Source organism: Abramis brama (assembly GCF_963993115.1).
Source record: "Abramis brama genome assembly, chromosome: 8".
NCBI classification, from domain to species: domain Eukaryota; kingdom Metazoa; phylum Chordata; class Actinopteri; order Cypriniformes; family Leuciscidae; genus Abramis; species Abramis brama.
In genome coordinates, this window is record NC_139970.1 from 34,321,095 (window position 1) to 34,465,273 (window position 144,179).

At 37.9% G+C, this 144,179-nt stretch overlaps 4 protein-coding genes and 1 long non-coding RNA gene across 12 annotated transcripts in view; 3 read left to right on the forward strand and 2 right to left on the reverse strand.

Annotated features, from left to right (window-relative positions):
- The first annotated feature begins 18,916 nt into the window (after positions 1 to 18,916).
- On the forward strand, positions 18,917 to 29,835 carry slc15a2 (solute carrier family 15 member 2). Its single transcript, XM_084122497.1, has 23 exons — positions 18,917 to 19,224; positions 19,775 to 19,815; positions 20,058 to 20,145; positions 20,226 to 20,367; positions 20,608 to 20,700; positions 20,834 to 20,933; positions 21,236 to 21,326; positions 21,456 to 21,533; positions 21,971 to 22,053; positions 22,160 to 22,243; positions 22,352 to 22,441; positions 22,763 to 22,807; positions 23,341 to 23,376; positions 23,946 to 24,034; positions 24,288 to 24,369; positions 24,467 to 24,592; positions 26,259 to 26,429; positions 26,521 to 26,567; positions 26,748 to 26,855; positions 26,962 to 27,058; positions 27,770 to 27,913; positions 27,986 to 28,090; positions 28,170 to 29,835. Exons 1-23 carry the CDS (start codon positions 19,209 to 19,211, stop codon positions 28,374 to 28,376), a joined length of 2,163 nt encoding a protein of 720 aa, XP_083978623.1. The 5' UTR covers positions 18,917 to 19,208; the 3' UTR covers positions 28,377 to 29,835.
- Positions 29,836 to 29,837: 2 nt separating this feature from the next.
- Positions 29,838 to 40,271, reverse strand: hspbap1 (hspb associated protein 1). Of its 3 annotated transcripts, none has more exons than XM_084122498.1 (8): positions 40,204 to 40,271; positions 39,693 to 39,874; positions 38,177 to 38,361; positions 37,067 to 37,203; positions 34,450 to 34,621; positions 31,912 to 31,995; positions 30,770 to 30,880; positions 29,838 to 30,359 (listed from the first exon to the last, which is right to left on the reverse strand). In XM_084122498.1, the coding sequence occupies exons 1-8, from the start codon at positions 40,266 to 40,268 to the stop codon at positions 29,880 to 29,882; spliced, it is 1,416 nt and encodes a 471-aa protein (XP_083978624.1). In that variant the 5' UTR covers positions 40,269 to 40,271; the 3' UTR covers positions 29,838 to 29,879. The 3 variants fall into 3 exon arrangements, with proteins under 3 accessions (XP_083978624.1, XP_083978626.1, XP_083978625.1); XM_084122500.1 differs by having other exon boundaries at positions 40,215 to 40,267; XM_084122499.1 differs by having other exon boundaries at positions 40,138 to 40,253.
- Positions 40,272 to 40,374: 103 nt separating this feature from the next.
- slc49a4 (solute carrier family 49 member 4) lies at positions 40,375 to 90,721 on the forward strand. Its single transcript, XM_084121412.1, has 9 exons — positions 40,375 to 40,832; positions 44,416 to 44,509; positions 51,802 to 52,076; positions 53,444 to 53,573; positions 58,026 to 58,134; positions 67,412 to 67,479; positions 70,862 to 70,989; positions 74,610 to 74,792; positions 88,941 to 90,721. Exons 1-9 carry the CDS (start codon positions 40,535 to 40,537, stop codon positions 89,054 to 89,056), a joined length of 1,401 nt encoding a protein of 466 aa, XP_083977538.1. The 5' UTR covers positions 40,375 to 40,534; the 3' UTR covers positions 89,057 to 90,721.
- An 11,803-nt stretch (positions 90,722 to 102,524) lies between these two features.
- sema5ba (sema domain, seven thrombospondin repeats (type 1 and type 1-like), transmembrane domain (TM) and short cytoplasmic domain, (semaphorin) 5Ba) overlaps positions 102,525 to 144,179 on the reverse strand; it is a 147,002-nt gene continuing 105,347 nt past the window's right edge. For 4 of the 6 annotated variants that reach the window (XM_084123154.1, XM_084123152.1, XM_084123153.1 and 1 more), the window contains 12 exons: positions 143,954 to 144,161; positions 125,324 to 125,441; positions 124,883 to 125,064; positions 124,473 to 124,616; positions 123,873 to 124,020; positions 122,603 to 122,828; positions 121,180 to 121,392; positions 118,937 to 119,107; positions 116,250 to 116,384; positions 114,391 to 114,435; positions 113,363 to 113,568; positions 102,525 to 105,343 (listed from right to left, as the gene is read on the reverse strand). In XM_084123154.1, coding sequence (XP_083979280.1) covers positions 105,176 to 105,343; positions 113,363 to 113,568; positions 114,391 to 114,435; positions 116,250 to 116,384; positions 118,937 to 119,107; positions 121,180 to 121,392; positions 122,603 to 122,828; positions 123,873 to 124,020; positions 124,473 to 124,616; positions 124,883 to 125,064; positions 125,324 to 125,441; positions 143,954 to 144,161 — 1,964 coding nt within the window. In that variant the 3' untranslated portion in view covers positions 102,525 to 105,175. Of the gene's footprint in view, positions 105,344 to 111,180; positions 111,272 to 113,362; positions 113,569 to 114,390; positions 114,436 to 116,249; positions 116,385 to 118,936; positions 119,108 to 121,179; positions 121,393 to 122,602; positions 122,829 to 123,872; positions 124,021 to 124,472; positions 124,617 to 124,882; positions 125,065 to 125,323; positions 125,442 to 143,953; positions 144,162 to 144,179 lie in introns of all 6 variants that reach the window. The other 2 variants (XR_014607568.1, XM_084123155.1) reach the window with 2 other exon arrangements.
- LOC311088822 lies at positions 140,299 to 141,742 on the forward strand. Its single transcript, XR_014607569.1, has 4 exons — positions 140,299 to 140,350; positions 140,810 to 140,897; positions 141,373 to 141,417; positions 141,606 to 141,742. It is a non-coding gene; the product is annotated as an uncharacterized lncRNA (long non-coding RNA).

Genomic DNA, 144,179 nt, shown 5'->3' on the forward strand with positions numbered 1-144,179 from the left:
CTTATATAACTAGCTCGTTAGCGAATCAAAAAATATATATTTTAAATTTACCAATATCAATATGCTAGCTTGATAGTGAGTACTAAAATACATCTTATTTGTTTATATTCATAAGCAATTAGCGTTAGATTTTTTTATTACATGTGATTCTGACATGATGTCACTACATGCACTGTGCTCCTTCCTCTCTGCTTGTCTCAGGTAAATAATGCGTCTTCAGCTCAGCGGTTGGAGTCGCGCGTTCATGTGTTTTGGGGGCGTGGCTTTGGAAGGAGCCCAGAAGGGAGGGGGTGGAGTGAATGGAAATAATGAACTGTCTTTAAAACAGTCCTGAGAGGTCTACAGACACTCGATTTTTATACTTTCTTTTTCAGAGTACTTACATTTTAAATATGTATTGATATGTACATAAAGTTTAAACAAATTTGAAAAAGAAGTTTTTTAGACCATTCCTACCTACCCTGCCTTTAAGGACTGCTTTTGAAATCACTATAAATTACTATGCAATTGTATCGCTCACGAGAGCTCTTCATTTATCTAATTCCTCAATAGAATAGTAAAAATATTCAGCGTCATCGCTCCTAATATCGTCTCTATTTTTAACTTTTGATTCTATTTTTTCAGTTCTAAAATTGATCTTTGGTTCTATTCTGTTGTAGCCTAATAGGCCTATTTATATGAAAAATATGCCTATTAGGCTTAGGGTTTTATATTTAACCCACTTACATTTTAAAATACGGCAATTGCTGCTGTTTTGCACAATGTCCCTTTGCGCCACCTGGCGGTCATTTCGGGAACGACTTTGAAATGCGGCTGGTTTATTTAAAAATAATCACCGTATAATCACGCGAAATCACGGAAATCACGCTGGCGCGGCGGTAATAGGCATTCTGGTTGTCCACCATCTGTACAACAGTTTTTATAGAATCAAGAAAACAAATAAGACTAACATGTCACCTTCAATATGATTGGTTCAATTGGTTCAAAAGCCCCAACCTTTTCCCTCTGTCACTGGCATAAGCAAACTCTGATTAATTATCACAAGGTTTTTGCGAACTAATCATGTCTGTTCAGTTCCCCTTTCTGTATTTATACACATACAGTCAGTCACAAGTTTTTCCCCAAAGAGTTTGGACACATTAAAAGCATATGAATGTTATTCCTGCAAGAAAAACAAATGTTAGTTGATTAATTAAAGTTGATTAATTAAAATTCATTCACAGCATACTGACTGAACATTGTATATTCACATTTAATCAGTAAAAAATACAATTACAATACTCGCAGTAAATTAAATTAATTGATTAAAAATTTATTTAGAAATCGGTTATTTAAAAGTGAAATTGACCAGATCATTACAATTGATCAGAACAATTAAAAGCACACTGTAATGAACAACAACAGACATGTTTCTCATCTACTTTAACTTATCTTTCACCCTTTGTTATAGTTGTGTGTGTGAGTAACCCGCCCAATCTGGCAACCCCGAAAGGCAGATCAATTTGTTGATAAAAGTTGCTAAATGACGTTGTGACGTCATTGCGCTATGACGTCATTACGTAATCGCAACGCAACATTACACCATTATGTCATACGTATATTATTTGAAATGCTAATTTAGATTTGTTTGTAAAAAAAAAAAAAAAAAAAAATATATATATATATATATATATATATATATATATATATATATATTTATATATATATATATATATATATATATATGTATACATACATATTTGTAAAAGTAATACAAACACTTTTTCATGATCAGATTTTTTCATTTTTAAATACAACATTGATATTGTACAGTTAAACACTTTACAATTACATTTAATGTAGGCTATTTTCTTATCAACCAGTGAAACATGAAATGTGTTTTTGCCAAAAATGTGAAATGCGTGCTACTGCTGCTGCTGCCGCCTGCAGCCTCTGTGCCTGGCTATATAGACCTGTAGCCCCGCCCCTGCGCTCGTTGTCTTTTGTTTTCCGGTTTTCACAGCGATTTCCACATTTACACAGTGATCTTAAGGAATTATGAATGAACCGCTCTGTCTATTTAGCTAGCTTGTACGTGTGTTGTTTGGATTAGAATCACTTTCCAAAAGTTGCTAAAAGTTGCCAAATAAATAAAAAAAATTGTTAAATTTGTTGCTAGGTGCTTTTTGAATAAAAAGTTGCTAGGGTAGTCTGAAAAGTTGCTAAATCTAGCAACAAAATTGCTAAGTTGGCAACACTGTCTGTGTGAGTGCAAGCTGTTGAAGCTCCGCTCCCTGTGCTGGGAGCAGCAGCTCATTTGCATTTAAAGGGACAGACACAAAACGGTGCGTTTTTGCTCACCCTCAAAAATTGACAATATTAACATGCTATATAAAAATATCGGTGGGGTATTTTGAGCTAAAACTTCACATACACACTCTGGGGACATCAAAGACTTATTTTACATCTTGTGAAAAGGGCATTATACCACCCCTTTAAATGTTCATTTGTAGCAGAGATGTGTATGTTGCTTGTGTAAAAAAAAAGAAAAGATTAATCTAACTTAATTATTTTAATTATTGAATCACGGCCAGGAGATCTTCCCGAGCAGTTCTCAGGGAATCTCTCCCAAGAAACATGGCCGGAGGATCTCAGACAAATTCCATTGAGAATCCCACCGAAAAATACATATACAGATGGTGGACAACCAGAATGAGACTTTTACCGCCGCCATTCCCTCGGCAGCAAAATTGGGATGTGTATTTGCTGCCTTTTACCGCTGAGTGGCGCTGTAATCACAGACTTTGAAAAGTGTCAGTTTATTCTCTTTATGATGTAATCTGCCGCAGCAGTAATCTGAGCTGAGGTCACAGATAAATTCAAGATAAATATTGTGGTTAAACGAATTCAAATTCATTAAATTTAAACAAAGTAGACACACGTTAACATTGTGTGCCCAGTTTTTCTATAATTTAGAAAGGCTATGTCAATAGGTTACTTGTCATTTACTTCTATTTTAATGTGTTTGTAGATTTATTAACTGAAACATATCAGTGAAATAAATTAAAATAATTTACCGTAAAATTAAAACATTTTCAGGACTTGCAGTTACTAACCGATGTTAGTCGGTTTAAGCATTCTTTGTTATATTCAGAATTAAATAGGCTTACATGTTGTTATGATTATCAATTGAATTCTTTAATAAATAATCAACCACAATGCCTATTACTGCCGCAGCAAAAATAAACCAGTCGAATTTCAAAGTCGTTCGCGAAATGACTAGGCTATACCGGGTGGCGCAAGTGACAGGGCAAAACAGCAGCAACTGCGCCATTTTAAAAGGTAAGTTTCCTATCTGTTTATTAAAAAAAAAAAAAAAAAAAAAAAAAACTTTTTTCATTATTTGAACAAAAATGAGACTGATTGAATATGTAAAAATATAAACAAACAAAGCAGAGAATAAAACAAACTTTTAGGGAAAAAATATAGGCCTATGCTACAACATAATTGGTTAACATTAACGAAAGCAAAATATGTAAAAATACATTTCAAACAAAATAAAACAAAACAAATTCGTGGCCGAGTGGTAGGCTATAACTTACGTTTCAATAATTCAGATGACATGGGTTCAAATCCCGAACAAACATGGGCTACTTTTTTTATTATTAATGCAGAGAGATTTGATAGTTCTAAAATATTGCTACACCATATTGTTTTTTTCTCCTATAGCCTATATGAAATATTTTATATTTATAAAATAAAATTACCATTCATTTCCATTTTACATTAGGGACAATTTTTATCCAACAGAATGGCTGACTTAACATCTGCATAATAATAATAATAATAATAATAATAATAATAATAATAATAAATAAAAATAATAATTATAATAATAATAATAAATAAACAGCACAAGGTCTTGTAAAAACAAATTTTTTTTATTTTTTCGACACATAATTTCGAGACAGTAAATTGCCAATGTTAAAAAAATAAACAAATAAAAAAGAGTATAACAAACTTTTAAAACAGAGAAAATAGTAGACCTAGGCTATTCAGACGATAGCGCTGTGGTCAATGCATTAACAATAGCCTTTCGGAGCTTCAAACGATCTGAGATCGAATCTCAGTGTAGCCGACCGACAGTGTTTATGTTTTTCCGTTCTTGATGCTTAAATATGCATCTGTTTATTAAAGTCAATCATCTTGTTTAACTATCAATTGTACATTACAACATAAATTTGCTGCATTCCAGTTGAGCCGCTGCAAAGGCGACACATCTGATGAAGGAAGACTGTCAACCGATTGCACCAGAAAATGAAGATGATGAAGCTCGTCTTTAATCTGCTAAAAAAAAAATTTTTTGTGTGTGTGAATCATTCACGAGATTGAGATGAATGACAGTAATACCCGGCCATAGCAACGGAAGACATTTTTCAAAACAGATCGAACAAATCAGAAAAATACTTTCAATACAGTATTGCTTTCAATTAAAAAATAAACAATGAAAATGTAAAAGAAAAAGAAAATGAATTAAGTTTGAAAACCCATCGCACATTTCAAGGTATGAATAAAGTGTCGGGACAGTTTATTTATTTAAACAGGGTTGCATCGATAGAGTTTATTCCCTTTGTGATGCAAAATAAGAAACACAGAATCTTATTCTTGCAACATTTTAAATTTCTATTGTCAAAGAAATTGCAGCTAAATTAAAAAATTAAAACGGTACAAAACGAAAAAAGTTCAAAGCAACATAAATTAAGAACAGGCGTTTTTCTTTGCCTCTCTCGCGCTGGATATTTTTTTTAGTAAGTTTGGTCTCCCTCACTGCGCGCGGCGGGTCTTTCTCGAAATTAAGCATTTCAGCGTAAAAAAACACAATACAGCTGATAATACTGTATATGTCGCTGTGTGTCATCCACACAAATCACGAAAGAAAAAACTGTAACAAATAGCTTTTGTTCCTTCAAAGATACAGCATGCCTTGCTGAATTCACCTTACAATAAAACGAGGTGGGTCGCGAATTAAAGAGCTCTGTATCTGCTAAATTGAAATTGTGTGTGGAAAACCTTTAAATACAATCAATAAAACTACAATATATAATTTAATAAGATATAGAGCCTCCTGTACATAGGCTATGGACTTTTGGAGATTTTGAGATTAATCCTTAAAAGAATTTTGCCTTTGCCTGCTCATCAGGCTGGCTCCGACACTCTCCATATGAAAGACGGAACATTAACACCTCTGTCCTGCACCCCCACGATAAAGCAACTATTGCCTTCTCCAAACCCCCCCACAGGCTAGCTGAGTTTGCAAAACAAAACAAAGAGTTTGCCACTCGTCGTGGTGTGCCAAAACACTTAATTATAAACTTCAATATTTCATTCAAAACAATCTCAAAACGCTTTGTGACATTTTGAAAAGCCGTGGATGCATTACAGCCACTGGAACCATACTGGTTCTGATTTTATTGTTTGTCGTTTAAACGTCATATATATATATATATATATATATATATATATATATATATATATTATTATTATTATTATTTTTTTTTTTAACAGAACTGCTTTTGAAATTACGATTGGAATTATTATAGGCTACAGCAGTAAAGTCATTGTATAATATTTGTTCCTTAGTGTAAAATGGAAATGCATGGTGATTTTATTTTGTAAATAGGCTATAAGCAAAAAACTATGTTTAAAGCAGTAGCCTAGCCTATATACATTAAGGGCATTGAAACCAGGATCTTAACTAAAACGCGTTCCGCGTAATCTCTCAAAAATTATGCCACACTACTCCATGTATTTCTTTTTTTTAAGGACTGCTTTTGAAATCACTATAAATTACTATGCAATTGTATCGCTCACGAGAGCTCTTCATTTATCTAATTCCTCAATAGAATAGTAAAAATATTCAGCGTCATCGCTCCTAATATCGTCTCTATTTTTAACTTTTGATTCTATTTTTTCAGTTCTAAAATTGATCTTTGGTTCTATTCTGTTGTAGCCTAATAGGCCTATTTATATGAAAAATATGCCTATTAGGCTTAGGGTTTTATATTTAACCCACTTACATTTTAAAATACGGCAATTGCTGCTGTTTTGCACAATGTCCCTTTGCGCCACCTGGCGGTCATTTCGGGAACGACTTTGAAATGCGGCTGGTTTATTTAAAAATAATCACCGTATAATCACGCGAAATCACGGAAATCACGCTGGCGCGGCGGTAATAGGCATTCTGGTTGTCCACCATCTGTACAACAGTTTTTATAGAATCAAGAAAACAAATAAGACTAACATGTCACCTTCAATATGATTGGTTCAATTGGTTCAAAAGCCCCAACCTTTTCCCTCTGTCACTGGCATAAGCAAACTCTGATTAATTATCACAAGGTTTTTGCGAACTAATCATGTCTGTTCAGTTCCCCTTTCTGTATTTATACACATACAGTCAGTCACAAGTTTTTCCCCAAAGAGTTTGGACACATTAAAAGCATATGAATGTTATTCCTGCAAGAAAAACAAATGTTAGTTGATTAATTAAAGTTGATTAATTAAAATTCATTCACAGCATACTGACTGAACATTGTATATTCACATTTAATCAGTAAAAAATACAATTACAATACTCGCAGTAAATTAAATTAATTGATTAAAAATTTATTTAGAAATCGGTTATTTAAAAGTGAAATTGACCAGATCATTACAATTGATCAGAACAATTAAAAGCACACTGTAATGAACAACAACAGACATGTTTCTCATCTACTTTAACTTATCTTTCACCCTTTGTTATAGTTGTGTGTGTGAGTAACCCGCCCAATCTGGCAACCCCGAAAGGCAGATCAATTTGTTGATAAAAGTTGCTAAATGACGTTGTGACGTCATTGCGCTATGACGTCATTACGTAATCGCAACGCAACATTACACCATTATGTCATACGTATATTATTTGAAATGCTAATTTAGATTTGTTTGTAAAAAAAAAAAAAAAAAAAAAAAATATATATATATATATATATATATATATATATATATATATATTTATATATATATATATATATATATATATATGTATACATACATATTTGTAAAAGTAATACAAACACTTTTTCATGATCAGATTTTTTCATTTTTAAATACAACATTGATATTGTACAGTTAAACACTTTACAATTACATTTAATGTAGGCTATTTTCTTATCAACCAGTGAAACATGAAATGTGTTTTTGCCAAAAATGTGAAATGCGTGCTACTGCTGCTGCTGCCGCCTGCAGCCTCTGTGCCTGGCTATATAGACCTGTAGCCCCGCCCCTGCGCTCGTTGTCTTTTGTTTTCCGGTTTTCACAGCGATTTCCACATTTACACAGTGATCTTAAGGAATTATGAATGAACCGCTCTGTCTATTTAGCTAGCTTGTACGTGTGTTGTTTGGATTAGAATCACTTTCCAAAAGTTGCTAAAAGTTGCCAAATAAATAAAAAAAATTGTTAAATTTGTTGCTAGGTGCTTTTTGAATAAAAAGTTGCTAGGGTAGTCTGAAAAGTTGCTAAATCTAGCAACAAAATTGCTAAGTTGGCAACACTGTCTGTGTGAGTGCAAGCTGTTGAAGCTCCGCTCCCTGTGCTGGGAGCAGCAGCTCATTTGCATTTAAAGGGACAGACACAAAACGGTGCGTTTTTGCTCACCCTCAAAAATTGACAATATTAACATGCTATATAAAAATATCGGTGGGGTATTTTGAGCTAAAACTTCACATACACACTCTGGGGACATCAAAGACTTATTTTACATCTTGTGAAAAGGGCATTATACCACCCCTTTAAATGTTCATTTGTAGCAGAGATGTGTATGTTGCTTGTGTAAAAAAAAAGAAAAGATTAATCTAACTTAATTATTTTAATTATTGAATCACGGCCAGGAGATCTTCCCGAGCAGTTCTCAGGGAATCTCTCCCAAGAAACATGGCCGGAGGATCTCAGACAAATTCCATTGAGAATCCCACCGAAAAATACATATACAGATGGTGGACAACCAGAATGAGACTTTTACCGCCGCCATTCCCTCGGCAGCAAAATTGGGATGTGTATTTGCTGCCTTTTACCGCTGAGTGGCGCTGTAATCACAGACTTTGAAAAGTGTCAGTTTATTCTCTTTATGATGTAATCTGCCGCAGCAGTAATCTGAGCTGAGGTCACAGATAAATTCAAGATAAATATTGTGGTTAAACGAATTCAAATTCATTAAATTTAAACAAAGTAGACACACGTTAACATTGTGTGCCCAGTTTTTCTATAATTTAGAAAGGCTATGTCAATAGGTTACTTGTCATTTACTTCTATTTTAATGTGTTTGTAGATTTATTAACTGAAACATATCAGTGAAATAAATTAAAATAATTTACCGTAAAATTAAAACATTTTCAGGACTTGCAGTTACTAACCGATGTTAGTCGGTTTAAGCATTCTTTGTTATATTCAGAATTAAATAGGCTTACATGTTGTTATGATTATCAATTGAATTCTTTAATAAATAATCAACCACAATGCCTATTACTGCCGCAGCAAAAATAAACCAGTCGAATTTCAAAGTCGTTCGCGAAATGACTAGGCTATACCGGGTGGCGCAAGTGACAGGGCAAAACAGCAGCAACTGCGCCATTTTAAAAGGTAAGTTTCCTATCTGTTTATTAAAAAAAAAAAAAAAAAAAAAAAAAACTTTTTTCATTATTTGAACAAAAATGAGACTGATTGAATATGTAAAAATATAAACAAACAAAGCAGAGAATAAAACAAACTTTTAGGGAAAAAATATAGGCCTATGCTACAACATAATTGGTTAACATTAACGAAAGCAAAATATGTAAAAATACATTTCAAACAAAATAAAACAAAACAAATTCGTGGCCGAGTGGTAGGCTATAACTTACGTTTCAATAATTCAGATGACATGGGTTCAAATCCCGAACAAACATGGGCTACTTTTTTTATTATTAATGCAGAGAGATTTGATAGTTCTAAAATATTGCTACACCATATTGTTTTTTTCTCCTATAGCCTATATGAAATATTTTATATTTATAAAATAAAATTACCATTCATTTCCATTTTACATTAGGGACAATTTTTATCCAACAGAATGGCTGACTTAACATCTGCATAATAATAATAATAATAATAATAATAATAATAAATAAAAATAATAATTATAATAATAATAATAAATAAACAGCACAAGGTCTTGTAAAAACAATTTTTTTTTATTTTTTCGACACATAATTTCGAGACAGTAAATTGCCAATGTTAAAAAAATAAACAAATAAAAAAGAGTATAACAAACTTTTAAAACAGAGAAAATAGTAGACCTAGGCTATTCAGACGATAGCGCTGTGGTCAATGCATTAACAATAGCCTTTCGGAGCTTCAAACGATCTGAGATCGAATCTCAGTGTAGCCGACCGACAGTGTTTATGTTTTTCCGTTCTTGATGCTTAAATATGCATCTGTTTATTAAAGTCAATCATCTTGTTTAATTATCAATTGTACATTACAACATAAATTTGCTGCATTCCAGTTGAGCCGCTGCAAAGGCGACACATCTGATGAAGGAAGACTGTCAACCGATTGCACCAGAAAATGAAGATGATGAAGCTCGTCTTTAATCTGCTAAAAAAAAAATTTTTTGTGTGTGTGAATCATTCACGAGATTGAGATGAATGACAGTAATACCCGGCCATAGCAACGGAAGACATTTTTCAAAACAGATCGAACAAATCAGAAAAATACTTTCAATACAGTATTGCTTTCAATTAAAAAATAAACAATGAAAATGTAAAAGAAAAAGAAAATGAATTAAGTTTGAAAACCCATCGCACATTTCAAGGTATGAATAAAGTGTCGGGACAGTTTATTTATTTAAACAGGGTTGCATCGATAGAGTTTATTCCCTTTGTGATGCAAAATAAGAAACACAGAATCTTATTCTTGCAACATTTTAAATTTCTATTGTCAAAGAAATTGCAGCTAAATTAAAAAATTAAAACGGTACAAAACGAAAAAAGTTCAAAGCAACATAAATTAAGAACAGGCGTTTTTCTTTGCCTCTCTCGCGCTGGATATTTTTTTAGTAAGTTTGGTCTCCCTCACTGCGCGCGGCGGGTCTTTCTCGAAATTAAGCATTTCAGCGTAAAAAAACACAATACAGCTGATAATACTGTATATGTCGCTGTGTGTCATCCACACAAATCACGAAAGAAAAAACTGTAACAAATAGCTTTTGTTCCTTCAAAGATACAGCATGCCTTGCTGAATTCACCTTACAATAAAACGAGGTGGGTCGCGAATTAAAGAGCTCTGTATCTGCTAAATTGAAATTGTGTGTGGAAAACCTTTAAATACAATCAATAAAACTACAATATATAATTTAATAAGATATAGAGCCTCCTGTACATAGGCTATGGACTTTTGGAGATTTTGAGATTAATCCTTAAAAGAATTTTGCCTTTGCCTGCTCATCAGGCTGGCTCCGACACTCTCCATATGAAAGACGGAACATTAACACCTCTGTCCTGCACCCCCACGATAAAGCAACTATTGCCTTCTCCAAACCCCCCCACAGGCTAGCTGAGTTTGCAAAACAAAACAAAGAGTTTGCCACTCGTCGTGGTGTGCCAAAACACTTAATTATAAACTTCAATATTTCATTCAAAACAATCTCAAAACGCTTTGTGACATTTTGAAAAGCCGTGGATGCATTACAGCCACTGGAACCATGAACGCAACAGAATACTGGTTCTGATTTTATTGTTTGTCGTTTAAACGTCATATATATATATATATATATATATATATATATATATATATATATATATATATATATATATTTTTTTTTTTTTTTTTTTTTTTTACAGAACTGCTTTTGAAATTACGATTGGAATTATTATAGGCTACAGCAGTAAAGTCATTGTATAATATTTGTTCCTTAGTGTAAAATGGAAATGCATGGTGATTTTATTTTGTAAATAGGCTATAAGCAAAAAACTATGTTTAAAGCAGTAGCCTAGCCTATATACATTAAGGGCATTGAAACCAGGATCTTAACTAAAACGCGTTCCGCGTAATCTCTCAAAAATTATGCCACACTACTCCATGTATTTCTTTTTTTTAAGGACTGCTTTTGAAATCACTATAAATTACTATGCAATTGTATCGCTCACGAGAGCTCTTCATTTATCTAATTCCTCAATAGAATAGTAAAAATATTCAGCGTCATCGCTCCTAATATCGTCTCTATTTTTAACTTTTGATTCTATTTTTTCAGTTCTAAAATTGATCTTTGGTTCTATTCTGTTGTAGCCTAATAGGCCTATTTATATGAAAAATATGCCTATTAGGCTTAGGGTTTTATATTTAACCCACTTACATTTTAAAATACGGCAATTGCTGCTGTTTTGCACAATGTCCCTTTGCGCCACCTGGCGGTCATTTCGGGAACGACTTTGAAATGCGGCTGGTTTATTTAAAAATAATCACCGTATAATCACGCGAAATCACGGAAATCACGCTGGCGCGGCGGTAATAGGCATTCTGGTTGTCCACCATCTGTACAACAGTTTTTATAGAATCAAGAAAACAAATAAGACTAACATGTCACCTTCAATATGATTGGTTCAATTGGTTCAAAAGCCCCAACCTTTTCCCTCTGTCACTGGCATAAGCAAACTCTGATTAATTATCACAAGGTTTTTGCGAACTAATCATGTCTGTTCAGTTCCCCTTTCTGTATTTATACACATACAGTCAGTCACAAGTTTTTCCCCAAAGAGTTTGGACACATTAAAAGCATATGAATGTTATTCCTGCAAGAAAAACAAATGTTAGTTGATTAATTAAAGTTGATTAATTAAAATTCATTCACAGCATACTGACTGAACATTGTATATTCACATTTAATCAGTAAAAAATACAATTACAATACTCGCAGTAAATTAAATTAATTGATTAAAAATTTATTTAGAAATCGGTTATTTAAAAGTGAAATTGACCAGATCATTACAATTGATCAGAACAATTAAAAGCACACTGTAATGAACAACAACAGACATGTTTGTCATCTACTTTAACTTATCTTTCACCCTTTGTTATAGTTGTGTGTGTGAGTAACCCGCCCAATCTGGCAACCCCGAAAGGCAGATCAATTTGTTGATAAAAGTTGCTAAATGACGTTGTGACGTCATTGCGCTATGACGTCATTACGTAATCGCAACGCAACATTACACCATTATGTCATACGTATATTATTTGAAATGCTAATTTAGATTTGTTTGTAAAAAAAAAAAAAAAAAAAAAAAAAAATATATATATATATATATATATACATATATATATATATATATATATATATATATATATATATATATATATATATGTATACATACATATTTGTAAAAGTAATACAAACATTTTTTCATGATCAGATTTTTTCATTTTTAAATACAACATTGATATTGTACAGTTAAACACTTTACAATTACATTTAATGTAGGCTATTTTCTTATCAACCAGTGAAACATGAAATGTGTTTTTGCCAAAAATGTGAAATGCGTGCTACTGCTGCTGCTGCCGCCTGCAGCCTCTGTGCCTGGCTATATAGACCTGTAGCCCCGCCCCTGCGCTCGTTGTCTTTTGTTTTCCCGTTTTCACAGCGATTTCCACATTTACACAGTGATCTTAAGGAATTATGAATGAACCGCTCTGTCTATTTAGCTAGCTTGTACGTGTGTTGTTTGGATTAGAATCACTTTCCAAAAGTTGCTAAAAGTTGCCAAATAAATAAAAAAAATTGTTAAATTTGTTGCTAGGTGCTTTTTGAATAAAAAGTTGCTAGGGTAGTCTGAAAAGTTGCTAAATCTAGCAACAAAATTGCTAAGTTGGCAACACTGTCTGTGTGAGTGCAAGCTGTTGAAGCTCCGCTCCCTGTGCTGGGAGCAGCAGCTCATTTGCATTTAAAGGGACAGACACAAAACGGTGCGTTTTTGCTCACCCTCAAAAATTGACAATATTAACATGCTATATAAAAATATCGGTGGGGTATTTTGAGCTAAAACTTCACATACACACTCTGGGGACATCAAAGACTTATTTTACATCTTGTGAAAAGGGCATTATACCACCCCTTTAAATGTTCATTTGTAGCAGAGATGTGTATGTTGCTTGTGTAAAAAAAAAAAGAAAAGATTAATCTAACTTAATTATTTTAATTATTGAATTATTATTGCCTGTAACAGCTGGGTTCACTAGCCCTAAAATGTTTAATGTTGCATACTTGCAGCAGGTTATCTATAACATTTGGGTTCACAAGTTATCATTTATAGAGTACATTGCAAAAAGGGGTAACCTGATTTAGTAAGAATTATTTCTACTTGAGCTAACATTGATGTAACCTTCTGTTGTCTTGTCAGATAATTTTATTAATATGAATTACTTTTGAGTATAGTAAAATAATAATAACTGAATGTAAATTTTCACATGAAACACATTTTATTTATTTATTCTCAGCGGTTATTGGGGGGAGGGCCACTCTAGGTGTCAGTGCCGAAAGTTGGGATAGTTGTCGGATAGACATTGGATTTTGGTTGGAAAATAAAGTTGGGTTGACGTCAGAACATATATCAGAGTTGTGAGTAGGCTGTGCTCTCTATATCATTGCTTCTCAGTCACTGTTTTCTATTTATAACATCTTATGTCCATGTTAATCTGGGAAAGCACGTCCATCTAACCATCATATATTCTTTATGTTAGCCTGGCCATCCCAAACGCCTCCCCATGGAGATCGGCCTGACATTCATGGCCAATAAGGGCCCCAGCGTTCCGCAGATAATTATACTGCAGGACTGGCAGAACGACCGGACCACTACACCATGGTCTTGGACCTCCCTTTGCCTTGCCTGAACATGTTTCGGTTCATGAAGCTCCAAGGAGGAAGTCTTGATGAGGGGACAGCACGACAGGTTATGCAGCAGGTCGTTCACGCTGCTAACATTTGCTGTGAGCGTGGCGTCTTCCATCAAAACATAAAACTGGAGAACCTGCTGATAAATCAAAACACTTTGGAAGTCAAATTGATTGACTTCATGTGCGGTGCTCTTCCCACTCATAACGGCACACGCTCAGTGCAGCCTGACAAACACACGCAGATACAAGCATAAAAACTACATGAAGGACACGTACAAACGTCCACCATTTTATTTCTGTCTTCAGTCAGCTTTGCGTCTGGTGGATTGACACGAGTGGCCTTTCCATCACAAGGAATTTTTTTATTACATCTGCCTGATACAGGACACAGTCAGTCAGGATGGGCACCTGCCGCTCCTCCACTCTGTCACTCAGCATAGGAGCTCCATAAGGGCTGTGTGTTGTGGCCTTTGATCTACTCTCTATACACATATGATGGCTTACCAGCCCACAACACCAATGCCATTATCAGATTATTAGTGTCAGCGTGGGTTTCCTCCGGGTACTCCGGTTTCATGCAGACACGCAGGCTAGTCAACTACTATGTACTAACATTTAAATTAATCATTAGATACAATGCACTTATTGTGTAAATACGTGTTTTTACATAGTACTTATATTTTAAAAATACCTTTATAAGAAAATGTATAATTTATTTGTAAGAATATTTGAAACAAATTTTATAAGAAAATAATCATTTATATAAGAAAATGAAGATAAATTTAGTGAGAATTCATATTTTATAAGAAAAATGTATAATAAAATAAACACTTTTATTACATTCATATTGCATATTGTTTCCTTGTAGTACACGTCATCTTCTTCGTCTTCCATTTGTTTAGGTGTATTTTTCAAAATGTCCACTACCAAACGTTTCAGGAAGTGTGTGTATCTGTGTAAGAGGTATCTGACCTGAGGATTCACATGACTTCTGCATTATGTGCTTGGGCGAGGAGCATTCCAATGAAGAAGCCCATTTCACTTTGTCACATTTTTCTCAAGGGAAATGAGACAAGCGTCTGCACTTGGCTCAGGACCTGTGAATGCAGAGGTGAAGTGGAGAATGTTATCGTGGGGATCGCAGGTCGAGCTGGCTGAAAAGTTTGAGAAAGGTATGGATCTTTCTCACTCTTCAGCCGCAGACTCGAGCGAATTGCTGGATCAGAACGTGCTATCACTTGCATTATCCGATCCAGCAGATAGCGCTCTGCTGCTTCCAGCCAGGCAGAACAGGATGTAGCTGAAGGCGAAGAAGCTGGCAGCCTGCCTGCCCTTCATATGAGGAGCTTTTGGCATGTTCCACAGAGAGACCAGATCTTCCTTGTGGCAGGTTGGACGAGTGTTTTCTTTCCAGACATAACAGTCCAGCTCCTGTGAGCCTTCCGTTTCTCCTGGATCTCCATGCTGAGGTTGTGAGATCATGGAAGAAACCATATTCGGCCCGCTTTCATCATTCTAATTACACGAATGTGAAAGGAATACGCGAGCATGTATATGTGATGATGCCTTCCGTTGAAGAGACACTAGCCAGCTAACTCTCAGTGGGGGAGGCATCATATTGAAGTCTCCGACCCTGTCATCCAAGTCTGCGTGCCACATTTCGTTTGAATGGCAGGGCATATGCGGCAGTGGGTCAGGCCGGGGGTGCCCTGTACACAATGGCTGTGCTGCAGGCATACCATGGCTGATCTGCTGAAGAACCTGGACCAGGGCCAGCGTCTTTCCCCTGAACCGGTGGCAGAGCTGAGCTGGACCACAGATCTGGCTCTCCAGGCTACCAAGCAAACTGCTGCCACAATCGGTCCATCGATGGTGGAAATGGTGGCCACGGAGAGAACCTATAGGTGAACTTATGTGGCTGACATTGGGGAGAAAGAGAAAAAGTTTGTCCTAGCTTCCAAGCTTTCCAACACATCTGTTGAGTCCAGATCCGCTCCTAAACCCTCTGATGGGCCTGGCCCGCCCCGGTCCGAGGACTGGAGCCAGAGCGTCACCACACGTGATCCGCCTTCTCATCTGAGTAGGTTGCAGAGAAATGCAACTCAAGGAGGGTCAAACAAGATCTAAGGGGAGGTGATTCAGAGAAAGTGGTCTAAACGATCTCAAATCATTTAGGAGAAATAACATCTCTCCTCCTTCTCTTGCCCCTCCCTGAACAGGGGCTGGGGTTGGGTAATAGAGTGTTAACAAATGTTTGTATCAGGCCCTGGAGCTGGACACATGATGCTAATAGCAAAAAATTATTAAAGGAATAGTTCACAAAAAATCATTTTGATTTCAATCATCATTTACTCACCCTTATGTTGTTCCAAATCTGTGTGAGTTTCTTTCATCTGTTGAACACAAAAGAATATATTTTAAGGAATGCTGTCGTAGGCCAGTATGAGCTGTGCGTGTAAACCTCACTCCCCTGATCTCAAGAGGCGCTCTAGCAATTAATGTTAGAAGCTGATGTTAGCCTCCTTGTTAGAGCGCCTGCCTCCCATGCTGGAGACCACAGTTCAAATCCCACTCGGTAACCAGACAGTTGACGGTAGCAATTTACTTCCATTGTATTTTTTCCTACAAAAAAAAAAGTCAATGGCTATCGTTCGTCAACTGTTTGAACATTTTCCACTTCTCTAGTGAGAAATTACTATTGAAGTAATTAAACATCCGCTTAGTTACCACAAACATTCTCTCTATTTTGTTGTAGATCATTAATCAATCGTAGAAACGCCCAACCACCCATGTTCTAAGGACAATTTTAAACATTTGTTTTGGAGGGAAGTACAGTGTGTTTCCTACAGAGTGCACACACATATTTGAAGTTGGTCACTGTAGTTGTGCTGAGGTATATTTTTAACCTTAGGAAGGTCTCCTTAGCTCAAAAGACATTTATTGAAAGTCAATAGTGTATTGCTTCTCTCCCCTCTTTCTCTCTATCTCTCTTAGACAGATCTCAAAAGAAAATAACCAGAGGACCTTTAAACTTTACAACCTTATTCAGAACAACCTGCTTCTCAAATATCTTGACAGTTATCTTTATGTGGCTTTAATCAGATCTTCCCAAAATCCTCACTGAATGCTTTTATGATACAATTGTAAAAAAGTTTATACATATTTTGCAAAAAGTTGTTTGCATTTGAAATATGTAGCATTTCTTTTTTTTATTGCTCAATGACATACATGACACTTTTTTTTTGTAATTTTGATATTTTTGTGATGCCAGTCAGATTTATTTGATCAAAAATGCAGTAAAAACAGTAATATTGTGAAATATATATATTACATATATTAACTGTTTTCTTTTTAAATATATTTTAAAAAGTCTTTAAAATCATAGAATCGTAGTCTTTAGTGGCACACGATTCTTCAGAAAAAAAGGATTTGGTGCTTAAAAAAGATTTCTTATTAATAATGTTGGAAACAGTTGTGCTGCATATATCTGTGGAAAAAGAGATAGGTCTACATTTTTTCAGGATTCTTTGATGAATTGAAAGTTCAAAAGAACAGCATTTAGCCTATTTGAAACATATTTTTTGTAACAATGTAAATTCTTTACTGTCACTTTTGATAAGCTGAATGCTTTCTTAAAAAACAAACTTACTGACCTCAGACTTTTAAAAAAAAGATTGATAATTTTTTTTACCTTTATAATCTGAATATGATTCTCTTTAATATAATTATCTTCCTACTGACTCTTATTTGTTTGGATAACATTTTTAACTGAAGAACCATTCAAAACTAAAGTTGTTGTTCAGTCCCTTAACTTCCGCCTGCCCTCCGCCTGTTACAGAGGGAAGTGAGAGCTGCACTGAAGGGAGCACAAGTTTACTAATTGAGGCACATTTACCACAACCCAACCATCACAAAAGTCGGAAAAAGAAGAAAATACACTGGATTTTAATTATACCGAAGTAAAATATTTTCCTTAACTGCCTTAAAGCGTTCGTTTATATATTAACAGTTTAGGAGTGGGAAGTAGTGATGGGCATTCCGGCTCTTTTCCGTGAGCCGGCTCGTTTGACTCGGCTCACTGAAAAGAGCCGGCTCTTTTTGACTCACAAACGGCTCTTTAAAAAATATGTTTTAACTCGCTGAAAGTCCACCACACAACTGTGCAACGTGACTATTCACATATTTAATTGTCCATAACAACCCAAAAACTAGCCTGCTTGCCTTGCACATCTAATTAATGGGCAAAGTTATGACTGACTATTTTTCTTACCTTCTTTTTTTAACTTTTTAATGTGGATATTATTGAGCTTGTAGAAGTTTAGCTCTTGCGTTCTTCTGAACATCTTGCGCTGCAATTGCCCGATGTCATTTCTGAGTCATATCAGACCATTATCTGTCTCTCTTTTAAATGCATATTCCACAGTGGTAGTAGGCTACGATTGGCTGTTTTAAAATATAATTAATATCGAAACAAAATAACCCAGGCGGTCTCATCTAAGAGACGTTTAGGCCTCCTCCAATAGTACTGACAGCTGGGCATAGCTTGCAGGTTTGCTTAGTAGCAAACTTTTTTCATTTGTTTGGTTCAACCGCCACCCGCCCGAATTTAATTAAAATATTATTTTTCGTCACGTCATCCGCCTGATCCGCGGTTTATCCGCATCTCTAGTGTGTGTGTGAGTTTGCTCGGCACTCCCTCATGCAGTTTAATTGGTTGACATCGCGTGTATGATTGACAGGAACAGAATGTGAGGCTGATCAGACAGTCGAAACAAATGTGTGTGCGCCTTTAGGCCTATATAATTATGTTTTTGTTGGTTTTTGAATTAGTCAATTATTTTAAATGCAATTAAAATCATTCATTATTTCATTATTAGCCTACATAATGATTTAATTTCTATAGGCTATATTTTTAAAAATAGAGTCGGCTCTTCAGATATGCGAGCCGGCTCCCGTCGTTCACCTACAAGAGCCGGCTCTTAGATCCGGCTCATTCGCGAACGACCCATCACTAGTGGGAAGCTCCCGCATAAACCACATAATCTGATGCGTGTTGTTGGGTCTCATGCAAATCGACCCGCCCGGTTGGGAGTTACCGATTCTCTGTCATGAAGTAGAAGTTAGAACATTAACCCAAGAGGGTTAAACCGCTTTAACAACACCGTGAGGCGGATGAGTTTTTACTCTCTGTGGAGGGACGGACTTGGACGCGTGCTCAGGAATCCACTAGATGTTGTTGCGTGTCTAAATACACACTTGGATTCATTGAAGACATGGGGAAAATAAAGGGTAACGAGGGCTTTTTTAAGCTTAAACTGTTTGCAAATTCTTTTAATAGATGTCTTTGATGTGGTAGTTCTCTGTACGTCAAATTTTCGAGTCGTCTCTGCGAGACTTGCCTGTGTTTTTGGAAATTGGCGTGGACTGATTAATTTATGCATCTTTAAAACAGTTGTAAGGGTTATTTTTTTGAGTTTAAACAAACTTTGCGTCATGCAAATATTAAGTATTTGATAATGTCAATACTAAAATATGATACACTGCAAGTCAAGATAATCGATTACTTAGGAATTTTGAATTCAACCGTTGCGCCTGAGGGAGGATGACCAATGTTGTGTTACGTGCATGCAATGACTTGTGTGGCTTTCTCAACTAATACCTAAACAAATATAAGTTACACTGCATGATCTTGCATTTCTGTTTCTGTTGGCTTGGGTAAAACCTGTACGCATAGTTTCTAATTGTTTTTGATCAACATTATTGAGTTGATATTAGACTTGTCCAAATTCCACACTTTTATCACCTAATTCTCTTTTTATCTTATTTTTTTCTGCTCTAGAAAAAGATGCAGAGAACGATGGAAAAGGACAGCGCTCACCGGTGAGAGTTATTTCACTTTTTACAGCAACTTTGTTTTTTTTGCTTTACGCTTGAAAAATATATGTAAAATATTAACCATTAGCTAAAGACTCATAGCTAAAAAAAAAAGCTATTAGCTAAATTCTCAATAAAACTTACTTCAGACAACAACAGGTATCTAATGATTGCAAGGCATGCTACTAAATATAACAACAGAGGTCAGTGGCCTGTTTGTAATCAAATGCTACTTTGCTTATGCACAGAAATTATGTGGGACTAACTACCCTATTAGCATTGGCTTCATTGTGGTCAACGAGTTCTGTGAAAGATTCTCTTACTATGGAATGAAAGGTAATTAAATTGAAAAAAATCTTGCATTTTGTATTAATGTATTTTCTAATTTTGTATTAATTACTGTGCATCTTATGCAGCGGTGCTCACGCTTTATTTCATGCGTTACCTGGGCTGGGACAAGGATCTGTCTACAGCTGTGTACCATGCTTTCTCTGGCCTGTGCTACTTTACTCCACTTCTGGGTGCTTTGATAGCTGACTCATGGTTGGGGAAGTTCAAGTAAGTCTTGTTCTTAAAGTGGAACTATGCAGTTTATTTTTTTTAGCTTTCCACCCTTGCAACTTTGGGCCGGCGGTGTTGTTAAATATCTATTCCGAAGCTGTAGGGGGAGCTCTATAGAGAAACCCACGAGAAAACAGTGAAGAAATTGCCAAAACTGCATAGCGCCGCTTTAATACTCAATTGATGAATAATGGGGAAAGTTGATGTTGAAAATGCCATTTTTTATTCTATTCACAGAACCATCATCTATCTGTCTATAGTCTATGTGATTGGTCATGTGGTCAAGTCTGTGGGTGCCATTCCTGATGTAGGGGACAGCACTATTCATATGTAAGCTTTTTTTTATGCCAGTCAAGGTGTACCATTCTACTGTGAGACCATACAGTAAATATGTTTCAAGTGAAATAAGTATTTCCCTTTTAGAGGTGAAGTGAAAAAAAAAATAAAAAAATTTTCCTTATAGAGTTTTGTCAGTGCTTGGTCTGGTCCTTATAGCTTTTGGGACAGGAGGGATCAAACCATGTGTCGCAGCTTTTGGTGGTGACCAGTTTGATGAGGAGAATGTAAGTCACAACACAAAATGATATCAGCTAATGGCCGTTTACACCTGTCAAATTCTGTTTATTTGAATGCTTCTTTAATATCTCAAAAAGTAATATTATTTATAAAGCACTGTAAAATCAGAGAATGAGCCAACGTGCTGTACAGCAGAAATAAATAAAATAAAGTGTTTTGGTAGTACACTCATGTGATTTTAAATCTAACTGACATGGGCTAAAAGACACTCAACTTTGTTTGAGTAAACTATTGACTCAACTATTGGGTCTTTACAATATCTAACTTCTTTTAACCCTTTTTTATTTAGACAGACGAGAGGCGAAAGTTCTTCTCCATCTTTTACATGTCAATCAATGCTGGAAGTGTCTTGTCCACCATTGTCACACCAATACTAAGAGGTCAGAATCAAGATAAGCTTCTGGCTACAATTCATCTTTTAAAGCAATAAAAATGTATTGCAGTCATAAAGTGCCATTATCATGTCAATTAGAGAAACCTTAGATCATCATTATACTCTATCTCCATAGGTGATGTGCAGTGCTTTGGAGGAGACTGCTACGCCCTTGCCTTTGGAGTTCCCGCGATTTTAATGGTCATAGCCTTAGGTGAGGGTCCTCAGTTTTCTGGGAATTTTAGGTGTAATAATGGAAGGAATTTGGGAATAATTGGTAATCCTAAACTGATTGTATTTGTGAAACCAACTGTCCTCAGTAGGCATGTATATTTAACAAACTCCTGGTCATTTATTTGAAAATCCCAGTATGTTATGATAGCACGTTAGTGAATCCCATTCAGTGTAGCATGAATCCCATATGGAAAGAGGAGGGATTCAGCCTTTGTCTGGAAATATAGTGGCTCAAAAAAGTATTTGGAGACACTTTAAAATGATTTATGTCTTTGCATATAGATAGATAGTGCTTGTACAGTATGAACCAATACTTGATTATTAATGCACTATGGAGAAGAGCATGCTACTTCTACACCACTCCTATGGCCATTTCACTTATTAGGCATCTAATTAATTCTGCACCTGTTCATGTAGTGGTGTTTATTTCTGGAAGTGGACTATATAAGAAAAGTCCTCCGGAGGGAAATATCTTGGTGCGTGTCTGCAAATGTATTGGGGTAAGTTAATCTTATCAACAGCTCAACAGCTTTCTTTAATGCGTTTCTGAAGTTTCTGGAGCATGAAAAGAAGGTTAACAGCCATCTTTTACTTTGTTTTTGCCAGTTTGCTATACGAAATCGATGGAGGAATTCCAAGAACAGCCCAAAAAAGAGTCACTGGCTGGATTGGGCAGAGCAGAAGTACCCAGTATGTTTTAATTGCTATACAAGCCAAATCTAGCAAGTTGAAATCCTTGTGTTGCTCTATCTACCAATGAAATACATTTGTTAAATCATGATTTTGATGTTTTTACAGAAGCGGCTCATTCAGGAAATTAAAATGGTGTTCAGGGTGCTGGTACTCTACATTCCATTACCCATGTTCTGGGCTCTCTTTGACCAGCAGGTAAAAGCTTTTATTCAGTCTATATCCTTTACATTCTTTAACACTCAACTCAGCACAGTATTTCACTTAAAGGGACAGTTCACCCAAAATGAAAATTCTGTCATAAGGAACAAGGAAAATCAATTGATTCCTCATCAGATTCATCATGAATTCTTTGTATACCAGAAAATGTCTGCTGGACATAATGATCTCATGAACCAGTGGAAAAGGCACTCTTGATCACAGCACTGTACAACCTCTGAAGATACTTTAGTATAGAATTAATAAATAACAATGTTGTGAATAAGTTAGTTAAGAATAGCTCTCTTTGTTCTATGCTAGGGTTCACGCTGGACTCTCCAAGCCACTCGAATGAACATGGATTTTGTAAGTCTTTTCTTTTGTGACCTCCAATATTAAGGAGTTAATACTTATTTGAATCAGATTATTCTTGGGTAGTTATACATTTGGGAATGCAAGATTGTTAGGACAGTGAAAACAATTGTCACATATCATTTCATAATATTATTCTGTGATTCTAAGCAGTTAAGCAATATAGCAAGTAAAATAAGATAACATGATGTCCTTGATCAGATTTTTCTTTTGATAACAATATACAGGCTTTGCCATCATCACTATAGAATCCAAAGGTTATAAATATCTAAGACTTTATAACAGTTCTTGTCGTAGAAATTCAAATGCTGCAGAGTTGAAGTGCATACTTTTTTCTATGTTAATTATAATTTTTTTACTGTATCCAAGCTTAAAAACCTTCAGTATGAAATGATCAATATAATTATTTTTGCTTTTAGTCCATATATAACAGTTTTGAAGATGTCTGTATGCTAATGTGCTCCTGAAAGATGACAAAATGATCACTTTTCTTCTTTTAGCTAAAGTTTCTAATTGATGTTTTACAGGGTGGAGGCTTCATACTAAAGCCTGATCAAATGCAGGTGAGACAAACAGGCAGAAAGGTCATCAGATAGAGACACACACACAAAAGCTAATGCTTCAATATTGGATTTTTAATATAATAGTTTTTGTTTAAAAACTGACTTGTACAATGTGAATTTTCTATTTTAACTTTATCTTGTTTAACATTTTTCATAATTTTGAAACTTTGTTTGTTTACAGATTAAAATCCACAAGAAAACCCAGATTTTAGGTCTAGACTTTTGGACCCTATAAAGCTTTGTTTTTTTTATATACAAAATAAATTACATTTATTATGGATTATATTTATTGAAATGTTAGAACATCAATTTAAATCTTAGATAATACTTTATATAAATATATGGTCAAAGGTTATAAGGGTTTATTTGACAAAAAGTCAGATAAACCTCGACCTCTAAAGCCTCACACAAACATTTACTTCTTCCTGTTCTTTTGTGCTGTCATACCAAATTGACCAGTCAGTTTATGACAGGTTGTAAAAACTAAGTAACTGAATTTTATTGTTATCACCTTCATAATCAATGTCTTATGGTGTCATTCAGTGGGTGTGTGTTTCTGTGTTGTTAAGATGCTGAATGCTTTGCTGATTCTGGTGTTTATTCCAATCTTTGACATGGGCATATACCCGCTGGTAGGGCTGTGTCGGATCAAACTCACGTGAGTGCTGTGTAAATGCAAATGTCAGTAAAAAAATATATACATATAAAAGAACATGAAAAAAAAAAAAAAACAGCAATAAAAAGATTTTACAGTAATGCATTGACAATGGAAGCCCATAGGGCAAAACATTGGACCAGGGTAAAACGATATAGTATAACCTTAAGATATAAACATTAGATGTTAACATGACACACATTTTATCACTTACTCTTCCTGTCTGAGTAAAATATTTTTTCTTGTCCATTTTCAGTCCACTAAGGAAGATGGCAACAGGCATGATCCTTGCGGCACTTGCCTTCTGTGCTGCAACTGTCGTAGAAATTTACGTCATTGTATGTACATTTCCAAAAAAGCACCATATTGCAGATCTTCCACTAAAAACATTTAGAGCTTGAAAGTTAAATAAAAGTGACATTTCTCTGTGGCCAGAAAACTGTTGTGGAGCCCCCTCCTGCCAAAGAAAGCCTTATTCAGGTTTTCAATCTTATGGATTCAGATGTCAGAGTGCAATTTCCAGGACACACTGTCTTCTCAGAGCCACTAAAACCATATGAGGTAATATCACTGCAGACAAACATGAGTGCATTTTATTGGTTCCGTTATCAACACTTTTCTGTATTCATTACTAATATACACTAGTGTTCAAATGTTTGGTTAATACTTTTCTATTAAAAAATAAATGCTGTTCTTTTAAACTTTCTATTAATCAAAAAATAGAATCTTAAAACATTTACCATGGTTACCACAAAAACTACAATAATCAGATGTTTCTTGAGCACCAAATCAGCATATTAGAATGATTTCTGAAAGATCATGTGACACTGAAGACTGGAGTAATGATGCTGAAAATTCAGCTTTGCATCACAGGAATACATTTTAAATATATTCAAATAGAAAACTTATTTTAAATAGTAATAATATTTAACAATATTACTGTTTTACTGTATTTTTGATCAAATAAATGAAGCCTTGGTGTGCGTAAGAGACTTTTTTCAAAAACATTTAAAATAAAAATTGTATATTATACATCAATATTATTTTATATTTCCAACAGCTTAAATGAGTGAATGTCATGTCACATAGTTCCAACTCTGAATTCTGATTTGATAAGCCATGATTGAAGATGTTTTTAAATCAAGTTGCTACATTATTTGCCAACTGTTAAGGTATTTGCTGTCTGTCTTATATCATATTGCTATTACCACCATTTTTTTTTTATCATTAAAAAATGAATGATTCATAACTTCAATAATTTCAATCAATAGCAGAAATAATACTTTAAAAAGCGAAAAGAAGCAGGTTTTTGGACAAGAGACGTCGTTATGTTTCCACTCCTCTGTTTTCGATCAGATAATTTTAAACTGTAAACTGGAAAGTTTTCAGTCCAAGGATCCAGTAAGCGAATGTATTTAAACAGTCACTCTCTCCTATTCTGTGATTGTTTTGGAACATCCCAAGCCTTTTCTCCTTGTGCTGTGAAATACTGACTGAACGGCGACTCAAAACACCAAACTGCTGCATAAGCATAGGATACGCAGACTTCATCTCTCAGTTGAATAAAGCAAACCAGTATTGCGCTAGTAAAGTTTTGATGGATGACGATTGTAATCAAGGTAAATAAGATTACAGTTACATACAGGAGTCATAAATTAGGCACACGAAACGAGAGTCCGTTGCTGTGGAAACGAACCGTGTGTGTGTGTGCACTGATCGTGATTGAAAATTAGTAAAAATTCGGGGCTGGGGAGGCGCCATTGTGTATGTTGTGTTAAAAGAGAGGACCACTGTCTTAAAAATGAAAATTCTGTCATAATTTACTCCCCCTCAAGTTGTTTTAAACCTGTATGAATTTCTTTCTTCTGCTGAAAGGAAAGAAGATATTTTGAAGAATGTCGGTAACCAGACAGTTGATGAACCCCATTGACTTCCATAGTAGGAAAAACATACTATGGAAGTCAGTGGGGTACATCAACTGTTTGGTTACTGACATTCTTCAAAATATCTTAATTTATTGCATATTCTCTTAATGCAATAAGCCATCTGAGGCCATGCATGTGATTTTACCAGTTTAAGGAGCTTTAGGCTCTCAGCTTCACAACATGTCTATGACCCATTCTAAAAGTGCTGTAACTCACTGCAACTTGTGCTATAACTCCTGTTATTGCTTTATTTGATTAGGTTTAGTCAGTAAACAACATTTTTTTTTTTTTTTATTACACAGGATCCTTCGGGATACACAAGTCTTCCACTTACTGGCGAATCCCAGCTCCAGACAGTGGTTGTCAGTCACGATGGGGCAGAATACCAGTGTGGACTCACGTTCACAGAACGGGCCGCCTACAGTCTCTTCCTGCACAGTCCTGTACAGACTGGTGGCTCTGTATGCAAACTGGTGAGTCACTAGTGAATGACCAGCAAATATTCTACCAGCATATACATTACTATACATAATTTGACATTTATCATTATTAAAACAAATACAGGTGGAAGATCACATCACCAAACCTGAAACCGGGGCTGCGTATCTAAGGTAAATTAATACTTGCAGAACATTGTTTTATATTGTTTCAAGTTACTATTTAACAGCTTTGTTAAAGTTTAGTGCTTTGCTGCAATTAACTATACTTCAAGCTAACCTTTGACAAAGCAACTGGGATTGCCTGAAATTGTTTTCAGTACTCTTTTGTCATAGAATATTTGTCTATTGCAGGTTCATCAATACCCACACTGAGAATATCAACATAACTGTTGGAGAGGAGGAATTTTATGCAACCGCTAATTATGGGATTTCTCACCATATAAGTGTACCAAGGGGAGAGTGAGTATTTTAATCCTACAGTACATCTGTTTCATTACCCATATATAGTTTCAAGCAACCCCTCCAACTGATCAGTTTTTCACATCTGCATTTACTCTTCTTTCAGATACAATAGAGTTGTTTGTTTAGCAGGCTCCAGTAAATATGAAATCGATCTGGGACTTCTTGATTTTGGTGCCTTCTACACTGTCATACTCACACAGGTGGGTGGGTGATAGAGTTCAGTTTCTAGTTAATGTTTTTCTGCTACTTATACTTAACTGCAAATTTTAAGATGTTGTTTACTCAACTCATTGAGAACTTGGCTGAAGATTTACTAGCTATTTTTTTGCTGGTAAATAAGATAACGTAACATACAGTTCTGCAAGCTAATTTATTTATTTTTTTACATTTCTGTGCCACTTGCGTCACCAAATAGACAATGAGGCTACGTCCGAAATCACATATTCAAAATAAGAACCTACTCAAGAGATGAAGTAATTACTTGACGGCTGCTAAAAAAGCACGTTCTATATAGTATGAGTGTGGGTAGTATGAATGTATTCTGGACGTACTACATTCGCCATGTTGTCATTATCATGTGACCTACCAGCGTCAGTTACTTCACTTCATTGCCATTCACAAATCCTCTCCCGTGGCCTCATGGGAAAGTAAAGTGTCCGTCATAGCTTTGTCATTACACAATACTTAAAAAAATACATTAAAACAGTTTTTTAAAATTATATAATAATATTTCACAATATCACTGTTTTATAACAACTTTCTCCAATATTTAAAATTTAAATGGACTACAGTACCCATTTCAACCACTAGCTGTCAATATTACATACTGGACCTTTACAATATTTCAAACAAGAAGCAAAAAATGCTTTTATGGATCAATATCTTGACACAGATATGGTTCATTTCTACAGAAAAGCAATGATCTAACACTCACAAAGATGGAGGATATCCAAGCCAACAACATTCACATCGCCTGGCAGATTCCACAATATGTCTTCCTCACCGCTGGAGAAGTTATGTTCTCTATCACTGGTTTGGAGTTCTCTTACTCACAGGTGAGTCTATCAAATGCCTTGCACTTTTAGCTTGAGTGCATAAATTTCTCATTCTTATGCTTTTGTGTGTAGGCACCGGCAAACATGAAGTCTGTTCTCCAGGCTGGATGGCTTATGACTGTGGCATTTGGAAATGTCATAGTACTGATTGTGGCAGAGGGGGCCGGGATGGAACAGGTAAGCACTGAGCTGAATTATAAATGCCTGTATGGTTTTGTTGCATATATTCTGCACTGAACTGCACTTTCTTATACAGTGGGTGGAGTTCCTCCTTTTTGCTGGCCTTTTGGTGGCTGTCAGCATCATCTTTTCCATCATGGCCTATTTCTACACCTATGTGGATCCAGATCAGCTGGACAAGCTTTTCAGAGAGGATACAGACGATGAGAAAGTGAAAAGTTTAAATGGTATGAAAAACGAGGCCGTTTCCATGGCTGACATGCCAAAGCAAACCAAGATGTAGCAAGATGACTGTTTTATTATGAACTATTCAAATCCATTAATTGTGATTAATCTAAATTCTGTTGTTATTTTGGCCTTTGTGTCATTATGCTGACTTCTACTGATCAGGGATTATATTCCATCTGATTTAAGAGAAATTTACTGTGCTGAATGAATTATGCTTTTTACATTATATGGTACCTTACAAAAAGTAATCTGTTGCTAAGAATGTGATGGACTTTACATATACAACCATTCAAAGATTTGGGGTCGGTAAGATATTTAATGTTTTGAGAAGTCTTGCGCTCACAAAGGCTGCATTTGTTTGATTAAAAAAACTGAAATTGGGAAATATTATTACAATTAAAAATAACTATTTTCTTTTTAAAATGTAATTTATTTCTGTGATTGCAAAGCTAAAGTTTTAGCAGCCATTACTCCAGTCTTCAGTCACATGATCCTTCAGAAATCATTCTAATATGATGATTGGGTGCTCAAGAAACATTTCTAATTATCAATGTATACATTTAATGTATTTTAACACATACATGTCAGTCACTTTTTTTTGTTCCAATAATGTAAAAGCCTGTACAGTCACTTTTTGATGAATTTAAAGAGACTGTGCTGAATAAAAGTATTCATTTCTTTAAAAAAATTAAATCTTACTGACCCCAAACAGTAGTGTATAAACTTCAGTAATTTCAATGCCTAAAATTATTAGTCCAACAATGCTGTTTGCACATTTTAAAGCTCACATTTTTTTACATAATTTTTGTCAGTCTTGCAGTATTAAGATGGGATTAGTTTTCTAATCTAAACGACAGTTTAACATAGTATGCCTGTGATTTCATGTACTAATTTGGAAGGGATTGGAAAGGATGAACAAGACATATATGTGAAATAATTATGCATATAATTACAACAGAACAGATTTTAGCATTTGATCCACCAACTGTTATTTTACCCTGAAAATTGGTAGTAATTAGTAGTAGTAAATTGGAAATAATTATGTAGGAAACACAAGAAGAAATTTGGCTATTAACTATTTGATGCAGGTCAAATTAAAACAAACGATGTGTTATGAAAAATTATGTACCGCAGTTACATACATTCTTATCTGACAGGATTAGTTTTCTAACCCCAAGTTGGCTGGAAAACTGTAATTTGCCTTGTACTTTTTACAATGGTTGTGTGCGAAAAATATACATTTGATTTTGCCCTATCCAAATAGGCCCTCTGTTGTCATGTCCATTCGGGTACATAATGTTTTTTGATTAACTCTAGTACAACATTACTGTCACGTCAGTTACATATACTTAAATATGTGTAACACATGCAAAATGTGAACATATAATCCCACTTTATATTTTACATAATTCATTATTTTGGGTCTGGAAAACATTTTGAGTATTAAACATTGTTGACAATTGATGTGATTGTTTGTACAGAAAGACTCATGTAATAAAAATAAAACAAATCAGCATGGGATCTTTTATTTATAAAAGTACTGTTCATCCGGTATAAATTAAGACCGAAGTTCTCTTTGTCGGCACATGATTAGCCTTGTAACTTGAGCGATGACATCAGGGTGTACCAGGAACTCTAGCATGTCATTGGTGGATAGGTGCATACCAGCAGCTCCTTGTGAGGATCCTGGGCTTTCTACTTCCTGATGCCCATGCTGACCAGATCTCTGACAAAATTCACTGTCACTTCTCTGTTCTGGCTGTGAGGGGTCATTGTACTTGAAAGATGATGTGTCCTTTGGGCAGTTGCATTTAGGTTTCTGAGCCAAAGTAACAGGAATGAGATGAGGTCCGAAGGGAAGAACAAAAGTGGATGCTGGAGTCTTTAACTGTCCACTGGAATCACGTTTTCCCGCCTCTGCTCTAGGTTGGTCTGCAAGCAAGGACCAGCCTTCAGTGTCGTCTGTCCTCTTGTCCATACAGGCCTTTACTGCTAGGTTCAAATACTGCATGTTTTCATCATGAGAAGAAACTCTGTCCTAAGACACACAAAAAGATAACATACGGTGCAGTTAAGCAATATCATAAAAAAAAAATTCATTCTTTCACCTTTGTACTTCCAAACCCATAATCAACCTGTTTTTCACACAAAGCTATCATATGGCTTCAGAAGACTTAGAGTTCACAAATCATATCACTGTCATTCTGCCCTGCAGAGATGCTCAAAATGTCTCCTTTTAAAAAATAACACCACATGGGTTTGAAATTGCATATGTAAATATGACCTCATTATTCATGACATAAATATTCCCATAAGCGTCACTTTTAATGCATCCCTGCAGAATAAAAAAAAAAAAGATTTGCTGAACTTTCACTGCTTTATTGAGATTTCAGGCCAGTTCTTCAATAAATCTCTTCTCTTAAGCACTGTTCCATATGTTCTGAATACCTCAGTGGGATTGAGCCAGTGGTCGTCGTTGTCTAAGCTGGGGGCGCTTTTCAGGGCACACACAATGGCCTTAGTGAGAGCTTCTCCTACTCTGGCCTCATCGTCCATGTCCTACGGCAGAAAAAAAGAAAAGAAACCACCGCTTACATAAGCAACTTTTTCCTAAGAACCTGATTGAAGCACACATGAAAAAGAGTCAACTTGAGTAGTAAAATTTTTATACAATTGTAATCATCTAGATAGTTTGAGCAGTAGGGTTTGCTATGCATTATGGGAGCATTTACAGTAAATGGCAAAGTGGATAGCTAGCTCTCATCCTCTACAATTTAAGACCTTGGTGTTATTTTAGACAGCAGCCTGTCTTTTGAAAATCATATTTCCCGTGTTACAAAAACAGTGATCTTCCACCTTAGAAACATTGTCAAATTTATGGAAAATATTACCTACTGTTTTCATTATAGTAATGCACTAATAGGTGCTTGGTTTTCCTACATCCTCAAAAAATAAGCTTCAGTTAGTCCAACATTCAGCTGCTAAGAGTTCTAACCATGTCAAGGAAATATGATCATATTTACTTCCATATCGATTATAAAATATGCTTACCTATAAAGCCCTAAACAGTCTTCTATCACACTCTTTAAGGTCACAAAGCTCTATACTTTTGATAGTAGCAATAATATCAAAGTCTGCTAAAGGAGGTAGAGCTTTTACACATTTGACTCCTAAACTCTGGAATAGATTTAAAGTACAAGCATAAACTTGTACTTCAATTATATCTGATGAAATCGTACCAAATACGCAATCATATTTTGTATCCATAGTTTGGATCCAGCTTTGCAATGATTTCAGGCGATGACAACTCTGGATCAACATACAATATCCTTGTATTGTAATATTATCCTGATATTGTAATATTCACCTTATATTGTAGATTTAATTGCAGTCTAACATGTTCGTTGTGTCTTAACTGAATACATGAAGTAAACTAATGTACTAGCTAAGTATATTACTGCCATATGGACATTACTTTGATACACTCATGATAACAGAATGTTATTTCTAAATTTTAACACTGAAACTATAAAGCTTACAGAAAACAACAGAAATAAATCAGCAGAGTCATAAAGGCAAAAGTGGCTTACTATCTCAATCCAGGAGTTCACACTGACAGTCAATGGATCCACAGACTCCACATAGTGCCACCAGTGTCTGGGGACAAACAGAACCTGATGAAAGACAACAGCAGTCAGTCATTACTCTGATAGAAGATATTCATAACATGTCAAACAATGCCCTGAATTCAATGAACAAACAATAGGGTGCAAAAATCTGAGACCACTAATTAAAATGATTGTATTTTGTATTTTTAATAATATAATTATTATATTATATTAATAGTATATTAACATATTATAAAAAATCTGAAAAATCATGAATTATGAAAAATAAAAATTTGAGTGAAAGGTTGAATTATTAAGATGAATTTCAGATGATCTTAGTATTTTGTTTGTTCCTCTTTTGCTTTAATGACAGCAGCACTCAAGCGGCATTAACTCCAAAAATGTGTGTAAAATCTGATGATCATGTTCTTCAGCATGAAGAAGCCACATGCTCAGTGTCACAAATTTGACCTAGAAATAGAGCATGGTTATGGTTATCCTTGTAATTAATTACGCTGTTGCTGGGCCAAGATTATAGAACAAGAACAGCCAGCTTTGTGGTTAGGTCTTTGCCAACTTTAAATATCTTTAAGTACCGTCTAAAGTCACAACTGTTCTCTCTTGCATTTTAATACATTATATTAAAGGCTGTTTTATTGGTTTTTGTTCTGTTGTCTTTTTTTATTGTATTTATTCTTTTTTGATTATATTATGTGCAACTTACAGCACTTTAGAGTTTGGACAAAGTTTGGACTGTGTAGCCTGAAAGGTGCTTTAAACCATATATATATGTGCTCTATACATACATACATATATTATTATTATTTTTTATTTTTTTCATCTCAGAGTTTTGGACCAAACTGTACAGATGTAAAGTGCATATTGAAATACTATTTACCACAAGGTGGCAGCTGTGCTCTATATAACATCACATCATTTGGGTCATAAAAAAATCCATATCCAAGCAATATTTATAGCAATATTTTCACATACAGTGCTTTTTAATCTAAGCAAACTCTCTATCATAACAACAAAGGAATAAACAAACATTCAGCTAAAAACAGATCCATGAAAAAGAAAACAAACACTGAGTTAGTGTTCATGAAACAGACTGACATAAAAACATAATTTAAAGTGGCCACACAGTTAATGTGGTACTTTGTTCAAAAGAGAAAATTATATGGATAAAAATGTGTTTCCAACAGTGTTTCTTTAGTATTATTTACAGACTATCATAGTAAAGTTTTAGTAATTTTATGTGCTTTTGTCTAAAAAAAAATAATTAGAAAAAATATATTTTTTATTTCAGTTTTAGTTTTAATAATAGTAGAACTTCAACTCATTTTAGTTTTAGATCAGTTAATTTAAAATGTTTTTTACCTCTAACATTCCAGAACTCGAGGTACATTGTAAGTACCTTCTGTGATTTTTTCCCATGTGTTTGCAGTGAGAGGTAGTGGAGCAGCGTTAGCTGTCTCACAGAATGGAAGTTTGTGTCTCCCGTCTTCATTAGTATGCTGTGAAAAGTGTGAGTGCTCCCGGAGAGTACACTCGCAGTGTTGGACCGCCGCTAATTGCCTTGCCACCGTCTCGCCTCTCAAAGAGCTTGATCAGAGAGGTTTCACAATCCCTGCTGGAATCTGAAGGAGGGGGATGTGCTACAAAACATGCACACAGCTTTATTCTGCTGCTGTCTGATTCATCTACGCGTCGCTAAAATGCACACATAGGAGACCAACTGTTGTAATACAGGATCCAAAAAGACACTCAAGGAATGTTATGTCGAATGTTTTGGTATAGTGCCATCCATGACATCACTTGATGGTAATTTATGGACAAATCTCGACTTAATTGCACAACTGTACACTAGATTTCCTATGTGATATCTGGGATTCAAACAAGCCCTCTTTCGCTTGCAAACAACTTATGACAACGCATTTGAAATTAGCTTTGTAGGCAATATAATTTGTGATACATTCAAACAATTAAATCATTTTAATTTAATAATTAGCCAACAAATGTCCAGAACGTCTTTAATAGTGTTATAGTCCGCATATTTTTCACATTTGTGTTTTTTTTACACTTTTCTAAAATGTGGCAAAATTAGTGGTCTTAAAACATATTGTGTGGACACAGTGAATGTAGTACTAATCACCAAGGATAAAAATACTGTACTGTGACTGTACAATAATATAATTGTGTCTCTTATGACTATACAAGCTGTATACACAAGAGTTGTAAGATAAAGATAAATATTGTGCACCTTTTACGTCGCCATGTTGGATTTATGTTGCCATAAAATTATGAGTTAATTAATGAGTAAAAGGTAATCCCAGTGTAATTTTAATATAATTTATATAACATTAAAATGTTTATTAATATTTTTAATTAGCTTTTAATTTTCATTTCACTTCACTTTCACTTGTACTATTCAAAAATGTGGCTAGTAAAAATAAAGAATTAGTAGCTGTGACAAAATTTTTGACGGGAAGAAAAAGAAAAAAAATCATACAGGCCTACCTGACCAGGCTCCAGAGTAACAGTATGGACTCGAGCTCTTTTGAATGCTGGGAACTTTTTCAGGTCTGGATGGACCACGCTGACCTGGCTGAACACACTGGACTCCTCATATGGGATACGTGTTGGGTAGAGGCAGGGTGTGTCATCGGGAGGGAAGAGATGCCATCGTTTCCTGGTGAAAGAATGATTTTATTGTGATACCACTGAGATTTGCCTAAGGTCAAAGGTCAAATTCTCACCATTAACTAGATGCTTATTAGCATGCATATTACTAGGATATTGGCTGATTATTAGTACTTATAAAGCACATATTAATGCCTTATTCTGCATGACCATATTCTACATCCCTTAATCCTACCCGATACCTAAACTTAACAAATACCTTACTATTAATAAGCACTAATAGCAAAAGTCATAGTTAATAGTTAGTTAATAGTGAGAATTGGATCCTAATTAAAAGTGACCATATTTCATTGTATTATAGAAAGTTTCACAACAGGCACATTTTTTTTTTCCATAGATTATATTTTCCCTGTATGCTGCCTTTCATGTCACGGCAGCGCTAATCAAACAACTGCGATTGAGATGAATGGGAATTTTAATGGTTAGCTTTCAGCTGTGTCAGGACGTCAGTTTCTAGAGGAAATATTTTCAGCATGCAGGTTGCATACTGAAGGCGCCAGCCGAGCAACTACCATTGAGATGAATGGGAATGCTTACGGATTAGCTAGTTTTCTCAAAGTGATATGGGTCTACTTGCAAGAGGTATTATACAATACTGTGATTTCTGTGGCAGGCCATCTTGACACGAGGAGTCTCAATAAGCAATTACAGAGACAAGACAAGCTTCACAAAGAGATAAGATGGAGGAAGAGGTTCTTTGTTGTCAGGTTAGCTTCTCTCGATGGAGCAAATAACATATCTCAATAGCTGTTCACATCACTACACTTTCCGTTTATGACTCGCTCTTTCGAATGCAGAAGAAAAATGGCTTTCTTTCAACAGCTCAGGATTGGATCAGGAACCCTAACATAAGATGAGATACAGCTCTTGTCAATATTTGTAGAAATCACATGGTGTTCCTTTAAACCATGTTCATAGAATAAGCCAAATTGACAGTTTTGCTTGAGGCTTACAGCATCTTGCTCAGGGGTCTATCGACAGCTGGTCATCAAAAACTAGTTTCATCTCACATCAAACCATAAAATCAGAAGGGGTTATACAAGAGCAGAAAAATACAATATCAACATAGTAGTGTTATGGGTTCTTTTTTATTAAATGGTGACATTCACGACCTATAATTGATTTTCAGGTGCATTTAAGAGGGCATATTGTTTCTAACATATGTCAAATACTTAAATTGAATCTACTACCTACTACATGACAGATATTGCTAAAATAGGCGTCATGAGAAACTACACCTGTCTCTGTGGCAGTAAATAGCAAAAAAGGTTTAAATCTAACATTCTCTGACTGGCTTTTAAACAACATGGACTGGATGTCTTTGCTATTAAAAATTATATTTGTTAATTGAAGTAACACCGAAATAAAATAAAATATTAATTTTAAAATCAATTTATTGAACATACATTTTGAAATGCTGCCTTATCAATTAACTGAAATAAAATAAGTTTAAGATGAAGTACTAAAATTACTAAAACTGAAATACAAAAATAAAGCTAAATTGAAATATAAAAAATAAAAATGACAAAAGCACATAAGTGAACATGAAAACTGACAATATAGAAAAAAAAGCAAATTCAAAATATTCATTAATACTAAAATAACACTGACTGAAATGTAATAATCTTAGTAAACTGAATAGTTGCTAATATCTCGGGCTCGTTTGTCACTTTTGTAGACATTTTTGCCACAAAACCTGGTAATGTCAGTGATGTTGTGAGTCAATCTTTGAAATCAACACCCTTGGCTGGTTTTATGAAATCTAGTGTCAAAAATTTGGGTTTTGTATTAGAAAGTAACTTAAAAATGGATAGGCAAATAAACTAGTTGTAAGAACCAGTTTTTTTATTTATTTATGGCTTTTAGCTAAGTCTAAACCTTTTTAAACCTTTTATCAGGTGCTGAGAAAGCAATTACAGCTTTGGTCTTCACACGAATGGACTATTGTAACTCTCTTTTTTATGGCATTGATGCTAGATCACTAGCCCGCTTACAGAAAGTCCAAAATGCAGCGGCTATGATTAACAAGTCTGCCAAAAAATATCACTCTGTTACGCCGCTTTTAATCTCATTGAAATGGCTGCCTGTACGGTATAGAATTATGAATAAGATTCTCCTACTTGTTTTTAAGGCTCTTCACAATCAGGCAACTTTGTACATGTCCAACATGTTGTCAACATATACTCCCCCCAGATCCTTGAGATCAGAGAATCAGCATCTTCTATGTGTCACTATGTGTAGTACAAAAATATAAATTTCGAGTACGCCTGTGTCTGCTTTATGTGGTTCTATGTATTTTTTATCTCTATGTATTGATTGTTGTTCTTTATTGTAAAGCACTTTGGGCAACCCGTGTTGCATTAAACTGTGCTATATAAGAATGAATAAATGAAATGAAAAATGAAAAACAAAATTGTCTGACCCTGGTTCTTACCTGCCTTGGATCTGGAACACAAGATTGCAACCATATGAGTCAAGGTGACATGGAGTGTTAGCACCCTGTGTGCCAATCCAAAGCGTGCTGTCTCGTCCATCTCGGCCAGCAAAGCCAAAGTCAGACCACATCACATCCTGCAGTTATAATGTTTGTGTTTACAAAGAGCAAAAAACAACTTGATGTCAATTATTTCAATATAACAAACAAGAAACACTCAGAGATGCTGCCCTTGAAGGGAGATAATGGAACCATTACCATGTCCAGACGACTGTAAATGAGATGGTATGTAATCAAGCCCTCAGCAATGTTTAAATTACCCTATTCATCATTTAAGAAAGGCCCATGTCTGCTCCCGGTGCCCTAGCTGGCAGGGAGAATATTGGCACCTCATAAGCATTTATTATGATTTACAAAAACTGAAAGCTAGAAACAAACATTAGGTTATTGTTCCCTTGGCTGGGGAAAACAAAACAAAATAAATTGGCACAAAATATCATAAAATGTCTCCAGAATGACAATGATGTGCCATAGGATATGTTTTACTGAAATGATAAAACAGCTTGATTAATTGCTCTTCATATCTGTTATTACAAGTGTTGTGATAAATTTTCATGAGATGTTGTAATAACTCTAGGCTAATAAAGAGTTTCAGAGAGCTCATAAAATAAAGGTAAGCATCCTCGGGAGACAAGGCAATAGATACAAATGAATATTCGACTATGTTTATTGATCAAAGCTGATGTCATTGACGTGCCCTGTGTGCTGTAGAGCGCCACTTCATGACGCTCTCAAGCATAACTGGCATGCGGAAAAAAGGCAAATGGGTTAAAATGGTGCTTGATGAGGTCTGAGAGCATGATTGATGGTGAGAGGAAATTAGAAGAGTAGTGTTTTATTCAAATGGAGCTCACTTTAGCAACACTAGATTTTTTTAACTAGAATTTGTGATGGCAAAATGTATAGTTTAATCAATTATAAGAATACATAATACAATATATTGCATAATAATAATAATTGTAATAATGTAGTATTAGCAGTATTAAATGTTTGAAAAATATGAATACAATCTGATTGTAAAGCAATGGAAAGTGAATTCACAAGGTTTACCTGAAAGACGGCAGGTTTGTCCTGAAAAAGCTGGGTAATGTACTTGTAATCAGCATAAGCCCAGAATTCCTTGCAGTGATAGTCAGAAAATGGCCCAACAAGTGATTCACCCTCATTGGTAGTCCAGGACAGAAACTCTTTAACAGTTGCTTCAATGAAGGAGCACTCCGTTTCAAAAAGAGGAGCTGGTGCAAACAAAGTGAAACAAAGTAATTAAAGAGAAAGAGAGTCTCTCCACAGAAATTTTCTAAGCGGGTTTATTCAAAATGCATGAACTGGAAAAGCCTTTGATAATGTAAAATTATATTAGGCAAATGAACTGTATTTTGTAAGAGGCAACATATACTGAAATGGTTTACTTTTCATATAATAGCATGATATCAGTTTGTTTGATTTGAAGTCATAAAAACTGCAAGTAAATCTATCACTGAAAATTGTTGCTTAAAATAGTTGGTAACTCTTTACAATAAGGTTAATTAGTTAACATTAGTTAATGTATTAGCTAACATGAACTAACAATGAGCAATACATTTGTTACTGTATTAATTAATAAAAGTATAGCTATTCATTGTTTATTCATGTTAGTTCACAGTGCATTAACTAATGTTTACAAAAACAACCGTTGATTTTAATAATGTATTAGTAAATGTTAAAATTAACATTAACTAAGATCAATAAACGCTGTAGAAGTATTGTTCATTCTTAGTTCATGTTAACTAAGGTAGTTAACTAATGTTAACTAATGAACCTTACTGTAAAGTGTAACCAAATAGTTTTAGAGCTATAGTGTTGTCACAATCCTGTCTCTGCTCTTCACCTGCATTTCCCTTCAGTAAAAGCTAAAACAGCCTTCATGGATTGTCCATGGATTGTTGCCATTGGTTTGCCAGAAGTGCCAAAGGCATTTACACATGTAATGGCAAGGTTCCCATTGTTACCAAAAGTTTCTGCAGGCACACTATTATCATTTTTCAAATCCACCAATTAACCTCGAAATAAACTTTTCTTCAAATAAAGTCTGTCAAACTGCACCTTAGGATAGAAGGCATCTTCTTACAGAAACAATGTGTTTTATGTTGACAACATTGTATTGAACAAGACTGTCTATGTTACTCATAAAGTATTCTAAAAAAAAATAAATAATAATTATGCCATTTACACCACCTTCAGAAAGTATTCACATTGCGAACATATATAGTGTGATTTCTCAAGACAGTTGTCTACCTCACCAAAGGTTGTAAAAACAAAGGGGAGGAATACTCTTGAGAAATTGTAGGACACTACATGGGTGTTGTCTCTTAGCAAGTAACTAAACAACATTATGTGTTGCTTGGGATACCTATTCCTATTCCTGGAAATCTACCTTCATGGATTTAAGTCCAACCCTCTTCTAAAATACCTACCCGTCAATTAAATTTAGAAAAATTAATGTCCTGATTATGTTTAAAAAAATATGTTTTGGACAAATGCAGTTATTTTACTCTAATGAGCTTGCTGTTTAATGTTTGTGGCTTACCCATATCCTCATTCCTTTTTCCAATACGGAATCGTACCCTCTCTGTAAGGAAAGTTGACAGGTGCTCCACAGTCCAGTGTAATGCTGGCCAGTCTTTGGTCATGTTCAGGAACACAGCTGGTTTCTGTAGAAACTGGACAATCCTCCTCGCCTCTTCTGGGGTGAAAGGTTTCGAAGCCATTCTACAGAAAAGCATATAAGATGAGAATGATTAAGATAAGTAGATTCTGTCTTATACAACACATATTCAGTAATCTTTCAGATAAATGTAGGGGTTTAACTTTAAACCACTCAGATCATGAACATATATCACAGTGATTGATTGTGATAAAGAGAATCACAAAGTCAAATCCATAATCAAAGTCAAATCAATAGAACTGACATGTTCATATTAAAATGTAAAAACACATAGTCACTGCGTGTGCAGCATCTGTTTAAAACCTACATTTTTGCATCTACACACATGTAAACTCAACTAAAATCCATTTTCCAGCTAGTAAACAAAACTCACGTGAGACGTACCACTGTTTTTTCACACAACACATGGACACGAAACAACGGCCATGTTGGCTCCATAGAAGAGCTGAGGTCCCTTTAAGTTGATGAAATATATGATCCAACATGGAGAACAAAGACGTTCAGTTTCACACTTACGTCAATTCCGCCTCGACACAGCGCATGCGCATTAAAGTTTGGAGCGCTGCTGAGAGTGTCATCGGTTGTTTTTGTTTCGATGGGCAGCTGACAATTGAGCGACTGCCCTAGTTTTTTTTAACGTGTTATGTTATAGACGTTGGTGGATAGCATAAAGACATTTTAAAACGTGATACCACGTCTGTTCAATGGGTGCCGTGGAAAGCACCGAGGGGGAAAGGGAACCTTTGCTGGTTCCAGCCCAGCCGGCGACAAACACCACACAGCCTGTGTTCAGCAGGGTGTATGGGAGAAGATGGTTTGTTCTCACCATGTTTTCATTGTTGGCTTTCATGCAAGGACTGGTGTGGAACACCTGGGGCCCGATCCAGATCTCAGCCAAACATGTGTTCGAGTTCTCATCGACAGATATCGCGGTGCTGGTGATGTGGGGTCCAGTGGGCTTCATGCCTTGGCTGCTGTTTATTTGGTTGATGGATAAGAAAGGTGAGTTGTTTTGCTTTTTGTCTAGTGCCATGGCAACAATATCTGTAAATACAAACAAATGATGACAGATAAATTTGGCATTATTTAGATGGATGTATGTATTGTCTTGGATCATTCCACATAACTGAAGGCGTTTTAGTAAATAAGCAGAGCCTATATCATAATTTAAATGTCTAATGTACACATTTATGTTTTAACAAATTTGAGATGTCTGTGCAATTGTTTATATCTCTTTTATGCATGTTGTTCACTACAGAGAGGTCTTTCAGACCATTTTATGGGTGACGTATCCAAACTATAATTTGTAATTACCTTAAACCCTTAATCATAATTTTATACAACTGTCCTCTTTATATGTCATTGTGTTCTTTATAACAACATACATTTCTGACAAATGTGTTAAAGCCAAGTACCTTTTGAATATTTTATACTGACTTTTATTGGTGTGGCCTGGCCTGGCCAGATGTGTAACTTAAAGTACACCATTTTGGAAAAATAAAAAATGTTGCGAATTATTATGTTTTAGGCTATACAATGCTTTATGTGGGTTAGCTGAACAGGATGCCACACATAAGGACTCATTACCTCATTTGAAATAAAGTAATAGTCATTAAAAGGTAATTCATCACGTGTTAGGCCACAAAACCAGTTCCCTAACATCATATGACACAAGTCATTATGTAAGCCTGGTGTCATTAGATGCATTTTTTGTATTCATGCTTGCCATGCCAATTTAATGAAGTTGAGGAAAATACAGACTTAGAAGCCTTGAATGAAATGTGAAACAAACATTAAGAATATATAACAGTAAAATGGAGGTTAATTATGTCCTATCATGTTCTTCATATTGTTTGTTAATTTTTAGGAAACCTTCACATTATAGAATCTCAATTCCTTTTTCTGATATTTCATAAACTTCAAATTAGATATTTTGAGGGGAGCCCCTGTTTGCCAAGATATAGGCAAATATTGAACCTAAATTTGTTTCTGTTATTCATACAAATTTAAATTATGGATTCTACACCAAAAATCAAGTTGGTCAGGAGCCATCTGAAGGAACACGTATAATAAACACTGAGCTCACCCAAAAATGAAAATTATAGTGATGCACCACAAGAAATTTTTCCCGAAACCAGTTTTAATTGAACCAAAAACTGAAACCGCTGAATAAATTTGGTCATTGGGTATTTCAAATCAGTATGCTGTTCAGTGCGTTGTTCATTGGTGATAAACCAGTCGTAGTAAAGTAAAGCCATTTTCGATATTTCAAATGAACAAATTTTAGCCTACACATTGCTGCTACTCTAAGCTAGCATCATTGTTGGTCACAGTGAAGTGCGTCTACACTGCTAACACGTGTACCTTTTGTAACTTTTTCATGTTGTGTGCACAAAATAGACGCTGACACAGTCAAAATTCATTGAAGAAGAGCAAATCGTTTCGGTCAATGAGCCCTCCAAAGATATTGTTGACAAAAAGGACAGAAAACCTCTAAGAACAAGAACTTACACCATGTGTTCTGAATAAGAACACAAATGGTTTTAGAACTTCTGCAGAGAAGAAGACAACAGCTTTGATTTCAATCTTTTCCTCACACAAAGTTATCATATGACTTCAAATGTTATAAAAGGTGCATTCACACCATGTCGTAATTACCGCAATTACGTGATTTTAACTTGTAAAAAGCGATCATGTCCTTGTAGACCTCATAAGCTCGTAAGATTGGAATTGTCTGAGACCTGTGACTGCTGTACCAGATTCATTTAGGCGTTGATAGTGGTGCCATAGAAACATAATTTTGAGTACGTAAACAGTTCTGAATATAATGTCACGTTGTCATTTTGAGACGTGAATGCAGCAATAGACATCATTTATGGTGTTTATTGCATGGACATATCCTTATATGGTAATCGTTGCATAAAGATTATGTTTCACATAAAAAATAACAGTATTCTGGTTTCAAAGGACATGAAGGGGAGTAAATAATGTTGAGTGAACTGTCCCTTTAACATAAGAATCATTGTGTGAGGAATCTGTTTTTGAGCCTTGTAAATTAAATTTTCAAGCCTTCCTCAAAAACCACTCACGTGGTTTGCATTTGGAAAAAGTGCGTTTGGTCAAACAGGACAGAAAGCTTGTGTTTTTAAAACTTCCCCACTGCCTTTCACTTTATCTTACCTGGAAATAAGGTGCATTTTCAGATATCTCAAAGACTTGATAATGTCAAACAAATGTTTTCAGCCCTCAGTTTCCCCGTGTTTACACCTCATTCATTAGCTTATACACCTAGTCTCCGGCTGGATGACTCCGACTTCCAACCAGATGGAACTGGATAAATATTCTGAATGTTCTGATCCAATCTGACTTCTGACCTTAGTGACCAATAATGCTGCCTGAATCATAATCATACACTGTTCGCTCGTTGGCCAGTTCTCCTGGACCAGACTGGCCCAGACTGAGCCTGGTTTCTCCCAAGGTTTTTTTAGTTCCTTGCCACTGTTGCCTTAGCTTTTGGCTTGCTTAGTTGGGGACATTTAATATTCAACAATATTATTGATCTGCTTTACTTAAGGTGGATGATGACGCAATTTTCTTCTAGAAACAAACTTTGTTGTATTATTTTCATGTTATCACTGTGAAGCTGCACAATGGTTACAATCTGTATTGTAAAAAGCGTTATATAAATAAAGGTGACTTGACCTGACTTGACTAGTCAAGGTTTCAGTTCTGTTTATTAATACATTAACACACTTTATTTGGTATCTTTGAAAAGAAAGTGCATGTTCTTTTGTAAATATATGATGGAAAATGCTTCCAACCACATTTTCACTCTTTATCCTAAATGGGAGCATTTCACCTTCCCTTTTGTACTCAACACGAAAGCAATTGCCACAGGCTGTGAAAACCATGTCTGCCAAAAACCACAGTTCGCAGTTTCTATATTAAACTCAAAAACAGTTGTAAAGATCATGTTTCATGAGTCCAGGAAAATGCTTTTCATTATGCATCCTGGACAAACAAACATTTGTTTTGTCACCAATAAATCATATTTAATTATTTTTGATGGTTAAAAAAAAAAAAAACATCAAAAATGATCATCTTCTCTGATTTCCTAATCCTAATATCTTCAAGATAAGCCTGCATAATTTGCCAGGATCTCGGAGATGGATCTACATTAACGACTAATCTCATCAGTTAGGCTAATTAAAGGTCCCATATTGTCAGAACTGAAATTTCCTGGCTTTTTTTTCATGATAACAGAGGTCTAGGGGCTATGAAACTACCATATAAGTTTCAAAACAGTCAATCCACAGACAAATGCACACAGCCAGCATAAAGTAGCTGTACCTTTTCACGAGCTGTTGTGACTTCCGTATAAATGTGATGTCAGAACTACTCAGTCACCACCCTGAGCGCTGCCCACCATGGTTTTTGGTACTTATACCACAAATATATATTCTTAAGGACATCAAAACCTAAAATAAAACTTCAGAAAGGTATACAATATGGGACCTTTAAAGCTTACAAGATATTATATCTGTCTGATGTGTCTTCTTTCCTTCTTCTCTGTCTTGTGCCAAAGGTTTGCGAGCATCTCTGCTGCTGTCAGGGTTCTTCATGGTGCTGGGCGCAGCGCTTCGAAGTGTGCCCCTCAAAGACCTGCACTACAGACGCTTGTAAGACTCACACAGTATTACACAATAAGTTACACTATATGAAGCATCTTTTATTCAACAAAAAAACTCTGCTTAGCCAAACCTGCTTTCACTATATGTTGGTTCCTCATCGTCACTTGCATAATTATGCAATTCCTCATTTCCCAATGAGATCATTCATGAGAAGATCAGAGATTACTTTCCAAACATCTTGAATTGCCCAACATTGTAAGTGCTTTTATTACAATAAAATTGTTGTGCACATTGTTGTGGCAGCATGGTGTATTTAAAGTCAGCTACTTTCTAAATAGATAATCATCTTAATGATCTTATTGTGATCAATTCATATGTTCAATTTACTTGACCTCATAAGTTTTAATCAGAATCTCATAACCTGATCTTCTGGTGAAATGAGACACTTCTCTCTGGTACATATGACAGACTTGGATGGATGGAAGCAATTCCCGCCCTATATTTCACTTGGATGTGTATCACAATATGGAAGAAGAGATCTGTCGCAGTTTTCGTTACGTCGCACCTTTAAAGGGATAGTTCACCCAAAAATTAAAATTCTGTCATCATTTTCTCACCTTCAAGTTGTTCCAAACCGGTATGATTTCTTTTCTTCTGCTGAACACAAAAGAAGATATTTTAAAGAAGGTTGGTAATTAAACAGTTGCTGGTCCCCATTGACTTCCATAGTATTTTTGTTTTCCTACTATGGAAGTCAATGGGGTCCATCAGTCGTTTGGTTACCGACTTTCTTCAAAATATCTTCTTTTGTGTTCAGCAGAAGAAAGAAAGTCATACAGGTTTGGAACAACTTGAGGAAGAGTAAATGATGACAGCATTTTCATTTTTGGGTGAACTATCCCTTTAAAGGTCCTTTAGAAAATGTTGATGCTGTAGTATTTTTTTTATGCTGTAGCGGACAATGTTGTCCTGTCTTTCTAAACTTTTCTTTAGGTTGGTGGCACATTTTAATGGTCATTTGTACTTGTGTATTTGACTGTTTGAGGTCTAAATGAGCACATCTAAAGAAATAGTGTTGACAGCCTGTGTTTTATGCCTTGAATACCCATATTTTTTTGTATAATTATGGCTTTTGTGATCTAGCTGTATTTGTGTGGTTAGATGTAGTTGTCAACCGATTGTTCATTTCATCAGTTCAATACTGCTATCTAGAGAGCAGGGTGGCCAATATATAAATACAATTTAACAATAATAAATGTATTTTTCACAATATGCCGACTTGAAATGCGCCGCCACACATAAGTGAAATTGTGTTATTCATTGGCAAAAGTGCAGGTTACTGCTGCATGGTTGTACCACTGTAAAGATGTGACCTTTTCATTTGTTTAAATACATAGTGGTGGCAGACTCTAACAGGACGACTGTGCTCTGTTTGCTTTAGATTAGGATTCTTTTACCTGTAAAATTGAATGTTCCTGTCCTCTACTGTGCTTTGTGTCCTCTTTCCATTTTCTCTCGCTCCTTATCTCTTTAAGCTTTTTCATTCACACTTGGCTAACATCAGCACATAAAGAAATAACTATAGCAAACTTCTCGTTGCACTTGCGAGAAAAGGAAACAAACCTTTTTATTATTATTAGTTTTGACAAAGAGCTAACTACACTCCAATGGACATTTAAGCAAGGTTATTTAAATCACGTTGGGTGCATGTAACTTTGTTAGAATGGCTATTTTAATTTAAAAAAAAACGGACAATACAAAACTACATTATAAGACATCAAGGATTATAAATCATATTTTTTATTGAGGAATATTATTCATTCATTGAATTTAGAGAAGTTGGGTCTGGTTGTGGTCTGCTGAAAATGCACTATAATGCAGATTGACACTCTCTTATCTGTATCTGATTTATGTTATTTCCCATTTTTATTAAAGCATCGGATAAACGTGTGTAGTTAGAAGGGCCAATTTCCATACAAGTACATTCTTTTTCAACTTAACATTATGATAATTCTTATTTTTTGTTTGCTGATTAGTTACTTGGATGAAATAAGGCTATGTAGCTTAGTTTCACAGCTCCTACAAAACTGGAACAGACAGTGACACATTGACCTTCTCGGTTATATAATCTGAAATTGTGTATTTGCTTGATATAACAGGAAAAGCTTTTTAGGATGGTTACATGAGAGAGAGAAAGCAGAGGTTATGTTGATTGTTTTATATATTTATATATTGTATCACAAGCACATTTAAACACAAAGATACATTGCAAGCAGCTATTGCCTGCAGTGACTGTTAATGTAATGGCTGATTTCAGCACGGGGGCACTTAATGTGTTGAGTCTATTGATTCATACAAAGTGAATTGACTCTGTCGTGTGTTATATATTTTAGATGGCCAGTACAGCTAATGATGTATTGTTTAAATACATTTACAGTTTACACCATCAGCAAACATTAAGTAGACTGTCTTCTCTCTGTGTAATAATAATGATTAAATCTCACATGTAGGCTTTATTAAAATTAGCAGTTGGTAGAACTGTAAAAGTACTTTTTATTTGTATTTATTTTGTCCAGCCTTTTTACATTCACTTCAGACACAACTGATATCTGTGTACATTAATCCCTGCCCTAAATACATTTTTGTTTTTTTTAATAAATTTTTTATTTATAAAATTCATGGGACAGAGGTTAAAAACCAGTTTCTATGCTCCCATTTCTGTGTTCGAAATTCTGTTTCCACTGTGAGTTTTAGTGCGAGCTCATGTAGGCATGTCTGCCCCAAAATACAACATTAAAAAGCTATCTTTGTGGGCAAACGTGTTGCCCTGGCCTTGTGGTGGCTTGGAATTCCAAGGGAAATCGGATATATGTGTTTAGAAGTAGGTCAGATGTCCTGATGTCGGATATGTATCTGATTTAAAACAACATTTGAAAGTGGCTCAGAAAGGATGCTATTTTTTTTTTTTACATGTGCAACAAATTCCGATCCATGTGTAAACAGCCTAGACCCCATAACTTGCACACTGCTTCCTTTGAGAGTTAAACACTGCCTGAGTCATTAGATACGTTTGTTGCAACTATAAAAGCTGGGAATATGGAGTGCTACTGAAAGCCTCTGGTTAAGCTCAGATCACGGACACTTAAAAGGTGTTAGGTAGAAGGAGGCCATACAACTGCATCATGGCGTGGTGACTTTTGCTGTGAATTGAGCTACCACTAGGTGTCAGCACTCGCATTAATAAACTGTAAAAAGGTCCTCACTAAAATGTAACCATCTTGCATATCAAGTGATCTAGCATGTGACTGATGGTAATCATTGATATGCCACACTAGAAAGAGGCGTTCTGATCTGAATGTGCTGTTTTGTTTTAGAGTTCATGGTTTAAGGGTAAATTGGACAATATCAGATATCAGTTATATTAGCTCAGTTTGACGGCTTATATTGGAAGCATGTTTTTTTTTTTTTTTTTTTTTATCAAATAGAATACGTTTTTGTTTAAATAAACCAAAATCCAACCAACAATTAAAATAATGTCATTGTTTATTATTATTATTATTAATATATTTATATATATTTTTCTTTAACACAAAGCTCTTTTGAATACAGTAGTTCATAATGAGTACTAATGTCAATCAGTTTGTTCCTCCAACAAAGTTATCTTATGGCTTCAGAAGCCATGTGTCACATGGACCAGTTTTATGCTGCTTTTATGTTTTTGTTTTTTGTCCTTGAGACTTTGCTTGACTAATGTGATAACAATATGAACAGTGGTTGTATGCCAAAGACCAGTGTACAAATTCTTCTAAGTATATCTTTGTGTGTTCTATGGAGCAGCATGTGTTTGGAACGACAAGAAGAATAGTAAACAATGACATAATTTAAACTTCTGGGTGAACTGTTTCTTTAATCAGGCCCATTCATGGATATCTCAGATTTTTCAGTTACTTTTATTAACATAAATCTTTATTTAGAAGCTTTGGTTTGGTCTCGGAATGACTCTGTGCTGAGAATCAATCATGATAGAATTTTTTTTATTTTTTTACAATGGCGTTTGATTACAAATGTCAATTGTTGTTCTCAAATCAACAGTGATTGTGGTCGCAGCAGATGTTTTCCAATAGGAGACACACACAAATTAAAGGCTGTTTTTGGCAGTGAGGAAGAGTGACTTGGTTTGAGCCACAGTGTTCCTTGCAAGGCAAACTGAACTGACGTTTCAGGCAGTCTTTTTATTGAATACTATTTCTCTTTCCCTCTGTAGATTAAATGAAGGACATGATTATATCATGTCTTTATTGGCTGTGATTTTAAGGCTGACAGTATGGTTTAAATTCTCCCTAGTCCGTCTTTTATTTTGGACTTTTAGTTTAGTTTAGTATGACTTGAAATTTTGGCCATACCATTATTGGTTTTGTCAGTGTAAAGCACCCCATTTATAAAACATGTTACTCAGTCACTTTCATGGAGGTTATAAAATTTGCATTCGAATCCTGTTAGCCCAGCAGTTTTGAAAGAAAGCAGAGAATCCTCCCTTATATTGTTTGTGTCAGATCAGAATCATCTAAGGCTAAATTACCACTCCTCTGCTGCCCTTACATTTCTCTGTGCGTGAGACTCATTTCACCCTTTTTATCTCTTTAATTCTAAATCAAGGTTTAGCGGATTGTCGCCTGAAGAAATATAGCATAGGACACTGATTCTCAGCAAGTTTTGCTTCAAGACATCATGCTGCGACCCAACATGATATTAAAATTGTTAATCATACAAATGTCAACACAACTGGCCTTAAATCAAACATTAAAATATATTAATATTACCATGAACTCCTAAGAACAATATGTAAAATTGATGTGGCATGACATTTGATGTTGAAATTTTGATTCCTAGTAATTTAGTCACCTAGTATCTTTGTATTTTTTTATTGCACTCATTGATGTGGTCGGTTCAAGACAAATACTACTTTTTGCAGTAACTAGTAGTGTAACTAATTACTAATAAGATTTCAGTTATAATATTACAGTTACCATCCATAAAATAGCTTGTTACAACATTATTTTAGTTGCCTCAACCGATACTGATTTGAAATCCAACAATCCAATAATTCCTAGATTCATATACTTTCACGAATCATGACTCGTGCGCGTGACGTCACCATTGCACCAAGCTAGCTTGTAATATGGAAAAGCTTACATTCAGCGGCTGAAATATTGACATTACTTAGTTTGGATGACAAGAACAACATTGTCAAATGCAAGTTGTGGCATACTTTACTCTGGCATTTCATGGCTTGCCCATCCACATCCCTTTGATCCTGATATACATTCCCACCTATTATCAAAAAGCTTTCTCGAAAACAAAACAAGTTTCTTACGACCTTACGTGAATAATTTTGACAACATAGGCTACATCATGAGATATAATCATATATGAGTAACAGGTGAATTATAGATACAATTAGCATCAAACTACACATGACAATTGATGAGATAAATACTACGCTACTCAACTCACTGTAAACCACCATTGATTGCTTGTAATAATCTTCTTCTGAGTCATAACAGCGATCAGGGAACTGAGAATACAGGGCGACAGCACTGAAAGCGAATATTCTCACCAGATTGCATAATTCAGTGGAAAATTAATAGAAATGATGATTTGCTCTAAAGCAATATGAGCTAAATTATTAAAATATACCCTGCTAACATTCACAAAGAGGCTCACATCTGAAATCAGAATTTTGAGGGAAACTTTTGAGGAGAAGTTTCACTTGAATTGAGGTGACCTTGAATTGTCGCTACCAAGTTACCGTTCTGTTTGCACCAAAATCCTGTAGAACTTGATTAGAGCCTTAACACATCAATAATGTTTTTTTCCTCTCCTCTACAGGCTGATGAGCTTCAGATTGGAATTCGGTGGCCTTGATGTAGTAGACAATATCTGTAGTCATTCTTTGTACCAGAATTCTCATTGTTTCCAACCGTAATTGACAATCGTAATGTCATAATAATGATCGGCTCAAGGTGTAGGATTTAGAATAATCTACGATCCAATTATGAGCTACGTGAGAGGTCTCACAATGATTGCAATCAATGCAAATGTAGACCACTTCTTCTTATTCAGGAAAAAAATCCCACAGTGCACTCTGCTCCATTTCATTACAGGGAAGAGCACAAGCTTTAGCATGAATATAGTGTCACAGGAGCTAATGTCAGTCAAGAAACATGCTATAGGAATGCATAAACACCTTTCTGCAGAATCAGATGTCAACATACTTGAACAAAAGAGGGAAAAATAGTCGAGGGAGCTTTCACACAATATTTGATTGGGGATTGAGGAGAGCATTGCATGATCAGTGACTTAAACCAAAATCCTTTGCGGACTGTAAGGTTCAAGAGCCTATAAAGGGCTGTTTAAATGTTGTGTATGATGTGTACTGGCCAAACCAAATGCTGTTGTGAGCTGGTTTTAAAGTATACTATCAATTCTCCACTTAGTACATCTTCAGAGGTTTTTTACAGTCCCTCAGACACTCTTTCACAAGCCGCAGCGAAGAACTTCACTTCTTCATGAACACAAGAATAGACCTTTAAATATTTTGTTCAGTTTGACAATTTCTAGGAAGAAACTAGAAAAAAGCTTGACACAAGAAACCTCTTGATCTTTATGACAGTGATTATCATGAAGGTAAAAGAACATTTCGGTCTCGTTTTGTGTGCGTCTGGGCTGTAGAAAATGGAAAAGTATTTTAGTCACTCCATCTTCGTCAATGCTGAAGATCTATTCTGGAGACAAGCACTGCAGTGTTTACTCAGGCAGTTAGGCTATCACAAGTCACCCCACTGGGACTCAGTCATTCTGTCTCACAGATAAAGCTCTTTTGTTTCCCCTGCTATCAAACCTCAACTCTGATAGACATGGAGGAGTGCAGCAATTTGTGTTTAGAAACCAACTAAGCTCAGGTGATTGCATTTGTAACCGTTTTTTTATGTAAATGGTTAATAGTTACATGTTTTCTCAGACATTTGTCTGACTTGCATTGATTTGAGCAGGGAAACTAGCTATATAGAAATAAAAATATCATAGATGCTTGATGGGCCTTTTTTGACTTGGGCCAGTAAACAACCGCCCAAAACCCTAGCTACTGCATAGAAACATCCTAAAAACTCTCAGATCACTTAATCAACACACAGCAATGCCCTGGAAATCCAGCATTGTGCAATATAGCATTGTGACTTTGACTTTTACAGGAAAAAACACACCCATATTTTCTTTATTTGTTTTAAAATGTAAAAAATATATTGTACTCATAGTGTCTATTTTCTTCTTCAAATCTACAGGTTGATTCATGGTGGTCAACTTTTAAATGGTTTAGCTGGTCCTACCATTATGAGTGCCGGCCCTCTACTGTCTACTACTTGGTTTGCTCCTGATCAGAGGGCTACAGCCACCGCTATTGCATCACTTATTGGCTACCTGGGGTCAGCCTGCTCCTTTCTGATTGGTCCATTAGCTGTTCCTGCACCCAATGACACTGAGAAATTGGGAAGCACAAGTACCATCTACTGGACCCAAAACCACATAGGAGACAGGATACAGTTTGTTCTTTATGCAGGTACAGTGTATTCAGCAGTTTGTTCTTTACGCAGGTACGGTGTTGTCAGCTGACAATCCAGCAACAGCATTCATTCTGAATCAATATTAAATTATTTTAAGCATTTGCCATACAGAAAAGCAATCACAAGAAAGCCATCCATTGGCTCTCCAAATACCACAATCAAGCGTCTTAATGTTTGCGTTCACCTCGCCATAAAGATTGCCTAGCATTGTTCTGCTTAACTGATTCAGAAAATTAAAACATTTAGAGAGAGAGAGAGAGAGAGAGAGAGATACATTTTACCAATAATAGATTGTGATACTTTGTGTCTGTTTAAGTTGAAAGATGTTGCCTTCGTACACAAAAAAGACATGATTTGATGGTAGTTTAGAGGTCATTGTGACACTTACTGCACCACTCTGTGGTGCTTGGCCCCCAAATTGCTGCTTGCAACTATATTTTCTTATTATTAATCACAGTTAAAAATACTAATATTAATGTCTTTGTGGAAACTATGAAGCATTTATTTTATTTTTTTAAATTCTTTGATGAATAGAAAAGCATTTATTTGAAATAGAAATCTTTTGCAACATTGTAAATGTTTTTTCTGTCACTCTTGATCAATTTAATGTGTCTTTGCTGAATAAAAGTATTAATTTATTTCATAAAATCTTACTTCCCCCAAACTTTTGAATAGTAGTGTATATCTTAATATTACTGTGATGTTACATTTGCTTGATAAATCTGTACTTTATGACAGAAAGGACAGATTTATAGAAACGACAAACGATACTGTAGAAATTAACTAGCTGAATAAAAGTGGGATCTGTCCAAGGAAACTGCACCTATTTTATCATGTCGAAAGCGCCCAGGAGGACACAAAATTTAGGAACTCAACCTGAATCCTATGCTGGCAGAGACAGTGCATCTGGTTTTGCGATAGGCTACTGTGTGCCAACAGGTTTTTTCTTGGCTACAGCAGTGCCAATACTGAACTTGGTCACACCGTCACAAATTCCAGCCCTGGATAAGCTCGTTGGAAAGCAGGAGCTTTTCGTGGACCAGGGTTAATGAGCTGATCAGTTGTTTCATTGTGCATTTCCTCCCTCTACAGAATTGTAATAAATCTGCTAGACTCATGGTTAGCTCTAGATTAATGTGAGCCATCTAATGACCGTTAATGATGTTGGTTTGGATGCTACTCTCTCTCTCTCTCTCATTAATTTGAATTTAGTATCTGAAAATTGCACTGAAATGCCAGACGCGTTAAGCTCTTGTTCTAATTACCAGAGATAGATTAAGTCTGAATCCGTAAAATCTTTGTGAGATTTGATGTTGACACTGTGGCCGCATGGTAAATGTTGTGTGTTTTTGTGAACTTGCAGAGTTTGGGATGATTGCAGCACTTTTCGTGGCTGTGCTGTTCTACTTCCCCTCCAGGCCGCCCATCCCTCCTAGCGTGGCAGCGGCTAGCCAACGTCTCAGCTACAGGAGCAGCATCTGCAGGCTGCTGAGGTATAATGCTGATCCTTCTTTACTAGACTGATTCAACTGTTTTGAAAAGAGAATTGTTAAAGAATGGAGGTCTTCTACACTTACTCAGAGAAGTAACCCTGCACAAACTTAATTGGTTCTTGTGTCTGTCACATCACCTTAGGTTAAAATGCAGATGCACTGAAAACAGTATATTGGTAAATTTTTTGAATAATAACTTTGATCTATTTCACACAGAGCAGGTTTAGAAAGGTTTGAATACACTAATGTTTAAACGTTTGGGTTTGGTAAGATATTTAATGTATTTAAAAAGAAGTCTCTTATGCTCACCAAGGCTGCATTTATAATATTTTTAGCATTTTTTTTTTACAAAATAAATGTAATTGTATTCCTATCAATGAAAAAAGCAGCAATTTTCAACAGCCATTACTTCACTCTTTAGTGTCACATGTTTCATCAGAAATCATTCTAATATGCTGATTTGGTGCTCAAGAAACATTTCTTAACACATTTACACGATGCTGCTTAAAATTGTTGTGGAAACTTTGATAAATAGGAAGTTCAAAAGAACAGCAAATAACAATTTTTATAACTATGTAAGTCTTTACTGTCACTTGTGATCAATTTACTGTATCCTTGCTAAATAAAAGTATGAATATCTTTCAGGAAAAAAAAACTTCCTGATCCCAAACTTTTGAATGGTACTATATATTTCATAAATCAGCAGCTTGAATCACTAAATGTACTATGGAAAACAGCAACTGGGCAATATTCTGCTAAAAATCTGCTTTTGTGTTCTTCTGAGGACGAACCATCAGTCTGATCAATCCAGCTGATCCACAATGGCATAATTAAGAATTAATTGATGATAATAATAATAATAATAATAATAATAATACACTTTATTTATAATGCGCTTTTCTAAAACCCAAAGCGCTACAGACAGTAAAAGCAAATAAAATACATGATATGATAAAAAAATAAAATAATAATGATAATAATTTAGGGTGAACTGGCCCTTTAAAAATCCAAGTGCAAAAATTCCAAAATATGAAAAGACCTAATACAATATTTACTGTATTTGAAAATGGATTCAGAGCATGAATATCAGTGTTTCTCATTGCCATTGAAAAGAGATTTTGCACTGGGTATATCTGCACATGGACATAAAAATGGACATCTGTTATTTTATGCCTTTTGTAAATTCCACATACTGTCTCCCTGATCTCAGCAAGGTCTTTGAAATGTTACTATTGCTTTTACAAAAGAGAATCTTAATGAACAGGGTCTTGTCACTCACCATATGCTGCAGTTGTCATTTAATACACATCAAAGACAAGATCCTCTCCCTGCAGATTAATTACCAAGCCTTATGATGTCACATTCTGACCATCCTTAATTAATAGAACATCTTAATCTGTACATTTAGAAACCCAGTGAAGCCCATCAAGGCCAGTGTGACCACAGTGGCATTTTTACAGCTAGTCAGAACCCTCTTGATGTAGTCTCACCCGCAATGCCTGGGGAGGTTGATATTCACAGATCAGAGGAAGCCATCCCTGCTTTGAATGTGATCTCACACCAACACTGGAGAAATTGGCTGAAATGTGTGGACTGGAAAGAACTGTTGAACTTCCACTTTTGCAGTGAGTCTGCAGTTCGACCCCCTCCGAGGAACGCCAGAACTTTCCCACTCACAAAGAGAAGAACAAACATGAATGGACGGAGACTGTAATGCTGTCTGGAGTCCCTCCGATAGGCAGAGTTCCAGTAGCCGTTTCACATTTGTATCTGAATGAAGCAGCAGATTGGTAGAGCTTTGTAGAACAGCTAGTCTATAGGGACAGTTCAGTGGATACAGACCATGATTGTATTTCACCCTCGTTTCTGAACTCCTAAGTCCCTGGCTCACCTGACTTGGTAAAGCTTCAACGTTTTTAAGCCTGATTTGTTTGTTGCGGAGAGCGTCATTATTTCATTGTTCTTTCACGAGAACCATTATCCAGCATTTGATTACTGCACTAACTGTGATGATAGAATTGTATTAGTATTTATGAAATGTGTGTTAAAAATGACCATGTCTTGCAAAATCCTCATCTTGGGGTATTAAATCCCAACAGGGCCTGCCAAGGACAAATAGCACTTAGCTGATGATCCTTCTGGCTTGATGGCTCCCCCAAATCTGTCAAAGAATGGAAAGAAAGGCTTTCTCATCATATCCCATAAGCTAAATAAGCTCTTGGTGGGGGAAAAAACTGCATAGATATCGATCTCTCCCAGCTGTGAGGTTAATGAAGGGGGTACTGTTGGGAGAAAGGGTTCTCCATCAACACCTTTTTTTGCCATTGCCTTCTTCAAGGCTACCGTAAGACACTGAAAACATTCTTTGATTTCTCCTCACACTTTCCTGTTAATGTTAATGGACGTTGATGGTAGAACTTTCTTCACATCCAACAATTCATACCTGGAGGTAATTATGAGTAGCATGACATGAAAATCGAATTTTCTACAAGTAACTACGTGTGCATTAATTTGATAGGCAATTCATTTTTTTACTTATAATTTAATCTGCATCCTCCTGGTCACTTTTATATAATAATTTTTTTTAGCTGATTTTTTCTTTAAAAAGCCTTTATAAAGAATCTCACATACTTAAAATCTCAATAGATCCGCAGCTGACAAGTGCTAGAAACTTTTTTTAGGTGAAGTTTCTAAATCCAAAGTGTCATAAAACATTGAAGCAATTCCTGAATTTGGGGTGCAGTCAATTCAATTAAAATTCATAAACGTAAAAAATATTACACAAGCCTGGAGAAGTCTAATCTGTTTGTGCTTTTGCAGAGAGCATCATGATCGCACCTTTATAGGAACCATTATCCAGCGTTTGATTACTGCGGTACAATTGCTGATAGAATAGTATTAGTGTTGATGTGTTGGTGTTAAAAATAGCTGTGTCTTGCAAAATCATTTTGCGGTATTAGATCCCAACAGAGCTGGCAAAGGACAAATGACACTTAGCTAATGATCCTTCTGGCTTGATGGCTTCCCAAATCTAGGCCAGGAGGAGGATGGTGCAATCAGACTTTTTTTTTCAATCAAACTAACTGTGAAAACAGCCTTAGAGACTCAAATACCAAGAACCAAACTGCAACAAGTAAATTCCATAATGCAAACCGCTTCAAAAGATAAACAAAGCATCTTTGGAGAGCCCTCATGATTGGTTCCAGATGCTTTGTTGTTTTATGGGGGGAACATTTCCTCTCGGGTAAGTCGGGGAGACACTGTTTGAAACACTTGAGGGAAAATAGGTAGAGAAGCAAGTAAGAAGGACCGGTGATTGTAATTGGGTTGGGAGTGATTGGAGACCTGCCAGAAGGAACACATAAAGGCAGATTCCACAAAGGGATTCTCGACCTGTTTCAGTCTTGACTACAGCAATCCTGTGACTGGATAGATGCTCATAAAAATGCTAATACATGAAGAAAAAGCATCCCTCATAGCAAGGGATTTTTGTATCAGGGCAGGATTACCACAAAATTGACAGTACACTAAACCATGCACTGTGCTTGTATTAATGCTTAGAGCAACTTTGTTGTTGCTTAGCTTCAAGAAGGATTTGTTGGCATGTAATACTTGTTAGCGAGTCTTATAGATACTGCTATGAAAGAGTAAAGTATTTCAGCTGGGCCCTACAGATATATGATTTATTAAAAACATGCAGATACTGATTTTATGCATAGCTTTGCCCAGTGGGTCAGTTAGATTTAATTAGATGTTTAAAACAATTCCTACTTGGAAAAACTCTTAATATCAAGGTATATTACCTTAAGCAAGCTGTCTGTTAACATTGCATATTCTCAGTGGCATTTTTTCAGTTGCTGCAGGACCTCAATAATTAAAAATAACCTCAATATTTGTATAGGTTTTTTTTTATTTAGTCAATTCATTATCATGTCATATTCATTAAGTAGTCAGTGTTACTCTGACTAAAATGGCAATTGGATTAGCATGTAAATTTCAAGTTAATTTTGTGCAGATGAAAGATGTATTATTATTTTGACTCAAATGTGCGGTGTCCTCTTAAGAATCACATTCAGTTGAGGAAGCTAAATCAATGTAAGACAGAGCGCTGCTTATGGGCATGTCTTTATTCTAGCATTGTGCTGGCCTGATATCTGCTTCTGCTATCAGTTCCGTCTATTTCCCGTATTAAGGAGATTTTTATCTCTCTGTCACTGGGCTGCAAGGTAGGATAAATGTTTGGTGACAGGCTGGAAGGCATAGGAAGGAAACTCTACAATCTGTTTGAGATGCAAAAGCTTTGATGTTCAGTTTCATGACAGTTCTGAAAGATCTGTTGCGCTTTCAAAAATGTGCGTCGTACACAATCAAAATACAGCCTAGTATCTTAAAGTGCTTTAGTGTTCTATTTCTAAAAGTTTTCTTCAGTCTACATCTTTGCTTTTTTTTCAGCAACATGCGTTTCCTGATGATAGCGCTCGCCTACTCCGTGCCCACAGGGGTTGTTGCCGGCTGGGCCGGCGTGTTGGACATGATTTTAACACCTGTTCAAGTCAGCCAGGTAAGACATATTCCATGCTCCATACTGGGCCCATTTAGATGTTACATTACTTCCTGGAAAAAAAGTATTGCAAATATACAAAGACCTGTTTATTTTTGGCTGTTTCCATGTGTGTCTATGGTGGGTTATTGCTGCCACATACATTTTATTTTTTCCGATCAATTATGCCGTAATAACGAGATGTTGTCATTTAAACTATATTTCTCATACAAGATGTTATGTTGTTAAAACAATACATTTTCTTGTAATAACAAGATGCTATGTCATTAAAACGACATTTTTCTCATTAAAACGATATATTTTATGTCATAAAAATGATATGCTTTTCCTGTTATAACGAGATAATATCGTTAAAATGACATATTTTGTACGTAACGTGGGAAACAGGCCTTTATCACAGTCCGCATATTGTCACATCCGGCTTCGGTTTGTAGTGTAATCGAATTCCCTCCTGCATTATTGTCAATGGTCGGTTGCCAATTTTGAAAAGAAAATCAAACTAAATTGGCTGAACTTGACAATAAAAATCAGCATTTCAAACGGTTTAATTAGCCTTACATGATAACCTACCATGTGTGGTTTTAATGTGCAACGTTTTGTAAACGAGGCGTTAGCCAGCACTGCCGGTGTTGCCACAGTCATGAGATAAACAAGGATCTGCACACTGCTCAAGTTACTTCCAGAGGAATAATTGGAATACACTCTATTTAAATTTAAATTTAAATGTTAGTGTTACGGTTTTTATTTGATCGTTTAAGATGATCAAACCAGTTATTTTGGAATAATCGACTCTGGGCTGGAAACATTTCTTTATTTGAACGACTTCAGTTTTAACACTTGATGATTGTATCGGAAACTAAAGTCAGAGCATGAAAGCAATCTGAACATTTATTATTGTTTAATTTGTACAGTCTTTACTCATAATTAATGTTTTATTGAACGCATAACCTGAATGAATAATGCTGTGTCATGTGATACGTTGTTTGAATTCAATTCTTGCATTTCTTTAATAAAAAAAGAGGGTCAGACTCTGAAATATTGTGCACAAATATACAGTAGGCATGTGTGTGGCCGTTTAAATAATGAAATATGTGTTGGAAATAAAAAAAAATATATTTTTCATCACACCCGACTAACGTTTATAAACTGGTTTATGTGTTTCGATTAAGTATCTATGATAAACTGAACATCAATAAATCACAACAATTCCTTGCTATGGGCACCGCCATTGATGCAGGCTACAGCGCAAGTTATTTTACTATATTATTTTAAGCTTCCAATTTTTGAACGCAGACTGTGATAAAGGCCTATTTCCCATGTTGTCACGTCACATACAAAAATATGTATTTTTAATAATATCTCATAACAGGAAAAGCATATGTCGTTATTTCAAGAAAATATATGAAATATATGATTGAAATATATATATAAAAATATATTGTTTTAACAACACATTATCTCCTTATTACAAAAACATATTGTTTTAATGACATGGCATCTAGTTATTACGAGAAAATATTTTGTTTAATGACATCATTATTAAGAAATAATTGAGTGGAAAAAATATGTGGCAGAAATGCGCCACCGTATTTTCAATAGTTGTGTGTGTCTGAAACAAGCATTTATGAGATGTACAAATCATTTGCACCTTCTATAATTTTAATTATGATCAAAATGAAATGTAATTCCTTTGGATTAAATGGTTATTGACTCATAATTAACCCTGGGTGTACAAACACACATTGAAGTATTGACTGGAAACTCTGACCAAAAAACTGTTTGCCTTTCTATACGTTCTCATTTAAAAAACTGGCAGGCCTGAATGGGTGGACTTTGAACTTCAAAACAAGCTGTTAAAAACATCTAATTATAGTTTTGAAAATCCAAAGCTATCCACATGTAGATAGCCCTCTCCAGCCGTTCCCTCTCCTAACAGAGCTCATCAGAATCTAATCAAACATACATGCTCAAGACGCTTTTATTTGCATACTCACAAAAGTACTTCATCTTTGATGGGCCAACCACAGCTTAACGAGATGAGCTCTCCACCTCAGAGTTTCTGATTCTCCCCAGCCTCCTCACATTTGCATCTGAAATGTTAGAGTTATGGGCCAAAGCAATCACACAACATTCTAGGCCCAGCTGAATTACTGGCTTGCAAAGACAAAGATGATGTTTTCATGTCTTGTAGTTTCTTTTCCAGGTAAACTAAGTGGTCTTTGAACCGGTATTGGAAAGAAAGTCATGCAAGTTGAAGATAGAATGCCTTTTTTCCTTTTTCCACAATATGTCTCTGCTGCCAAAGCCATTGTGAGACTAATTTGAATTTTCCGTCTTCTCATTCAAGTCTCAGTTCTTTTTTTAACAACAATTGAAAGCGTACGCCTCAAGCATTTCTTTCTCCCATTTTAATATTTCACTATTGTTAAGAAAGTCTTTTTTTCCTAGTCATTTAAATTTGGTTGAAGAGAAATAAGTGTTATCAGACAAACTGAAATTATATATAGATTTCTAGAAGTCAGATTGTTAAAAAAAATAAAATAATAATACACGGAACTGCTTACAAGGCAGCAGTGTATTGATATTCCTCATACATTCATGTTCAAAATCCCAAATTTTAAGTATTAAACTTCAACAATTAATTCAGCCTGGATCACATTGAAAAACTAAATTAGGATTAACTGCAGAATTCATAAACCTCGGCTTTGCTGATAACACTTTATAATAAGGTTGAATGTATTGTACAGTATATGCAACAGTTAACATGAACTAACATTTATTCTAACGTTGTTTATTCATGATCCTTAATCCATTAATCAATGGGACCTTGTCATAAAGTTTTAGCAATTTACTTTACATTGAATGATTTCTCTGTTGACTTGGATAGAAAGCAATGAAAAGCATCCAGTCATGGGGCCCTATCTTGCACCCAGCGCAATTGACTTTGTACACCGACGCATGTATCATTCCTATTTTGCACGCGACGCACAGCAGACTTTTCTTTCGACAGACGCACGTCGGTAAATTAAGGAATGAACTTGCGGTCCCGGGGGCGGTTCAGCAAAAAGAGGAGCCCTTGTGCTATTTTGCAGTTCCAGAAAACAATTCCGCCACAGACCAGGAAAAACCTAGTCTAAAGTCAGTGGCGCATTTTCAGTGGCACGTTCAGATGCTATTTCAGGGGCGCATGCTTGGCCATAATGTAGCGTGTGCACAACGCGCATACACTTTGCTTCTCTCATACACAGACGCAGCAGTTGACATTTTTGCAAACCATACATAATTACAAGGAAAAATATCCCACATGAGGGAAATCATTGTGGTGTCCATGTTGACCTTGATCTTTATCAATCCCTCCTCTCTTCCTTCTCTGCTAATATCTCTACTGCTAAAATGACTTACTATCACAACAAAATTAACAATTCTTCAGACTCTCGCATGCTTTTCAAAACCTTCTCCTCTCTTCTCAACCCTCCTCCTCCTCCTCCTTCATCAACGCTAACAGCTGACGATTTTGCTACGTTCTTTATAAATAAAACAACCACCATCAGCGGCCAATTTACCAATCCACAAACTGACACACACATTTTACCAGCTAACACACACTTTCTTCCCTCCTTCTCTCTACTTTCAGAGGCAGACGTCTCCAATCTCCTCCTTTCCAATCGCCCTACCACCTGTCCGCTTGATCCTATTCCCACTAACCTACTTCAAGCCATTTCATCCTCAGTTGTACCTGCACTCACACACATCATAAACGCCTCTCTTCACACTGATACCTTTTCCACAGTATTTAAGCAGGCTCGTGTGACCCCACTGCTTAAGAAACCCACTCTAAATCCAGCACATCTGGAAAATTACAGACCGGTATCTCTCCTTCCATTCGTCGCGAAAACACTTGAACGAGTTGTTTTCAACCAGATCTCTTCCTTCCTTACACAGAACAACCTCCTGGACAACAATCAGTCTGGTGTCAAAAGCGGACACTCAACTGAGACTGCCCTGCTCTCAGTAATTGAAGCTCTGAGACTGGCAAGAGCAGCTTCCAAATCCTCAGTTCTCATCCTGCTGGATCTGTCTGACACAGTTAACCACCAGATCCTCCTGTCAATCCTAAAGATGAAGGGCATCTCGTGAACCGCACTCCAATGGTTCAAGTCTTACCTCTCAGGTAGGTCCTTTAGGGTTTCGTGGAGGGGTGTGGTGTCTAAGACCTAACATCTAGCTACTGGAGTGCCTCAGGGCTCAGTGCTTGGACCACTTCTCTGCTCCATCTACATGACATCACTAGGAGCTGTGATTCAGAAACATGGCTTTTCCTATCACTGCTACACTGATGAGACACAACTCTACCTCTCATTCCAGCCAGATGATCCGAAGGTTGCTTCTCACATCTCAGCCTGCCTGACAGACATTTCTGGCTGGATGAAGGACCATCGCCTTCAACTAAACCTTGCGAAGACAGAGCTACTCGTGGTCCCGGCCAACCCAACACTTCATCACAACTTCACCATTCAGCTAGGCTTGTCATCCATAACTCCATCAGGGTCAGCCAGGAACCTTGGTGTGGTAATTGATGATCAATTGAACTTCACAGACCACATTGCTAGAACTGCCCGGTCATGTAGATTTCCCTTGTACAACATTAGGAGGATCAGGCCCTTCCTATCAGAACATGCTACGCAACTCCTTGTCCAAGCGCTAGTTCTATCCAGATTGGACTATTGTAATGCTCTCCTGGCTGGTCTTCCAGCTTGCACGGTCAAACCTCTGCAACTGATCCAGAATGCCGCAGCTAGAGTGGTCTTTAACAAGGCGAAGAGAGCACGTCACTCCTCTCCTCACAAAATTGCACTGGTTGCCAGTTGCCGCTCGCATCAAATTCAAGTCACTGACGTTTGCCTACAGAACAACCACTGGCTCTGCTCCCTTTTACTTAAACTCATTACTTCGGACTTATGTGCCATCCAGAAACTTGCGCTCTGCAAGCGAACGACGTCTTGTGGTGCCATCTCAAAGAGGCACAAAATCTCTTTCTCGGACCTTTACCATGACTGTTCCCTGCTGGTGGAATGATCTGCCTAACTCAACCAGAGCTGCTGAGTCCATAGCCACTTTCAAGAAACGGCTGAAGACGCTTCTTTTTCGACAGTACTTGATCCAGTAATACTAACACTTTCTCTACTATTCTATTTTATTCTGTTCTATAATAATAATTAAAAAAAAATAATAATAAAAAATAAATTAACATTTACTGCGTTGGATTAAACTGAGAAGGGTCATAGCACTTGCATATTGTTGTCCTACTGTTAGTTCAACTGCTTCTATTTGTTCTCATTTGTAAGTCGCTTTGGATAAAAGCGTCTGCTAAATGAATAAATGTAAATGTAAGATGTGAACAAATAGGCATAAATCTAGCTTACACATTTACCAAAATTATTATTACCCTGTTTAACCGAAGCTAATTTGGGTGGGTTTCTCCCATCCCCATACAATGTCACTTTTCTGTCTTTTACGGCCCTGACGAGAACGTCGGTCTCCTCGGCTGTGATCCCCTCCTGGCGTGCGCCTGGCAAATCCGCCGTTATAATAGCAATCCGCCATGGAACAAACGCGCCTGCTCTAAAAGGGAATGTGAGATGATGCTCTGACTGGTTTATTTCACGTTACGCCCAAACCACACCTATGAGTAATGTAGCTACTTCAGACCAAACCATTTAGATTTAGATCCAACCACAAAGTTACTTGCGTTTCGCGTTTGATACTTGCGTTTCAGATCGTTAAAATAGGGCCCATAGTGTTAAAGTTTATATTCTGAAGATGTTAAGTTCTTGCATGTTGATTGGTGTCAGAGTCACTCACAACAAATAAGTTTCCACGTTCGCACACAGTAATTTGTGAGTGGAATGGTAGAGCCCTGAGGCAGTAAGCATGTAGAGCAGTTCAACAATAATTAGCTGCAAGTGTATAGTCCCCCGCTACATTAATCAGTCTTGTCTAATTGCTTCATTAATGGTGAATGGCCATTAAGCCTGCGCACAATGGCTGTGCACTGATTAGGCAGACACCCTTTGCCCTTGGAAAGTCATCATCAAACTCAAGGTGCTTTGCTGGGGTTGAGAAACATTAAGCGTGAGTGTTTTATTAAAGCTGCCTCAAACTGCTCAGAACAAAGGCAAGGCAAGGCAAGTTTATTTATATAGCACATTTCATACACTATGGCAATTCAAAGTGCTTTACAGAAAATAATTAAAATAATCACAAAATATAAAAGAAATTATATAAAAGTTATAAAAGAAATTAAAAGAGATATATGATACAGTTATAAAATGAATTAAAAGAGTAAAAAGATAAACTTCTCATCTGGCAAAACAGATATTTTTCACAACTCCCAGTTCTTCCCAGAGATTTTCCCATGGTGATTACACTGTGTATGTGGTGTTCTTTCGGCACGCCCAAAAAATCTATTGGACGTCTCCAATAGACCCGATTTTTCCCTAAAATCGGACAGGAGGTGCTCTAGGACTTTCTTCGGGTATTCTAGATCTCTGTGCTTGATAATCTTAACTCACTAACATGTTTACACTGGAAACCAAAGGCTCGCTTTTGTGATGGTGTGTGTAGAACTATTTTGTCCTGTTTAAAACTATAGGGGGAGCTATGTGGTTTTCTGATTTTAAAACCCATTTCAGTGAGTGATGCCATGTTTTTTGCACCTAAGGTTTCCGGTGTAAACATGTTAGTGAGTTAAGATCATCAAGCACGGAGATCTAGAATACCTGAAGAAAGTGTTTGCTTTCACAGAAGTATGCAATATATATCACAACAGAACGTATAACAAAATAATCATACATTATATTGTATCAGTATAAAACAGTAACATCAGTGTAATTGGGCTTATGCCATATCATTCTCCACCTTGTCCCGAGTCTTAACCATCACAATGCACTATACTGCATGACAGAAAAAATTTAATTTGAAATAATGCTTTGGACACACATGATTTACACTTTTTGCCAAAAGAAATAGCATAGGGTATGAAATTGCAGCGTTACAGCAGTAGACATAAATCACAGAATGGGAAATAGCAATTAATACATCCAGGGGCGCTGGAACCAGGGCTCTCTCTGTCACTTCACTCCCCCCAAACTTTTAGCTCACATCCCCATTGGCAGATATTAAATTATGAAGTCTATCTCTGCTGCCTCGCATTAAAATCGCATGATATATGACATTCTGATATATGGTATGGTTCACTGTAGTTTAAGCACTTGATGTTTATTTCAAATAGATAAAGATGTCTTTTACCCCTGCAGTAAGACATTTCATCAGCACATGTATCCTCAGACCTCATAAATCCCTGGAGCAGCGGTGTCTTAATGCCGTTTAGTGAGAATGTGCTTGTCCAGACAGGGACAGTGTTAAGAAGGTGGAGAAATTGAAAATGCACAGTGCTGAATCTCCACACATGCTAAATTCAACATTACATTTGATTTTGAGTATTCTACAACGATGAAGCTGTCAAATAAATGTCACGTTCATTTGTGCACAAATTAAGTGTCACACAAATCACACTTCACGAGACTGACCTTACATTTATGAGAAATATCCAATCAGCGTGTTATTGACCATTTTAAAGGGATGGAATAATGAATTTAAATCATTTTTGAACGTGTCCTGATGTTAAATTGTTGTTATTTCAGTTAATCTTGGAGGTGAGCTCTACTACATCCCAAAACAACATGAAATTTTTATATTAGTTAGCATGAATCATGAATGTTAATTAGCTACTGTGACACTCTGGTCTAGGAAGATTAGCTTGCAATGAGCGAAGTAATATTCATGAACTCAGTGTTCTCTGAATAGTGACATTACAACCCAGCCAAAGACAGTGATATTCAGCTCAGGGTACAGTTGTTTTTCCTGATAGCCACAGGTAAGAAGTACCTAAGGAATGTTCTTTTGTGTAATAAGTGTTTTGCTGAAGGTGCTTTCCTGTGCAGTGACAGTCCGGTGCATTGGGTGAGAGATGTTGTTCCTGATGGCAGAGAGCTTAGCCAGCATTCCCCTCCCCATCACCACCCCCAGGGGATCAAGGCTGATGCCCAGACAGAGCCAGCATTTTGGAGCGCTCTGTTAGCTTCGCTAGCTATCAAATCAGCCAAATCAAAGTCTGATGCTGTAACTTTTTCTGACTAGAATAATCTTTCTCCTTGCATGGTATATTTTGGTGGACGAGAGACGAGTGTATTTTAGAACTCTTTTGATTGGCAGAGAAGATATAAATAAATGGGTCATATGTAGTTGTTTGATAGAACAGTTAAAGGGTTAGTTCACCCAAAAATAACGACTTTATTCAACTATTCATTTTCTTCTGTCTGGGCCTCTTGAGTGAGTTCACATAGTGTAACAGTGCAGCCAGTATCACACGCATCACACACATGACCAGCGTCGGCCAATAGTGAGCCTACGTTCTGACGTACAACCCAGAAGCGCTGCGCTGTGCTGCTACGTGAACTCACTCAGAGGCCAACACAGAAGAAAATTAATAGTTGAATAAAGTCGTTATTTTTGTTTGTTTTTGCGCACAATAAGTATTCTCGTCACTTGATAAACTAAAGGTTGAGCCACTGTAGTCACTTGGACTATTTTAACAATGTCTTTACTAACTTTTCTGGGATGGCAGATATCGATTACATAGAAGCCTATGAAGGAGTGAGCCAGCTCTCAGATTTCATCAAAAATATCTTAATTTGTGTTCCGAAGATGAACGAAAGTTTTACGGGGTTTTGGAACAACATGAGGGTGAGAAATTACTCTCAGAAGTTAAATTTTTGAGTGAACTAACCCTTTAAGAGTAATAAAAGCAATATCAGACTCTGTCAAGTTGCTTTACTAAATAACTTTGGCCAAATCAATACTATTGCAGTGTTTCCCACAGGATTTTGTGAGACTTTGACAAACAATATGTAGCATTTTATTTGGTTCTCATATAGGAACTTTTTTTTGTATCCCTGCTCTAATCAATGCTGTGGTTGACCTCAGCTATGCCTGACACAGACCATCTGTTTTATGAAGTCTGCTGCTGAACCAGATTGCTCATCAAAGATATGTCCGTGGACAGCATGAAGTATGCCAGTCTCTCTCTGATAGACACAGTTGATAGACTGTAGAAGCTCCTGGCTCACTCCCCATCAGGCTGCTTCGTCACGAGTGATGTCCAGCATCACAAGCAGCGAATAATCCCCTCTGATCACACCTTTCTCTGTTCTGATAGGTGGACGCTGGCTGGATCGGGTTCTGGTCCATAGTTGGAGGCTGTGTGTTTGGTGTGGCCATGGCGAGGTGAGTAATGCCTGAGAAATGAAAATTTGCAACTAATTAACATTTACTGTACATGTATTGTCCAGTGACATGGAAAAGACAAGTAACAGACCCTTAAACATTAGTCACATAAGAATCCAGGAATGAGCTTTACTGACTAACTGCTGGGACTGTCAGCATGCTAAAACTCTCTCTAAATTCATCTCTGTTAAAGCATCGTTTTTATAGCCATCAAAGCATAGCTTTTGTAACAAATCCACTGCCTTCAACAAAACATTTCAAAACAAATATTGTTAAACTCCTGCATGCGCATCTTTGACCATCTCAGTGGTTTCAATAGGTGTCTCATTCATTCAACACCTTTAGTTTCGCATCAAGGTAAAAATAGTTCAACTTTTATAAATGCGTCTCAAGACCACTGTTCTGTTTTGCTCTCTATCTAGCTGCTTTGGAACTCTCCATACCAGCTGAGAGCCTGTAATCGTAATTAAAAAAAGAAAACCGAAAGCTAGGACTGCGGATATGCAAACTGTAAACAAAGCTGCACTTGCTCTTACCATTTTCAAACAAGTCTAGCTCTCCACAGACAAATTCAATTAAAATAATCACTGATGAGATGCAGATGAAAAATGAGAAGAGCTTTCTGTGTGCCCTCTTGGTATTGACATTTGCTTGCTTTTGACACATGTACTGATTCGCTAAGCTGAACAGCCAATCAGAGTGACAGGCTCATTGACAAGCTCCACCTCCAATTCAACATTCTAAGTCGGCATTAAAATTCACCAGCAAGGGTCTGAAAAAATATGTAGTTTTTCACAGCTAGTAAAATAACTTTTAAGACCAGCACTGGACTGCTTTAGGAGTGGGCTAAATGGCAGGTGGTAATCAACTTCCACCTTTCAGTGAATCAATTAGGGCAAACATCACATAAAATAATACATATTCATAAATATAACCCACGCCTGGCACAGTTTGTGTGCTGAGCTACTGACAGAAAAAAAAAACTTCCTGCGGGAAGAAGATATGAACAACAGAAGAAAAGTTGTTGTTTTTTCACAAAAATATGCATTTTTATGTATTTATACTTGTCACAACAATGTTTTAGGCCTAATTATTAAAGTTTCATGACAAAACTGCTAGAATGCTGACGTTTCTAGAAACTTTCTAAGGTTTTATTTAGCTTTAAAATGGTCTGATATGACTGTATCCCTGGCAACTAGGCATATAAACCAGTGTCAAACTTGTCATGCTTTTCAGATCGTTCCTACGCTCCTGCTGGAAAGACATTTATTCTGTCTTTGTTAGGCCACTTTTTTTTCCAGGGTGTTTTGGATCCTCCCTGATCCCCAAGCTAATTTATTCTCTTTCTGCTAATTTATTGAAATCAGCTTTTGTTATGAACAGTGGGAGAAAATGCTACTGAAATGGTCACGTCGCACAGACAGATTAAGACACTGGCGTAGAGAAGAGAGAAAGAGCAAACTGTTGTCTGCAAAAAGCAAGAGATTTGTCTGTCCCCAATGACTTAATGTTTGCAGGAGGGCTCAAATCAGTACATCCAGTCAGGTTTTGCATTTTGAAAACCTTTTAATTAGGAAACTGCATTTAATCAATTGCCACATTGCTGTATTGGTTTTGGGCTTGGTACACGCATTACCATTAAGATAGGGAGGGACAAAGTGGGGTAAAACATCAATAAAGACTTTTGAGCTGCCCTAGTTGTGTGTGATTCAAATCGAGTCATGAGCCACAAGCCGAGTGGGGATTGATAAAGCTGATTGAAGATTGCACACCCCGCCAGTTTCTTTGGCACTTTTACGTGTTAGCTTTTTTCTCATATTGGCTGTTCATTTGGGACAGGTAGCAGAAAGAAGCAACAGATGCCCCACTAAGTCTCGGCGGCAGCACGGTCCTATTAGTGGTTGTTTGGCGAGTGATCTCTCGTTAATAGGCCCCTGTGAGTTACAGGGTCCAGCGCCCTCCCTGTGCCACGAATCATGCAGCAAATGCGTTAACATGAGTTATTATACACCACCTGCTCTCCGCCGCAGAGCGCATCCCTTTGGGTCAAGTCCATGCTTTAGAAAAATGGATGCATTAAAATCGAGCTGCAGGGGCGATGGCTGCACATTCTAATTGATGCGATTCCGGAGGAGGGTATAATGGCCGCAAGCCCTCGTCAAAGACTCGTCCTCGTTCGCCGTTATGGTGGAGTTATCCTAGACGAGTGAATCATAAGAGGCTGTCTCCGCAGGTCAATTAACGGTTTGTGGTGTGAGGTATACTGAGCGGTTGGGCAAACACTGGGATGCCTGACAAACCATCAGACTTTAATTGTCAGACAGCAGTCGGGAGGTAGGGGTGACATTGATTTTCGAATGAAGGCGGCGATGTTGTTGGGTCAAGAAAGTGAGGTTGACAACCGATTGAAGTTAATGCTTTATATTTAAAGGGATAGCTCACTCAAAAATAGAAATTCTGTTCTTCATTTATATGTTGTTCTAATGTATGACATGTATTCCAACCATATGACTTTTTTCATGGAACATGAAAAGAGAAATGTTGAAAAATGCCCACAACACCATAAATGTGTTGTAAAGGTATAGTCTATAAATCTTATATGCATAATATCATTAATGTCAAACCTAGAGTGGCACATTTTATTTGAATATATCGGAATGTTAATGAGATTTGAGAGCTGTAAAGATTTTCTGTGAATATTTACATACATTCCTGTCCTCACACAAAGCTATTTAACTGCATTAGAAGATTTGAAATATGCCTTTTGAGTCATAAGGGGCACTTTTTTTTTTTTTGGAGAGTGACTTCCTTTGGTTACCATTGACTTCCATTGTATCGAGCTACATGAACAACCTGATAAATTTCTCCATTAGTGTTCCACCGAATATACAAATTCACTGGTTTGGAATGACATGATGGCAAGTAAAGGATGACAGTTAACTCCACCATTAAGTGTTTTTTTATTATGATGGCTTTCATCTCTGTTGTGAGGAAAGGTGATGAATAACATGCCCTAGTGATATTGCTATGTATTGCTGCCGTCATGTTAGAGGTGCTAAATTGTGTCTGATGTCTGATGAGAGGAGACGGTGTGGAGAACTTAGTCAGAAGCTATGAAATATATTAGATTGTGAGGGTTTGTTTTGAGATATCTCCAGTTGGCTTGTTTTTGAGGGACAAGATTTTCCGCGCGCGCCTCGTCTCTGACGTTGGTGCCGAAAATAACATCTGTGAAAAAGTTTCACCTGCGCCTGCCTATAATTTGCCTCCTCTGTAGTTTTTTTTTTGTGCGTGTTTTGTTCTGTCACCTTTGAGCTATGACTCGAGATTCACGTTTCTCTCTCTCCTCCTGCTTTCTTATGTTTTCTGTTTTTGCCCTCAGGTTTGCTGACTATATTCGAGGGATGTTAAAGCTGATTCTCGTGCTGATGTTTGCCGGTGCATCCTTGGCGGCCACCTGGTTCACTCTCACCTGCTTGACCAGGCTCACTCACCTGCCCTCCACTAAAGGTACACTGTGGTGAAAAGGACAGTATGTTCTGCCTTGTGCACATCCACAAAACTGTCGGCCCGCGGGGAGTCTGCTAGGCAAACAGCAGCATAGCAAGCTGCAATTTTATCTGTGAGAGGGAGCCAGAGGAACTCATTAAGTCCTGATCCGTGAAGAGAAAAGGGGAGTGGGTATCTAGAGAAGCCGGCCTGAAACAAACATATGCCCCATAGATCAGCCAGCTCAGATATTTCCATCAATTATCATTTTATGGTTGGCACCTGACTTTTTTTTTTATCTGCTCTCTCCCAGAATTCCTGGCAGACAGAGCTTTCAGACTCATGGGCCATCTCTCCATCTGGCATGATTTTATATCGCACACGCATGTCCCGTTGCCATCCGTGCCTTCCAATGCCTGTCGTGATTCATATCACTCACTAATGAACACAAGACTATGTTGTGGCAACATCAATTCATCAGAACTTATTCTAGATGGAATCATTATGCAAGGAATAACTGACAATGGACCTTCGCCCACCGTGTCCATGTAATCTAATGGTGCCACTGTCATTTAATACACTGTCAACACCATGGTTAAATACCAGTACTTCCTTACATCCAGTGTGTCAAATTAATGCCAGCCACGAGCCAAATGTGGCTATGTTGTTTTGTGCAATGCCAGTTTTTTTTTAGTTTTTTTTTACATTTTTCAAAATGCAGCGGTGCCATTGTCAGTTCTTCCATTTATACCATGGTTACACGTATCTCAGATATTTTTGATGATTACAACTACACTACACTGAAAAGTTGGGAATCATTCATAATGAACATGTTTATGAAAGCGCTTGATGCTTTTATTCACCAAGATTGCATTAAATTGGTCAAAAATTGCTTTGCCATCACAGGAATACAATGTGTTAAAATATAAAAGCTTATATTAAACTTTGTTTAAAACGTTAGTAAAATTGTGAAATATTGTTAAAAAATGTACTTTTACGGTTAAAAAAAAAAAAAAAAAGCATCCTTGGTGAGCAAAAGAGACGTCTTTCGAAATAATAAAAAGTAAATTACCGACCCCTAACTTTTGAACGGTAATGTACATTAAATCCATTTTTAATGTTTCGATTTGATGGGCTCCATTTTTATGTTGATGCAAAAAATGCAAAAAATACCATGTTTTTTTGCAACATTTCCCATAGGTGTTGTTCCCATAAGTTTGTTTCTCTTTTTATGTACCCCCCACACCTCAAGCATCGAGTTATTCATCTATAATAATCTTTTCTTATTTACCAACCAATCTTTTAGTTGTTTAGCCCATTTTGTAATGAAACCTAGTGTTTGCTATGTACTTTTCACTTACGCTGGCAGCTGAGGCTCTGATGTGCATTTTCTCTTGTTTTTGTGCAATTGGGCCATCCTTTTCTCTTTGCCCTGGTTAAAAGCAGTTTGGGTTTGTTTAAAACAGTACTGCGCGCCCACACATGGAGTAGCTTCTATCACTGAGAACAGGGACGTGCACAGACATTTTGAGGGGCAGGGGCTCAAGTGAAATAAAGGGCACTTCTCATAATTACGTTTTTTTTTTTTTTTTTTTAAACAAAAAAGTATATATATTAACGCAACTCTGACTTCCTTTTTAAAAAATTAATTTAAAAAGTTAATTAATTTTATCTTCCTCAAACTCACGCAATTGTTTCATTTTCAAAAGATGCTACTAGTTTCAAGTATATATTTAGAATAACCTAAATAACTGCATCAAGCAGAGGGGCGTGTTTTACTAATAATTTGTTTATTTTTGCACAAGGCACTACATCATTTTAATTATTTTGGTGTTATCAGAATACATAACACTTTAAAATCAACACAAATATTAACTCTAAACTGAAGAGGGCTGTTGCTGCTATTTTGTTAACTTTACTGAAAAAAATCACTGCAAAAATGATTGACAAAATACAAAAATACAGCAATTTAATAAAATTATTACAAAAAAAAGGTCTTCTACTTCAAAATAAAATCTGTTACTTCCATTCCCTGGTTGTCTCTCCTTCCTCCCTTACAGCGGCAACCTTCTGAAGGGCCATGTCCCTGTAGATGTTTATGCATGTACACACACACATACACATACACAATAACTGATGGTGACTGACATGGACTTAGTTTCACATTTGAGGGAGGACTGTATCATCATCATCAAATAAAACCTTCAAAATCCACATTTAGATGGAGTTTGTTTTAAACCTACTGCACTCTAAAAAATATTACAGAAATATTTAACTTTATTAACTTAATAAAATCTCTGAAAATCTTACTTGATTGTTTGAATTAAACTTACCAAAATAATTGAGTAAAAATTCAATAAAAGCCAATGTCATGTATGTGGTTGTATGGAATACTATTTTATAAAGGTTTAGAGGAAATAAAAAAAGTTAAATCACTCATAAATAAAAAGTTAATTTATAAATATTGTTATTTTTAATGTTTAATGTTAACTTATTTCTACTCAGTTTTATGTATTAGTGTACAAGATGCAGTTACTCAGATTTACTACATTTTTTAGAGTGTATCCTCCATCTGTTTGCATCTGTAGATTTCTTCTAAATTCACCAATTTAGATTTCTAAATTTCAGGGGGAAAGACTCTTGATGGTCACGGTCTCAAAGAGCATGCACAGAGTCCAAATTAAAACAATTCCCCATCGTCCAAATTAAACAATTCCCCATCGTAAGTACACATTGATGGCCTAAGACACGAAATGAGCGGTTTGTGTGAGAAAACGAACAGTATTTATATCGTTTTTAGCTCTTATACACAGCACACGTCCAAGTGAACTGAGGGCGCGCGCGCATTCTGGTGTGTGACTTGTACGCAGACTGGTGTATAGATATATACACTAGATGTCGCCTTAAAGACATTCGTTCCAATGACCTGCCGTAGACAAGGCGACATCTAGTGTGTATATCTATACACCAGTCTGCGTACACGTCACACACCAGGATGCGCGCGCGCCCTCAGATCACTTGGACGGACCTGATATTTAGATATACTATTCTTCAATAAATATAGTTGTTTGACAGGGAAGCTGTGCGCAAACAGGAATATATATTATTTTTCAAAAATAGAAAAAAAGCACCCCAGAAAAAAGGGCACTTTCTCTCCAGGAATAAAAAGGGCAGGTGCTCAAGCCCCCTTTGATGTCTATGTGTGCACGTGCCTGACTGAGAATGACAATAGAATGATGAGTTTCTATAGCAAGGTGTTTCTTTTTGGCACTTTTTTAAAGCAAAATTGGGTTTTGGAAATGAAAGTGTATTTAATATTGGAATAAAAGACATTTTATTGCAATTTCCGCACTTCATTAAACTTCAGCTTTGCTAAGATAATAAGAAAGATTTATGTAGTACCAACTTAGCACATTATAGTCATTACTTAAAGATGAGGTTGTAAGTGTTTTCGTAGTTGATTAGTGTAATATCTGCTGAAATGGGGTTTGCCAGCGCAGGAAGAAAAAAAAATTAATTAGAAAGGTTTTTTTTTTCCACTCAATCAGTTGCAAAGTCTTTCTCTTGTGTAAAGAAGGTATTATTCTAGAAATGTATTTGAGATTCAGCTCTTCACTTTTTCTCTCTTTTTGCTCCTTTAGCCACTCTCTACACCTCCTGCATCCTGGTGGGTATCTTCATCAACAGTAGTGTGCCCATCTTCTTGGAGCTGTTCATTGAGACGGTTTACCCTGTACCTGAGGGCATCACCTGTGGAGTGGTCACCTTCCTCAGCAACCTCTTCACTGGACTTTTGCTGTTTTTCCTCACCTTTTACTTTACAGGTACCTTGATATTTTTTACTCTTTAAATGCAAGGTTTACAGCAATTAAAACAAAGCTTTCGCTCAGCCTAGGGCTGGGACGGTTACCGCAATACCGCGGTCACGTGACGCCTACCGCCGTCTGAGCTCGTCACCGTCATCACCGCAAAAAAAAAAATAATAATAATAATAATAATAATAAAATAAATAAATAAATAAACACTGGCCTTCACATGTGTTCACGTTGTGTCTAATGACATGGATTCATTGATTCTAATGACATGGATTGTGTCTAATAACATTGTGTCTTACATGGATTCAAGGTTTTCTAAACAAAACTTATCATCAAAAGATGGAGCAAATCCGACCTTTCGCAAGTTCGCAAGTTGTTTCATGACACATAATAACATTCCATTCGTAGGCTATTGACTATAACCCCTTATTTACACTCTGTGGCGCGTTACGGCTGCGACGCGGCTACCGGAGCTGATCGCGCCCACTCTAGTCAATGCTTGTGTTTACAACAGCCACGACGCGGCGCGTTTCAGAAGCGTCTCTCCGCGCCGCTTCGCTAAAGATAGGCGCCTAGTCTATTTTCGACGGACGCCGCGTCCAAGCCGCACCGTAAATAAATAAAAAAAGTAAAAGCAGGACCTCAGCTTTTAATTGCACGTGCTTATTTAACACAATTCTCTCACGTGAAGACTGCATTTGTCAACCCTCGTGGAGTCGCGGCAAGTGCACACTCACAGCACCAGAGAGTAATCTTGACGGCACTTGCAAGAAAATGGATAAGTAGGCTACATAATCAAATTCACAAATATTACACCATTTAAACATTATTAAAAAAAAACTGGGGGAGGATGGGGAGGGGGGTTGAGGTTTAAAGCGGTTTATCGCAATACCGCGGGAATTTCTTGCTTTTCAACCGCGGTAAGAAAAAATTCATACCGTCCCAGCCCTAGCTCAGCCTAAATAAACACATGGCAGTGATATGGACTTAGACTTAGGACAGTGTCATTGTCCTTCTCCTGAATGATGATTAACTTTCAGTGCAAAGCTGTTTGCATGAAAAAAAGTGCAGGGAGATTGACTTGCTCTGTAAATACAAGCGTCCAGCTGAATATTGATGAGTCACTTTCTGAGAGGTTTCTTTGGATTGACAGGTAGTCCGTGATAGTTTTATTCTAGCTCTTGCTATTGGTGAACACCGTTTGTCAGGTTAACACAAAGGCTGTATGTGTTTTTCCATTCAAAACATTGTTATATAGTGTGCCTACATAGCGCATACATGACATATATACACATGACATATATACATGTTGATAACATAACAATGATTTCAATGATGGTTATTTATTGATGGTGTTCAGCGTTCACTAAAACAGTCACTGAGTATGGATGAATCTCCCAAATCCTTTCCAGGAAATGTCCAGTTCACATTTCACCCCCAAAAATAAAGAAAAATAAAATCTTATTTTGCATAAAGAAAATGCAATTTACTGTCAGAAGTTTTTACATTTTGTGATTTTATTTTCAGGAAAATTAAGCACATTTATTCTTCATAATTTTATATTTTCAAAGTTTTTTAAAATCAGTTTATCAATTCAGTTTAAGGTAGTTGTACAAATACTACTAAGATGTATAAATAAATTATATTAATTATATTAGAATATAAATATATACAGTCGTGCTCAGAATTAATCATACCCCTGGTAAATATGATCAAAAATGTCTGTAAAAAATAAATCTGCATCGTTTATCCTTTTGATCTTTCATTCAAAAAATTGGCAAAAATCTAACCTTTCATTTAAGTAAAAGAACTGAAAGTGGGGGGTGGGAAATCACATTATGAAATAAATGTTTTTCTCCAAAACACGTTGGCCACAATTATTGATACCCCTAGAATTTTTTATGAATAAAATATCTCTGAAGTATATTCCCATTAATATTTACCTTTTTTTTTTTTTAGCACACCAGGGTGACTAGGAACATGAAATTGTCCAGCTATGACTTCTTGTTTCACAGGAGTTTAAATATGAGGAAACACAAAGGCCAAATTCCCTTAATCATCCATCACAATGAGTAAAACCAAAGAATATAGTTCTGATGTGCAGCAAAAGATTGTTGAGCATCACAAAATAGAAAGTGGCTGTAAGAAAATAGCTAAAGAATTGAAAATCCCCATTTTGACCATCAGGGCAATAATTAAGAAGTTATAATCAACTAAAGATGTTACGAATCTGCCAGGAAGAGGACGTGTGTCTATATTGTCTTAAAGGGACACCAGGCAAGTCTGAGTGTTTTTTTCTCTACGAAGCTCCCCCTAGTGTCTGGTAGTAAATGCTTTCAAACACTCTGTCGTAAAAACGAACTGTTGTCCCTCCCCCCCTCGCCACGAGCAACCCAGCTGATCAGCTGTCAACCCAGCTGAGCAGAGGAACAGGCTATTTCAAAACCAGTTAGGTCTACCGAGGCAAGTAAAGCAATATTTTCTTTTCAACTGATGGCGATTTTTTTATTTATTTTTTTTATTGTGTTGTCATGCATACTATTATTTTTACCGGGAACGAACGATATGAACGAGGCGAACTACTGCTTTGGTGTTTGTTTGTTTTTGGGAGAATGGGCATGAGCATAAATATATATATATATATATATATATATATATATATATATATATATATATATCGGAGGCTAATATTTGTCTAAAGTTATATTAGTAAGGTCTATAAGTTAATCTGGTAGAATGACGGTTTACCTTTGCTTGTCTAAGAAAACATCAGAACGTTTTTTCTAGCTCGATCATGATATGTGTAACATGTTTATTGCCTATTATCAGACGCGTTGACTTAGTGACATAAAATAAAAGTGTAAGTTACACAAATAAAACCGACAGAGGAACGGCCAAACAACTACAGAAATCAAACGTGTTTGCTAATGACAATGCTAACATCAAAGTTATAGTATCTAGCGTACTAGTAAGCCCGTAACAGACAGCGATCATAATAAAAACCTTTACAGACAATAGCAAACATCCTGAGGTCGCAATTACTTGAAATTTAAATATTAAACACAGTTTATTCCAAAGATACTTACAAGTGCAACAGCAGGATCAGCATCTGTTTTGCAGGCTTCTGTTTCTCTCAGTTCTCCCCATTCTGAAAAAGCCGGTCCGATATTTACTCGAGTCTGACTTGCTCGGTCAGTATCCCGTTTCCTCTTTCATTGGTCCTCCGACAAAGATTTCCTAGCTTTCTGCATCTTTTTTACAGCCTCAGCCATAACTCAATCTATCGTTGCCCTTTGCTTATAGCTAGCCGGTGCTTGAATGGGGGCGTGTACGTGTGCAGTGCAGTCAAGCAATTCGTTACATCGCGAGACCTGATATCACGCGATACTTCCTGACGCCGACCCGCCGGCCCAAAGTTGCAAGTTGCCGCTCTCGGGCACCAGGGGGGTGCGAAACCACCACCATTCAACTCGAAATAAGTAATATAACCATTCCACTGACTCCAAAGCTGTTCAGTTAAGGTTAAAAAGTTACCTAGAGCACCTTTAATGGACGGTGAGGATGAAAGTTTGAGTGGCCAAAGACTCTTCAAGGATCACAGATGGAGAATTGCAGAGATTAGTTAAGTCTTGGGGCCAGAAAGCCTATTAAAAAAAGAAATCAAACAACCCCTACATCCCCACATGTTGTTTGGGAGGGTTTCAAGAAAAATGCTCCTCGCTCCTCCAAAAACAAACTCCAGCATATTCAGTTGAAACTAAAAAAAGAGCTAGCAAACACGCTAGATGGGTTTGGTGCACACAAGGATAAAAAGTACCCCATGTGTACAATTTAATATACCATTGGATCTTTAATGTTGTGGGCATATTTTTCTGCTGGAGGTCCTGGACTTCTTATTCAGATACATGGCATCGTGGATTCTATCAAATATCAACAGATAAAAATCAAAACCTGACGCCTTCTGCTAGAAATCTTATAATGGGCCGTGGTTGGATCTTCTATCAGGACAACGGTCCAAAACAAACATCAAAATCAACACAAAAATGTGTTAGGGAGCACAAAATGAAGCTTCTGCCATGACCGTCCCAGTTCCCTGACCTGATGAGTGGAGTGAACTGAAGAGAAGAAGCACCAACATGGATCTGGGAATCTGAAGGATCTGGAGAGATTCTGTATGGAGGAATGGTCTCTGATCTCTTGTCAGGTGTTCTCCAAACTCATCAGGCATTATAGAAGAAGACTCAGAGCAGTTATCTTGGCAAAAGGAGATAAAAAAGGTATTTAATAAAAGGGTATCAATAATTGTGGCCAACGTGTTTTGGAGAAAAACATTTATTTCATAATGTGATTTTTTTTTTTTTTCCACTTTCAATTCTTTTACTTAAATGAAAGGTTAGATTTTTGCCAATTTTTTGAATGAAAGATCAAAATTTATTTTTTACAGCCATTTTTGATCATATTTACCAGGGGTATGATTAATTCTGAGCACGTCTGTATATAGTCTTGTATTATTCAAATATATAAAGTAATATAAAGATATAGTCATCTTGTTAAAGTCTGTTTTTATGCATATTTGGGGATTTAATTTTCCTGAAAATAATATCAAGTCATAATAGGATTTTATTTGCTTTTTGATTTCGATTTTTGGGGTAAAAACAGACTTACGATACAATAAAAGGTCAATAAAACTGGTGAAAATCACACAAACATGCATTAAAGGAGAGATGTGAGCCATACATGGGGACCAGAATATGATATAGTTTTGGAATATGATTTTTTTTTACTTGAACCAGTAAGCAACCACCTAGCCAACACTAAGAACATCCTAGAAACCAAATAGAGCATCTCTGAAACTTCATAGCCATGTCTTGGAAACCACCCACAACATGCTTGCCTGTGAAAAACTTACCACCCCCATTTTCTTTAGAAATTAGCATATGTAATGAATTGTACTGCTGTCAAGCTCTGTTCACACTGACCGCTGTCAAATCCAGATGTCCGCTGTGATACTTATCTCCCCATTCTGGCAGTGGCCTTGAGTGACCGGCTGACAGGTCTCGGTTTTTATGAGCAGTTAGGTTGCTGGACGGCTCCCAGGTGTCAAGAAAGGCTGCGAAAACTCCTCAGTCTTCCTGCTGATCCCTTGGAAAAGATTAAACTGAGATGAGTGAGCTTAACTGGCTCATCCTTTCAAATCTGATCGTGTTATCGGTTCCAAATGAAGCCATGAGATTCGTTCTGTTTTTGTGTTGCTGTCAGTGCCGCAGTTGCCCGCCAACACCGTGCCATGGCTGAAAATAATGTTGGAACAATGAGGTCTCTATATATAGATGGTTATTGCGTTGGCATTGCTATTGAGTTTTGAACGCTTTCTGTTTAGGCCAAGCGGTGTGTAGGTGCTGAAGAGATGATGGATGGATTTCTGTTTGTTTCATCAGAACCATCCTGCAACCTCTCGCTGTTTCCACTGGCAGAAAGCCCTTCTCGACATAATAAGCTCTCTGTTAGCTAAACTGCACAAAGTCCTCCTCTTAAAGGTGTAGTTCCACTTAAAATTTGACACATAGTTAAATGAATAGTACTTTAGACAGATGATTAAATTGAACACATTAAAATGACGTGCATGTGCATTTGATGAAAGCTCTAGTAATATCACCCTTGCACATTGATGTAACATTTATTCTGTTGTTTTCATTTGCATTTTTCATATTCTTTATAGGATATTTCTTTGAAGTAATGGCCCAACTGTAAAAGTGTTGCCATCTAGTGGACCCACCAATTATTGAAGTTCTAGACATTCTACTCAAAATTTACTGAAAGTAAAATTTGGATGCTGGAATTTTTACACTCTGTACAAGACGTAGTTACAAACGTAAAACCGAAGCATGTATTCGTCTTAAAAAAGTTTTGAAAAAAAGTTTGGGGTCAGTAAGATTTTTGTTTTTTCTGAAAGAAATTAATACTTTTATTATGCAAGGAGGCATTAAATTAAATGTTACGTATTTCTGTTTTAAATAAATGCTGTTATTTTCCACTTCCTAATCATCCTGAATAAAAATGCTTCACAGTTTACACAAAAGTATTTAGCAGCACAACTGTTTTCGACATGGTTAATAATAATAAGAAATGTTTCTTGATCACCAAATCATCATATTAGAATGATTTCTGAAGGATCATGTGACGCTGAAGACTGGAGTAATGGTGCTGAAAATTCCGCTTTGCATCACAGGAATAAATTCCATTTCAAAATGTATTAAAACAGAACATCTGGCCGCTGATGAGCATCCGTTGGGCTACTTTTTATGGTGTGCTCCACATGCATCTCTATTTGGACCCTCGTCGGTGACAGTTCAGCCAATTCAACATGTTGAATTGGCGTCAGGGCCATCTGTGAGAGAGATCATTTGATTGGCTGTTCAGTTTAGTCGACAAAAAATGCGACAGTGATGACAGCAAGCGAAGAAGTTGAGACGGCACAGACAGAAGGCTGTTCTAATTTTATATCATCTTACCTGAGCATTCCAATAAGCGAGTATTTTTATAACAACATGAGCCGCCTACTGCATGGAACAAAGAAAGTGATCAACATGATGGTAAGCAAGCGCTGCTTTGTTTACGGTTTGAATATCTGCAGTCCTAGTTTCGGTTTCATTTTTTGAAAGATGAATATGGACTATTGATACCTGCTGATCTTGACAGTTATTTCCTTATACACAGGTGCAGACCTCACATGCTAGTTGGCAGTTGACTATAGTCTATGCGGTGTGATCAAGTGCAGCTTTTTGGCCCAGACACAGCTGATGCGAGGTGACAACAAAGTTGACTTTTGTCGCCGTTAGTTCTTTAGGCTTGGTGTGTCACGGCCTTCAGAAGAAGCTTGAGTCCTGACAGAGTTCTGTTGTTTACCTTGTTGTAATTACTCTGTTTATTTTGATTTCATTGCTAATATAGATCTGAATTATTATGTAGATTGGTTACCAATGTGCATTGAAAATTGTCTGTTTCCTCTTATACTGCCTGCCTCGATGTTCTTTTATTTTCCAGATCCTCTTTTTTTCAGCCACCCAAGGTTGATGTGCTTTTAAGAATAGCACCTGCCTGTGACAGATGATACATTCACACATTTCTTACACTTTCTTTGTATTTACTTTAAAATGAAATGAAAGGGATGTGCTTCACTGAGTGACCATTGCTGTCCTTCCCAGCTGGCCATTTAAATTGGCAAGGTTGGTTCATTCACCCTTAAATCCGAAAGCTGTGAATAGCTGGTAAAGATTGAACATTCAGCCTTTTTTGACTGTGGCTTAGTAAAGGACATGTCACCTACTGTTTGAGGGTGGCCCGTCTGTCAAATGGCAATAATAAAATTAAGGGTCCAGTAACCTTTTGTAGAGACCCAGAGTGTGTACTTCCTGATGGGGTATGTCTGCACTAAACTCTTTTTGCAGCATTCGATTTAGCGCGTTCAATTGCCTGTGAAGGTAAACATTCAGCAAAATCAAGTTTCATCAAGGGATGAAATATTATGTTATAATGCACATATACTGTACTATAACATGTATAGTATACATATTTTTGTATACATATTAATTGTGCATGCTAATTTCCTCATTTTAGTTTTAGACATTGTCACTTAAAGTTAATTTTTAAAAACAATAATTTAATTGTAATCTCTACAGAAAAAGAAAAAAATATATAGTGCATGTATGTGTGTGTGTGTGTGTGTGTGTGTGTGTGTATATATATATATATATATATATAATATTAATTATAATTTATGTAAGATATTTGTATTTGTAGTGATTTGTCAATTTAGCTCAAAGGAATTATTAATTAATTTATAGGGAACTCGAAAGAGTCACTTATTACAACCGAGCAAATGACTCGTTCGCGGTTCATTTGAACTGACTGTAACTATCAACTCTGCAACGGATATAAATATCCGAACTATAGTGAAACACTATAGTTAGCAAGGTAACTTAGATCAGAAGTTTAAGACATTAAATTCGTAAGCACATAACACAAGTAATACTTTTCTTTAAAATACAAACAAGACTTTATTGATTATTCTAACACATAAAACTAATATCTAACACAAACACACGCACACACATTCATATGAGTTGCAGAAAGAAAGAGAGTGAGGAAAGATTAAGTTTCAAGAGTGAGTTTAAGAGTGAGATGATGAAATCCCAAGTTTCTATATGCACTTATAAGACATGACCTGGAACGAACCATCAAGCATTAATTTAACCCTTCTATCGTTCCTTAGACAGGTTATTACATTTATATCAATACAACAGTTCAGCTTAAGAGTCTGGAGGCAGTACTTGCTTGTCTTTGCTTTGGGGATTCCCTTTGTCTGCGTAACAGGGGTTTTCAGAGCTCGTTGGCTGGTCTCCTCGTGCCTGGGTCTGGGGCGGCCAATCACGTGGTGTGCTGGCGGATGGATTGAGAGTCTTTGTCTGAAGCTGGTTTTGTCGAATTGTGGAACGAAACTTTGCCGCAAAACTTAACTTAGAACCGAGGCTCACAACGGAAAAGAAAGGAAAACTTAGAAAAGAAAGAAAATTGAGACGCGAGTAGTTAGATGGCTTGAATGAAGTTGTTTAACCCATGTTCTTCTGATCTTGATTTGGGTTCTTTTGTCTGCGCGTTTACATGGTTACTAGTCTGTCTAGTCTCTTCTCCCTTCGCGCACTTTTCTAACCTTGTTGAGAGCTCTTCTAAAACTTTGTTCGGGTCTAAGATTTTAAACTCACATGTTTGTCCGGCCTCCTGGATCAGTTCTGACCAATTAGACACTCTCTTTATTTAGGAGGTGGCGTTCTCTTCACTTCTTATCATAAATCAAGCTTATCTGTGCTCTCCTTACTCTCTAAGCTCTAGCAGAGAGGACAGAGGCCACAGTTTAGACATTATTACTATTATAAGAATATGAAACATTTTACACAGATTTCAATCAAGCCATCTTTTGAATTAAGAACATACGATCATGCTGACAGGAAGCACGACACACTTTCATTCACACACCTAATAGTTATAACAATTACATGAATTATATGGCATCTAAGTATATTAGATACACACATATATTGTAGAAACAACATAGAATGATGTAGTTGCATGATGTTTGATTATAAGTCCATTGAAAATTGTTCTTGAATGATTTTATGTATAGTTATAGGTAAAATCTCAGTTCTGTGGTTTAAAGAGAAGAGAACTCTGGTTTGGTCATTCAGAGGTACTTAAGGAGGAGGGGGTCTGGAATGTTGTGGGGTCCAGCAACTTCTGCTGTTATCTTGATCGGGCACTGAGTTGTGCCATCTCTGAACCAATCATTCTTTTCCAAGCTATCTCACATTGACAAGTTCTTCCTTTAGTTGGGCTCATAAAAGTTCTTAGGTAGACTGGCTGGAGGCGGGATGGGTGATTTGGGGCTTGGAATGTTTAGTTCTGTGTGGAGTTACGTTTGAACAAATCACCTGGAAGATTGATTTGTGTTTTGGTTCGCACTCAATCCTACATTTATTTTAATTTGTTTTTGTTTAATTTAATTTGTCTTATTATTATTTTTTACATAATCTTTCCTCTTTTCTAACATATGTATATTTAGAATCACAGCTTGACTGTGTTGCCAGAGCAAACCAGGTAAACAAATCAAACTCAGAACTGCAAAATATAATACTGGTTTAATCTTATAAGGAGAAAACAGAGCCTACAAACTGTCAGTCATCCTCTCTTGATTCTGCTTGGGGCCAGAGCAAGACATTAAACTGATCTGAAATATGCCATCAGTCTGCCAGCTGAATGGGGAGCGATTAAGAATAATTACAGCAATAAGAGGACCATCTCAGACACCCCAGCTCGCTTGACAGGAAGTGAGGAGCCCTGTGGGTGAGTGAGACGACATTGGGCCGCCCGGTCACGACGTGAGACAGCGGCTGTAGGATGTTTCATCGCATCCCTCCTTCCTTGTCCTTGCTTTTGTCCCAGCGCTCCGCATGTAAGAGATTTTCAGTGTCACGGTGAGTGGCCTGTTTACGCTGTCATTCCACCGTGGCCTTTTCAGCACATTACAGCCCATGAGACGATGGCAGGAAAGAGACAGGCTAAATTGCACCCTTAATAACAACATCTCTGCATTCTGCCGTCAGGTATTAAGAGGAAGGAAATGCGACATAGCAGTGTGACTGCTGTGTAAACTGACAGACAGGATATAATTGCTGTGGCCCTATTATTGCGAGAGAAGGAGGGAGAAATCGAATCCTTTAAACCAACTTCTTTTGTATTCTCCATAGCGGTGCTGCCTCAGGGAGAGGTTGGGCCGCTCTGTCCAAAGTTCTGCCTTCCATTAGCGCTGGAAAGAGTGACTGTTGACGACTCGCAGATTTTTGGGGGGCGTCTGATTGGATTACCTGAGCCGAGCCGCTCTCTTCATTAACATGCGCTGCAGACATCCTGCCTGGTGATGCTACCTCTCTCTGGGCGTGCAGCACAGACATAATAGCCAGATAAACACAACTCCATTAACCTGCCGCTATACCAAGTGCAGCTGAAGGGCTAGTAAGGCCTGATTAATGAGGGGGCTTTTGGAAAGAATCCCCGCTTCCCATTTCTTCGAGTCGACGTGGCTCTATCGTCCGCCGTACCTGGTTGTGTTGACTGTGCTGCATGGCTAAATCATATCATTTATCCCAAATGGGCTCAGCAGCTGACCCAGCATGCATTTCACCTTCTGCCATCGATTGCAGCTCTCACTTCAGGGGCAATTGATCAACCTGTTATCTGGATACGGGACACCTTGAAATTGAAATCCACTTCTCTATTAAATTAAGTTACGCTCTTTCCTTTGTCCTCGAGGGTCTATGTGTTTGACCTGGTTTATGTTATATTCAACCCAGCGCTCTATCAGAGCCCCAGCAGCTGGTGTGAGGCTTTCATCTATTGAATCGCTCACTGCAGTATATGTACTCTGAATGTTTTTGTACAGCTCTCGCATGCAGTTTTCAGTGTTGTCATTTAAAAAGTATCTTCGTATTCATGTGCAGCGCGTGTGAAATGATTCTGTTGCTGGTTTAAACTTCAACCTTATGTAAAACCTCTCGTAACTTTAACTTCCCAATGAAAGGAATAGAGCGGCTGTGGGAATCTGTGTGTGTCTGCTATCGCACACAGTCTGATGTATTTCAAACAATTATTAGTATATTTTGTTTTTGTAGTCTATTTGCCTTTGATTATTGGAGCATGACCATGTATATGGTTTGGTCAAAAGGAAATGAAGGGCTGTGATATCTGTTTTATGTTCAAAGTTTGTAAGTGCCAACTGCATTTAGTCTGTTTGTAACCACTTGCAGCTCTGTAATGTAGTGAAATGGGTCATTATATTTAAATATAAATATAAATATAAATAAATAAATATAAATCCCCTAAATATAAATATAAAAAGCACGGCTCACACATAAATCACTTTCAAACCAAGCAGCATTCAGTTGGTCAATGCAGCAAATTCTTGTGGAAATGTTTTACCCCTGCTCAAAATTCTGAATGTGTGGACTACTCCTATTGAAATGACTGGAATTTGCCTTTAGAAAAAAAAATGTAATGCATGCTAAGCTGTGAAAAAAATCTGCATTATTTTCTTGTACCTTACAAATATACCTAACCTTTTAAGGCCAAGTAGGCTTGCATTGTTATTTTTGTATATATATGTTACTGTGTTTATAAAATTGTGATAAACATTCTATCTTTCGGTGAAGTAGGCTACATGGTATTCGGTGCTCTAAATGCTGTCATCACTAACCACAGTAATCCTTGGATGCTAGTTTTAGGTACTACTAAATAGCTTTTTTCTAGGTACTAAAAAAAGAAGGAAAAAAACACATTTATATTTGTTAAAGGGGTCATCGGATGCCCATTTTCCACAAGTTGGGATGATTCTTTAGGGTCTTCGTGTAAAGTTTGTAACATACTTTGGTTAAAATTCCTCAATGGTTGTGTAAAACAACACCCTTTTTACCTCCTCAAAAACAGCTCCTGCGACCCGTTTCGGTGTATGTCTCTTTAAATGATAATAAGCAACTGCTCACCCCACCCCTCTCTTCCATGGAGCATGTATGACACAAGACACATAAAGTGCTGCCATGGCAACCTGCCTTGGTGGACAGTATACAAATGGCTGAGGGAGGAAATATGCTAATACGGGACAGTCCGTGGGCGGAGCATGAGCAATATGACATCATATTGCCATAGGCGGATTAACCATATGGGCAATTGGGCAAGTGCGGGGGGCACCACGCAAATATATTTTTCTCTTTTAAAACAAGCGATTCATTCTCAAACGAATTTCTAGCCTAGGCCTATATATACCCTTTCATCAGAACGTTTTAATTTCCCTGAATGTTTTGGTGGAAGTTTATTATTTTCATTATTGTATATGTTTTTGTGGACGCGGGAACTACCGCCATTTCATTTCATTTCATTTCATTTTCGTTTCATGCCCATATTACACTAGCGTGTCCACTGGCATGGAGCAGAGCGAGTGTTTTCAATTAATTCCAAATGGAAGTTGAGCTTTTTAAGCTCGCGTGTAAGTGTGAAGCTAAACTTCTATATGAACTGAAAACGCTCGCTCTGCTCCATGCTAAGCTAGTGGAAACGCACCATACAGATTCTGGGAGTGTGCTGTGCGGTTTCGCGTATTTTGCGTCGAAATGAAACTGCCTTGCGACGCTCATGTATGTGTGAATCCACTACAGAGTATCAGCCTTGCACTTTCACTTTGTACTTTGTAAAAAAGTTGCAGAAAGAGGCAGTGTGTAAACGAGTGAGTTTTTACATTTTATTTTACATTTACATTTAATCATTTAGCAGGCTCTTTTATCCAAAGCGACTTACAAATGAGGAGAACAATAGAAGCAATCAGACTAGCAAGAGGGCATAATTATACAAGTGCTGTAATAAGTCTCAGTTAGTCTAGCACAGTACACATAGCAAGTTTTTGTTTTTTACAGAAAAACAAAATAAATAGAATAGTATGGAATAGAAAAGGTAAGTGCTAGCAATTGGTCAGGTGCTGACGAAAAAGATGCGTCTTTAGACATTTTTTGAAAATGGCTTAAGACTCAGCTGTTTGAATTGAGATAGGCAGGTCATTCCACCAGCTGGGAGCAGTCCAGGAAAAGGTCCGTGAGAGTGATTTTTTGCCTCTTTGGGATGGCACCACGAGGCATCGTTCACTTGCAGAACGCAAGCTTCTGGAGGGTGCATAAGTCTGAACTAGCGAGTTTAGGTATATTGGTGCAGAGCCAGTGGTTGTCTTGTAGGCAAACATCAGTGCCTTGAATTTGATGCGAGTGGCTATTGGCAGCCAGTGCAAACTGATGAAGAGAGGTGTGACGTGGGCTTTCTTCGGCTCGTTGAAGATCACCCCCGCTGCTGCATTCTGGATTAGTTGCAAAGGCTTGAAGGTACATGCCGGAAGGCCTGCTAAGAGAGCATTACAATAGTACAGTCTGGAGAGAACAAGAGCTTGGACAAGAAGTTGTGTGGCCTGCTCTGATACGAAGGGTCTGATCTTCCTGATGTTGTATAAACTCTAGGTGTCAGTGCCGAAAGTTGGGTTGACGTCAGAAGCCAACGTCAGATTGAAGTTAACATCCGACGTCGGACAGACGTTGTATTTTGGTTGGAAATGAAAGTTGGGTTGACGTCAGAACGCGAGTCTTAATCCGCCACTGCATATTGCTCAGAAAATCCAAACGGCTTGATTATTGAGTGTGTTTAGGCTTTTTGAGGATTGAAAAAAGAGTGAATGGATTTTTTTCATTGTATGGTGGTTGTCCACACACTGCTAAGACACATTTATATGCAAACACCATATAAAAGTGAATTTTGCATCCGATGACCCCTTTAACTTACCTGAAACTTACAAACGTGAAGAAAAGATGCCTAGAATAGCTGTGTTTAATGAATGCCATGCTGTGGGGGAAAAAGACTGTTAACATTTTTAGCTTTTATGATGAATAATGCGGAAAAAAACGCTATTTCCAAAAGTATGATAAACTCATGTTCTATCATGCATTGATGTACGTGGTATCCAGCGCTCTCAACACTGTCTTCGCTAACCTCAGTCAACCTTGCTATTTTGTTTTTCAGAGCTGTCCTGGTTGAACTGGTGTTTGACAGGATCCTGCATCTTCAGTCTCCTGCTCCTCCTTTTCTTCAGGGAATCGTACGACCGCCTCTATTTGGACGTCTTTGTCTCTGTCTGAGCACACCGAGTGAGCTTTTTCCCGCTGAAGAAGACTGAAGGCTGTATGTATTCCAGCAGAGTGCACAGAAAGGGCACACAGCATGTTGCTCACTTTAATGGATCAGTGCTTTTTTTTTGAAAGATTTGTAATTGTGAAATATATGATCAGCAGTGATGGCAGTGCATTGTGTTAGCATCATAACTAACAGTAGAAACTGAGACCTGACTAAGGAGGAAAGAAGTGTAGATACTGACCTTGACATTTTGCCTTCTGAATGCATCCCTTTTATATATTTTATTTTACCTTTTTTTTTTAAACGATCAATGGAAATTATGTGTTTACATACTGTCACGATATAAGGGACATTTATTGCATAGAGATGCGAGCACAAGCGGATCTTCTCGTGGATTTGGCAGTGCCCCATGGTGATGACGACTCTAGTGCTCTCACCACATCTAATGGGAGTGTAATGGATAATTATAGACAAGCTCAATTAGCCGCCTGGCGGGAGCTATGGCCGTCTGTGGACCGGGGACCTCTTAGAGCTGTAGTGTCACTTGTAAATAGCCTGTGGGATCCAAGCTTTAATTGACCTGTGATAGGTCTGTCAATAAGTGGCATATGCCGTGGTCCTCAAGTCTTCTCGTTTTCCTTATAAGCCCATATTATGCAAAGGATTATTCACTCCACTGTGGAGTCTAATCGTTTTACAGCGATTGGTCCGATTCTGTGTCATGTTACCTCAAAACGTCTGAGGTTGTGGTTTATGAGATGAGAGAGCTATATTCATGTTAAGGTAGCCATTTGTGTTCATCTCTAGCTGTAGCATGCACACAGTGGGTGTCTGTTGCACAAGCCTTTGAGCTTTTTTACAGAATTGTTTGCAATTGATTATGTTTTAAGAGCATTTAAATGTAATTTATTAACTCATTTTAGGGATTAATTCACTAATATTGATACTGTAAGGGATTGTTAATGTTTTTTATGTCTGAGCGTTTTAAACATGGCATTACAGACTGCTGGAACAGTAAAACACCAGCAATAACGGCCATGTTTGGTAGCCTTTCGTGATTTGTGGCACAACCTCATGCATCAACGAGTGCAATATTCCCTCTCCCTGTCGTATGACCCGTGAACCCACCGGTCTGTTCCCTCCTGCATTTTTAAGCATCACCATAAAAATGGAGCCCATCTGAATCTAGACTACTTCATCGCATTAGTTGCATGCAGCATTGCTGTGAAAGGTGAAATTTGCTGGCTTGAGACTTGGATTTAGGATTGACTTCAGTGGAACTGATTGACGGTTATCAGTGGAAAGGAAAAGCATTTCATGGACATGCTGAATTCTTTCAGCCCTCACATTTCCACAGCTTTGCAACTGAGAACTTTGGACACACACAGTTCTGTTCTCCTCTGGGAAAAGCCTGCTTGCGAATCACTTTCCGTGTTTCTCTGTACAGAACGGTTCTCTCTTTTACCTGTGAACATGCCTTAATTAACAGTGACCTTTGTTCTGTCCTCCTCTCCACTGTGATGTGCGTGCCAAGTCGGTGCTTGTGCTCTGTTCTGTCACTGTAATGTTAATGATAAGTGGCACAGGAGGGGCGTACGTGTTCCTGTCCGTGTGCAAATACATGTCAAAGATTTTTAGCACCTTATTAAAAATATGTTTTTAAAATGGAATCATGTCTTAGTCTCCTTTCTGTCGTCAGGATGTTGACCTGGCTTCTATGTAATGAGAAACTGAAAATAACAGTTATAAAACAAATAGTTCTGACTCTACATTATGATTGGATGAGCCGTGTACAAAGGCGTTGTAAAATACTACAATGATTGAAATGTTGGCAGTGTTAACCAGCCATTACAGAATGCTGCCTTCCTTTGAGGAAACAACTTATTGTGTCATCATGGGCATCTATATGTATGAGGTCATACTTTTGGATTTTGCAGACGCTCCACAATGCCCCACACCCTTCAAAGCATGAGATCATAGATTTCACCAGGATTGAGAGTGGGCGTACACAGCAAGTATGTGTTTAGCATATTGTGCGGTACACCAGCCAAAAAAACCTGCGGTTTGCATGCAAGCCTATAGATTATTGTTCTCATCTGATAAACGTTCTGTATGAATTTTGCCAGTGTTCATTTTTCATAATAAAAATTTCGATTAACAGTTTAATTTTCATGGAACTAACAGTTTAAAAGTCATTTATTTATGTTTAACTTGAATAGGCTTATATGAGTTATAGACTTTAAAAACCTTGAAAATAATAATATTTAAAATAAAATACATATATTGGATTGGATATAGAAAAATAAAATAAATACTATTTTAATATTTAGGCCTATAGATATAAAAAAAATACTCTATTGTTGGTCAACTTTCCATTCATGTTATGAATAATATAATACAACATAATATATGATTGTGTATAAACGTGCAATTATATTACAATTACACTTCACTTTGTAGTTTCTATGTGTATATATTATTTATTGTCTCCACAAATATAGAATGAGCCATTTATCTACTTGTCTGTCGCTGTATTTTTAGGTTTGTGTGAAACTAACAATTTGCAATTATGTGAACACTAAATAAAATTGCTTTGCATTCATCCTTGTTTATGCTTTCGCATTAAAAATCGGTCTGATGGTTTTTATGTGGATTAATGATCCTTAGAGACACGTAAAAAGTGAATACCAAGTTTAAAGTTTTAATACCTTTACCTTTTTTAAAGTATTACTTTTTCACCCTTTCCGCTTTCAAAGAATGAAGTATTGAAGTTTCTTAAGTTCTTTTTTGTTTCACAGCACTGCTGTCAGAGCATTGAAAGAACATTGATCCCTTTCTTCATCCCACCATAGCTGAATACCAAAAAGGATCATTTAAGCTTGTCGCGTCAAATTTTCAGCACATAAAAAAAGCCTCCAATTCAAGTGTTACTTTTCAGTGTTGACAACAGCAGCAACAGGTATCCTGGGAGAAGATTGTCTTTAACAGGTGTTTTCATTCAGTGACAAGCAATTTCATAAAATCCATTTTGGCTTTGTTCCCCCCCTCCATGCGCTCTGTTCCGCCCTGGTTCCTGTTCTTGAGCACATGACGCACACTCTGTTGTAAACAGTGCTCACTGTCAATCTAGGTGACACTTTTATAGCCATTGATTTGTTTTCTGTTGCAGCTTTCAGTCCTCGCATGCTCTGTATGCCCTTTCATGTTTCCGGCAAGACGTTTCCCAGCGGACTTCTTCTGCGACAGATTCAGAACCCTTGTCTTATGAAAAATACAAATAAATAGAAAACAAAAATATAGGGTGGTTGACTTCGGTTTCACCAGTTACAGTTGTGCTTATAAGTTTACACACCCCTTGCAGAAACTATACAATTCTTATATTTAGCCTGTTTAGCATGAAATGAATTTACACAAATTAACATGTTCAAAAGTTGAATGAATGAGGCATTTATATAGTGCTTTACTATGTACTTATTGTGCTTTACACAATGCTTTACAATCATAAAGAGGGTCTCCTCTCACCCACCACCAGTGTGCAGCATCCTGGATGGAGACGTTTTAAAAAAAAAATTAAAAGTAATGTAAGTAACTTTTTAAAATTATCTAACTTTTAATTTTCACATTTGACAATAAAACGGGTAAAAAAATATCCAATGAAATTTGAAGGATGGAACAGAATATCAGAGACTCTTGATTTGTGCAAGTAGCCTAATTGTGAAACCTCTCATCTGCATAACAATACCTTGATTTTTGCATGGACAAGTAGAGTCTACCTCTTTTTTTCTTCTTCAAAACTGACCGTTCGAAAGGAAACCATAAATGTTGACTGTGTTACAGTAGGCCTACACAGCTCGCTGGAACACTTTTCTAGATCGCATTTGTCAAATTGTCAGTTGTCAAGGCAATTGTAATTTTGTTTAATGTAGCCTAATGTTTATACTTTATTTCAGCTTTTATTTTAATTTACGAAAATTAATTTCTATTTGTCAACATTAATGTAGCCTAAGGCATTACATTAATTCAAAATACTTAATTTTCCCGATTTCGCATCTTTGTTTGTCATCACATCAGATCTTTTTAAGCCGCTAAACTCCGGGAAAGTTTCCAGTCCAATGATCCAATAAGCGAATTCACTCACACGGTCAGTTCAACAGTGCTAATGAAAAGAAAGCCAGGCTGAATACATCACAAATGGCAGAGAGAAGAGATAGGCTACTCGCGTTGCATTTTCAGTGATTCATTCCAATGTGTGTTTCTCTTTAAAACAGGTGTCTGTCATATTCTGTGATTATTTCTGAAGAGCGTGCGCCCTCACGCATCGCTGTGAGGGAAATACAGATAGACAGAATGACGTCAAAACAGCCCTCCGCTGTATGGCCAGATGGCCTGGAGAAAGCAAACCAGCGTCTCACTCAGTAGCGGTTTTTGGCACGGGCGAACCGGGCAATCGCCCGGGGCGGCATTTTTGGGGGGGCGGCACCGCCGGCACGAGCAGAAAAAAATAAATAAGTAAATAAATATGCGTCGCGAAGCGGTTTTCTATTATCTATCATTTCACTGTGTGGGGAATTGGCAAATTTGCGCCCCCTGCAGTTGCAGGCGCCCCTGCTTGCTGAGAAGATGCCGTGCACACTGCACAGAAGCTGTTTGTTTGAGAAGGGGAAAGGGGAGGGGGCGCGGAGGCGCGGGCGCAGATGACAGTTCACCTCTGGGTCTCTCCCAAATGGAACGGGGGATCCATATAGTTATCTAAGTCAGTCACACCTCGACTTTCTTCCAAATAACGCACATTTCATTCAGAATATTATAAATACGGGCCTCTATATTTCCTGAACATTTTTGTTTTTCTGAATTGTCTGAATGGCTAATAAAAATAGGTAATACAAAACGATTACTTGGTCACCACCACCAAGGTGAATTGGTTTAGTCTTGACTTCTGGTTGTGACGTCGTGAGTGACAGTTGGTATGGGGGGGGATCAGGGGAAATCTGTTGATTGTCGATGTCGAGTGCCAAATAAGAGATGGACAAGAAAGGTCAAAGCCATCAGGTGCCCAATTTAGAAACGAGCGAAAGATAAAGGTATACAACTATGTTTTCTCTGTATGATTACGGTATCCATGTCATGAATGAAGGGGCAATATTAATTGGTGGGTATAACTCTTATTTGTTAGCCTTTTTGCTATGATTCTTGCTATGCTTAACAATAATTCGGTTTTAACTCAAACACGAGATCTAATTTCACCATAATATTGTGCCTTGCAACAAAACTGTTACAAGTTCAGTTATTACACTGCAAAAAATGCTTTTCTTACTTAGTATTTTTGTCTTGTTTCCAGTCCAAATATCAAACATTTATTAAATAAAGATGCATAACGTTATATTACTAAAGTAGTAATATGACATAAGATATTAAGTCTTGTTTTCTGGGGAATAAATAAAAATGTATTTTTTGCTTAAAACAAGCAAAACTTGATCTGCCAATGGGGTAAGAAAAATTATGTCCAAATTGGGGGGATTGGGGGGGCGCTCGAAGGGGGTCTCGCCCAGGGTGTAATTCAATGTAGAACCGCCACTGGTCTCACTAGTATGCTAAAGCATGGCAATCAAGGTATAAAGACGATTGCTGTGACGTACAGGAGTCGTAGGCTACAGTAAGCACGCGTGAGCCCGTTATATTGATGAGCTAACAAACCATGTAGGCTATGTGCGCTCTCGACGCACTTATCAGTGATCACACATTGTATTTTATGCACCGACACTTTTCAGTACAATCACGTTGTTTCCACACACGTTCGGGATAATGTTTTTATCTGTCATGTTGCTGTGTTAAGTAATTCTGAATGGATCCTTGAACAGTACTAGGTAGCCTCAGGTCTATGCGGTTTAGTTTTTTTTGGCATCTCCTGTTGGGTATCGCAACTTGACTTGTATAAAAGGTAAACAAGCTCTTTGCTGTTGCACTGTACTGCACTGGGCTATACATTGTGTATTCTGAGAAAAAAACAAACTTTTTTTTTCTTTTTCTTTGGTGTGCATACATTTATGAATTATATGGTCTCCTTATGTCATTTGGTTATTTGGTGTCCTTTTGGAGTCTCCAAATGTCCTTTTTTTATGGGGAAAGACACAAATTTAAAAATATTAAATTTACCTTGAAAAAATCTTGCAATAAAGATGATAAATAAAACAATAATAAAAGTGACTGTTTTCGAGAAGCTGTAGAGATTTCTCAGTGCATTGCAGTGACTTTAAGGATACATGATTGCAGTAAGCACCAGATGGCTGGCAGGGATGTGCGCAACATGGTCACAGAGGCATTACCAGCCATCTCGCTCCAGCCCTGACTGTGATAGCCTGCTGAATAAGAAGCTAGGCATGGAACCCGCACTTCCAGCAAATCAATAGCAAAGTCCAACAAAACATAATGGAGCTTGATGATAATCAGTGAGCATGTTTGGATGGGGAGTCTACTTGGCTGAATCTCATCAAGGTGAGCGACTTTCGTTCCAAGACCAGACGGGAGATGGAACGAGCAGACGGCATGTTTGGATTCAGTTGTGCGGCTCTAATGTGCGGAGACGTGGCTAAACCAAAGCAGCATGTCTCGAGACTTCAAGCAATTAAGAGATCCAGGCAAGCGGAAACGCAGCGGTCGAGAGAGTGACGGACTCTTTGATCATGCACTCATCTCATTTTAATCCCACAACACCTCTGCTCTGACAACCATGCTCTACTAATGAAGGAAGCTGACTGGCATAAGCTGGCTACAATGGCGTAAACTAAACTTAATATGCATTGTTTTAAGACCATTATATATTCAAAGCTGTTAGCAAAAAGCTAAGGTCAGGTGTTCAATTCCCATTAAACACATGCTGATAAAATGCACACATTAATCATCTGTATCAAGTCACCATTATTTATATAGTGCTTCATACAGACTGTTTCAAAGCAGCTTCACAGTAGTAAATAAAAAAATGATGCAATGATGGAGACTTCATGAAATATGAGACAAGTTCAAATTCTAAAAAAGACAATAGAGTCATTATTAAGCTCAAGTCAGTTCAGTGTTGATTCAGTTCGGTTCAATAACTGTAAAGTTAATCAATTATGAGGCAAGTTCAATGCAGATGTACAGGTCGTTATTCAGCTCGAGTCAGTTTAGTGTTAATTCAGTTCGGTTCAGTCAGTGTCAATGTTGCAAAATGTGTCAATTATGAAATGAATTCGATTCAGGTATAAAGCAGCTCTACAATAGAGTCATCTTGCAGCTTAATTCAGTTCAAGTTTTCTCATCTTGCGATAATGTCTGTGTTGTCAAATTGATAATATTACTGAATATCAAATGTCCTTGAAACCCCAACTAAGCAAGCCAAAGGAGACCGTGGAAGGGAACCCAAAATTCATCAGGTAACAGAGATGGAGAAAAATAGCCTTGGGAGAAACCAGACTCAGTCGGGGGCCAATTCTCCTCTGGACAAATGAACAAACATGGTCTAATTTTTGATTCCAGGCTGCATCACAAGTCATATTTGCGGCTTGATATTATTCAAACGTTGTGCATCCAGCTTCTTCAGCTTGAAGACTGGGATATGACACACCGGCTTTAGGATTCTGCATGTGTAACAGGGGGGCTAATGGACATCTGGATTATTGTTTTGTTCCCTCATAAACGTGAGAGAGCAGCTTGCAGAAAGGGGACCTGTGCAGTTACATGGGCTCGATGGAGCCAGACAGGTCAGCAGTTATGACTTTGATCTATTCAATCATAAGAGTACTGAATGGAAATGGCTAGAGATGTCAGAGGATCGGAGCTCCATTAACCTGTCCTTGCCGAATCGCATAGCAGAACAGCCACAACAGCTGCTCACCTGTCAGGTTGGAGCACATGGGAGATGGTGCCAGTCATAATTAATCATGTAGCTCATTATACAAAGCGACTTACTGTACACTTAGTACATGAATTGCATATGTTCAACCTTGCAAGCTGTCAGCTACCACATGTTTTAGGTTTTATTAGACACAATATTGCCTGATAATAATACAGTGATTTAAAGGAGTGACTGTTTTGTGTTTCTCGATTTCATTTCTCTGAGTAGTTTAAATTATTATTATTATTATTTTTTTTCAAAGTTCAGTTCAAGGTGTTTATTCCTCTCGGAGAGTGACAATGTTTTGTCATAACTGGTATGTGTAAAAAATAACTCAATAATGTTGTAAAAAAAATGTTTTGTCATAACTGGTATGTGTAAAAAATAACTCAATAATGTTGTAAAAAAAATGTACTTTTTAAATGACATAATTAGATATTTTATTGCTGCAATGGTAAAATGCTGAAAACCCCTTCAGACAATAGAAGGGGTTCACATGTGTGAAACTAACAGCACATTTTCTGATGGTTCCTGGACAAAGTTGCTTCATTTAGTGAAGAAAACTTTGAACAGTGACTCGTGTTCTGTTCTCTGTCTAAAGTTTTAAAGTTTCATGTTACGAGTGCAAAAAGTTCTGAGCAATTTCTGTTTCGCAGTGATGAAAAGAAAAGCTTGCTGTAAGTTTCCTGATGGAAATGTGTAGTGCTATAAAAAATTCAGTTCTGTCACTTGTTCTTCTTGTGCACTGCAGTGTTGGTATGTGTAAAAATAACTTTCTTAAATGATGAAAAACTTTCTTAATAACAAATGTTTGAATAAAGTTTTTCCTTTAAAACGACATTGTTATACTTTTCTATTTAGATTTCTGTTGCGAAACTGCTAAATTTGTGCCAGAGATATTCCAGTCAAATCAATGTTGAAGTTTTCCTTTATGTTTGTTTCAGAGCATGTTTCAGCTTTTATGACATCAGGCAGTAGATTAAACAACACAGTAAAGTTTTGTCAAATAAATGCCCCACTAAGCCGATGCTGTTTAAATGAAGATTTTTTTAATATAAATCTTGGTCTGATTTTTGTCCTAATCATTTTCTTTGGGCAAAATGTATAATAGAAGATCCATTTAGCTCCAAACCATATTGGCTAAGTGAGGTAATTTAACATAATTTGGTCTGCTCCTGCAATCATCAATATGAATACTCTAGAGGCAAAAGGACCCTTTATCTCTGACCATTATGGTCACCCACCCATTCTTTAATGTCACATCCAAAAAAGAAGAAAAAAATGACTTTGAGAAGAGTCAGTAGGAGAAAGCTGTGTGAACACTGGATGAGGTGATCCAAATGTGTTTGACTTTGGAAGAGTCTAGCACTTTTATTTTTTTTATTTTTTTTTGCTGTGCATGATTCGTCTGTGCATGTTACTACGATTAAAAAAAAAAAAAAAACATTAGCGAACGCAGGAAGGAAGCACCTCTTATGCTTCCTTCACATGCTATTGGAAATTTCCATCTTCCCTCTTCTGAAATCATGATTACCAGCTTGTCGCGTTCATTTGTTCTCGGAAAGAATAGGATTCATGGAGGTTACCAGGTTTATTCTTGCCTATTTCTTAGGTAAATCTTATTAAAGCAAAATGTATTGAAGATATTTAATTTTGAATAAAACTTTTCGTCCCATTTGTTTATAACCACATTTACCGTGCTATAAGAATTTCGGTCAAGTACATGCATTTTCGCTGCGTTTAAAGGCGAGCTGTTGAGGAAAAAATAATAAAGAATACCAGTTACAGCAGCAATTGTTCTCCCCTCTGTCCATGTTTAACATTTTATGGCACGCCCCAACTCGGGAACTTGGGTATCAAAATTATGTCCGAGTTTCCATGTTATACATACAACTTGAGAGAGCGTTCATGACCAATTTCCAACTCAAATTTATGATTCCGATAGCATGAGCAGAGGTCACTTTGAAACCATGTGATCTGTATTTTGAGTGTTCAACAAAGTAGAATCTGATATGAAATCCATTGGGGAAATATTTTGCCTTGATTGCATCATGTGTCTCTATAAAATACGGAGTCACCTACAGTGACCTAGGAGAAAGAAAAATCAAGACCCGCAAGTCCGTGCCACAGTTTTGCAATTCGTCCCCTCAGTTTATAAACCGTAGGCTACTCACAGATTCTTAAATTTTTCCCTCGGTTTAACAAATCATGCCCACGGATTAATAAACCTTACCCATGAATTTCCAATCCGTGCGCTCGCATTTGTAAACCGTAACTTCGGTTTTTCATTCCATACCTAAAAAATTAATAAACCATGCACACACTTTCGCAATCCGTTCCTACAGTTTTGTAAACTGTACATACGGATTTGAGGCCCGTCCCTCATTTTAGAAATCTGTAGTCTACCGAAAAAAGAAGAAAAAGAATAAGGCTCCCGTTCAGTTAAAAAATCATTTGTATAGGCTATTGTTTAAAAAATACTTTGACGGCCACCAAAAATGAATCTTTGTCCCGCCAAAGATTTATTACATCATTTATTATGACGACATGTACCGGTACCCGCTGATAGCCGGCTGCTTTAAAATGCTCCCGTGAGTGTTTGTGTGAAGAACATCAAAGGTTTCTATTTACAATGTATTTTTGTGAGCCATGTAGCCATTCACAGACATATCTGTTGAGCGCATGACACAAATAAACATGTCACAATGGAAAAAAAATGTAATGGTGCTAAAAATATTTTTACACAAAATCCTTTTCTCATATTATTCTTTGGAAATATGACAGGTTTTGTGAGATCATCTTAGTGTATGATCCCTGTATATGGAAGATATCTGATCAATGACATCTGGTTGCAGATGATATCAATCATTTCCAAGCATCTGTTATTTCAGAGCGCAAACACTGTATCTTTTCCTCAGAGAAAAAAAAAGATTCTGTGCTGTAAAGGAGAGCTGTTTAAGGTTCTGAGACTTTCTCAAACTGGTTTGCTCATTTTGTAAGCATGCAAACAGTCTCTCCCAGTCTCCCTGTGGAGACCAAACACCAAAACAATTTCAGTTTTCTTCACAAACATCATAATAGAACGATGTTTATCTGATGTGCCACAGTGTTTTTCACAGAGATCATTGGCTATATAGTGAAAACAATGGCAAGACATATGCGTTGGGTGCAGATGCAAACTGATTTCTTTAAGCAATCTGAATACTGAATTTCCAGTCTAATAAATGCTTTCCAAAATACTCCCAAACAAAATCTGTGTAACCGCTTTATGCAGAGTTATGCAGGGGTGTCAGTGAGTCTGTATCCATTCATTTATTCAATAATACATAAAAAAACCTGACATGATTTCACCTTTTATGCCTCCCATTTATTAATTAAAAATTTTTTTGTAGGCCATAAAGTCAAAGTGGTATAACCAACCTGAGGCTGACACAAAGGCTGAAATAATTTTTAGGTTCAGGATGTTTTTTTGTTTTTTTTTTCAACAAAAAAAAAATGAAATACAACATGAATCCAAAGATTAGATTTCCAAGGCCATGACACTGTATTTTATACCAGGTGTTAAGGAAGTTACAGTATAGTACTGGTGAAGACACATTACTCTGCAGTTCCCGACTCTGCTGACAGCAGCACAAATTGATTCCACGAGGTTTGCAGAACCAGCCACAAAAGCATCTGTCTCGCTCCTCGCCACTGCTCTTCTCTGATGGGCCGCAGATTCTACCCCTATACCTTCAGCATACGGCTCTGTCCTGGCGTGACGCCAGCTCGCCACTCAGGGGAGGACAGCGGTGGTCATCTGTCAGTGCCAGTCTGTCAGCAGATAGTGGCTGATGGATGGAGCCGCGTGCTCGTCAATAAAACACACTTTGAAATGATTGCAGTGCTGTGCAAAGACCAAGCAGTAGTGCAGCGGGCTCTGGCCTTCACCCTTCATCTCAAAGCATTGCCCCGCTGGACTCATACGGGTAGATTGAGATAAGTTTGGTTTTTATGCTGAAGAAAAAGTATGTATTGTCTTCAACAGAGAGATGACATCATTCACTCTGAGCTTGGAAAAACATATCACAGAACACATAGTTCACCCAAATGCAATTCCTGTAATTTACCTCATATCATCCCAAACATAAAACTTTTTAAAGGTGCTGTATGTAATTTCTTTGTCTGTACTTATAAAGCCTAAAAATACCATAATACACTTGCAGATATTTAGGACATACTTGTTCTGTGTCGGAATGTTTTTGTTTTGGTCTCTGCGATCCCGCCGACTGCCAAATTACCCAAATAGTATCTAGACATCCCGGAAACCACAGTGTATTGCAGCCATGGAAGATTCTACCGGACATAAAAAGCCTCGGCATCCATCTAAAAAGCTCTATGACCAGTCCTCAATCTAGCCATGGGGGAAACGATTCTCTCCAATATTTAGAATTTGGACTGCAGTACCAATTTCAACCGCTAGCTGTCAATATTACAAACTGCACCTTTAATGAATAGTTCTGGTTCTGGTTTTAGAAATTAGTTGGTCACTGGATAAATTGGGGACCGGAGCTTTCAGGCTCCAAAAAGGGGTCCATACTACTTCTGTAGTCACATAATAGCTCTGTTCTGACCAAAAGTCATTGTTCACTGAAAATCTGGGCACATTCATGAGATAAAAAAAGTATCGTTCAATTAGCAAACTTAATTGAGTCAGATCATTTCAATGAATAGTTTGATCCAACTCACAAAACCAGAAAACAATTCATTCACAAATTTGACTGATCCGATTCCCATTCAACTCTATGATCCGGTCACAGTGGCACTGGAGGAGAATATTTTCAGTGGATAACAGCTTACATTTTTAGCTTTTATTCTAAAACGCTATGAATATAGCACATTACTTGGAATGACTACTTTACTATTCTGATTCAGCTTGAAAGCTCCAGACCCCATTCATTGTTACTGCATGGAAAAAAGCAACATCTGTACTGTAATGAAAACACTTTTTCTTCTTTTGTGTTTCACAGAAGAAAAAGTCAGATCGGTTTGAAACGGCATTAAGGTTTTCATTTTTTGGGTGAACTATTCCTTTGACTGAATGGAGCAACAGCAATAATTTTGAAACTAGAGTTATTGATCATCCAAGCAAACAACTATAAAAAGAGACTTTGCTGGACTTTCCTATCGACTCTCACTCATTTAAAACTCTAGAATCTAGACCATCTTCTTTATAAATAAAAGAAACTTACAGTCCGAGCAGTGAATAAACTTCACTCACTCAGGCGGTAAATCTTGGATGGCGATGCCAACTTTAATATTAATGCCATCAGGTCTTGAGTGAAAAGGGCAAACACTGCTTCATGTCAAAGACCAACATCTATTTTTCTCTCTTCTGTGAAGGGGAAAACCGTGTGCACGTGTTGTCAGCATTTAGGTCCAATTTTCCTCAGCCTGCCAAGCAAATCCCTACACATACAAATGGGAGTGTATGATAGCCAACCTGACATTGGATTGAAAAACATGACAATTTGAAAACGCTTACCTTTCACTCTGCGGGAGACAGCGAGGTGACCTAGATTGATGTAGTGTGGGAGTAGTTGGGAAAGGACGAAACAGCCGGGTTAGACCGGGTTGGCATCAAGGTTTATTATCTTTTACAATGTACAATATACAAAAATATAGAGTACCAAAAATTCACAGTGTCTAAAAGGCAGTGATTACAGTCTACATCGCATATCTAACCACCAGGTCAGTTGCATAGAAGGGCACCAAGCCTTGCAGGGATGGAGCGCCTCATTGCGTCGTCTGGCTTTATGCGTGTTCCATAGCGGAGATACTCCTTTCAAGACCCGACTTACACAGAGCAGCCGCATTTGACCAACATATATTATCTGGGCAGGCACATGGGAGCGAATGTGGGGATTTAGTTTGACCTTTTAACTTAAATATGAGCTTAGAGTCTTGCCTATTCTTGATTAATTTCATGCATACAGTGGAGTCAAAAAGCCTTTGAAAGACATTTTAAATTTGTGATTTACTTCAGGTAAAATAATGTTTTTAGACTGAATAAGAATATATAGAATTTTTTTTTTTTTTTAATTCAACTTCTCATTCAAATTATACTAATAATATTATTTGCAATTATAATTACTTAAATGCAAAATAGGAACAATTTGAGTAATGGTCTGGGATTTTTGGACCCTCTGTAGAAAATGTATCTGTAAAGTCTCGGTGTGTGAGCAACAAAAATCAGATAAAAATTCAATGAGTATGAAGCAAAAAAAAACCTCTGCATTAAATACTCTGAACAGGATCCAACAGCGTCAGAACAATTAAAGGCAAATGTATTTGAATGAGTATGATATTTAAGTGCCTTAATTGAAGTAACATTTGTGAACCAAAAATCAAAATCATCTATTCATATGAATTATGCCAAAATTAATAAAAAATAACTACATTCTCTAATAGTTTTGTAGGGACTGTAGTGTATCATCTTTGATGTTATCGATCAGGGTTGGTCAACAAGATGGGTCTCTCTACTGCAGTTAAACTCTGGACATGACAGGCTCCATCCCCACACAATCCCTATGGTTGGTATATTTACACCGCTGGGGCACGTATTATTTTACAACTATAAGGCGTTTAAAAAACAGTGTTAGCTTTACAATATACATGTACATTATACTAACCTTTGCGTGGCGTTACTTTTTTTGTGGTGGGACATTACCTAGTTACAACCCATGTACTCATGCTTAGCTGAAAGCATGGTTGGCTTCGCATTCATTAAATGAGCTTGATAAAATAGCTTAGTTTAGTTTTCAATGCCCTTTAGAAACCAAGCATACCATAAATACTACATCCTGGTGAGAGTTGCCATTCCTGAAACACTTTTATCGATAACTGAAGAGTTGCACCTGGAATGTGGGCGTGATGCCGCTGGGAAGCATGTCAACACATGAGCAAAACAAGATCTGAGTTGGGCACATATTGCTGCACACAGATTATATTTTCAGATATTGCATGATGTGACAGAAACAGTGATCCATTGATCATTTCTGTGAGAGTTGACTCTGGGCAATTTTATGAATATGTGATGCTCATATACCGATGTACGCCTTCGCTCATTTCTCTGATGAATGTGATGATGGTTAGGAATACACCATCTGGAAACAATAATAAAAAATAATATATGAAATGTTCAGTATAGCTCCATCAATTTTTGAACTCGTCTCTTAAATAAACTCTATTGTCCGTCTATCCTACAACTGCTGAATAGTTCCCTCTTTAAAATAACCGTAGAAAACAAGTGCCAAGCTATCAGTATTTCCTACATTTTTTTCATAATAAAATATAGTCCGTCTCAGTTTCAACCCAGTCATATTTAATATGACCACCGGAACTTACAGTAACAGAGTAGAACATGTTTGCTTCAGACCTAAGCATATTCCATGTTGGTGCAATATTCCTCAATTCCCATGCATTCGCAAGTAAAAAGGGTGTTTCAACTTTTTTAGGGGAAGAATAAGGCATTCTTCTGTCCTTATGCTTTTACCGTGCTGAGAATCTATAGTCCGTTTCTGATAAGAGTTCTGAATAGCATCCTATTATAAGCAGTTCTTTTACTTGCAGCTTGGTTGCGAACTCATATCCGAACAGTCCACCCAAGAGATGCATTGATCCTGCGACTCGTCCTCTTTTGTTAGAGATTTGCCTCTCAAAGGTCGGAAGTCAGTGGGAAGTCCTTACATTTGCATCCAAAGGTAACAATACCACCGTTCTAACCAAACCTGATAATGTCACCATTGATTGCTCTCTTTTGTCTGGTGTCCGGCTATTCTTCTCTTATGTAGTTTTAAAAAGAACTGCCACAGTGCGGCAGATTGCATTCCCGTAATGAATATTACTGGAGTTGTACGGGATGCCAGCACAATTTTCTCTTCCCACCTTCAGCTTCAGCAAAATCTCCTTCCAGTAACGGGAGTTCTGCAGAGATCAATCAAGACATCAGTTTATCAAAGTCAGTGTAGCTACACAATCTTTAAAAAGTGCTGTTTGAGTCACTGGATTTTTCCCCCATTGGACACCACAAGGCATGAATTAGGAGACACAGTCTTCAGGGGAGAGAGTTTGGGGGGTGGGGGGGGGGGGGGGGGGGGGGGTCAGCTGGAATGTTGGAACAAGCACCACATTGGGTGTAGAGTGTCTGGGTGGGAAAAGGGAGGTGAGCAGCCTTGTCACCATGGCGATAAAGCTATGGATGGGCAAACATGTCTCAGCTGTGGTTATAGGTTCTGCAGGGAGAGGGTGAGGAGTCTGGGCGGTAGTCATATTTGCCCAGCGCTGTGGGGTAGTAGGTGGTGGTGTACACATTTGTCTGCTGAAGTGGAGTAGGGAAGTAGTTGGTCCTCTCATCCGGCAACAAATTGTTCTTATTCAAAGTCTGTAGAGAAAAAAATATATAAAGGAGGGTTACATGAGCTGAGAGGCAAATCAATCTCTGAGATGAAACATGGGGTTGTAATATCTGTACCACTATTGTGTTTGAGCAGCCCAAAAAAGCAATATTAGCTCAACCAATGGCATGAGTTTGAACAGTAGATCATGTAGGCTTGCAATGAACTACACCTGTGGACCAGAATATACCATAGACCTTCAAGTGGGGGCTATTGAACAACACAGAGAACGGACAGCAACATGCTAAAAGTTATTAGCGTGCACTCAGGACACAAAATCCAGAACACTGTAGAAAAGAAATCTGAAATCTGAGAAATCTGGTTCTTTTTTTTGCAATTCGGTTTGGTGTCACTAGTGGAGCAGAAATTACAAACTGCACCTTTAAATATGTAACGCACCACTGAATGGAGCCCATAGAAGATAAGCTGTACAATTCAAAAGTGGTGAACTTATGGGTCATGGATGAAAGTAGCATGTGTGTATGAAGTGTAGTGCTCTTGAGTCTCGAGAAATATCATTTGTCTAGCTCCAAAAAACCTGCAGCTCAGTAACTGGGGGAGTGAAGCTATAAAACATACAAGATTGATTTGAGTGACTCACCGTAGCCGAGAACTGCTGTGCAACAATTATACTTTTCAATACCTGGCAAACAATAGCTCTACAAATGGACTAAGATCATTTTTAGTCTGAACAAGATAGATGGCATTGCTGTTTTATCCAAGACTCAATGAGTGACAACAAGTGAATGTTTGTCTACTATTATAAAACCAAATTACATCTTCCTGAGTGTGGTATCTTCTGCAGACTTTCGACAAACAGCTCCCTGTGCGAAATCAGAATATTCATCCTGATTTACAACGTGGCTTTCAACGGATGCTTATTCAAACACCCATCAATCAGAGGGAGTCCGTGTCACACGGTTAATATCACACAGCCATCTGTGCACCGACGTGGCCTGGGAAGGCATAGACAGAGGCCTGAGTGACGATCTTTTGCAGCAGGCGCTTCTTTCCCGATCCACTCGTATTGCCCAAGTCTCATAATGAGTTTCAAGCGAGTACTGGTCATGCAGAAGATCGATGGAAAAAGTGGCAAAAGGCTCGCACAGGTGTCACAGCAAGGACACGAGGTGGAAGGAGAGCGAGCCGAGCCAAACTAATTGGATGAGCTCGACGATCAGTCACAACCAGCTGTGGGAGTCCACTGAGCGGCTGCTGCTTAAACAGCCTAATGGAGCCCATTAATAAAGACGGAGTGTGTGCCAGGAGCCAGAAGAGACGGCTAAACAAGCGGCCGTGGGGAGGGGGAAACCAGCTGTAATCTCCAAACTATCAGTTATCTAGTGATGCTCATTTTGGACAAAATAAACGAGTGTGCTCTCCGACTGAGTTTGGTTTTTTGACTGCTCACAACTTTTTCTGCTAGCTCATCTGTGGGAAAACGTAAAGGTGAAATATGTCATGTTTTGATGTGAAAATACTTTGATGCAAACACTATATAAAAGGCATTTGTAGGCGCATTCCCATGAAAACGCTGTCTCTCTGGTGCTATCAAAACACTGAGCGGCCTATAGATTTAAATATAGTTAAATTTGTAGAACGGAGCTGTTAAACACTCTTTTAAGTAGCTGAAGCCAAAATAAATAACAATATGAACAGGACATGCGATCTGTCAAAATCCACTGAGATTTATGTGGAATTGTCAGGCCATATATTCCATGCTGTCTACATTAGAAACTTATCTTCAGGCTCACATCTTCAGAATCTGCACAGATCTACTTTGACCGTTATTCTCAAAGTTCTACATATCCCTGCCTTTTGAGTGTCCATTAATAATTATTATTATTTAATTTGATTATGCATTTAGCTACAGTATCAATGGGAGTGCAGTACTCTGAGCTAAATTTTAGTTTAAATCCACCAAAATTTGGAACAGAAAAGACAATAAAAGGCTGCAGATTGACACCATATGAATATATACACTACCATGCAAAAGTTTGGGATCAGTAAGTTTCTTATGCTCACCCAGGTTGAAATTATTTGATCAAAAATATAGTAAAATATCCATCCATCCATCTTCTACCGCTTATCCGGGGCCGGGTCGCGGGGGCAGCAGTCTAAGCAGGGATGCCCAGACTTCCCTCTCCCTAGACACTTCCTCCAGCTCTTCCGGGGGGACACCGAGGCGTTCCCAGGCCAGCCGGGAGACATAGTCTCTCCAGCGTGTCCTAGGTCTTCCCCGGGGTCTCCTCCCGGTTGGACATGCCCGGAATGCCTTCCCGGGAAGGCGTCCAGGAGGCATCCGGAAAAGATGCCCGAGCCACCTCAACTGACCCCTCTCGATGTGGAGGAGCAGCGGCTCTACTCTGAGCTCCTCCCGAGTGACCGAGCTTCTCACCCTATCTCTAAGGGTTCGCCCAGCCACCCTGCGGAGAAAGCTCATTTCGGGCCTTCCCGGGAAGGCGTCCAGGAGGCATCCGGAAAAGATGCCCGAGCCACCTCAACTGACCCCTCTCGATGTGGAGGAGCAGCGGCTCTACTCTGAGCTCCTCCCGAGTGACCGAGCTTCTCACCCTATCTCTAAGGGTTCGCCCAGCCACCCTGCGGAGAAAGCTCATTTCGGCCGCTTGTATCCGGGATCTTGTCCTTTCGGTCATGACCCACAGCTCATGACCATAGGTGAGAGTAGGAACGTAGATTGACCGGTAAATCGATTGACCTTCTTCACCACGACAGACTGGTACAGGGACCGCATTTCTGCAGAAGCTGCACCGATCCGCCTGTCAATCTCCCGTTCCATCCTTCCCTCACTCGTGAACAAGACCCCAAGATACTTGAACTCCTCCACTTGAGGCAGGAGCTCTCCACCAACCTGAAGCGGGCAAACCACCCTTTTCCGACTGAGAACCATGGCCTCAGATTTGGAGGTGCTGATTCTCATCCCAGCCGCTTCACACTCGGCTGCAAACCGTCCCAGCGCATGCTGGAGGTCCTGGTTTGATGAGGCCAACACGACAACATCATCCGCAAAGAGCAGAGATGAAATCGTGTGGTCCCCAAACCTGACCCCCTCCGGCCCCTGGCTGCGCCTAGAAATTCTGTCCATAAAAATTATGAACAGAACCGGCGACAAAGGGCAGCCCTGCCGGAGTCCAACACGCACCGGGAACAAGTCTGACTTACTGCTGGCAATACGAACCAAGCTCCTGCTCCGGTCGTACAGGGACCGGATAGCCCTTAGCAAAGGGCCCCGGACCCCATACTCCCAGAGCACCCTCCACAAGATGCCGCGAGGGACACAGTCGAATGCCTTCTCCAAATCCACAAAGCACATGTGGACTGGTTGGGCAAACTCCCATGAGCCCTCCAGCACCCTGTAGAGGGTATAGAGTTGGTCCAGTGTTCCACGACCGGGACGAAAACCACACTGTTCCTCCTGAATCCGAGGTTCTACTATCGGCCGGATTCTCCTCTCCAGTACCCTGGCATAGACTTTCCCAGGGAGGCTGAGAAGTGTGATCCCCCTATAGTTGGAGCACACCCTCCGGTCCCCCTTCTTGAAAAGAGGGACCACCACCCCGGTCTGCCAGTCCAAAGGCACTGTCCCCGACCGTCACGCGATGATGCAGAGGCGTGTCAGCCAAGACAGCCCCACAACATCCAGAGACTTGAGGTACTCAGGGCGGATCTCATCCACCCCCGGTGCCTTGCCACCGAGGAGTTTCTTGACTACCTCGGTGACTTCAGCTTGGGTGATGGACGAGTCCGCCTCCGAGCCCTCAGCCTCTGCTTCCTCAATGGAAGACGTGACGGCGGGATTGAGGAGATCCTCAAAGTATTCCTTCCACCGTCCGGTGATATCCCCAGTCGAAGTCAACAGCTGCCCACCTCCACTGTAAACAGCGTTGGTGGGGCACTGCTTCCCCCTCCTGAGGCACCGGACGGTTTGCCAGAATCTCTTCGAGGCCGACCGATAGTCCTTCTCCATGGCCTCACCGAACTCCTCTCAGGCCCGAGTTTTTGCCTCCACAACCACCTGGTTGGACCCGATCTGGTCGAAGCTCTGCCGGAGGTGGGAGTTGAAGATCTCTCTGACAGGAGATTCGGCCAAACGTTCCCAACAGACCCTCACAGTACGTTTGGGTCTGCCGAGTCTGTCCAGCTTCCTCCCCCGCCATCGGATCCAACTCACCACCAGGTGGTGATCAGTTGACAGCTCCGCCCCTCTCTTCACCCGAGTGTCCAAGACATACGGCCGGAGGTCAGATGAAACGACCACAAAGTCGATCATCGACCTCCGGCCTAGGGTGTCCTGGTGCCATGTGCACTGATGGACACCCTTATGCTTGAACATGGTGTTCGTTATGGACAAGCTGTAACTAGCACAGAAGTCCAATAACAGAACACCACTCGGGTTCAGATCAGGGGGGCCGTTCCTCCCAATCACGCCCCTCCAGGTGTCACTGTCGCTGCCCACGTGGGCGTTGAAGTCCCCCAGTAGAACGACGGAGTCCCCAGTCGGAGCACTTTCCAGCACCCCTCCCAGAGACTCCAAGAAGGCCGGGTACTCTGCACTGCCGTTCGGCCCGTAGGCACAAACGACAGTGAGAGACCTATCCCCGACCCGAAGGCGCAGTAAAATATAGTATTTTGAAATATTATCACTGTGGCAAAAATGGCAAAAGGAGAATTTTTAATCTTCATGATCCCTCAAATATCATTCTAATATGCTGATTTGGTGATAAAAAAAACATTTCTTATTATTATCACTGTTGAAACTAGTTGTGCTGCTTAATATTTTTGTGGAAACCGTGATACTGAACATGTTTTCTACGATTCTTTGATGAATAGAAAGTTCATAAGAACATCATGAAAAGGAAATCTTTTGCAACATTATAAATGTCTGTACTGTCAATTTTGATCAAATTCATGCGTCCTTGCTAGGGCTGCACAATTAATTGCAATGAAACCGCACGCGATTTGGCAAAGGCTGCAATTATTTTAGCTTCATCTTTTTCTCTTTTAGTCATTTGTTAAAACAACAGCATCCCGGTTTCGTTTCATTGACCTCTTCCGCAACATTTATCATGAATCGAGCTGCTGCATCCGCACCGACCAAGGCGTCTCTGAATTCTTCCATACTGACACAGGAGTGAGGCAGGGCTACATGTTGTCGCCATTCCTCTTCCTTCTCGTTATGGACTTCGTCATGGGACGTACCTTCACCCATGGCGACTACGGCCTACAGCGAGAAGACAGAGGACGACTTGCGGATTTAGATTTTGCGGATGATATCGCATTCCTCGGATCTATTCAATCAGCACTCTGCGAGCTAACGGCTGCAATAGGAAGCGAAACGGAAAAAGCCAGACTCCGGATATACACGTCCAAGAGCAAGATCCTTTGTATAGGCTACGTCTGTGCACATATTCCAGTACAAATTGACCAACAGCCTCTGGACGAAGTTGATCAGTTTACTTATCTCGGCAGCGTTGTGACGGCGGACGGCGGCTCAGACCAAGATGTCGCGAGTCGACTTGGGAAGGCCACGACGGTTATGCGGCAACTATGGCCAATCTGGATGTATAATGCAATTGTCCTAGGGACAAAAATCCAATTTCTAAATTCAATCGGCATCCCTACACAAGTGAGACCTGGAAATCGTAGACAAGCATCACCAAACGTCTTCCAACAACGATGTTTTCGTCTCATACCGTAACCATGTCAGCAAAAAGGAAATATACAGACCGAAGAACTGAAGCAAGGACAACGGAGAAAACATGGCGGCGTACATTCATCGAAGACTTACGCGCCGTTGACCTACCATGGGACGAAGCCGAAACAGTTGCGACTGATCGAGCCCGCTGGAGATTGCTTAGCGCCCAATGCGCCGCACGGCGCAGGCGGATCTAAGTCTAAGTAAAACAACAACAACAACAACTATTAGTTATTTTCATGGACCGCAGAGTGCATTTGGGACACATCAGGCCAATACCGACAAGAAGTACTAATCCCCCCCCCCCCCCCCAATCCTACTTTTAGCAACTACATTGTAAGCCACCATAATTCATTGCACATCTTACTGAAAGTCTTGCACATTGTGAATAAAAATATGCATGACTGTAGCAAATAGCCGCTGATAACTGCAATATGTGACTTTGCAAGGATGTTACACCTCGTTATAGCTAATGCAATCAAAACACATCCCTGACAAATCAGAAAGTCTCCCTGCTTCATGCAAAACATTCCCACATAATGTAATCATCACTCAATAGAACCAGAGGTAATTCCTTGTGATACGGGCCATGGACTGCTCCTGGGCAAAAAAAATGGCAAAAATTGCTAAATATTTAGTGTTCTTTTAATGGTTCTTAAAGGGATAGTTCACTTTGAAATTAAATTTTGGTATGTTTTAGCTTACCTCAAGGGCATCCAAGATGTAGGTGTCTTTTTTTCCGCAGTAGTTTCAATTTTGATATTTTTAGGTCAAACCGTTCTTGTCTGTCAGTCATATAATGAAGGTCTATGGTCACTGTCTTAAAGAGCATGTACAGAGTCCAAATTAAAGCAATTCCCCATCGTCCAAATTAAACAATTCCCCATCGTAAGTACACATTGATGGCCTAAGACACGAAACGAGCGGTTTGTGTGAGAAAACGAACAGTATTTATATCGTTTTTACCTCTTGTACACATCCGAGATCACGTCCGGCGCTTTCAGGCGCTTGCGCAGACTAAGCCAGAACGCGCGCACACCTCACACACCAGGATGCGCGCGCGCCCTCAGATCACTTGGACGTGGTTGTGTAGAGGTAAAAACGATATAAATACTGTTCGTTTTCTCACACAAACCACTCGTTTCGTGTCTTAGGCCATCAATGTGTACTTACGATGGGGAATTGTTTAATTTGGACTTCACTGTGCGTGCTCTTTGAGATAGTGACCATAGACCTGCATTATATGACAGACAAGAACGGTTTGACCTAAAAATATCAAAATTGAAACTACTGCGGAAAAAAAGACACCTACATCTTGGATGCCCTTGAGGTAAGCTAAAACATACCGAAATTTAATTTCAAGTGAACTATCCCTTTAACCAATTCAATTACAAATCAATCACTTGTCAGGAAATACTGTATAATGCTGTAGATAAAGTAACTTAGCACAGAATAGCCTTCCCCAACTTGCAGACAGCTTTTTACAGGAAAAGGGTCAGTGCTGTTCCACCCAATGTTAATGGCTTTAAACAGTTCATGAGTAGTTGAAAAATGTCTCCCAGTTCATTTTGAGTTTAATGTGAGACCAAATATTCAATATAGGGTTAAAATCTGGACTCTAACCAGGCCAAAACATGAGCCTGATGGACTTGTTCTTGGTTGTCTTTTCAATTTGGGTAGGATTTGTCTTGTTGAAAAATAAGATCTGATCATTTCTATTTAAATAACAACTTTTCATTTGTGGGAAGCAAGCCATTCTGCAATATTCTCCTGTACTCCAAAGCATTAAATGACTTTTCACAGTGAAGCAGCTCACCAATACCAGCAGCTAAAGAGGCTCCCCACACAATGACACCTCCTCCTTCATGCTTCACTGTGGTAGACATGCATTTATTATTATATTTCTGTCCAGATTTTTGAAGACACCGCTCTGGAGCATCACCATGCAATTTGTTTCATTGTGATTCATCACTCCACATATTCTGCCAAAAACGTCCTTCTCTATTTGATGTTTTTCTGAGACAGCAATTACTTTTTAAGTAGTGCATTTGCTTAAATGTAGCTAATTTCCTGACCAAAAATGTGTGGTTTAGACTATTAAAAGCTTAGCGTTTAGCCATTTTGGGGTTGGCCCTTTTGTTTTTTTTGCCCAGGGGTGTACATCTAATATGGGTAAGATTAAGTGTAGCAACATGATACACAACAACAAAAACAATGGTCCTACTGACACTTTTCATGGCATAAAACAGTGTAACGAAAAGAAAAGTGTGACCAGGGTGTCAGCACTGACCTTGAACTCCATGGGTGTGTATTTCTCATTCTTTGGTGTGGTGTTGCCCTTGTAGTTGAGGTGGTTGGGAGTGGTGGGGTGGATGACGGCAGACTCCTGCGAGGGCTTGTGGAACCGCTGGCAGTACACATACACCAGGAAGGACAACAGACCGGCACCCAGGAAGCACGACACACCCGTAGCTATCAGGTGAAGCAGAGTGAACCCTGGGAAAACAAGAGAAGGCAAATATTACAGCAACCATTTGTCTGCAAATAACTGTAAAGTGATATCACTCTCATCCAGACCTTTGACTAAATATGCTTTTTTTTTATAATGAGACAATATAGTCATCCTTGTCAGTGGAAACTTTGTGATGCAGCACCATTACATCTCTCATCATTAACACAACATGTCTGTATCCATCAAACAGTGATGGGCAGGTGCTTGAGAGCATCTGGCTGAATGACGCAGTACCAAGGGACAGTGCTGTGATTAGCCGGTCGATGTGATGGACCAGGCATCCTGCCGGTCTGACCCGTAATGAGTGCAAAATGTGATTGAGGAGAGTGAACGCCAAACCCCCGTCATGAACTGCTCTAATTGGATAACGATCACTCAGGAGAATGCCACTGCTGGACATTGATGGGTAATATGTGCTGCCACCTGGAGAAACACCAAACTGGCACTGCGGCGCCATCTCTGAAGGCATCCACTGCCCAACGTGGCCTGGATTCACAACCTAAAAGGCACCGTTGTGCCCCCTCATGTAATTTTCATCTAGTGCATGCACTGGAAAGGCAGCGCACCTCTGCCTGGGAGCACGACACATGAAAAAAAAAAGATCAGCAATGTGAATGAAGTTCACTCACTTAAACCTGGTTATCGATTCCATTTCTTCCTGAGTTCTGGATGAAAAGGAGCTGACGTGAAACATGACACACAAGCAGCACACTGCTACATGTCTTTGAGCATTCAGGAGAGTGCATGCACAAGCACATTCTAACATGCGGTGAACACAATACAAACACATCTGTCGAAGCACTTACCTCCACACTGCTGGTCCTTCTCATAGCTAGATGCCGGGAGAATCGCTGTGAAAAGAAGGAGATATATAGTTAGGGACTCTTCACACAGGATGAGCAATGGCCGTGAGCTCTTTCTGAGCATCTTGAACTGATGTTGCATATATTTCAACTTGAAACAGCATCTTCAAAACACAACGATCGTGGTTCGAGATGCATCGGAACGGTCATAGACATCCATCTAAAGCAGTAGCTGTCAACTAGTTTTGCTTCAGAATCGAAATTCCTGTAGCTCAAGCAGTAGAGCATGGCGCTAGCAATGCCAATGTCATGGGCTCAATTCCCAGGGAATGCATGAATTTACGCTTTAGATAAAAGTGTCTGCCAAACACACAGCTTTTTACAGGAAAAGGGTCAGTGTTGTTCCACTCAATGTTAAAGGCTTTTTTACATACATACTGTATGCTTGTATGTAAATTTTACTTTAGACATGAAGTGACGACTTTTTTTTCATATAAACGTAAGGAAAAAGGGTCAAATATTGAAATATTTTAATATTACCATGAACTGCATAGGCCCGACAATATGTAAAATTATTCATATTATCCTTTTAAAAAGGATGTGCAGCCTTGATTTCATCATTAAAAAACATGAAAAGTGCTTCCTCCTTTTCAAAACTAATACGCTTATTTATTTTGCCATCACAACTATGCACAATTACATAGTTAGTTGCAGTTTATTTTATTAACGCATTTAGTGTCCATTTTTTGGTCTGTTCTGCTGCCAAATGTTGGGTTATGACCAACAATTTTGAGTTGCGATCAACAATTTGATGATAAACCAACCGTTTATAAATGGAGCAGACTGATGCAAGGAACAGTCTAATGTGAATGGCCTATTACACACTTCCTTCTTTTTCCTCCAATTGTTGAATTGCAGCCAAAATGTTAATCACTCCCCATCTTATATCACTCCACTCTCTTCATTCAAAAGCAACCTTCCTGGAAGTGAGGTGATTCAAAGAGCAGTAGACCTGAGTGGTGAGGAAGACGGTCTCCTGTTTTAAACCTGAGGGATGAGCAGGGCCGCAGTGATAAACTACAGGAAAATATATCAAAGGCTCGCAGTCAGTCGGGTCGCATAAACGTGATGAAATTATTACTGCTGTTCTGTCATTTTTCCAGCTTTCAAACATCAAAAGTATTCAAGAATAAACAGCAATGTCAGTAAAAATCAACTGCAAGCTTTTTTGTAAAATACATAGCTAAACTTGATTTAAACACTCGTTTAGAGTAAATATTTCATTTTGGTTGAGGTAATGAGGTGCATTTAAATGAAACGTGTTTTTCACAGCTGCAATACAGTCTGAAGTGCACTATTACTGGACAGAGTCATGCTTTACAAGCTCTATCAGAAATCTCCACAAACAGCAGAGATGGGTGTGGGAAGGAGATGTTTGGATTGAGATGCACAATTCTCCTTGATCTCCTCATCGTCTAAGACACCTCAGGATTTGGAACCCTTTTCCCAAAACTGGAGAGAAATTGGATGCGAGTCTGCCTTGTGGCATAACATTAATATTAATTAGAGTGCCTGATTCACTTGGTATTCCGCTCTGATAACTCGTGTTCTTGCAGGCTGGGTGCGTTCAGTTCTTCACTTTGAACACTTCCACTCCTCCAGCAAGAGTAATGAATAAGCACAAGTAAACATATTACATCTAATCTATTAAAAACAACAGCGAGTTTGACAGGGTTTTAAAGTGAATGCTTATTTAATAAGACATTGCAATAACATTGCAACTGGGAAAAGCTTAGCTTCATAATGGAATAGTCGGACTGCGTGTGAATATATGTGAGAGTATATATATAGCTCTCTCTCACCTGGGATCTCATTGCAGTCTCGGTGCTGGGAGCTGTTTCCCACACACGGCGTGGATTGAGCCCCGCACACTCGACTGCGCAGCTGCAGGCCCGAGTCATCACACTCAGACCACACCGACCAGGCCATCCACCCACCTGCACATAGACACGGCCACAAACACAGGGTTTAAAGAAACAGTTCGCCCAAACATTAACATTCTGTCATCATTTACTCACCCTCATGTCACTACAAATCTCTATAACTTTCTTCTGTCAAGCACCAAAATAAAAAAAAACTCATAAGTTTAATAAAAGTGGTCCATTTGACATGGACTATATTCAAATTCATATTCCGAAATTGTTGCAAGGAGTCGGTTAAAATCATCCAGTTCTTAAGTTTAACTCATTGACTCAGTGACCAACAGCTCAACGGAGAAGATTATCAGTAAACAATGACTTAAATTCTACTTTTATGACACTGTTGGGTGCTTTTTGAAGCTCAGTCCCCATAGAAAAGAGAAATCAGTACATTTACAATTTATCCTTTTGTAGGTGCAAGGAAGACTGAAAATCCATCATAACATCAAAATAATCAACATAACAGTGAGTAAATTAGGACAAAATTTAAATTTCTGGGTGAACTATCCCTTTAAATATAGCGGTCCAATTTTGTCCATCCTCACAGTTCAGGCACCAATCTAACCAGAGCGGCCCACCCACACACATGAAACAAATACCAGCAGAGTCACACGGGGAGGCAAAAATAATCACAGTCTGAGACAACACTTTCAGAGCAAGTGTACCAAGAACTTAACTTTGATTTCAAATGTATTTGTTTGCTGGGAAAATCCAATCTGTAAATATACACATTCCTTTCATGTTCCAGCTTTTAAGATGCTTGTCTAGACCATACGCAGTCTTAAAATTCTCTCAGAGCCTAAAAAAATGTGTCATTTATGAAGGGGGCCAACTGGGGCCAAATGTTTGAATCTAAAAGACTTCATTATCAGTAGCTAGTCTCAGAGGATATCCTGGCATTTCATAAAATGCAGATCCACAGTTAAAAATTATAAAAGGTAGCCCTTCATTTATTTTCCAGACACAAACAATATATCATATATAATTTCTTAGGCAGCACCCTAACTGAAATGGGATTTTATAAATTACTGAATGTTCTACATTCTGAGTTTGCTCTTAATATCAACTGGAATAAAAGCTGAATATTCTAAAGGCTCTTATTTTTGTTAGTTTGTTAATTAAACTCTAGATCTGCCATTGACAGCATGGATTTGAGCATCTTCATACATTTCAGTTGTGTCTAAAAGGAACAGCTGATTATTGTATGGCAACAGAATGTGACAACAGAGCTTTGCACTGCCAGAGTCTGCTCGCACACAGCACACTTCCATATGCATGCAGCTCACATATGGTACCATCTGCAGCCTGGAGGACCCAGAAGCCCCTCTCTGAATCTAAAGAGTGTGTTTCTGATGATTGAAAGGTCTGAAATCATGCCTTCAATGCAGTGATGATCAGTTGGTCATAAATAAACCACCCTGTTGAAAAGACCAGCATTTGTTGTGTTGTGGACGCTGCTGTGCTTGCCAGGCTTCTTAACTCTTTCCCTGCCAGTGTTTTTTTAAAAAAAAAAGATTTTTAGACCATTTTCACAAAACTAAAAGATTTTTAGCCATTTTCATGGCCCCCAGAATATTTTGTTATATGAATATCTGAACATGCAATATATCAAAAGAAAGAATAGAGCTTCTGCTTTTAAACAAAAAACAAAATAAAAAACATTTTATTCTAGTTTCATGCATTATTTTTTTAATGTGGATAAGTTTTTATATAAAAAAAGCAACATTTTGAACAAAAAGCTAAGAAAATCGCGCTTTTGTCCAGATTGGATTCAGAACAATGATCAAAACATAAATGTGGTAGATCACTTCCATTAACACCCCAAAAGCTTATACCAAGCCCTATACCACTTCCTGGGTCAAAAATGTATTTGGTAATGTTAGGCAGTTTTGAATTATATGCTGTTTAATGTTCATGTTATTTTACATGTGCATAAGCAATGCATCTATCGCTTGTTTCTGCTTCTGTGTTTTGATTCTGAGATTCCGTACTCTTTCAGAAGAAGTGTCATAGTGCTCCCTACCATATAACAGTGGGAATTTCTGTCAATGGCAGGGAAAGAGTTAAAAGAGAAAACTATTTTTTTTAATTCTGTCATAATTTACATACTCACTGGCTTTCTTCTGTGGAACACAAAACATCTCGGTGTATAGACAAAAACACTGAGACCCTTTTCAAAATATCTTCTTTTGATTTCCAGAGAAGAAAGTAAGTCATAATTTTGGCATGACAGAAGAGTGAGTAAATGATGACAGAATTGTCACTTTTGAGTGAACTATCCAACCAGCACAATTTCCCTGGTCGATCAGCCTCCGAGATTTGCTGGAAAATACAATGCTGGTCAACCATGCTAATCTACGCTTGACTTTTCAGCAGGGTTGAAACTGCATATGTCTGATTTGTGATAATAATGGCTGTTGATGGACAGATGACACATTGAGAAGCAACTATATTCTACTTACAGACAGAGGTAGAGCTCAATTAGGAGAACATTGAGAGTTTTTTTGTAGCACATTTCACTTAAAGCATAATTTTTCCCATTCATGGTCTTGGATTGGAGCTGATCTTACCATCACAGGTGTGTGTGTTGCAAAGGGCCTCCTCTGTGTGCAAGCCGATGCAGATGTCCCCTCCATTGGCAGGGACAGGGCTGGTGCATGTGCGTGTTCGTTGATAGTGCCCGCCTCCACAGGGCACTGAACACTGTGACCATGACGACCAGCAAGACCAGGCGCCGTTAACTGCACAGACCAAACACGCACAAACAAATACGACATACAAAGACAAACACAAAACAATCAGGCAAGCAGGGGGACACAATCATCCAAGCATCAGATAGCGGACGCAAATGCAGCACAAACAAGAAAGACGTTGTGGAGGATGCGAACACGATGTACCGAACTCAAAGATAAAACAGCATCAAACAGGCAAACACACAAAACATTACAAAAAAATGATTGGAAACTTGCAAAAGGCGGACAAGGCAAGCAAACATCTGTTATGGAATGTGATGTTGATCCAGACATTCAGAGCGCAGGAAAGAATGTCGCACGGGTCTGTTTCAGACTGCTATATTTGACCCACAAAGCTCCTCACCGAACACTCGAGACTTGTTACAGCGAATGCCAGCTGTTCACTTTATTTTCTTTTTTTAGTCTTGCTGAAAATTACAGATTAAACAGATGGCTGAAATCTGGTTGGTCACCATGTTCAAAAAAACAGCTTTACCACCTTAAGCTGGTATAACTTACTCATTTGTTGATGGTTCAAGATTGTCTACCAGCTAGAAACCAGCTATCATGTTCCAAATCACAGCTAGCACTTTAAACTAGGTTTTCCAGCTCTGACCAGCATAGAAGCTTTGCTGTTGTGAAGTGTCCCCCCACTTTAACAGGCCCTGCCACCATCCTCTCGATGTCTCATCAGACTGATGGAGGAGAAGGTTAGGGGTGGCTCCTTCTCTCTGCACTAGAAAGCACCGTTTAACTTCAGTGGATTAGCATGTGTGTACTGGGGCATGACTGAAGTGTGAAGAAAGAGCAATCGCAATCACAGTGAGTCCAGCAACCTCGCACACTGAGAGAGAAGCCAGGCGTTGGATTGGAGTGCACGTCTGAGGTCAAAACGATGATTAAAATGGTTGGCTGATGTCAGTGATGTGTTTGAATCCATGTGCTCTACCCCCTTTCCCCTCCACTTTATTATTTCAATCTTATTTTCTCGTCCTGCCCGAGTAGAAAACAGCATAGCAAATACTGTGTGGGTGATGTTCATTTGTCACACTCAGTTAGAGTTTAGAGCGGACAATGCATTGGCAAGTATCTGCCAATATGTCTAAAGAACCACATAAACCATTTGTTGGGAACTTTCGGGGTAATTGTTCACCCTGCACTTCCAAAACATAGCATCCTTAAACTGTCTGTTAGCATCCCTATACTGTCTGTTAGCACACTAAACTATCTATTAGCATTCTCTGTTAGCACCATTCAACTGTTAACAGCCTTAAACTGTCTGTTAGCACACATATACTGTTAGACTCCCTAAATGGTCTGATAACATCACTAAATTGTCTGTTACCATCTTTAAACTGTCAGTCAGAGTCCCTTAACTGTCTGTTAACACCTTAATGACTAATCTGTCTGTTACCATGTCCAAACTATGTTAGCACCTTTAAACGGTCTGTTAGCACCCTAGAACTGTCTGTTAGAATCTTTAAACTGTCGTTAGCACCATTAAACGGCCTTTTAGCATCCTTAAACTGTCTGTAAGCATACTCAAACTGTCCGTTAGCATCCCCAAACACTCTAGCAATAGCATAACGTAGCATTATGCTTAAAAACACAGAAAACAAAAAAGCAACTCCCTGTTCACCTACAGAAAATAAGCAAATTGGTGGCAGGTTTTGCCGTTCACATTTTCTTTATTAAATATAAAAATCTAGCTATTTTAGAAATTCAGTTTGATGCCATTTCATTACACACTTCACCTATAAAGTCCTGGTGCTAACTGGAAAGTTCATATGATCTTGTGATTTCTAAAACAAAAAAAGAGTATTCGATTTAACCTTGAGTTCACATCTTTTTGTAATTATGGTAAAACCTCTTAATTTGACCACAGCAGGCCCCTATGGGGCTTCAGGTTTCCATTAGCTAATGATATCAGTCATACACTTCACATACTCTAATGGAAGCAGAGGCTTTCCCATCATGATGAGCAACTACCTTGATTATGAGCATATGTGGGAGTCTATTAATGTGTGTACCTATATAAATGAGCTTGTGCTTACAAGAGCGTTTCTGAGCGTGTGTGTTACCTGGACAGGGCTGTGGATTGCAGTCCTGATATTCTACTGAAGATCCCCGGCAGGCGGTGGGAACACTTTTGCCTTCTGCACTGGTGCAGGTGCGTTTGCGAGTGCGGTAGCCTTTGGCACACTCCTGAGTACAAGTTGACCACGTCTCCCACGAAGACCAGCCAGAACCTGTCAGTCGTACACCAGGCGTCCTGAGAAGCTCCTCAACTAGTGCTGTAAACATTTATTGCATGTTACCAGTTTGCCAATATAACCATAACTGAATTGAACGGTTTCATTATTGATAAACTTTACACAGCTATTGAGCTGAATTAACAATGAACTGATTTGAGCTGAATAATGACACTATTGTCATTTTAGAGATGCTTTACAGCAGAATTTGTGAAATTTACATCACTGATTCCATTATTTTCCTATTTATTACTATGAAGTTGCTTTAAAACAACCTGTATTGTATAAAATGCTATATAAAAAAAGGTAAAATAACTAATTCCATGACAACACATGTGCACTCTTCAAAAAAGGTGCTTTAAATCTCTTGACAAACTAAAAGATGTAAATGACATTTGTATGTATTCTAAATAAAAGACACAGACTGTGCTGAATGTCAGCTTGCTTATTTTGCTCAAGATAAGGATTTATTGAGTCCACATGACATGCAAACAAGAAACTATGCTTCTAACCACAGGTCAAGAGCTGTCGTTCCAAACACACAACTTTGTGATGCTGCTTGCGAATGTTCATTGGAACTTTGGTTTCAGGAAACACAGACTCGTTGAACTATGTTGATAACAACATAACTTGCGACCATAGTTGGCTAACGATGCTTTAGGGAAACATACCCCAGAACGATTTTTTCCAGCTGATAAACGATACAAACATTGACAGTCAATCAGAATCCACCTGACTTTAAAGAGCATGAGCATTTAATGTGTTAGATGACATAACTGCAGCGCGTTTATAAAAAACAGAATATTATCGTCCATTGGTGTGGATATAGTTATCGCTACAGTTATTGTTCTTGTGTGTGAATGCCCCTTTAGTCTTTTATAAGTATTGTATTATTTAAAGGAATGGCCTTTTCCTGTGAAATTCAAGGTTACCTAAAAAAAACAAAAAAAACAATGTCACACTGTGTTTTACAGCATCTGTGACAAAACATTCTGGTCACAGCAACCTGCACAAGGTGAATTCTGACACACTCTTGTCTCTAATGCATTCCTTGTGCACCTCAAGTGGTTGACCTCCTCTGAGTTTAGACAGGATGCTACAGTTAATCAATGTGGCGTCCAACATGAGCAAAGTGGGCAAGTGTTGAACTGTGACCCTGATGTGTCATCGAGCCAGCAGTATCGGCTGACTCAAGTCATATCTGCTCATTTAGGTGTGGGTGTGCATGAGAAATAAGGATCTATACACTCACAGTCTGTTTCACAGGTTACTGTCCCGTCATTGGGGCAGAAGCGTGTCTCCACCTTACGCTTGCCCAGTTGGAGCTCATGAGGGTCAGCCAGTTGGGCCCGGCAGATGTAGCGTACTCTTTGCTCCTGCCGTGCCCCTCCCTGGGTTATGTTCACTGGCACCCAAGGGGTCCATGGGGTGTTTCTACGCACCTCTGGACAGGACTCCAGATTACACGCCTGGTACTCCTGCAATGGGGAGAAGATTGACACATTGATGACATCACCCAGTTGCTCATTCCTCATACACAGGGAACATTACCTCAGTTCCAAAGATGCATGAGAAGCTCCATAGCTCACCATTTTTGTGCCATCACTGTGAACAGTTAATAAAATGTAATGGCTCCTAGACACCCAAGGGGTGTTACAGTTCTTTGCAAGGAACGTTAATTTGAGTCCTAATTAAGTCGATTAAATTTGAATTAATTGCAGCTCTTAAGAGAGTTGGAGAGCAAAGAAATCTGTCTGATTTAAAATGTAAGAGCAAAAGAGCATTTTAGGAAACTGAATGCTGTTTTGATTTGTCTTGATTTATTGTTCACACCTTTCACAAAATAAGAAACCATTGTCCTAAAATAATTTAATGGAATTTTAAATGGTTCTTCAGTTAGTATGATTACTTGACTAAAAGGGTTAGTAAGAACTGGGACTTAGCAATTTATTTTTTCCTGTGTAAAAGACAATTCGATTTCAATTAATTACTCTGCATGCCACAGTTTTTCATTACATCACGGGAGACAACTTCCTGTCGTAATTTTAACATCACAATTTCTTTTTGTTGTGACACTTTCCCTCCAGTGAATATGAGTAAGTTCTTTTTTATAGGCACATCCCTTAATGTCTTGGCTACAAAAATAGCACACATATAAAATGAATATACTCAGTTGAAATTGGGAGGACATTATTTATACGCATATGAAAACACTTTTTTATTTAATTTTAATTTTGAAGATGAGGAATGTAAATAACTACAAGGGCGTTGGCAGGCTGTGTAGATGATCAGCTGAAAGTAAACGACAGCTTTAGAACTGCATATATTTTCAAAATTAAACAGTGTTCTGAGCAGATTTGTCAGGGCCACTCAGTCTATCTTGAATCACAAATAAGTTCCACTTTTACAGTGCATCACACATATCTTTCTGGGAGGAGAGCCGCTTTGGTTATCATGGTCAAGCAGGAGGCTTCAAGGCTACAGTTTGTGTGTGTAAGTGTGTGTACTTCAGGTGTACGTACCAGCGCACACCCTGGACAGCTATTTCCATTCTCACAGTTCCTGGAGCGGGAATGCACCCCTCCCCCACACTCTGAGCTGCACTTAGACCAGGGTGACCATGATGACCAGAAGATGGGCTGAGGGCACGACACCTTCTCATTGCAGAATCTGGTGAGCATGAAAAATATGCTTTACTGATATCATGAGTTTAGGTTGGTCACAGAAAACTTTCTGCATTTCTCAAGACACATAACTTAATCTGATTTATAAACTGTTGTGCTCATGGGGTCCAAAAATGCCCCCACAAGGACAAGGATTTTGGATATTTCCATTTTTTCCATAAATAATGGGGAAAATAATGTCAGACCACAAGAACAAATTTACCTTTTTACCACTTTCAGAGGGTGAAATTTGAAATCTAAATAATGACTGTTTTGGTTTAAAGACTCAGACAAACATTATAAGTGGATCTCAGGGGTCCATAAAAAAAGAATCTTCCTCATGCGAAAGCAAATATAATTTGAGGCTCCTTAATTATATTACCTAAAATTATGATACTTTTCAAGTTGTGTTTATTTTATTTTATTTAAATGTGCAAAGAAAAGACTCTCTTTTCTTACCTCTGTTCTCTGCTTTGCCCCACACACACTCGGCCGCCATGCCTGGGTGAAGGATTGTTACAGGATCGCTGGCGGACTTCAAACCCAATCTCACAACTTGTGCTGCACTGGCCCCAGGACGACCAGGGTGTCCATCCTCCATTCCTGCAGAAAAAAGAAAGAAAAAACAGTGAGTGTCAGTGAATCTTTTTCGGCAACACTGCCGCATTTTATAAAGCTTATGTGATGTGATGAAAGAGAAAGAGAACAGCTTCGGTAAGGAATTTTGATTTGGAAACGTTCTCAATTTGCTAAAGTGCTCTGTTTCTGCAGTGTATCTCGCATGATGAGAGAACTGCCACTTCTAGTAAAAACACAATTCAGTTTCAGCACCTTGGATGCAGGATGGCACAAAAAAAACTTTTACTTGCCTTGAACAGTTGGACACCTCAATGGTGGGACCCTCACAGTTTTTACCTCCACAGCGAGGGGACGGGCTATCGCATGCCCGCGATCGACAAAGACACGTACTGGTGCCTTCGCCATCATCATGGCTACAGGGTTGCCATGGAGCCCAGGGCCCGTATGCACCATCTGCGGTTTGGTTCCTCAGCTGGAATTAATGAGAAAAAAAACGAGTGAATTTGAAGGTTCGGTGCGTGCAGAATCTCAGTCCTAAAAAATAACGACCACAAAGCAGCTGCCTCAAGTGATGTTATCAATCATGCGGCATAGCACCTTTCACGCAACACAGATTTCAAAGCTGCATTGGGAGACTGACTGAGAGCTATGGAGACGGCAGACATGTGTCGAAACTTCAGTCATGCATGAAGCAGTGAGTGTAGTGGACTCTTTAAACGGCTGGTCCTTACCGGGCAGGCAGTGATATTCTGGAACCACTGGCTCATGTTGGAGCTGTCTTCTATGGTGGTGCAGCGGCGCTGCTTTCGGTCCCAGCCACAGTAAGGGTCCCTTGCATCCAAACACGTCCTAAAATAGAAGGAGTGAGAAAAAAAGAAAAAGGGAGATTGCGCATGAATAGTACTGTATATAATAGTCAACATTAAATTAGAATTGACCTTACTTTTAAAATGCACGTTCTTGGTCTTTGGATCAATTTTATATATATATAAATATATGTATATATATATATATATATATATATATATATATATATATATATATATATATATATGTATATATACAGTACATATATATACATATATATATATATATGTACTGTATTTATATGTGTATATATAAACACATCAAACGTGATCAGTAAACAGTACAGTACATCAAACGTGACAGTAAATAGATTTATAATGTTCTTTTTCCCTTATAATCTTTCTATTTATCAAAGAATACTGAAAAACATTCTTGCAGTTTCCACAAAAATATTAATTCAATTTATTTACTATATATGATTAAATATATGAAATATATACATATGATTTAAAAAAATTCTACTGACATCACCATGCGGGCTATGGGATAACATAGCTATTTCAAATATCTAATAGTTATTTTAATGCAAATAGCTATTTATTGTTTTAGCAAGACTTCATTTGGGTATGCAACAGTCACTTTTCATGATCCAGTCGATTCCCAGACAAATAATTGGATAAAATCAAGTTGAATATCCTGTTGCACTCTTAAACAGATAGTGAAAGAAAAATGGGTTGCAAATGAAAATTCACATTGACTTTTCAACTGGAGACATCCAAAATCTGCTTTCCTTGCTTAACATCGTAGATTAAAAACCTTGCACATTAACTGACAGCAGCCCTAGGCACTACAGTTCCCAGATAACAAATCTAAACCACGCCTGGGAGAATTTCCCATTCTTTCTACAAAACCCTTGCTACGCAACACCTCGAAATTGATTAAATATTTGTAAGCTGCTAAAAAAAGAGAGGCTTAATGAGGTGTAATTAAATCTAAACCCACTAATGAAGTTAAGCCATGAGTGCCGTTTTAAGGGCTCCGGAATTTGGGGCGGTGTGTTAGTAAAGCACCAGCAGCCTCGCAACCTTCCCTTTAGCTTGAAAGGCTCGATTTTGGCACAAGTGTAATGGTTTGTTTGCACTGGCCCTTTGGCGTTCCAGGCTCAAGGTTGAGGAAACACACAGAGTGTTGATACAGTGCAGAGTGCCAAGACTGAATCCTGCCGAGAAGGGAGCTCGAGCTGGGCTGAGTGCTAAACCACTCCAACGCTTCAAGTCTGTCAGGAATATCAAGGCAAAAGAAAAATATATTGCCCTTCAACACTTTCATTTACACAGATCCTGGATGACGCTATCGTAAAATGGCAAAAAGATTCTGTCATCATGTGTTAAATCCATATGATTTATCTTTTTCAGTTGAACTAGGGCTAAGGATTGGGGTTATCTGTACATACATTTTCCTATCACATGTTTTTCAAGTTCACAGTCAGCGCAACTCAATGTGCCTACTAGCAGTAAAGAAAGCAAGCATTTTCAATTAATTGTCTATAGCAGGGATGGGCAACTTCGGTCCTGGAGGGCCACTGTCCTGCAGAGTTTAGCTCCAACCCTGGCAAAAACTCTTTTCTAGTAATCCTGAAAACATTGATTAGCTTGTTCAGGTGTGTTTAATTAGGGTTGGAGCTAAACTCTGCAGGACAGTGGCCCTCCAGGACTGAAGTTGCCCATCCCTGGTCTATAGGGTCATTCATGTCAACTCAACCAGAGGTCCCCAGCTAAAAACTTTGATTTTGATAATTTTTTTGTCAGGTGAAAGAAATACATAAATGAAGAAGAAAGACAAAATATTAAATGTCATGGATGTATATTTAATCCACTGTTTTGTAGAGGGGGGTCAAAATGACTATTTTCATCTGAGATTTGGAGCCAAATTACAGGGGGTAAAAATTACTTTAGAAAGATGCCATTTTATTTTATTTTTACACAGAGATTGATAGGTCTATTAGTAAAATCTGTTTACTTTAGCAATCTTTGTTGCATTATATGCCAACAGAGACAGTTAAAAAATGGGAAAAAGCACTTTTTGTGTTTTTTGCTCCATGTTTGCATACCTGTAACCCAAATGTTGGTCACTTTGCATACAGTTGAACAACAAACAATGTTGAAACTAGAAATGTATCTTGTTTTTTCTATCAACACAATTGCATAGAACATACCTGTCTGAGTGCCATAAATATCGTTTTTACAAAGTTTGCATGCCTGTAACTCTAAAAGTATTAAAGATATCTTAATATCCTTCTAGATTCTAATTCTTAATAAACTTTTCTTTTGGAATCTTCATTTTCAAGGCCCTATATGGTTCAGTCCCATAGATATGGGGATCTCAATACGGCTCCATGTTTAATTGTTAAATTGTACCCGTTTTCAATGGTCAAAATCCAAATGTGGTTTACTTTTCAAACAGCTTTTATGTATTGTTTAAAGAGAAATGTCTGTAGAACAAATGATACTGAAACTAGAAATGTGTCTCGTTTTCCTCTATCAAAATAATTGCAAGTGCCAAAAAATATTTTTCTGAAGTTTACATGTCTGTAACTCAAGAAGTGTTAAAGATATCTCGTTTTAGATTCTTGTTCCTATGAAACTTCTTCTGGAATCTTAATTTTTAAGGCTATTTGGTTAAATCCCAGAGATATTGGGATGTTTTTTGACCACTGAAAATGTGAACAATTGACCAATTTACTCATAGAGCCGCATTAAGATCTCCATATCTCTGGAATTGGACCATATAGGGCTACCAAGATACCAAAAGGAAAGTTTGTTAAGAACCAGAATCTAAAAGGACATTAAGATATCTTTAATACTTATTGAGTTACAGGCATGCAAACATGGGGCAAAAAACACAATAAGTGCTTTTTCCCATTTTTGAACGGTCACCGTTGACATATAATGCAACAAAGATTACTAAAATCAACAGATTTCACTAATAGACCTACCAATCTCTGTGTAAAAATAAAATAATGATGCTGCCATCTTACCACAAAACAGTGGATTACTCACTAAATATACATCCAAGACATTTAATATTTTGACTTTCATCACTATTTATCTTTGTATTTTTTCAGAAAAAATATAAACAAAATCAAAAAATTTGAGCTGGGGGATTTTCTGAAATTTGGTTGATTTGCTACGGAATGACCCTAAAGTAGGGGTGTCCAAACTCGGTCCTGGAGGGCCGCTGTCCTGCAGACTATAGCTCCAACTTGCCTCAACACACCTGCCTGGAAGTTTCTAATATGCCTAGTAAGCCCTTGGTTAGCTGGTATAAGTGTGTTTAATTGGGGTTGGAGCTGAACTCTTCAGGACAGTGGCCCTCCAGCAGCAGGATTGGACAATCCTGCCCAATAGCAACTGAGTGGCAGGCTCATGTGAGGGATTGTGGGACTGACAGCAGAGCAGAGCAAGCAGTAAGAAGCAGTTTAGATATACTCAACTTCATGCAAAACTGCTTAAGCCATCCGGATTCAGTCATAAGTCTTTTCAAAAAAGGGTTTCTGCATCCAGTCAATATGGGTGCTGAAACGAATATGCATCAATTGCATCAGACGTGAGGTGCATGAAACAGGCCTCATTATCATCTTCTCATTAGTTTCTGACTAAGTTTTGGCAGCTATAACGCAACAGATATAAATAAGAATAAATTAGCTGGAGCACCCCTAGCATCATATATAGTGCATGATTGATGAAATAAAAGGCTCCAACCAATTAAAGGATGTGAGGATAGAGAGAAGAACGACAACTTCCTTGTGCACATCAAGGCCAAATTACCCCCCATTACAGAGGGCAGAAACACAAGCCCTCAGGGTGCTGACCTACGAGAACTACCCGTTTAAACAAAAACGTTTGCAGTGATTTCATTAATTACAGTGGAAGATCCACTCCCACGGACCAAAGTGAAAGCCAGTCGTCCATGTAATCTCTTAAGACTATGAAAATGTGCCGGCATGGAAGGAATGCTGATTTGACATTCCGGTGGGCATACAGCAGTAGCCTGTTTTACTGATGAGCTCAGGACACGGCCCTGGGGCACTGCCAGGACTCGACTGCTCTCAGGACACTGCCAGCTGACCTAGTGGAGAAAAAAACTCAATTAACAGCCTCCTGAAGGTGTTTTTTTTTCTCCTGAGTTCTGCGACTTGCACTCCGTAGACAGAGATTTTCACAAGCTGACCACGGTCTCAGAAGAAAAAGGACAAGCACAGCAGAAAAACTCAGCCGTCTAGCCTTGCAACTAGTCACACAGCTCACATATTTTAAAAATAACCTGCTGTGAAAAATAAGTTAGTGCACTTGAGGGCCAATTTAAAGAATTGCACCTTAATTCATGGTTCCTGTGCATGGAAAAAGTGCTAAAACAAAAGCAACACAAACCAACACGAAGAGCGCACTATTTCAGCAGCAAAGCCACATTGCTTGTAAAATTTTAAATAGTGCAAAGAAAATGAAGTAATACATAAAACAATGTGGCAAGGCAGCGGACAGAAGACAATCAATCTTTTGCGGTTTAATAGAGGTTTTAAAGTCATTGGGTCTCATTCATGAAACACGAGCAGAACGAATTTTTGTGTAAATCGTGTGTAAAGTGGTTCTGGCGTAAATTTTCGGATTCATTAAAATGTTCGTATTTCCCAAATGTTAGTTGGTACGAAAGAAATCTACACCTGCTCCCAGCCACGCGTAAATAGTACGTTTAACATCCGAACGTTTTGCTCATTAATAAACTGCATTTTAATTCAACGTAATCGGGTACATATTTACACAGCATTTTAAAAAGGTATTATATATAGTAATTACATACGGTTTTTCTTTTTACTTGTATTACGAGAGCCAGTAATTGCATCTGCAAACGGAACACAAGTCCACAAGTTTTTTTTATATTTTTATATTCAAGCTGTTTTTTGTTTGTTTTTGTTTTTACAAGTCCGCAAGTTACAAGTGTTGCAGTCAAGCTTCATGTCGAACCATTTTCTTTTCACTTCTGGGACTGTTCGATTAAAAGATGAAACTCCATTAACTGCATCTGTAATATGCTGCCAAGCATTTTTACCTAAAGCATGTAGCCTATTACCTAAAAAAATCCTTTTTTTTTAGGACCTGATACGCCACTATGTACGCTTGAAAATAAAATGTGGCGTTTTGAATGAACTTCTGATAATAAAACTTCAATTTCTGCATCTGAGAAATTTCTCTTCTTCATTCGCTTTTTTTTTTTTTTTTTCTTCCAAAATTATACATGTAATAATACAATAGCATTCGCTTTTGAGAAGACATGTTGAAATCCTTCGTTTCGTGTCATAATATGATGCCCATATATAGCTGTCAGTCGGTTTTAATTGGCGGGATTTATGGTAATTGAGAATGAGCGTGCACGCGCGTCCCATTTACGAGTGATTGGAATTCATTAACCCACACACACATTTCACTATCAAATCTGACGTTTACGAAGTATTTGTGAATCAGGAGAAGAATTTTCGGGAATGTCTCTTTACGCGCAAATCACTCACATATTTACTCGTATATTTACGAATGTTTCATGAATGAGACCCATTGGGAGGGCTGTAAAAAATACTGTCTTATTTTATAGGCCTTTAAAAAAGATGAACAAAGACAAATAGTTATTGCTGTCCTTTTAATAGTAATTCATGACCTTTTTGTTGCAAACAAGGGCCAAAGTTTTGTTTTTTATGGATGCACTATGAACACTATGCTCAGAATCAATAAAACTAGCTAACCAAGCTACGTCACACACACAAACACTATAATTGTCAATTAAATTCTCTGCATGTTACCGATGATACAGTTAATGATTTCTAGTGTGTGAAATAGTACAGAAAAATGACCAAATTTTTTTATATATATATTAGGAAAACACCAGAGCCCATAAATTACAGCTTTTCCACACACACACCAAACGCTGACAGCTTAGCTTAGACAGAGATAAGATGGTCAGGTGTTTTAATGGCTTCATCTCAGGAGAAAAGATGTTATTTGTCATAAGTTCAGGACAGCGGAGTTTGAGACATATTGCTTGTCTTAATCAAGAATGGGAGAAAGCGCATGAGAAAAATGGCTTTATTTTGGGACTCTGCCAATGGAGAGTCAGTTAAAAGCCTGTGGTAATAAATGCTCTCACCTTCAGATTACTTTCTTTCCCTGCCTTTCCTCTCTCTGCAGCTCCTCCAGTTGCTCAAGTACTGGGCTGTGTGCTCAAACAAGCTGCAAGCTCTCAAACCCCGTGTTTTTTAGCACCCTGTTGACAAGCTGGCGACAAGCTGGCTGTAAATTGTTTGGTAAAGACGGGGCCTCTGAAATGAGAATTTCTTACAGACTGTCTATAGGGCTTAGCCACAGGTAAAGGGCAAAGACCCTTTTTAGAAAATATACTTATCACCACATGATCAGGGGGAATTTGATGATGTTGAATGACAGAAATTATACGTTTTTGACTAGGAAACAAAGTTGTGCTTACAAATTGGAAACTACATTTTACGAAAGCACTGACTTTTCTCACTTCATGGAAAATGGCAGCATCTTCAACATTTTAATGTAATTAGGTACATACATCTATATTTTTCTGTTTTATGTGCTATTTTATTATAGCTGGTGTTACCTGCTGCACTTTCTTTGTTCCTATTTTTCAAAAGCATATAAATGTAAATTAATGTAGTGATTCAATATTTTGATCATCATCAACAACACAACCACACATGGTGGAACCTTTTTGACATTATGAGGGTTGCCATAGAAACATGTCATGTCTGAGAACGTGCTCTGCTCAGAGTAAAATCTCAAGTTGTCAGCTTGTAATTGCGCTAATTTTAACACAACATGAACGCAGCATTATGGAGGAGACAATTATACTGGTGCAACCTGAGGTTAAGCACACAAAGGTGATAGATCACGATTCCCTCCCTGCCAAAATCAAACCAGCAATTTTCCTAAAACTGAGAGACCCAAGACTTTGTCATAAAACTAGTTTCATGACTTGTAATTAAATATTGCTGTTTATTATAATGTATTGTTACTATACTGTAACTGTTTTAATGTTAATGTTTTTGAAAAAGTATCTTTTGTTCACCATGTTTTTATGCTTTTACTAAATAAATGAATACAGGAAAAGGAGTAATATTGTGAAATATTATTACAATTTAAAATAACTTTTCTATTGTAAACTATTTTAAAATGTAATTTATTTCTGTGATGTAAAGCTGAATTTTCAGCTTCATTAATCTTTAGTGTCACATGATCCTTCAGAAATCATTCTAATATGCTGATTTGGTGCTCAAGAAACATTATTATTGTCAATCCTGCTTGCTGCTTAATGCTTTTGAGGAAACCATGATGCATTTTTTAGGACCCTTTGATGAATAGAAAATTCAAAAGAACATCATGTATCTGAAAGATATTTTTTTTCAATGTAAATGTCTACTGTCCCTTTTGATCAGTTTAATGTGTCCTTGCTGGCTATAAAGTAGTAATTTATAAATAAATAAAAAAAAGCTGTAATACTGCTTTGGGTAAATTTCAAGAAAAAAGCTACATTTTGAGCTAAAAGCTGAGAAAATTGCATTTTTGTCAAAGACTACGTCTGGATCAGATTCAGTACGATGAACAAAACATAGATGGAGTAGATCCAGTCCATCAACACTCCTAAAGCTTCACAGTCCTAACCACTTCCTGGGTCGACATTTCACTTGGTAACATTAGGTCGTTTTGATTTAAATGCTGTTTATTGTTGATGATCGCATTATTTTTATAACAGTGAAAACACGGAAAGCTGTAAAACTCATCAATGGCAGGGAAATGTTTTCTCATAAAAGACGAGAGAACTCGTAAATGACGCGAAAGAGTAAACTACAACAGCTATTTGGTTGAAAGTAGTAAGTACTTTCAGAGCATATTCAAGGAAACAAGGCTAAAAAAAATATCCAGGACTTCCTACACCCCCCACAATCCATAAAGCAAGAGAGATCTAAAACTGCAACATACAGTGATTGTTACAGCAAAAATCCTCCAAAAACACTCTGATGTGATCAAGCATCTCTGTAGACATGGGAACATGGGTTTGCCACATCACAAGAAGTGGGAAAGGAAAGCTGTAAAAACATATTTGTGGTTTTCTGAGTAAAGCTTGTGGTTTGGGCTGTTTATAGTATGCTCTGCTTGCGGACAATGTTTGTAACCTCAAACCCACATTCCTAACAGCGCTCCTAGACATCATCATCACATCATCAAAACTGTCAACACTGACTGCGCTGCTGTCTCTAATTAGGCTGCTGTATGTAAAATAATTCATCAATAGACCTTAGTCAGGGTAGACGCCATAATTAATTTGATGAAAATTAAGCTGTGAGGTTGTCATGTCTTAATTCTAGATCATGTCATATTTTCACAACCCATGTTTATTTTTTTGTAGTTCTTTGCTCATTGGAAAACTTTTTGGAAAGACTTTTTCTATATTTTGTTGGCTGAATCAAGGACGAGTGAACCCAAAGCCAGCCTAATTATTCAGTACATCACTTATCCAAGACCAATTAGTCAAGTGGTTGTTTTCGAAAATTATGCAGTTTTCACATCCCTACTAAGATCCATTGGCTGTATATAGCCTAGGTGTAAATAGTGAATATCAGGAGCACCTTTATCCCACCCACACCTCCGCTGCTTAGTGCTGCACTGTCTTTAGAAATCACGGTAAGGATCCAGCCCATCAACTTGCACATTTGTTTCATCGCTGATTAGGAATCGCCATTTTTTAGTTTATCGATCTGGCCCAGCCGGTTGGTCCCTTTAGATCCCGTCAAACAATCAGTCGGCTGATTAAAGTAAATGAGTTTTTTAAAGCAGAGGCGAGAGGCTAAGGCCAAAGAGCATTAGCAGAAAAGTGAATTGCTAGGGATCAAACTTTAATTATCACACTGCTTTCAAACAAGAGCCACCAACAATGTAGATTAAGTCATTAATAAACACTTCTCCAAAGGCAAGAGCGGGGAGACTCTTTGTCTCTTTTCATCTGTAAAGAGAAATAGCTGCAAAGGGGCAGCAACTGTGAACAGAAGCATAACGATTTTACGCAGAGCCATTACATTTTGAAAAGCCTGCTATTCTTTTTGTCGGTTTTGTTTGCATTGATTTGATTCGTTTCATCACAGCAAGGGCAAAGAAGAGTTTGTCTCTCACATCACTGATGCAATCTCACATCCCTTATTTGCATTTGACCTACAAAAATGTTCTTTAGGTTGCTTTGGTCCAAAAGACAACTTACCAAGCAACAACAATGTGTTCTATATGGGGCGCCAATATAAAACCTGGAGAAAAATAACTTCTTTTTTTTTTAGATTTCACAAAAAAGTCTTTACAAAAATATGATATCTAAAGTTATGCATTAAGATCTATATTTATATTCTATGGTATTATTAGACATACATTGTCTCAACTACTATTTCCTGAGAATCATTGATTGAAAAAAAAAAAGAAAGTTAAAAGTAGTGTCTCTTTCTTCCGAGGAACACAAAAGCAAAAATTATGAAGACTGTGCTGTTAGTTTTTCCAAAGAGGGCACAAAAATACCATAAACATGACATCATTTTTATTTTTCATAAACACCTAAGCTATACAATGTATACATTTAGGCATATTTCCTATACTTTAGAAAGTGTTTTCTTTCTAAAGTATAGGAATCATGATCATTCTGCCCAAATTGGGCTGTTATATGCTAAAAATGTATTTACTTTTTTATTTATAATAATGGTAAAATATGGTACAATTTAAGATTACAAATATAACAAATATTACATTTATGAAGCACTTTTAAATAAATATCACAAAACTGGGTTGTAATATGCTAACATATTTTTTTTAAGCATTTTTAAGTAAATATCAAGCGTTATGTCAGTTCTGGCAGTTCACGTTAGTCAAGCTCTCATCAGCTGACTCTCAGCTGATCCACATCTACCTATAGGAATACGTCGCCTATCACTGTATCCTTCAGTATTATCAGCAGCTATCGCGTTTCTCAGGAGCTAATTACCCTCCTCCATCCCCAGCTCCTCCTCTCGTCAGTCAGGATTGGCATTCTGATTCCCCTTGAATCACAATAAATTCTCGAATTTTGTACTTTAAAATCTTGAATTAATGATATCTGTAATACATTCATGTTGGTTCTGTTCTGTTTCCCCTAAGGGGGGTTATTGCTGCTCTGCATGGATGTGCAGGGAGTTCCAGAACAGAACCATACCGCCAATCCTAACTGTATGCTAATTTTCAATCGTATTTGACGATAGTGGTCATGACAGAAATGGCTGTTACATGCTGAATGTTGGGTTGTTTTTGAAATGCACTTAGTATTACAGCTAACTATATTTACAAAATATCTTAGCTGGATTAAGATAATTTATATTAGCTAGAACAGGGGTTTTCAAAGTGGGGGCCGCCAGGGGGGCCGCAGCAAGTTGGAAAAAAAAAAGTTAAAAAACGTTAAAAAATAAATATTTGCTAATATGAGTATTGTTATGAAAAAACATTATAATAATTTGTTGCATAGCCTATCTGATATCTGACTGATCGGCTAGTGACAAGAATTGGCCGATTTTCACGTGATTTTCAGTCTGACATATGCTGATTCAAATGCACTTGGGCACCGCATGAATAACATCGCGCAACATCAACATCACACAATACGCCGTAGTATTGTCGATGGGTTCAATACGGGGGGCCTTGGCCAGAACCTAGTGGTATTTGGGGGGCCTTGGCATGGAAAAGTTTGGGAACCCCTGAGCTAGAAGGATCAAGGATCATCGTTATATATCGTCATATCATCCAGCCCTAAAACCTGCTCAATATTAAAGCATTATAGACATAAAAGTATCACTTTCTGTAAAGATGCTTTAAAACAATGTGTACTGTGAAAAGCACTATACAAATAAATATAACTTGACATGCAACATTCCATAATTTAATGGAGGTCTCTATTTAATGTCTCTAGCAGCGATCCACCTTCTCCATGATCTGATGATTCGCTTCAGTCAAAGCTCAAAGAGAGGAAGCTGTGGCTGGTGCAGAAGGAAGTCAATAAAAACTGCAGCTCATATGCAGGCCTGTCACACCTCTATGACGTTTCATATGAGAGTACGGCTTTAATGAAATGTCAAAGCGCTGTGTTCAAATGTGAACGTACTCTGAATGTGGCAGAAATTACGGATTAAGGATTAAGGACTCTTTTCTCTGGCCTGCCCTTGGAGCCCAGTGTGATTGTTCCTCCCTGCTGGGTTTTAAATAGAGCTGGCAACGTCCGCTTCCGCTCCATCTCTCAGATCTCACCTTCACCTTGTTTAGTATGCAACAGCTTCAGCTTTCACCACATAGCCTTGTGTGTGTTTCTGTGCATGAGAGAGCATGCACACATACTGAGAAGTGAAATCAAAGTGCTGACTAATCATCTGCTCGCAGTCAAATATGTTTGCCCTCACAGAAAACCATTCACTCGAGACGGCACCCTTCCTCTTTCCTTTGAACCCTCCTAGCTTCCTTTATCTCTCCCTAATTCATCCAGACCCACACTCGATCTTTCACCTTCATGCACGGCGCACAGAGAGCGGACAGTGCGCTCTATGTGCTCCTCTGGCAAATTGAGCCTGACTGTTGTCCCCACCCTGCATTTGGAGTGGGAAGTTGATGGAAAGCTTTGATAGAATACATGGGGGCTGTCAAACGGCACTCCTCTTACTGCTTCAGTCACTCGTGAGGAGGAATTTCTTTTCCAATGACACATCAAGGGTATAATTCCAATGAGGTGGGTAACAAGAGCTCTTACCAACGTGAAAGGAGCCATTCATGCACCTCAACCTGGGTCTGCTGTCACCCAACACCTACAGTCCAATGAGAAAGCAGGTATTGTCCCTGAAATCTAAAAGGCCCTAGGAATGGGTCACAATGGTCGACTAGTTGACTATTTGTCAACAACCGACTAGTCGATTAGTCACATATATATATACACAGAGTATATGAACAGTACTGTGCAAAAGTCTTAGGCATGTTAATATCCCCCTCCCTCCCAAAAAAAGGTTTTAAGTCAGTTATTTATATCTTTTGCTGTAGTGTGTCAGTAGGAAATATCAGTTTACATTTCCAAACATTCTTTTTGCCATTAATTGTAATAATCCAGTGAGATTTGTGTATGCACAAGGAGTCTGACAACAGCCGGTATGATCTGATCTCACCATCATCGAGTCCGTCTGTGATTACATGAAGAAACAGAAAAAACTGAGACAGACTAAATCCAGAAGAACTGCAGGAACGTCTCCAAGATGCTTGAAGAAACCTTCCTGCAAAGCTACCTGAAAAACTATGCGCAAGTGTACCTGGATAAAAGCCGCTTTAAACGCAAAGGGTCGTTACACCATAAATTGATTTGAATTAGTTAATAGAAGTTAAATCATAAATAAATTAAATTTGTGATTTTATTTTTGGAAGCATTCTCACTTTATAGCATTTTAACACAAGTGCCAGTACTTTTCACAGTACTGTAGCTTTACAGGAAGGTTCATCATTTAGAACTTTCAACAAGGCCGTTTCTGTACTATGTTTCGATCTAAATCCTGACTGAAAATTTTCAAAAATCTCATTTTGGACTAGAAAAGTCTGCAGTTGGTTTAATGCGACTTTTTCAAGAAGTTTGGATAAAAATGGCAATTTTGAAATAGGCCTGTAATTAGATAAAACATTTGGATCCAAATTCGTTTTTTTCAAAAGAGGCTGTACTAAAGCATGCTTAAAATCCATTGGAACTACTGCTGCTTCGAAACTTCTATTAATTAAAGTCAATATACTAGGACCAATAATATCAAAAGTCTGCTTAACTAATCTAGATGGAATAACATCACGGCTACAATTTGTAAGTTTTAACTGCCCAACCACCTCAACTAAAGAATGAAAAGAAATAGGTGAAAATCTATCAAACATAGCAGAGGTGAGACAAGTAACCGTGGAATCATATGAACCAGGTAAAACTTGTGTCCTAATATCATCAATTTTCTGCACAAATAAATTCAGCAGATCCTCACATGTGATGGTGTACAAAACAGGACATGTAGTAGAGGGATTTAGCACTGAATTGATAGTATTGAATAAAATATTAGGAGTACTGTGGTACCTTAAGATTAGATCAGCAAAATATTTTCTCTTAGATGACTTAACTGCACTCTGGTAGGCAGTTAAAGACTCACGTAGTATATCATAGGACACTTGTAATTTATCCTTCTTCCACCCACGCTCTGCCTTTCTACAAGCACGCCTCAAGCCCAGAGTAACCTCATTTAGCCAAGGTTCTGGTTTGGCCTTAACACTCTTAACCCTCAGAGGAGCAACTGAATTCAGAATAGAAGAACATACATAATTAAAATGATCAAGTGACACATTCACATCTGAATACAAAAGGATCTCCAAATTAAAATTAATATCAGATTCAATGAATGCATTTTTAAACTGCTCAGTAGTGGCTGCATTTAAGTTCCGGATCTGGTGAATTGGTAATGAAGTATTACGAATGACACAAGGCAGAGTTACAGTACAAGTAACAGGCATATGATCAGAGAGAGCTAAATTATGAATTTTAACATTCCCAACAGAGAGACCATAAGTTAATATTAAGTCCAAGGTATGTCCACGAACATGAGTGGATCCAGAAACATGTTGTGTGAGGTTAAAAGAGTCAATCATATCCAAAAAAATGTTTTGCCAGCGCATTGGAAGGACAACAAACATGCACATTGAAATCTCCCACAATTAAAAATGAATCATATTTTAAACAAATCTCACCTACAAAGTCTGAAAACTCCTGTATAAAATCCTTGTTATATTTAGGGGGCCGATATATAATTGCACAAACAATTGGTTCTGTAGTGTTTAGTTGAAACAATTGCAGTTCAAAACTGGTAAACACTCTGGTGTGAAGAAAACGACAATTAAAAGATTTCTTAAAAATAGATGCCACACCACCTCCACGACCAGAAGCCCGAGGGAAATTCAGAAAACCACAATTTGGAGGGAGTAACTCCGAAAACAGGGTTAAGTCACCAGTATTTAGCCAAGTCTCAGTCAGACATAAAATATCCAGGCTCTGAGTATTAAAAAAGTCGCTTAAAATAAATGTTTTGTTTGCTAGAGATCGCACATTTATTAAAGCAAACCTTAGTTCAGTAGAGGCCTCCGTTACATCCAATTCGCGATGCAGAGATCGTAGATTTTGCGAAGCTACTCTCTGTCTACGAAGCACGGAAGGCCGACGCAGCGGGGGCTGATCAGATGTAATCCACTGGAACGGCGTCTCCATAGAACGGACGGCGATAAAATAGTCGTTCTTCTTAATTAGACCACATAAGGGTGAATATGGTAGAACCGTCTGGGTGGATAGGCTTGCCTTCAGTTTTACTAAAAGGCCGCCTCGATTTCCGCGTCTTCTACAACGCTTTCTCCGGCAAGGTAAGCAGTACAGTCGACAAAGATACTTCGGGAACGGACAGCAGGAAGGAAGTCGATGAGTGTCGCATCCTGGTATGATGGTATGCAATCGTTCCGTCTAAGATTTAATGTCGAGTAAAGTTTGACGATCATAGGTTAACACAGCTGGTAGACTCATAACAGTATGGGCAATCTGGGCATAGGCCATTTGGTCTATGAATAGATCTCCAAAATCAGTTTTAAATTCATAATTTAATATTAATGAGATTTTTATTTAAGTAATGTTCTAATTCTAGATGTTTGTAAATGCTGCATGATTTTGGACGTGGTTTAATCAAAGGCCGTGCGCGTGAACTTTGAACTTTCATGTCGCTTTCAAACACTGGAGCGGCCGCGACGCAGAGTTGCCATGGAAACGGCGCTGGACCACTGCGACTGGTAAGCAGGAAAACTCCCTCTCTCGCTGTTGTTTTCACTACTTTCAGGTGATATTAGTCTCTAAAATCACAAGAATAATACACACAACTGTTCTTGACACTTCTCTTACTTGTACAGTAATTGATACGCTTCTGTTGAATATTTACTTTTATAGACATGGTTTTGTGTCTTCGGAAAAGTCCGTTAGCATCTCAACCGTTTTCAGAAGAGGTAAGCTAACGTTAAGTTGACGTTAACTCGGTTGAGCTTTTGTTTATGAAAGTTTGGGCTTTTAATCACCTCTTATGTGTATATGTTTTCCTTGGAAGTGAGCTAATTTATTTTACACAAAGTAACTTTAAACATAACGTATGTAATCGGTGACGTCACTTACATTTAGTGAGAAAATTGGTTGAAACTACGTTAGCTGCTAGCTCAGTGGTAAACAAATATTGATAAAAAAATGTTCTGTGATTTCAGCAGCAACAAAATAACCCATAACAGAGGGAAAGCTCCACGACTTCAACATTTCTGAAGAAAGCTGCTGCTGGAGAAGTAGGAAATACTGGTAGGAAATCCAAAACTAAAGAATTAATTATTGATTTTAGGAAACAGAGCCCCCCTCTTTCCCTCACTATCATTGATGGCCAACCTATTGAGATAGTACAAGAATACAAGTACCTCGGCACAATAATTGATAGTAAGCTATGTTTTGAATCACACACTGTATACTATTTATGTAATTGTCAGAGCGTTTAATTTATAATCAGTCCTCTTCCATCATGCCAACAAAGACATCGACAGCGTGGCAGCATTTTTTTTTTTAATTAGTAAACGGGGAAAAAGTCAAATGCAAATTTATATTTGATATGATATTGCGCAGGTGCACGTGATGCAACGCTGTCAGAAATTTCAGGACTTCAGTCGACCAAGATTTTCTTTTGTTGATTACAGCCCTACTGTTTTGTCTGTCTGTCTTCTTGTTGGTTTCTTGTGAGTAGGCTAACATACATTCTTCTGTGCTTTTTAAATGCTGTATGCAGTCTTCCAGAACACAGCTGCCTGTGGATGACCGTTCTGTCTGTCTGGTAAGTTATATTCACTAATAACAGAAGTATACTATAAAGTGGGACCAGGGAACTTCTGCAAATAGAAATCTGAGATAAATAGGAAGATAACTAAATTATTTTAGTTGTCCCCTTTGAACCCCAACACGACTATTTCATAACAAGCTTTTGGTAATATGACCCAATGTGATACCAATTTATGTTCTTAGGATATTCCACAGGCAATCAGGGACCGCTGCAACAAGGTCACAGCAGCCAAATATACAAACGATCTGATGCATGGCCTGTACACCACTGCATTCATGGCATCTCACAGTGTGACTGGGCTTGGGTCATCATGCAAGGGGGAGACATGACCATCACTCCCCACTGAAGATGTTAAAAAGATTGTTGGTAAGTATTTGTTCTTCAGTGACAGTCAGTAATGTACCATCCGTAAAGAGTGACAAATGCCTGCCGCACTGTGTAGTGTAGTGTTGTATCATTTCACAACATTAGAAAACATTAGAAAACATTGAGTGAGCCATACAGACTTTAATTAAGAAATTAAGGTAACCAGGTATTTTGCAAAGCAGGCGTGGGTATGTGTTGCCCTTACTGTTACTCTTTCACTCTCAATAGTTTGTCATTGTATCTGTAATATCTGTGTATGTATATGTACCTATTTGTACTTAATGTCTATGTATCTATCTGTAACGTGTCTGTTCTCCTTTCCTTTCCTTCCCTTCTTTTCTCTCTTTAGGTGAAGCTAAATCTGTCTTCCCAGAAAAGTCGGATGCTGAAATTAAGGGATTCATTCGCCAGAAGTTGTCAAATGCGGCCAAGATCATAAAAAGACAATCATGCTAAATCTATGGAAAAAATAAAATAAAATGGGAAAAACATTTTTTAGTTTACGGTCTTTTTATTTGCCTGAGCTAAATATTTAAATTCATGTACATTTGACAGTTGTAGATATGGTACAAATACCATGGTACACGTCCCATTGTACTATTAAAAATACCATGGTTTATGTACCATGGTGCCATCAATATACCATGGTACATGTACCATGGTACTGTCAAAAATACCGGGGTACTAGTACCATGGTATTTGTACCATGGTACTACCATGGTACAAATACCATGGTAAAATTTCTTATGGGGACGTACAACAGCAAACGAAACAAAGACAAATACGCCAATGAACAGACGGCAAGCCACATACACCACATACATCTTGTTCATATGGACCGCAGTATTCCATATGTATTATTATGTATTATTATTATGTATTATTTACATAATATATTTATAATTTATAAAATAATTATAATTATAATTTATTTTAATATAATTCAATCCACCTCCACTACATCCATAGACATTGAGGGCCCTATCTTGCACCCAGCGCAATTGACTTTGTACACCGACGCATGTATCATTCCTATTTTGCACCCGCGCAAAGCGCGTTTTTCCCTCCACAGAAGCACGTCGCTAAACTAGGGAATGAACTTGCGCTCATTGGGCGGTTCAGCGCAAAAAAGGAGGCGTGTTCCAGCGCAAACGTTCCTTCATGCTATTTTGCAGGTTTAGAAAACAATTGCGCCACTAACCAGGAAAAAATAGTTTAAAGTCAGTGGCGCGTTGCGAATGTTATTCATATGCTATTTTAAGGGCGCATGCTTGGCCATAATCAATGAAGCGTGTGCACAACGCGCATACACTTTGATTCTCTCATCTACACAGAAGCAGCAGTTTTCATTTTTGCAAATCATACATTATTACGATAGATAGATAGATAGATAGATAGGTAGACAATTTATTATAAAAGCATACATCTAGCTTACACATTTACCCAAATTATCATACGCCTTTTTAACCGAAGTTAATTTGGGTGGGTTTCTCCATCCCCAACCTCCCTGACGAGAGCGTTGCTCGATCTCCTCGGCTGTGAACCGCTCCTGGCGCGCGCCTGGCAAATCCGCCGTTATAATAGGAATCCGCTTTAGAACAAACGCGCCTGCTCTTAAAGGGAATGTGAGATGACGCTCTGATTGGTTTATTTCACGTTACGCCCAAACCACACCTATGAATAATGAAGCTGCTTCAGACCAACCCATTTTAGATTTGCGCCTGGCGCAAGAGTCATTTATCCCGCCGGGAAACTAGCAACAGCGCCAAGACCCGCCCACAAAGTTACTTGCGCTTTGCGCTTTGACACTTGCGTTTCAGATCGTTAAAATAGGGCCCTGAGACCGTATTGGCCACTGTCTTGAGCGGTCTTGCCAGGAGCAGCATGTCAAGTTAAAAATAGTGAAACCCTTCAAAACCTGTTCAATCTGTTCCATTCTGTCACATCTGATCGGGGTATTCTGGGAACCTAAAACCAAATCTAGAATAATTACTCAAGGCATCCATAAGGCTAGTTAAGCGACTGGCAATCCAGCAATCAGTCCATTTTTTAAATATGCAGGTTTGCACATCCCAACCTAATACCTGCAAATGCCAGACAAATGAATGATCTTGATTTTGAGAGTTGTTTGCAGCACAAAATGTACTGATAAAACGTCACTCACAATTCTGTTTTGTAGCTGGAGCATCTTGCCAGAGGGATCTTGAGCACTTTGTCATTCAGGCCCACAAAAAGAGTCCTGTCGCCATGGAGAATTTGAAGGCTCAGGATTGGCTCACGCAGGCCAGGAGGGAAGAGTTGCATCTCCTCTAAGTAGCAACCTTGCAGGTTCTTATTTGTGGTTGCCAGGGCCTTAAGAATAGTTCCATACTCTGATAAGTCAGAACAGA

Coding starts and splice junctions, on each gene's coding strand:
- slc49a4 (XM_084121412.1), top strand. CDS start 40,535: ATGGGTGCCGTGGAAAGCACCGAGGGGGAAAGGGAACCTTTGCTGGTT. Junction 44,510..51,801: donor GACCTGCACTACAGACGCTT/GTAAGACTCACA, acceptor TCAAATCTACAG/GTTGATTCATGGTGGTCAAC. Junction 58,135..67,411: donor CACCTGTTCAAGTCAGCCAG/GTAAGACATATT, acceptor CTGTTCTGATAG/GTGGACGCTGGCTGGATCGG.
- slc15a2 (XM_084122497.1), top strand. Junction 21,534..21,970: donor TTTAATGGTCATAGCCTTAG/GTGAGGGTCCTC, acceptor CTGTTCATGTAG/TGGTGTTTATTTCTGGAAGT. Junction 22,054..22,159: donor GTGTCTGCAAATGTATTGGG/GTAAGTTAATCT, acceptor TGTTTTTGCCAG/TTTGCTATACGAAATCGATG.
- hspbap1 (XM_084122498.1), bottom strand. CDS start 40,268: ATGGAGCCAACATGGCCGTTGTTTCGTGTCCATGTGTTGTGTGAAAAA. Junction 38,362..39,692: donor AAAAAGGAATGAGGATATGG/GTAAGCCACAAA, acceptor TGTTTGCACCAG/CTCCTCTTTTTGAAACGGAG. Junction 31,996..34,449: donor TTACTCTGGAGCCTGGTCAG/GTAGGCCTGTAT, acceptor GTCTTTCATCAG/GTTCTGTTTGTCCCCAGACA.